The 142,610-nt window shown below is 48.3% G+C and overlaps 2 protein-coding genes across 3 annotated transcripts; one reads left to right on the plus strand and one right to left on the minus strand.

Annotated features, from left to right (window-relative positions):
• Positions 1-31,627: 31,627 nt before the first annotated feature.
• DHX8 (DEAH-box helicase 8) lies at positions 31,628-70,542 on the plus strand (the record flags this gene model as incomplete). Of its 2 annotated transcripts, none has more annotated exons than XM_080713236.1 (23): positions 31,628-31,775; positions 34,698-34,783; positions 35,722-35,794; positions 36,130-36,215; positions 38,414-38,523; positions 38,900-39,259; positions 40,685-40,829; positions 40,922-41,125; positions 41,797-41,884; positions 46,893-46,990; positions 48,867-49,014; positions 50,092-50,273; positions 51,267-51,461; positions 52,452-52,637; positions 52,727-52,937; positions 54,172-54,353; positions 59,091-59,231; positions 64,895-65,050; positions 67,033-67,170; positions 67,662-67,790; positions 68,403-68,599; positions 69,334-69,513; positions 70,323-70,542. In XM_080713236.1, the coding sequence occupies 23 exons, from the start codon at positions 31,628-31,630 to the stop codon at positions 70,540-70,542; spliced, it is 3,663 nt and encodes a 1,220-aa protein (XP_080569362.1). The 2 variants fall into 2 exon arrangements, with proteins under 2 accessions (XP_080569362.1, XP_080569363.1); XM_080713237.1 differs by having other exon boundaries at positions 38,906-39,259.
• A 5,374-nt stretch (positions 70,543-75,916) lies between these two features.
• On the minus strand, positions 75,917-93,433 carry ETV4 (ETS variant transcription factor 4; the record flags this gene model as incomplete). Its single annotated transcript, XM_080714085.1, has 13 exons — positions 93,413-93,433; positions 92,809-92,919; positions 92,549-92,642; positions 92,294-92,341; positions 84,341-84,394; positions 81,766-81,892; positions 81,142-81,303; positions 80,669-80,922; positions 77,866-77,940; positions 77,679-77,747; positions 77,290-77,462; positions 76,737-76,838; positions 75,917-76,141 (listed from the first exon to the last, which is right to left on the minus strand). Exons 2-13 carry the CDS (start codon positions 92,866-92,868, stop codon positions 75,917-75,919), a joined length of 1,443 nt encoding a protein of 480 aa, XP_080570211.1. The 5' UTR covers positions 92,869-92,919; positions 93,413-93,433.
• Positions 93,434-142,610: the final 49,177 nt, after the last annotated feature.

The raw sequence follows: 142,610 nt of genomic DNA on the forward strand, positions 1-142,610 counted from the left end.
GATTATAAATGTGTGCCACCCGCCCGGCTCTGTCTAATCTCTTTATTGGGGCTAAATCATTTAATCCTCAGGCAGCCAAGTATGTATGTGTGTATATTTGGTGGTACTGGGGGTGGAACCCAGAGGCTTTCTACCTCTGGGCTATACTCCCAGACCCATTTTATATTTTATTTGGAAACAGAGTCTCACTAAATTGCTGAGAGCTTCACTCAGTAGCTGAGGCTGGCTTCGAACCTGTGCGATTCTCCTGTCTCAGCATCCCGAGCGCGGGGATTACAAGCGTGCGCCACCACGCCCGGCTTCCTCATTTTTCAAATAGAGTCTTGCTAGGTTGCTGATGCTATCCTCGAACCTGTGATCCTCCTGTCTCAGCCTCCCCAGTACTGTGATTACAGGCATATGCCACTATGTCCAGGCTTTTTTTTTTTTTTTTTAAAAGCACTGGGGATTGAACCTAGAGGTATTCTACCTCTGAGTTCGACCCTAGCACACCCCTCCCTTTTAAATTTTGAAACAGAGCCGAGGATTGCCATGGGTTCAAAGTCAGCCATAGCTGGGTCTGGTGGCACATGCCTGTAATCCCAGTATTTGGGAGGCAGGAGGATCTCAGGTTTGAGGACAGCCTCTGCAAGTAGTGAGACTCTCATCAACCTAGGGAGACCTTGTTTCCAAATAAGAAATAAAATTGGGCTGGAGGTGTAACGCTGAGATAGAATGCCTCTGGTTTCCATCCCCAAAATCTCACACACACACACACACACACACACACACACACACACACACACACACGGTTCGCAGACAGCCTCAGCTACTTAGTGAGGCCCTCTGCAACTCAGTGTGACCTGGTTTCAAAATAAAGAATAAAAAATAGGGCAGAGGGTGTAGCTCAGAGGTCAAATGCTCCTGGGTTCCATCCCCAGACCTGCAAAAAATAAATAAAAAAATAAAAAAATAAAAATAAAAAAGGGCTGGGACAGTAGCTCGCAGGTAGAATGCCCCTGGGTTCAATTCCCAATACCACAATAAATAAGTAAATACATAAATAAATAAATTTTGAAACAGGCTCTTGTGATGTTGGTGAGTCTCTGTGTTGCTGAGGCCGTGCCATCCTCCTGTCTCATCCTCCCATGTACTGGATGATAGGCATGCTCCACCAAGCCCTGCTGGGAGAATTCTTACAGCCATTCTCAGGAGGCCATTATTCCAGAATGCTCCAGGAAAAAGAAATGTAGATTTAGGTCTGTTGTTTCCTACTGGTAAGTTTTCCAGAATTCCTGAGGACAAAGCTTTTTTTTTTTTTTTTTTTCAGCCCTGTGGTCTGTCCACATTGGAAGTGGAAATCAGGAGAAGAACTGCCCGCCAACCTGGCCTTTCACCCAGCAGAGATGACGTTAGTGCAACTGGTCAACCTCTTCCGCACGCAGAGCTTGTCATCCGACTCTGTAAGCTGAAGGCAGGCTTCTTCTGTGTGACTTGGCCAGACAGCTGGGAATTAATAAGGGTTCATGAGAAACACCAGGACAACTTCCCATGTTAGATGTCCTGTAGCTTTAGAACATGCTCAGGTTCCTCGGGAAAAGCCAGTTTCATTTTATGCACCTTGGTGGATTATCTATCTGTCATCCTCCAGAGCTTGTAATTAATTTTTATTTGCCCTAGGTTTTTTTTTGCGGTATTGGGGCATTCTACCTTAGAGTTATATCCCTAGCCCTACTTTTTATTCTTTATTTTGAAACAGGGTCTCACTGAGTTGCAAAGGGCCTCACTAAGTAGCTGATACTGTGGGCGAACTGGGATCCTCCTGTCGTCTCAGTTTCCCAAATGCAGGATTACAAGTGTGTGCCACCACGCCCAGCTTCAAAGTAGCATTTTAGGAAAGATTTTAGTTGGGCATGGTGAAGCACGCTTAGTAATCCCAGTATTTGGGAGGCTGAGACAGGAGGATCGTGGGTTTGCAGCCAGCTTCAGATATCTAGTGAGTAACTCTGCAATTTGGTGAGAACATGTTTCAAAATAAAGAATAAAAAATAGAGCCAGGTGTGGTGGCACATGTTTGTAATCCCAGCATTTGGGAGACTGAGACAGGAGGATCGTGGTTTGAGGACAGCCTCAGCTACTTAGTGAAACCCTGTTTTTGTTGTTGTTGTTGTTGTTTCTTTGAAAAAAAAAAGGGTTGGGGGTGTAGCTTGGAGGTAGAATGCCCCTGGGTTCCATCCCAAGTACTCAAAAAAATTATATATATATATATATATATATATATATATATATATATATATATATGGCTGGGGATGGTACCCTCACACACAAAAAATCCCCAGTGCCAAAAAATAAAAAATAAAAAGTACTCTGAGCTTGGCATTGTGGTACATACCTGAAATTCCAGTCCTTGGAAGGCTGAGACAGGAGAATCATAGGTTCAAAGATAGCCTCAGCAACTTAATGAAACCCTGTTTCCAAATTTAAAAAAATATAGCTGGGGGTTTATCTTGGAGGTAAAATGTCTCTTGGTTCCCCAGCACCACACACCACACATGCACACACACACACACACACACACACACACAAAGTTAAATTAAATATAGGGCAGGGCGCCGGGCGTGGTGGCACACGCTTGTAATCCCCGCGCTTGGGAGGCAGAGACAGGAGGATCACGCAGGTTCGAAGCCAGCCGCATGCGCTGGCTTAGGAGACCCTGTTTCCAAATAAAAAATGTAAAAAAAGTAGGTCTGGGAGTGTAGCCCAGAGGGCTTCCAGGAACCCCAGTACCACCACCACCAAAAAAAAAAAAAAAAAAAAAAAAAAAATATATATATATATATATATATATATATATATATGGCATAATGATGCATGTGTATGTATAATCCCAGTACTTGGGCTGAGACAGGAGGATCACAGGTTAAAAGTCAGCCTCAGCAATTTAGTGAGGCTCTCAGGAACATACTGAGACCCTGTTTCCAAAGAAAATATAAAATAGGGCTGAGGGTATAGCCATAAGGTAGAAGGTCCCTGGATTTTAACCTCAGCACCACAAAAAAATTAAAAATTAAAAAATATATAAATAGGGTGTATTCATTTCGAGTCACCCCTCCATGCCAGTCTGGCATGGGGCTATATTTCTATCTCCTGTATTTATATCTTTTCCTCTTTTTCTGTTTTTCTGTTTTTTTGTTTCTTTGGGAGTTTTTGGGAAATTATTCCCAGGGGTCTAACAAAGATCCCTGGGGACATTTTCCCAAACTGTGTATTCATTTCGAGTCACCCCCCCATGCCATTTTGGCATGGGGCTATATTTCTATTTTCTGTATTTCTATCTTTCTAATAAACTTCTTTAAATCTTCAAAAAAATTATATATATGCATTTGAGCCAGGGGTGGTAGCAAACGCCTATAATCCTGGCTACTTGAGAGGTTGAGACAGGAGGATTGAAAGTTTGAGGCCAACCTGGGCAATTTAGTAATTCTCTATCTCAATAAATAAAGAAAGAATAATAAATAAAGAAGCTGGGGTAGTGTTGCATGCTTGTAATCCCAGTACTTCAGAGGCTGAGACAGGAGGATCATGGGCAGCTCCAGCTCTCCATAAACCACTGAGGCCTTCCATAACTTAGTGAGACCTTGTTTCAATATATAGAATAAAAAATAGGGCTGGGGTATATCTCGGAGGTAGAATGCCCCTGGGTTACATCTCCAGCACTGCAAAATAAATGAATGAATTGATTAAATGTAAAAAGGTCTGGGGGTACAGATCAGTGGTAGAACACTTGCCAAGTACATGCGAGGCTCTGGGTTCAGTGCCCAGAATATCCCCCAACACACACACACTGCATTTTTTAATCTGTACTGTCCCAGGTCTTTGTTCATTATTTTTTCTAGGAAGAAAAAATTATTTTACAGGCAACTCAACATCCACCTATAATAGGGTCAAATGATTTATTCCTTTTACAGTTGTGGGGAGAGAAGGACTTCAAAGCGTCTCTCCGGACTGGCCGACTGGGCTCTGGCTCTTCTCACGTCTCTTCAAGTGGATTCAGGCATTTACCCTCAAGCTTCAAGTGACCTGAATTCTATTCCCTTATATATACGCTCTCTCTTTCTGCCTGACTTTTCCATTTCTGCCTCGAATGGCCCTTCTTACTCATTAAGTTCCTCCCTGCCCAGGACCTGTTAAAAAAAAAAAAAATCTTTGCCCTCATTTCCTTTTGTGGTGGTGTGTTGAGTTTGTGCCTTTCATCTGAAGATCCGGTGACTACCCAGACTGGATTTTCCCCTGGGCGCCAGCGAGGGGGCCATCCTGGGTTGGACTCCCCGTGCTACAGCCATAGTCAGGCAGGCAGGCATAAATGGGACACGATCAGACAGGAGCCACCATGGTATCTACCAGTAAAACAAGTTTCCCATGCGAGGGACCCTCTGGTTGTGGGTCAAAATATTAAGCATTAAGCAGTCGTCCTTCAGAAAGAAGTACCCACCCAGAGGCACACTGCCAACACCCACATCCATCTCCTCTTCCTTTCCTATGAGGGTGTGGTTGCTCCTGGCTCGACTGCTGGAACTCTGATGTAACTGGAGTCTCTCAAACCGCTGGGGAACAGAACCATCTGTCAGGTGCCAGAGGCGTCGGTGACAGATGCCACTCAGGGGGTGTGGAAAAGGCTCCTGCGACTTCAGCTGGGGGAGATTCTCCAAGTGGCAGCGACGCCTCTGCTCACATTTACATTTTGATCTAATTTCTGCGTGTGATTTCAGAGCTGATATTTTTTTTCTGGTGACAGGGGAATAGAGCAGTGACAGGCCTGAATCATCTTCATGTGCTCAGTAGGAGAAGTCACGCTTGCTCTGCTGGGACTGCCTGCTAATGGAAGGGCAGGGTTTTCACCTCCACGGGCGGCGGGTTTCCATGATTTCGGCAATGGAATGTCCCGCTGTCTCCTTGAATTAGTGTCGTATGTCACTGAGAGGAGCCAAAGGGGATCCGGGCTGTGTGTCCCATCCATAAATCATTTGCTAGGTCCTGCTATTTATCATCCTTCTTTTTTTCTTGAACAATTTTCTGCTTGAGTCAGAGATTTCTGATACAGCTTGCAAGAGAGGCAAGGCCTTTTAATGCCAGGAGATCTAATAACACAGGCCAGTAGGCATGTATTTGCTGGGCTGGCTGTTAGGACAGTGCCTGTCTCCTGCAGTGGGGGAATTAAGGTCTCTGGACTTGCAGTGCATGAATTTGCAGCAGGGTTAGAAATGCTCACGGTCTGGGATGTCGCAGCCTGTAGTGTGGCACAGGTCAAGACAAGCTAAGTTTAAGTGCCTCCTCTGCTGCTTAATTGCTGCTGTATCGGATCGAGTCACTTCATGTCCCTGGGCCACATTTGTCTATTGCAGCCAATGGCCACTGAGCATTGGTAGCCTGGGGAACGAAAGGGCACATTGATTGAGGACCTGCGATGCCGCGGGTGTTGTTATAATTGTCTTTTTGCAGTTGTCTTTTCTGTGAAATGTAGTTAATAAGCCAGGTGTGGTGGCACACGCTTGTAATCCCTGTACTTGGGAGGCTGAGACAGGAGGATCCCAGGTTCGCTGGCAGCCTCAGCTACTTAGTGAGGCCCTCCACAACTTAGTGAGACCCTGTTTCAAATAAATAGAATAAGCCGGGTGTGGTGGCGCACGCTTGTAATCCCTGTACTTGGAAGGCAGAGACAGGAGGATGGCGCAGGTTTGAAGCCAGCCGCGCTGGCGTAAGAGACCCTGTTTCAAAAATATAAAATAGGTCTGGGAGTGTAGCCCGGAGGTAGAAGGGCTTCCAGGAACCCCAGTACCACCAAAATAAATAAATTAATAAATAAAAATAAATAAATAAATAAATAGAATAAAATAGGGCTGGTGGTATAGCTCAGAGGTAGAATGCCCCTGGGTTCAATCCCCAGTACCACACACACACACACACACACACACACACACACACACACACACAAAGAAATGTAGTTAACACTGTACCTCTTAGCTAGGTGTGGTGGCGCACATTTGTAATCCGGCATTTGGGAGGCTGAGACAGGAGGATCACGGTTCAGACAGCCTCAGTTACTACTTAGGCCCTTTGCAACTCAGTGAGATCCTGCTTCAAAAAATAAAGAATAAAAAATAGGGCAGGGGGTATAGCTCGGAGGTCAAATGCCTCTGGGCACCATCCTTAGATCTGAAAAAAAAAAAAATAGGGCTGGGGGTGTAGCTTGAAGGTAGAATGCCCCTGGGTTCCATCCCCAGTACCACAAAAAAAAAAAAAAAAAAAAAAAAAAGAAAAGAAAAGAAAAAGAAAAAGCTGGGCGTGGTGGCGCACACTTGTAATCCCAGCATTTGGGAGGCTGAGACAGGAGGATCATGGTTTGCAGACAGCCTCAGCTACTACTTAGTGAGGCCCTATGCATCTCAGTGAAACTGTTTAAAAATTAAGAATAAAAAACAGGGCTGGGGATATCACTTGGGGGGTAGAATGCCCCTGGGTTCCATCCCTGGCACCAGCAAAAAAAAAAAAAAAAAAAATTACTGCTCCTCTTTTCTGTCCCTCCATTGTTGCTCTGAGATTACACCTGGGAAAGTACTTTGGAAGGTGCAAGGATATAATCATGTAGCGGGCCTGTTCCCTTTGCCTTTATTCAGATGTTCTACATCCTGTTTCCCTGGAGTCTGTATGAGTTTGCCTGGGTGTGGCTTTGAGGGACTGACTCTTCACCCTGCCCCATCCAAGTCCAGTGCAGACACACAGCGTTTCCTTCTGCACTCGTGCCCCTGGGCGCACCCGTCATCTTGCAATGTACAACATCAGCGGGAACATCGGCTTCCCGCAGTTGGAGGAGGTGGAGGCTGAAGTGTGTGTGAGTCACATGAGTTGAAGGGCTGGGTTTGGTGCTTTTGCATCGCTCATTCCCACAAGTGACCAAGTGAATTTGGTTTTCTGCAACAAAAAGAACATGGGCTTAGGAGTCAGGTCTTGGCATCCAAGGGCCCTGCCAGTTACTAGTTTCATAGAGATGGTTTAACCCAGCTGAACAAAAAGGGACATCTAATGTGGGTACAGTGACACACGCTAGTAAAACCAGTACCAGGAGACTCACAGATTCGAGACCAACCTCAGCCATTTACACAGACTCTCAGCAACCTAGCAAGACCCTGTTTCAAAACAAAAAATAGCCGGGCGTGGTGGCGCTTGGGAGGCAGAGACAGGAGGATCGCGCAGGTTCGAAGCCAGCCGCGCTGGCTTAAGAGACCCTGTTTCCAAATAAAAAATATAAAAATAGGTCTGGGAGTGTAGCCCGGAGATAGAAGGGTTTCCAGGAACCCCAGTACCACCAATAAATAAATAAATTAAAAAAAAATAAACCGGCCGTAGTGGCGCACGCTTGTAATCCCAGCATTTGGGAGGCTAAGTCAGGAGGATTGCAGTTCGCGGACAGCCTCAGCTACTTAGTGAGGCCCTCCGCAACTTAGTGAGACCCTGTTTCAAAATAAAGAACAAAAAACAGGAAAGGGGGTATAGCTCGAAGGTTGAATGCCTCTGGGTTCTATCCCCAGACCTGGAAAAAAAATAAAATAAAAAAGGGCTGAGAGTATAGCTAAGAAGTAAAATGTCCCTGAGTTCAATGCCTAGTAACACACACACACACACACACACACACACACACACACACACACCCCGACAACCTAGTGGAAGGGTGCAGGGACATCTACCACCAGGGATAGCTGTAATGAGGGTTTAAGTGCTTCCAGAATACTCTTTCTCCTCAGTTTCTTTTTCTTTCTTGTGTTATTCTCTCAGTCTAGCTTTTTCCCCAGAGGGGAAATCATGACTTCTGGTAGCTCTCATGTCTCACAGATCAAAGCTTTACTATCACAGAAGGCCTGATCTCTTTCCTCAATTCCAATTTAAAAAAAAAAAAAATCCTAGCCGGGCATGGTGGTGCACGTTTGTAATCCCAGCATTTGGGAGGCTGAGACAGGGGGATCGCGGTTCAGCTACTCAGTGAGGCCTTCTGCAACTCGGTGAGACCCTGTTTCAAAATAAAGAATAAAAAATAAGTCAGGGGGTGTAGGTCGGAGGTTAATGCCCCTGGGTTTCTTCCCCAGTGATGGAAAAAAAAATTCTAAACTGGGCGTGCTGTCATATGCCTGTAAGTCCACTATTTGTGAGGCCGAGACAGGGGGATTGCAGGTTGGAGGAAAGCTTCAGGAAATAATGAGACTCTCATCAACCTAGCTAAGGGTATAACTCAGAGGCATAATGCCCCTGGGTTCCATCCCCAGTACTGAAAAAAAAAAAAAGAAGTTAAAGCTGTAATGAACTGATTTATTAGAAGTAGATGTTGCTATATGTATTATTATTATTATTATTATTATTATTATTATTATTATTTTTTTTTTTTTGGTACTGGGGGTGGAACTCAGGGGCATTCTACCTCCGAGCAACATCCCCAGCCCTATTTTTTTATTCTTTATTTTTTTATTCTTTATTTTGAAACAGGGCCTCACTGAATTGCAAAGGGCCTCACTAAGTAGCTGAAGCTATCTGTGAACCGCGATCCTCCTGTTTTAGCCTCCCAAATGCTTGTATAATTTATAATATACAACAGTTTAAAAACTTTTGAGCTATGGGAAAAAGAAAATGAATCAGTGTTGGGTACCTACTTAGGTATGTTAGTAGATGCTTTTAGCCATTGCTACCTCACCCCTGGAAGGTCGGTAGAAACTATAGGACGATACAGGGAGGTATTTTTTTCTAATTGATCTATATACAGAAATACCTGGATGACACTCAAAGAGCACGCACCCCTGTGTTTTAGGAGAAGACAGGTCTTGTGAGGAGTGATGGTCAGGTGACACTCCCTAAGACGTCGAGGAAACTGTGTCTTGGCCATAAACCCAGCTGGCACTTAGAGGTGGCTGTGAATGACTAGCCCAGGCCATGCTAATTTGGGGCCATATGGCTCTTAGAAAGAATTAGAGGATATAGTTCAAAGTTTAAACCAACCCTCCTCAAACTTACTTCTGAAAAGCAGCCCAAATTGAGGTCCTGTCATCTAAGGGCAGCCAAAGGGCCCTGCTACCGGTCAATCCTCCCTTGTCTTCTCGTAGTTCCTACCTACCTTCCAGCATTGGGGTATTAATGGCTAAAAGTATCTAGTTATGTGCCTAAGTAGCTACCAATTCATTTTCTTTTCCCTATGGCTCAAAATTCTTTCCTTCCTTCCTTCCTTCCTCCTTCCTTCCTTCCTTTCTTTCTTTCTTTCTTTCTTCCTTTCTTTCTTTCTTTCCTTCTTTCTTTCTATACTGTAACAGGGTCTCTGGATTTCAGAGGACCTCACTAAGTAGCCAAAGCTGGGCTTGAATCTGCAATCCTCCTGTCTCAGCCTCCCAAGTATTAAGATTACAAGTATGCACCACTATGCCCGGCTGCCTAATTTCTATGTCTATCCCACAGCCTCTTCTCTTTAAAGGCAGGTCTGAGTCATCTCCCAGACACCATCTTGCACGTGGCAGGCACAGATGGTTTTCAAATTGAAAACACCAAGTGGTTTGCCAAATGCCACGTGGCTGGTTACAGATGTTGTGCCATAGAATAGAGACCACTCACTCATATGATATAAACTCTATTTCCTTCTCTCTTTTTTGTGCTGACAATGTCTTAAGGACATGGGCTTCGTAGTGATTTGAGAAAAGTAGTGATTTGAGAAATCCTATCCTACAATTTAGCTAACTATTCCTCTATTTTGAACTTTGGGCATGCTGTACACTATAATTATATCCATGTGCCTGTGTAATACAAGGTAAATAATATAAACATTTTATGTTTCCCAGTCCAGATGTGGCTCTTTACATGCTCTGGGCTGCGTGATCTGGTTTTGGGCCAGGAAAAGCATCTAGAAAATATGGTGACAGACTTCAACTGAGCTTGCACAGGTCAAACTGAGAATCACTGTGGCCCAATTTTAAACAAATCAGGAGGGACCACAGCCAATATTTGAGCCATGTGACCTACTCTTGCAATGGAGTGTCTTAGAGCCAATCTTGGTTGTATGTTTATGATTTTAAATTTGTTTTTTTTTTTTTTTTTAGATGTAGGGGAGGGCATGGGAGTTTTGCAATGTTGCCCAGGCTGGCCTAGAAGTCTTAGGACTCTTAGGTTCAAGCAATCCTCCTGCTTTGGCCTCCCAAGTAGCTGGAACTATACAGATACAAACCATCGAATTCAGCTCCTTGTTCTTTTTTTTTTTTTTTTTTTTTTTAAGGGTTTTGAGCCAGGTGTGGTGGCACATGCCTATAATCTTCATACTGGGAGGCTGGGACAGAAGGATCACAGGTTTGAGGTCAGCCTCAGCAACTAATTGAGGCCCTCAAAAACTCAGGGAGACCCTGTTACAAAATGAAGAATAAAAAATACAGCTGGGGGTGTAGGTTGGAGGTAGAGTGTCCCTGGGTTCAATTCCCAGTACTGTCAAAAAAAAAAAAAAAGGAGAAGTCAAGAATCTGCAATGGCTCTAGTAGCAGAGGGTGTTTTTTAGGAGTGGGGACCAGTAAGTGGTCTAGTTTGGTTGAAGTGTATGGGATGTGTGGAGCAAGTCTGGTAGGTAGAAACTATAGGACGATACAGGGAGGTATTTTTTTCTAATTGATCCATTTACAGAAATTCCTGCATGACACTCAAAGAGCACGCACCCCTGTGTGAAGTGTGAAGGTTGTTGGGGAGCTCTCGATTGCATATAGGGGTACAGGGGGGAGGCAGCATAGACGAGGAGCCTGGGTAACTTGGACACTGGGGAAAAAACAGGAGAAGCTGGGTGTGGTGGCACATGCCTGTAATCCCAGTACTTGGAGGCTGAGATGGGAGGATCACAGGTTCGAAGCCAGCCTCAGCTAGCTAATGAGGCTCTCAGCAATTTAGTCAGACCCTGTTTCTCTGAAATGGTGGTGCACGCTTGTGATCCCAGTACTTGGGAAGCTGAAACAGGAGGATTGAAGGTTCTAGGACAGCCTCAGCAAGTAGGGAGACTCCTGCCAACCTAGCGAGACCCCGTTTCAAAATAAAACAAAAAATAAGGCTGGGGGTAGAACTCAGAGATAGAATGCTGCCGAGTTCAATTCCCACTACTGCAAAAAAAACTAAAACAACATTAAAAAACCCTCCTGTTTTCAAGAAAGAATAAAATAGGGCTGAGAGTGTAGCTTGGAGATTAACTGCTCCTAGGTTTCATCCCCAGCACCACAAAACAACAGCAACAACAAAAACAAAAACAGGATGAATTAGTGTTGGGGAAAAGAATGATGACATTTATTTATTTATTTATTTATTTATTTATTTATTTATTTATTTATTTTTGTGGTACTGGGGATGGAACCCAGGGGCATTCTACCTCTGAGCTACACCCTCAGTCCCTATTTTTTATTCTTTATTTTGAAACAGGGACTTACTGAGTTGCAAAGGGCCTCCCTAAGTAGCTGAGACAAGAGGATTCACAACCCACAATCTTCCTGTCTCAGCCTCCCAAATGCTGGGATTACAAGCGTGCGCCACCACACCTGGCTATGACTTTGATTGTAAATGTACTCTTTTGGGCCAGGGATGTAGCTCAGCGGCAGAGCGCTTGACTAGTATGTGTGAGACCCTGGGTTTGAGCCCCCAAACTGCCAAAATAATAAAAATAAAAATCTTAGCCGGGCGTGGTGGCACATGCTTGTAATCCCAGCATTCAGAAGGCTGAGACCGGAGGATCGCTGTTCGCGGACAGCCTCAGCTACTTAGTGAGGCCCTCCGCAACTCAGTTAGACCCTGTTTCAAAATAAAGAATAAAAATAAGGCAGGGGGTGTGGCTCAGAGGTCAAATGCCCCTGGGTTCCATCCCCAGACCCCTCCCCACAAAAATAATAATCTTAGTCGAACTTCTAACATGGGAGAATTGCAGGCACTGGAAAGACAGATCTGAGAGTTAATGAAAGTGATAGTGGGGCCTGATTGGGTCTCTACTGATTAGGATGTAGGTTCAACTGATAAAATACTAATGCCCAAATAGCAGTGACAGCCACATAGAAGTGTATTTATTTCTTACATAGTTCAAAGGTAAGCAGTCCAAGGCTATCACGGTGGCTCTGGGAGGTTGAAGATGAAGATGCTGTCTATATTTTTGCCCCATCAAGCTCAGGGTCACATCTGTGGTCCAAGATGGCCCAATACTACCACATCTGTGCTTCCAGCCAGTGGTTAGGAGAAAACAGGAAGAGGGATGGCTTGACAGTACTATGGGACTAGAACCTATGGCTTTAGCTAAACACATGTCTCCCCACAATAAAGATTACTTTTCTTTTTTTTTTCTTTTTTGGTGGTGGTACTGGGGTTCCTGGAAGCCCTTCTACCTCGGGGCTACACTCCCAGACCTATTTTTACATTTTCATTTTGGAAACAGGGTCTCCTAAACCAGTGCGCGGCTGGCTTCGAACCTGCGTGCTCCTCCTGTCTCCGCCTCCCAAGCGCGGGGATTACAAGCGTGCGCCACCACGCCCGACCTAAAGATTACTTTTCTAGTCAGGCACACCTGTAATCCCAGTACTTGGGAGGCCGAGACAGGAAGATTGCAATTTGAGGCCAGGCTGCAGTAATTTAGTGAAATCCCATTTCAAAATAAAAAGGCCTGTGGGTGCAGCTCAGAAGCAGAACACCCCTGGGCTCAATCCCCAGTACCACAAAAAGAGAAATAAATAAATAAAGAGCATTGATGGGCTGGAGATAAAAAGGTAGATGGAAGACTTAGAGACATAACGGAAATAAAAGAAAGTTCAATAATGATAGATGAAAAAGAAGTCGGGTCAGAGAGAATTTCATAGATTGAGATCTGAGAGGTGAATAATTTCAAATAACGATAGAATTTAATGCGTGGGTTTGGTTATACTATCTCTTAAATCCCTCTTAACTCTAAAAGTCTATCTGAAATATGAGTGGGTGAATGCGACATTTACATCCAAATTTCTTCGTAGCTGAGAGTGTGACCCTAGTCAACCCCGGTACACGTGAAGTCCAAGCCCACAGGGACAGACTCCCGACTACACGGGGGACTTCTGTGTGTGCTCAGGGGTGAGGAGGATCAGTGGACATTGGAGCTCAACATCTTTACATTTTTCTTTTAATATAAATTTGTTTCTCCGTGAAACTTGAGAGTGGGCTGTGCAAATTAGGGAGGAGAGTTTTTCTGGGTCACAGCAAAGCAAATTTATACCAAAAGAAGAAAAGATTTCTTTGCCTTACACATGCCCCTGTGACAGGGGTGCAGTCTCTCTTTCCCCTTTTGTCTCTTTTGGCCAATTTGCAATTGGGGGGGATAAAAGTAACATGTAGACATCCTGGAACAAATTGCTTTTTCTGAAAGGCTAAACCACAGATTGGTGTTTATGAGAGGGCGCAGACTCACACATTGTTGGGAGGTTAGCAGGATGCTTGTTAGGGGCTTGTAGTCATTACCGACTCTGGCGGAGGAACCCCGGGCCCCTGAACTCTGTCTCTTTCTGCTGTTTAGAGAGCAGGAGTTTGGCCTCCTAATTGTCCCATATGCTCGTTTTATTTGGTGGCTCAGCTGGGTGGAGTGGACTCTGGGAAGAGATGCATTCATTTTCAGTTACCTCACCATATTGCTAATTTTCACTCTGGCGGCATACATCACCATAATTACTCTAATCCCAAGACGGAGAGGCAGCTACCTGGGCACCCGGGTAGCAGCTACTGCTACAGAGGCAGAGCTGTTCTACCTGAGGCTAAGGGCCTGGGAAGTGGGTGGCTGGCTCGGCCCAGACCCCCCAATTAGGGATGGAGGGCAGTCTGGGAAGCTATTTCCCTTTACCCCGGGGAGGGTGATGGTGGTGGGTGGGGGTGGAGTTACTGGAGGGGCAGTTTCTTCTGAGTCAGTGGCAAAACCTGCAGTTTAAGACAGACCTTTGGGAGCCAGGCATGGTGGCGGACACTTGTGAATCCCAGTATTTGTGAGGCTGAAATCGGAGGATTGCTGGTTGGAGACTAGCTTCAGCAAGATAGCCAGACCCTTAGCAACTTAGTAAGACCCTATTTTAAAAATCAAAATTAAAAAGGGCTGAGGGGCCAGGTGTGGCGGCGCACACTTGTAATCCTAGTACTTGGGAGGCTGAGACCAGAGGATCCCGGTTTGCGGACAGCCTGAGCTACTTAGTGAGGCCTGGTTTCAAAATAAAGAATAAAAAATAGGGCTGGGAGTGTAGCTCAGAGTGTAGAATGTCCCTAGTGTCTACCCCCAATACAGGGGAAGGGGAAGGGCTGAGGGTAGAGATTAAAGGTAGAATGCGTCTGGGTTCAATGTCTAGTACCAAAAAGAAAAAGAAAAAAAAAGAAAAAGACGCTTTGGGGCTGGGAGTATAGATCAGTGATAGGATTCATAGTATACCTGAGAACCTAGGTTCAATCTCTAGCACCAAAATGAGGCTTGGCCCTGGGCTCCCTGGAAGCTGTTTGCATGCCTGGCTCACAAGAATATCAAAGGAACATTCGTCCTCTTTTCTCTCCCCTTTTCCCATGAACTCATTTCTTGGTGCGGCTGAGTTTTGCATCTCCTCTGAACAAAGCCTTGAAAATCCCAAAGAACTACCTCAAACAGAAACGAGAGGTTACAAAAATACCCAGTCCCCTGAAGTAGAGGCAAAATATCAGAAAGGAAAATAAGCCCAATGGAACTTGTCATGTGTACTTGTAATTTTGTTTTTTCAGTACTGGGGGTTGAACCCAGAAGCATTCTACCTCCAAACTACACCCCCAGCCCTATTTTTTATTCTTTATTTTGAAATGGGGTCTTACCAAGTTGGGGAGGACCTCACTAGCTGAAGCTGGCCGCAAACCTGTGATCCTCCTGTCTCAGCCTCCTAAGTACTGGAATTACAAGCCTCTGCCACCATGCCTTGGTTTCTGTATGTTTTTTTTTTTTGGTGGTACTGGGGGTGGAACCCAGAGGCTTTCTACCTCCAGGCTACACTCCCAGACCCATTTTCTATTTTATTTGGAAACAGGGTCTCACTAAGTTGCTGAGAGCCTCACTGAGTAGCTGAGGCTGGCTTCGAACCTGCGCTATCCTCCTGTCTCAGCCTCCCAAGCGCGGGGATAACAAGCGTGCGCCACCACGCCCGGCATGAATCTCAGCCTTTCAAGCACCGAGATTAGCTGTGTATAATGGGGCTCACTTGTAATCCCAGTACTTGGGAGGCTGAGCTAGGAGGGTTGCAGGTTCAAAGGCAGCCTCAGCAAGTAGTGAGAATTTCATCAATCTTAGAGACACCCTGTTTCAAAAATAAAAATAAGCCGGGCGTGGTGGCGCACGCTTGTAATCCCCGCGCTTGGGAGGCAGAGACAGGAGGATCGCGCAGGTTCGAAGCCAGCCGCGCTGGCGTAAGAGACCCTGTTTCAAAAATATAAAATAGGTCTGGGAGTTTAGCCCGGAGGAAGAAGGGCTTCCAGGAACCCCAGTACCACCAAAAAAAAAAAAAAAAAAAAAAAAAAAAAAAAAAATAGGGCCGTAGGTGTAGCTTGGAGGTAGAATGTCCCTGACTTCAATCCCCAGTACCAAAAAATAAAGTACTGAGATTATAGGCGTGTGCAACCACGCCCGGCTATGCCAGACATTTCAAAGATAGCCTTCAAACAAGAGAGAATAGTCGGGTGTGATGGTGCACGCTTGTCATTCCAGTACTTGAAAGGCTGAGACAGGAGCATCACAGGTTCACGGCCAGCCTCAGCTACTTAATGAGGCTCTATTTCAAAATAAAAGAATAAAAAATTGGGCTGGGGGTATAGCTCAGAGGTAGAAGGCCCCTGGGTTCAACTCCCAGCACCATGCACTTACACACACACACACACACACACACACACACACACACACACACACACACACACTGAGAGAATGAGGAAACCCAATTGTAACAAAGAAGAAAAAGCCCGCAGAGGAGGAATGTTTTTGCCTGATTCTCTAAAGCCTTAGAGGATTTCTACTCCAAAGTAGCCAGTATTGCTGATATCAGGTTGATGGCCTAAGAAGAGAGGGAATTTTAGGTCAGGAATGTTTTGAGCAAAATCGAGGCCGTGCTTGGCCACTGGAAGATAAGATGGACAAATAACAGATTGCAACAGAACAGATGCCCTGGTCCAGGCCACCTCCACCTGGCCTGGCCCTCAGATGACAGCGAACAGACCTGCTTTTCTTTTTGTCTTCCAATTACCCGGCTTCACGGTGAAGCAGCAGCAGAGAGACTTGAATCATAAACAAAGCTCTGCTACGTGCTCCCTTGGCCAAAGGTGGCGTTTAGAATATTCTAGTTCTTTTTTGATGTTTCCCACTATCTTTCAGATCTTTTATGATTAGTCCTAGAACATACCACAGTGCGCTGGCACAAAGTAGATGTTCAATACAACTATTATTATTATTTTATTTTATTTTTTGCGGTATTGGGAATAGAAGTCAGGGGCATTCTAGCTATGCCCCCAGCCCTATTTTTTTTTTTTTGTGTGTGTGTGTGTGGGTCTGGGGATGGAACCCAGAGGCATTTGACCTCCAAGCTACAACCCCTGCCCAATTTTTTATTTTTTATTTTGAAACAGAGTCTCACTAAGTTGCAGAGGGCCTCACTAAGTCGCTGAGGCTGTTCGCGAACCGCGATCCTCTGATCTCAGCCTCCCAAACGCTGGGATGACAAGCGTGCGCCACCACGCCCAGCTCCTATTTTTTATCCTTCCTTCCTTCTTTCCTTCCTTCATTTCTTTCTCTTTCTTTCTTTCTTCCCTTCTTTCCTTCCTTCCTTCTTTCTTTCTTTCTTTCTTCCTTTCTTCCTTTCTTCCTTTCTTCCTTTTTGGTGGTACTGGGGTTGGAACCCAGAGGCTTTCCACCTCCGGGCTATACTCCCAGACCCATTTTATATTTTATTTGGAAACAGGGTCTCACTAAGTTGCTGAGAGCCTCACTAAGTAGCTGAGGCTGGCTTCGAACCTGCGCGATCCCCCTGTCTCAGACTCCCAAACGTGGGGATTACAAACGTGCGTCACCACGCCCGGCGCTTTATTCTGTATTTTGAAAGAGGGTCTCGCTAAGTTACAGAGGGCCTCACTAAGTAGCTGAGGCTGTCCGCGAACCTTCATCCTCTGATCTCAGCCTCTCAAATGCTGGTATTACAAGCATGAGCCACTGCGCTCGGCTCTCATTAAATTTTTAAATTATTTTTACTTTTTGTGGTACTAGGGATTGAGCCCAGGGATATTCTACCTCGAGCTATACCTGCAGTCCTATTTTTATTCTTTATTTTTATTCTTTCTTTATGTTTTTGGAGGTCTGGGGATGGAACCCAGGGGCATTTGACCTCCGAGCTACACCCTCTGCCCTATATTTTATTCTTTATTTTGAAACAGGGTCCACTAAGTTGTGGAGGGCCTCACTAAGTAGCTGAGGCTGTCCGTGAACCTGCAATCCTTCTGTCTTAGCCTCCCAAGTACTGGGATTACAAATCTGTGCCACCATGCCTGGCTATGTTTTTGTTTTGTTTGTGATACTGGGGATTGAACCCAGGGCATTCGACTTCCGAGCTACACCCCCTGCCCTATTTTTGAAACCGGGTCTCATCTGAGTTGCAGAGGACCTCACTAAGTAGCTGAGGCTGTCTGCGAACCGCAATCCTCCGGTCTCAGCCTCCTGAATGCTGGGATTACAAGCGTGCGCCACCATGCCCGGCTTATATACTTTATTTGGAAACAGGGTCTTACTAAATCTCACAAGTTGTTAAGGCTGATCTTGAACCTGCCATCCCCCTGTCTCAGCCTCCCAAGTACTTTAATTTTATTTATTTATTTTCAACTTTAAGGATTTTATTTTATTTTATTGTGGTACTGGGGTTCCTGGAAGCCCTTCTACCTCCGGGCTACACTCCCAGACCTATTTTTTATATTTTTATCTGGAAACAGGGTCTCTTAAGCCAGAGCGGCTGGCTTCGAACCTGCGCGATCCTCCTGTCTCCGCCTCCCAAGCGGATTACAAGCGTGCGCCACCACGCCCGGCCCTTTAATTTTATTTTGAAACAGCATCTTGCTCAGTTGATGAGAGTCTCACTACTTGTTGAAGCCGTCCTCAAACCTGCCATCCTCCTGTCTCAGCCTCCCAGTATGTTTTGTTTTGAAACGGGTGGTGGTGGTGGTGGTGAATTGGCTCAGACCACCCTCCCCCCATGCCAGAATGGCATGGGGCTGTAACTATTTTCTGTATTTCTATCTTTTTAATAAACTTCTTTAAATCTTCAAAAAAAACCCAAAAAACAAAAAACAAACAAAAAAACAGGGTCTCGCTAGGTTGTTGAAAGCCTCGCTGTGTTGCTGAGGCTGTCCTCCGACCTGGACTCCTCCCGTGTCAGCCTCCCAAATGCTGGGATTACGGGTGCACGCCACCATGCCTGACTTTTCAATACAATTTTGATAAACTGGTTTCAAATTTGGAGGAGAATTGGGGAGGTATCTGTAAGGTGTTTGGCACGACCCAGGAGACTAAAGACCCCGGAGGCTGGTCCAATTAGGGGACATTTCTGGCAGGAGGTTAAGCTGCCGGGCTGTCTGATGCAAGAGAGCAGCAGAACTAAGAAGTGAAAATGTTTGTATCAGGGAGCAAGAGAGGGGGTAGCACCTGGTGCGAGAGCAGGGAAGGTGGCCGTGCCTGGTACCAGAACAGCCAGACCCAGCGGCTCACAGGTGGCGGGGCTGGCCTGGGTGGTCAGGGCTGGAATGTTCCTTGTGACGGTTTTCTTGTTTTTAGTAACTGCTCCTTAGACTGGGTCAGATTGCCCTGCATTAGCACGGTGCCCAGGGGCATTCTTCCTCCCAGCCCATCATGGCTCTGTTAAAAGGTAGCACAGAGGTTGTCCAAGGAAAGCCCTTCAACACTAATGAGCAATTATTGTTACCCAACATATTAGGACAGTTAAGTAGCCCCTCCTTATTCTGCGCTGAGGACTGAACCTATGACCTAGCGCATGCTAACCTCATGCTCTATCACTGAGCTAAGCCTGCGCCCTATTGTTTGCTTTTTTTTTTTTTTTTTTTTTTTTGCGGGTCTGGGGATGAAACCCAGGGGCATTTGACCTCCGAGCTACACCCCCTGCTCTGATTTTTATTCTTTATTTTGAAACAGGGTCTCACTCAGTTGCGGAGGGCCTAAGTAGCTGAGGCTGTCCGCGAACCGTGATCCTCTGACTCAGCCTCCCGAATGCTGGGATAACAAGCGTGCGCCACCGCGCCTGGCAACCTATGTTTTCTTTTGAACCACATTTGTTTTCAAGTTTGTTATAGGGAGAGTGAGAGTAGGTGGATTCCATGTGCATCTGTGTTAGGGCTGTCAAGATATCTGTATCCATATATATATAGTTTTCCTTTGATTAAGAGAATTCTCTTGTGGCCAGGCATGTGGAGACAGGAAGATTACAAGTTCAAGACCAACTTCCGCAACTTAGTGAGTCTCCCAGCAACCTAGAGACCCTGTTTCAAAATAAAAATAAAATAGGGCTAGAGATGTAGCTTGGAGGTAAAATGTCCCTGGGTTCAATACCTAGTGTATGCCCCTCCTCTTTCACAAAAAAATTAATAAATTTTGATATTAATATTTATTGTCGAGTTGGGCATGATGGTGCACGCTTGTAATCCCAGTACTTGGGAGGCTGAGACAGGAGGATTGCAGGTTTGTAGCCCACCTCAGCAACTTAGTGAGGTTCTCCGCAACTTAATGAGACCCAGCTTCAAACTAAAGAATAAAAAATGTAGCTTGGCAGTAGAATGCCCCTGGATTCAATCCCCAGTACCACACACACACACACACACACACACACACACACACACACACACACACATTTACTATCAAAACATATGTTCAATATGTTAGGGTCCGAGAGTCACCCCCTTACCCAAATAACGAAGGACACACCAAGGTTGCAACTCACAAGCAGAGTTTATAGTGCTGCAGCTCTCACTGGCATGCCAGGGTCGAGACTCCTTCACTAGCTTGACTGTCAGTAGAGGAATTGCCCAGCAGCTACCAGAGGGAGCCTCTGGCCGAGCTAGCGTTCAGCCTCAGTAGACAGCAAGGAAAGTGGTCGGAGCTCGACCCTGAGCACACTTCAGGCTCTATTTTTATAGCCCCTGGAGGGGTGGTTACACACGTCACAGCCCGCCAAAAGGTAGGATATAACCAATCAGATAAAAAGGTAAACAAGTACAACCAATAATTTCAAAAGAAAGCACACACACACTTGAATTACAGCAAATAGTCTTAAATGACAGCCTTTCTACGTCACTGCCCGCCAAAGAGTGACTTTCTCTTTCATGCTTGGTTACTATGGCAACCTTCAGCTCGGCCCCTGAGTACTGACCGTTTGAGGAGCCCTCCGGGTGCTTCCTTGAGATAAAGTTGCGGTGAGCTTGGGCCTCACTTCCAAGAAAAATAGCTTCATTCCCTAAATTACTTTATACTATTTTAAAATATCTCAAACTTTAAAAAACAATTCTTAACATCAAGAATTTTGAAAAACAAGTCTATCCTTAAAATAATTTCTAATAGTAACCTAGGTTTTTAAATTAAAACAACTTTTAACATTAAGGTAGCTGGGACATAAGCAAGCAGTTTCACAGAAGCCAGAACTCAGGCAGTTATCATAAGCAGGAACTTACAAGTTGTACTTTATATTGGCAAGTGGGGTTACCGAAGCAGAGACTCACAGTTAATTCTTCACATTTTAATTTTATCAGGAGAGGGGAATGTTTCCTTACAGTACTCTCACATGTTTTTGTTACTCTCTTACTTCTACAAGGGTCCTATTTTAATTCTAATATCCTGCTTTCTTATTTCTAGTAGATTCCCTATACTAGTATTGTCAATATCTTAGATTCTTCTTCCTGCATTCCTTCATTTCCCCCTTTTTCTGTTTATACTGAGGATTCTTCCTCAGCTGTATTTGTGTCCAAAAGGTCATAATGACTTTTGAGGACCAAGAGTTGTACCGCGCTTACACGGTTTTTCACAAAGGCTATGAGTTGATTTATAGCACATGGGCCTATGATAAGAATAAGAACTATAACGATTAGGGGCCCAGCCAAGGCCGAGAGAAGGGTCACCAACCATGGGGAAAAATTATACCATGATTCAAACCATCCTTGTTGGGCCTCCCTTTCCTTTTGACGTTTTTGTAATCCTTCCCTCACTTTAGCCATGGAGTCACGCACCACTCCTGTATGATCCGCATAGAAACAGCATTCTTCACCTAGAGCAGCACATAGTCCACCCTGCTTGAGGAACAAGAGATCTAGTCCTCTCCGATTCTGGAGTACAACTTCAGAGAGGGACGTTAGGGATTTTTCCAGTGCAGAAACAGACTGCTCCATGTGCGCTATGTCCTTGTCTATTGCCGACCTTAAGGTAGCCAGGCCATGTTTCTGGGTGGCCAAGGCGGCGATTCCTGTCCCTGCTCCCGCAAGCCCAAGTCCTATTATTACTGAAACAGTAATAGCAGTAATTGGTTCCCTTTTAGGTCTACGAAGGGCTCTTAATTGGCTTATTTGTGTTCTCTCATTCCAATAGTTAAAGGGGACATCTCCTCTATAATATAAGAGGCGGGGCACTATCATTACAATCATACAGAATTCTTGGGAGGGATCGAATACTGTGGTGGTGATATGGGAAGTTATCCCAGTTGAAGAACAGGCCCACCACAGATCTTGTTTGGGGCTTACCCAGGTATTGGCACTCCAATTTGGAGAGGGCAGGGAGGTGGCACACAACTGTTGTTTGTCCTGAGGGACCTTCCCCACACATGTTCCTCTACCTGCTATTTCAGTTATTGAATTTAAGCCCACAGGCTGCTGTTTCCAATTGGTTGGGGTTTCCTTGCTAATGTTATATGTCCCTTCTATTCCTACTGCTTCATAGAAAGGTAAGGTGGGTTCATAACATAGCCAACATGACCCTGTATAATTTGGAGCAGTGTGATTAAGGGTGTTATAAACGGCCTTAGCCATCGACCATAGTGGGGTGGTCCACCCCGCCTTTAGAGCTATTGAGGTAGGGGTGGTAGTGGTCGTGGTGGTAATAGGAATTCTGGTGACTAGCTTTGGGCCTAGTTGGGCAGGTTTCCTAGCAGGTTCTGCCGGTTGTTCTACTGTTAAGAGTAGTTGGGCAAGAACCGCACGGCCGGGTATTATTGTTGTAAAGAAGCTAGGAACCTCAGAACCCATGTGCATTCCAACTACTTCAGTTGTAGGGGACAAGACTATACCCCAAGTGAACCCTCGCTCCCATCGATTTTCTGCTTTACCCATCTCCGTAAAATGGATTTTGACTATATTAGCCTCCTCCTTAGAGCCTTCAATTGGATACGGGTTAATGAATTTCATTAATATTAAGCCCGAGTTAACTAACCCCCTTTGGTTTTGTCCGTCTGCTGCGATGACGCAATCCCAATGAGCACAATGGGATTTTTGTACGCCTCCACATTTTTCCCTTAAGTTTACCGATTGATGTTCTGGACATACCCAAAATCCTTTCTTTCTCATGTCCTCACGGGTTATAAGTTTTCTTTTAGGGTCAGTTATGGCATTAACACCCCCCATTATTGTTTCCAGATTAAAATATAAGTCCGGAAACCACGTCAGTGGGGGCGCCACCTTGGACGTTGAATTCCATACCTCATGGGTTACTGCATTTCTAAACACCCAAGTTTGTTTAACCGGCCTATGCGGGTTACCAAAATGGGGAGGGTTCAAGGGAGTAGCCTCAGTCTGGTTCAGCATCATTCCGAGGAGAAGAGACAGGAGGAGAGGACCCGCCATCATCCTTTCTTCTGGTTAGATGTAACTTCAGTGGGTTGGAGAGATGTCTCTGGACGGTCCACTCGTTGGTTGCTTTCCTTATCTCATTAGGTTGTGCTTTTCTTGCATGGGAAAAGTGCACCCAAGGTCCAATGCCGTCAACCTTTAAAGCAGTAGGAGTGGCAAACAAGACAACATAAGGTCCCTTCCATCGAGGTTCCAAAGTCTTTGACTGGTGTCTTTTGACCCAAACCATATCCCCTGGGATTATGCCATGTTTTGGGTTCGATTGTACATCCTTATCATGATAGGCCTGAATAAGGGGCCAGATTGTTTGCTGGACTGTAGCCAGGGCTTCCAGCATGGTTAGATAATTTGGAGCCAGATTTTTCTCCCCTGGTGGCGCCATGGCGCGCTGAATGATGGGAGGAGGTGCCCCATACATGATTTCGAAGGGAGTTAGGCCGTGAATGTATGGGGAATTTCGAACCCGAAAGATGGCTAAGGGAAGGAGTGTCACCCAGTCACCGCCAGTCTCTGTTACCAATTTAGTTAAGGTCTCCTTTAAGGTCCGATTCATCCTCTCTACCTGCCCAGAGCTCTGGGGGTTATATTCACAATGTAATTTCCAATCAATCCCCATGGCTTGAGCTAGTCCTTGGAGGACTTTACTAATGAAAGCCGGACCGTTATCAGACCCAATGGCCTGTGGGATCCCATAGCGGGGAATGATTTCTTCCAACAAGGCTTTAGCTACCACCTGACTTGTTTCCCTCTTTGTGGGAAATGCTTCTACCCACCCCGAGAAAGTATCCACTAATACTAATAGATATCTGTACCCAAATTTGCCCGGTTTTACCTCAGTAAAGTCCACCTCCCAACTCCTTCCTGGTGCCCTCCCGGTTATTCGAATACCTGTATGTATATTCTTTTGCAAGGCTGGCTTCATCATGATACAGCTTACACAGCGATCTACTACCTGTCGAGCTATACTTGCTTGATGGGGAAACCGGAGCTGGGCTGCAGAGAATAGAGTTAGTAGTTTTTTCCATCCCAAGTGGGATGTTTGGTGGAGGTTAGCGAGAAGAAAATGTCCCAAATCTTGTGGCAAAATCAGTTTTCCATCACAGTCTCTGTGCCACTCCCTAGTATTTATAGGATCCCTCAGTCCTAAATGTCTTTTTATCCAATTCAAGTCCTCTGGGGAGTAATTTGGCTGAGGGGGCAAAGCTGGTAACTCAGGAAGAGGCAGACTCACCAGAGCCATGACTTCTGGCTTATTCGCATCGCTAGGATGTTGTTGCACCTCACCCCAATCTTCTGCAGCCACTCGTCTGGCCTCCGCATCTGCTTGCCGGTTACCAATTGCTTCGGGGGTGTTAGCGGATTGATGTCCTGGGATATGCATCACAGCCACAGCTTTTGGTTTATTCACAGCAGTTAACAACCGCTGTACTTCAGCCAAGTTTTTGAGTTCTCGGCCTTCTGCAGAGCGAAATCCCCGCTCCCGGTAGATGGCGCCATGCACATGCACAGTTCCAAATGCATACCGGCTGTCCGTGTAAATATTAACACGTCTTCCTTTGGCTCGCTCAAGAGCCTCAGCCATCGCCACTAGTTCTGCCTTTTGGGCTGATGTCCCGGGAGGCAGAGCACTGCTCCAGATTACCTCTCCATCCTGACTCACCACTGCTGCCCCAGCTCGCCGCTGTCCGTTCTGCACGAAACTGCTACCATCTGTATACCAACATAGTTCACAGTTCAGCAAAGGGACATCTTGTAAATCCCCTCGTATCTGAGCGACCTCAGACAAGACTTCCGTGCAATTATGAAGGGGTTGCTCCAGGTCTGGCGTGGGCAGCAGGGTGGCTGGATTCAAGATCACTGGATCCGTGAAGGTGATCCTAGGTGAATCCAGCAACAGTCCCTGGTAATGAGTTAGTCTGGCATTTGTCATCCATTTGCCTGGAGGCTGCCTTAGGACTCCTTCCACTGGGTGGGGAGCGGTTATTTGCAGATTTTGTCCAAACGTTAATTTATCTGCATCTTTGACAAGAACTGCTATAGCTGCGATGATGCGGAGGCATGGGGGCCACCCGGCTGCCACCGCATCCAGTCTCTTTGACAGGTAGGCTACTGGCCTTTTCCATGGTCCCAGCCGCTGGGTTAACACCCCTTTTGCTACTCCTCCTCGTTCGTCCACAAACAGGACGAATGGCTTTAGAGGATCAGGCAAGGTTAATGCAGGAGCCTGTAAGAGGGCTCTTTTAAGATGATCAAATGCCTGTTGATGTTCCCTGGTCCATTGCCACTGTTTAGTCTCTTTGGTAGCCTCATAGAGGGGCCTGGCCACCTCCGCAAAATTAGGTATCCATAGTCGACAAAACCCGGCAGACCCCAGGAATTCTCTTACCTTTCGAGCGGAGGTAGGGGTCGGGATATGAAGAACGGTTTTCTTCATTTCGTCAGTCAGCCATCGCGCTCCATCCCTTAGTTTGTATCCCAGGTATGTGACCGTCTGTTGGCAAATCTGTGCCTTTTTAGCACTGGCACGATACCCCAGGGCCCCCAACTCCTCTAGTAGCTGGCCTGTCGCTTCCAAGCATTCCTGTCTAGTAGCTGCCGCTAGCAGCAAATCATCAACATACTGTAGCAAAGTCACGTGAGGATGAGTCTGTCGGAAATGCTCCAGATCCTGGCTAAGGGCCTCATTAAAAAGAGTGGGGGAATTCTTGAATCCCTGGGGGAGCCTGGTCCACGTTAATTGGCCTATCTTTCCCCCTTTTTCTTCTTGCCACTCAAAAGCAAACAATGGTTGGCTAACCTCAGCCAATCTTAAACTAAAATACGCATCCTTTAAATCGAGAGTCGTGTACCAAATTAGTATTGGGGAAAGATGGCTCAAAATTGTGTAGGGATTAGGCACGGTTGGGTGTATGTCTTCAGTTCTTTCATTGATCTTTCTAAGATCCTGCACTGGTCGATAATCTGTTCCTCCTGGCTTTTTGACTGGGAGGAGAGGGGTGTTCCATGCCGAATGACAGGGCCTGAGGACTCCAGCTCTCAGCAGTCTATGGATATGAGGCGCTATCCCTCGTCGTGCTTCCTCGGGCATTGGATATTGTTTAACCCTTATAGGTTGGGCAGTAGCTTTCAATTCCACTATGATTGGAGCCACATGCTTGGCTAGTCCTACGCCTGTTATTTCAGCCCAGGCATTGGGGTAGCGCTCTAACCATATTGTCATATCCTCCTGATCTCTTAATTCCTTCCCTTGCTCTTTAAATAAACGGTATTCATCATTTAGTGACAAGGTTAGGACATGTAATGGCTGGCCATCTCCGTCAGTAACCTTAATTCCTTCCGGCTCAAAATGGATACGGGCATTTACCTTAGTAAGCAAATCTCTTCCCAATAATGGGGCTGGGCTTTCAGTGTCTCCTTGAACAACAGCTTTTACTTTGGAAAAATTAGTAGGCTGCCTGGCAGCTGCTTGGAGACCGGTCATTAGAGTCTGGCGGTATACTCGGAGACGCTCCCTACCTCGTGCGTCCCTGAAGTCCCAGTCTGGGCGGTTGAGAGGGAAGGTGTCCTCAATCTCATTCTGGAGTGTGGTGGGTCTCCCATTCTCGCCGAGAACATTCTTTCTGGCTTCGTTGATAATGCGCTCCCTTTCTTCAGTGGTGAAGAGTGTTTTCAACAGCTGCTGGCAGTCATCCCAGGTGGGGCAATGGGTATGCATGATAGATTCTAATAATCCTATAAGACACTTAGGATCTTCAGAGAAAGGGGGGTTCTGGGTTCTCCAGTTATATAGGTCACTGGAGGAGAAAGGCCAATACTGATAAAGGTGATTCCCTTCCGGTCCCCCCTGTCCAGTGGCACGAACTGGGAGAACCGAGACCTCCTCCTCTTGTGTTGAGGAGGTGGGCTCCTGTTCCTCTTCCTGTCTTTGGAGCCCCCTAGTTCGTGGTCTACGACCTCTGTCCTGGTTCTGAGATACGGGTGCTGAAGAGGAGGGCCTGGCCACACTATTAGGTCCCTCAGCTGCCTGTTCTGCCTGGGCGTAGGGAGGTGGTCTGGCTATATCTAAATCTAGTAAAGAAGGGTATAAGGGCGAGCTTTCCGGCAGTACTGGGGCGGAAAATTTCTCCCCAAGAGAGTTAGAGGCTCCTGTGGCTCCCTTCTTTTCCTGGACTACTAGGGCTGCATTGCCAATAGTTTGCAGAATTGGCCGGAGCCAGGAAGGGGGCTCTTGAACTATGTCCTCCCAGACCAAGATATAAGGGAATTGGTCAGGATGGCCCTGGCTACCCGGCTGCGTGATGATTGTTTTGACCTTTGAAATTAAGCCTGGGGAAAATGATCCCTGTGGTGGCCATCCAACTCCAAGAGCTGGCCATTCAACAGAGCAGAGAGTATTAAACTTACCTTTCTTGATAATCAGGCCCTTTTCTTGAGCTTCTTTTTGGACCTCCGAGAAGTGGGAAAGCATGAGACCTCTGGGCGTAACCTGGGCTTGCCCCATCGTTAACTAATTTATTCTAGTTTTTTTTTTTTTTTTTTTTTTTTTTTTTTATGTCTCTAAGTTGGGTGGAGGAGTTATGAGTCTAGGGGTCTTATTTTAGACTCTGGTGGCTAGTTCTTCATCCAAGTTGCTCCCCCCAGTCCTTAAGGGCTACAGGTGGTCGGAAAGCCACCCGGGCAACCGGTAGAAGTCCTTCGCCTATACCAGAGTCTGGGATGGGTTTTCCTAGTGTGTCGGGTCTGCAAGTGTGCTGTATTAAGGAGGGGACTCCACCAGGTTTTTTGCCAGGTGTCGTATGCCTCCACAGTGCCTCAGGTAAAAAAACCTGCCCTCTCTAGCAGAGGTAGGCTCGTCCGGAGTGCTGGGCGACCACCCCTCATGTGCACTCCCCTGGCGGACTGTTAGAATTTAATTTTTAATAGATGTCGTTGCTCAACTCCACCCAAGATTAGCCCTTCCTGACACGGATACCTTAATATAACAACCAATAAATGCCCTAACTAATTAGACATATTAATTTGTTATTATTATTAAAACCCAATTATAATAAACTACTTGCAATAAAACTTTTACTTATTTCTATTACTGGTACCAGTATTCTAATAAAAAAATTATAATAAGCACAGGAATTGCAATTCCAATAACACACATCATTTGTTTCCACTCACTCCATGCTCTCCATTCATACGGACCGGTCCTTCTCACATTTACACCACACTTACTGCTAGGATCCTGGATGAGGCCAAATGGTGTCCACTTCGCCGGCTGCAGGTCGATCAGCTCGAGCACTTCTTCGTTCGCCAGGACGGCTTCGTTGCTAGCTCAGGGGTTTCCACAAGAATCCCCTCTCCAATGAGACTTGAAAAAGTCTCTGGAGGTCACTTAGGTCTTACACGACGTCTCGTTGCCTAAGCCCCCTCTCTCCTCCTCAGGCCTTACACGACGTCTCGTTGCCTGAGGGGTGACAGAGGTCACGAGGGCCTTATACGGCGTCCCGTTGCCCCCGCCTTTTCCTCTGTCTCTTCCCAGGTCTTACACGACGTCTCGTTGCCTGAGGTCCGTTGTAGTTAAACTCCTGCCCTTGGGGTCGTTCGCTAGGTGGGGGGAGGGATCTCGCTGGGGCCTCCAGATGTTAGGGTCCGAGAGTCACCCCCTTACCCAAATAACGAAGGACACACCAAGGTTGCAACTCACAAGCAGAGTTTATAGTGCTGCAGCTCTCACTGGCATGCCAGGGTCGAGACTCCTTCACTAGCTTGACTGTCAGTAGAGGAATTGCCCAGCAGCTACCAGAGGGAGCCTCTGGCCGAGCTAGCGTTCAGCCTCAGTAGACAGCAAGGAAAGTGGTCGGAGCTCGACCCTGAGCACACTTCAGGCTCTATTTTTATAGCCCCTGGAGGGGTGGTTACACACGTCACAGCCCGCCAAAAGGTAGGATATAACCAATCAGATAAAAAGGTAAACAAGTACAACCAATAATTTCAAAAGAAAGCACACACACACTTGAATTACAGCAAATAGTCTTAAATGACAGCCTTTCTACGTCACTGCCCGCCAAAGAGTGACTTTCTCTTTCATGCTTGGTTACTATGGCAACCTTCAGCTCGGCCCCTGAGTACTGACCGTTTGAGGAGCCCTCCGGGTGCTTCCTTGAGATAAAGTTGCGGTGAGCTTGGGCCTCACTTCCAAGAAAAATAGCTTCATTCCCTAAATTACTTTATACTATTTTAAAATATCTCAAACTTTAAAAAACAATTCTTAACATCAAGAATTTTGAAAAACAAGTCTATCCTTAAAATAATTTCTAATAGTAACCTAGGTTTTTAAATTAAAACAACTTTTAACATTAAGGTAGCTGGGACATAAGCAAGCAGTTTCACAGAAGCCAGAACTCAGGCAGTTATCATAAGCAGGAACTTACAAGTTGTACTTTATATTGGCAAGTGGGGTTACCGAAGCAGAGACTCACAGTTAATTCTTCACATTTTAATTTTATCAGGAGAGGGGAATGTTTCCTTACAGTACTCTCACATGTTTTTGTTACTCTCTTACTTCTACAAGGGTCCTATTTTAATTCTAATATCCTGCTTTCTTATTTCTAGTAGATTCCCTATACTAGTATTGTCAATATCTTAGATTCTTCTTCCTGCATTCCTTCAAATAATTCCCAAACAATTCTAACACCTCTTTGCAGTATTTACTGCTACTACTACTACTACATGTTATGATTCTATAGCCCCTTCTTTTTATTTATTTATTTATTTATTTATTTATTTAGTTATTTGGTGGTACTGGGGTTCCTGGAAGCTCTTCTACCTCTGGGCTACACTCCCAGACCTATTTTTATTTTTATATTTTGGTGGTACTGGGGTTCTTGAAAACCCTTCTACCTCGGGGCTACACTCCCAGACCTATTTTATACTTTTTATTTGAAAACAGGGTCTCTTCCTGGATTTGAACCTGTGCGATCCTCCTGTCTCCGTCTCCCAAGCACGGGGATTACAAGCGTGCGCCACCACGCCCGGCTAGCCCCTTCTTTTTAATAGAGCTTTTAAAACAAACTCTATATCTCTTCTCCCTTCCAGTTAAATGTTGGAGGAAATGAATAAAAATATGAGTTTTTTTTTTAAGGCAAAAAGGCCCTGAGAAAGGAAGTCAAGTGGGATAAACCCCTGAAATCCTAACTCCAAACTGGCAAGAGTTGAGCGTGTTGAATTCGGTGCAAGGTTTTCCATTCCATTCATGGCCAAGACGAGGAGCAAGGGAGGAGCGCCAAGAGCTCAGAGGCCGCAGTGCTTATTGCTTAGGACCTGGAAGCCTGACGCTCTTGGAGAGGGTGAGACCCACTTCTCTGTTTTTTTTTTTTTTCCACCTGTCTGCAGTTTTTTAGTCCGACCTGAATTTATGACATCAGTTTTACAGCCAAGCATATATTTGGGGGGAACAAGTTCTGAGAGGAATGAAGGCATTGACAATGGAAAAAAATGGGGTTGTTTCACAAGAGCAGACCTTCAAAGTGGTTCTGTGGGGCCCTAGACAGGGGGAGAGGGGCTGCGCTGGACAGACCAGCCAAGGGGGAGGGGGCGGAATTGTCTTGGCCTTAGGATGTTAACAGTAGTTGCTATTTGTAGTGTGTGTCTGCTGTGCTGCAGGCACCTTGAATAATTATTTTATTTTGTTCTCACCTAAACCCAGTTAGAGCAACACCATTCCTTTTTTTTTTTTTTTTTCAGTCCAGGGATGGAACCCAGGGGCATTCTACTTTTGAGAGACATCTCCAGCCCTATGTTTTATTTTTTATTTTGAAACAGGGCCTCACTAAGTAGCTGAGGCTGTCCGCTAACCCGGATCCTTAGCCTCCCGAATGCTGGGACGACAAGCTTTCACAACCATGCCTAGCTTTTTTTTTTTTTTTTTTTTCGGTACTGGGGATGGAACCCAGGGGCAGTCTACCTTCAAACTACACCCCCCTGACCTATTTTCTTATTCTTTATCTTGAAACAGGGTCTCACTGAGTTGCATAGGGCCTCGCTAAGTAGTAGATGAGGCTGTCCTCGAACCGTGAACCTCCTGTCTCAGCCTCCCGAATGTTGGGATTACAGGCGTGCGCCACCACGCCCAGGTAACACCATTCCATTTTGCAGATGAGAAAACTAAGGCTGTCCAGAGGTAACTTGCTCAAGGCAGCCCAACTGGACAAAGGAAGTGCCAGTCTCATCTGTCAAATGAGAGGTGTTAATAACAGAATCAGAATCCACAGCCTGCTGCTGGTTTAAGAGCTAAGAGTCGCTTGAATCCAACATCAGGCACCACGAAAACGCGACGCCGAGGGACACTGATGCACTAACGAACGAGTTCGGCTTTTTCCGCTCCGTACTAGGTTTCAAGGCTTTTAGAGAGCTGGCGCCGCGGTTTGCGGCTTCCTCCTGCCGCCCCTTGCGAAGGCCGCGGTCGCCCTCTGCCGGCCAAGTGCAGGAACGCGCTGAGAGGGGAAATTCGGGGTCTGCGGGCGGAGATCGCTCTCGCCCATAGAGGGCGCTGTTCGGCGTGCGGCGTAACCCACTCTTTCCGGCCCTTCTGTAAGAACTTCCTCTCTGATCTCTATGGTCCAGTCTGTGGTTTCAATTTATAGTAAACAAGAGCCGTGCGCCGACCCGGAAGTGAAAGCTGCAGCGCGACCTCCGCAGCTTCCGGCGCCAGCCGACCGGAAGGAGGCCGGGGGAGGCTGCAGCCATGGCTGTGGCGGTGGCCGCGGCGGGATTCCTAGCCGGCTCGGACCCCGGCCCCGCGGAAGAACTCGCCAAGCTCGAGTATCTGTCGTTGGTGTCGAAGGTTTGCACCGAGCTGGACAATCACTTGGGGATCAACGACAAAGATCTAGGTGAGTCGGAGGAAGTCCCGGAGGTCTCCGGGTTGGGGTGAAGGGAAGCAGGACGGAGGTGGCTGATGGGTCGAGTGTGTGAGTCCGTGTGAGTCCACACTAGAGACTTGGGACCAGGAGACTTGTGGCCGTGGCCTCTGCTTGAGAGCCCTCCAGGCCCAGTTGTTAGAAACCATTTCTCAAAGCTGTCAGTGAAGCCTGGGGAGGCCATCTCGGCTTGATTATTCCCCCTCCCCAGCCCCAAGTAATTAACCAGCAGCAGCAGCAGCAGCAACAACAGAGCAGCCTCAGTGGTGATGGTGGTAATTATGGTTGGTATTTATTGGTTGCCACTCTGAGATAATAGTCAATATCTGTGCTTTGATTTTTTTTTTTTTTTTTTTTTTTGGTGTTACTGGGGTGGAGCCCAGAGGCTTTCTACCTCTGGGTTATACTCCCAGACCTATTTTATATTTGGAAACAGGGTCTCACCAAGTTGCTGAGAGCCTCACTACGTAGCTGAGGCTGGCTTCGAACCTGTGTGATCCTCCTTTCAGCCTCCGAAGCGAAGCGCAGGGATTACAAGCGAGCGCCACCACGCAGGGCCCTGAATTGCATTCTTGATGATGTCTCAGTCACCAATCATTAGTCTCTTGGAGGCAGACTACATTCAGGGGACCCAAACTGAAAAATTTGAAAAGGCTAGGGTCCCAGAGCTAATGCCATAAGCAGGTGGAGTCCTTAAGAAAGTTAAAAGGAAAAATCAAGGCATGTGTAGAGGGATTGCCTCCCCCCCCCCTTTTCCTTTTGATACTGGGAATTGAACTCAGGGACATTCTACCTCTGAACTACACCCCCACCCCTTTATTTATTTATTTATTCTTTCCTTCTTTTGTAGTACTAGGTTTGAACCCAAGGGCATTCTACTTTGGAGCTACCCTAGCCCGCACCCTTCCCCCTTTTTGTGGTACTGGGAATTGAACCCAAGGGCATTCTGCCTCTGAGCTACACCCTCAGCTCTATTTTATTTTATTTTTTTAAAACGGAATCATCAAGTTGCGGAGGGCTTTGCTAAGTTCCTGAGGCTGGCCTTGAACCTGTGATCCTCCTGTCTTAGCCTCAAGTACTGGGTTGGCAGGCGAGTGGAGCACCACACACCCAGCTGAGAGAATGCTTTTGGTAGATACAGGGATGCTTCAGCTGTTGTAACTGAAGAATATGGTTCTAGTTGTACATGGGTTTAGGGCATGATGGTAGGAAGAAGAGTGAGAATGTCATCTACTTCCTAAAAGAACCAGGGACGTCATCAAATGGAGAGATGGTGGGAAGGGGCACGTAACGAGAGGGCTTAGGGAGGGCTATACATACGTCAGTGGTAAAATGTGAGTGAGGCCCTGAGTTTGATTCCCATCACCACCACCAAAATATAAAGGTGGGTAGGGAGAGCTCACTAAGTTGAGTCTCTTAGCAATACCCCTCAGGGGTATTTTTTTTTTTTTTTTTTTTTTTTTTGCCGTACTGGGGATTGAACCCAGGGGCATTCTATTTCTGAGCTACACCCCTCAGCCCTATTGTTTAGTCTTTATTTTGAAACACAAAATACAGTCTCATTAAGTTGCAGAGGGCCTTACAAAGTAGCTGAGGCTGGCCGAGAACCTGTGATCCTCCTATCTCATTCTCCCAAGTACTGGGATTACAGACATGTACCACCACACTCAACTTGGTAAAATGTACTTCTTTCCTGAAAGTCACTTTATTAATTTGTGTGTGTGTGTGTGTGTGTGTGTGTGTGTGTGTGTGTGTGTGTGTGAGAGAGAGAGAGAGAGAGAGAGAGAGAGAGAGAGAAAGAAAGAGAGAGAGAAAGAGAAATAGATAGATACTGGGGATTGAACCCAGAGGCATTCTGCCTCTGAGCTACACCCTCAGCCCTCTCATTAAATCCTTTTTTTTTTTTTTAATTAAAAAAAAATTAGTCTCCTGAATGCTGGGATTACAAGTGTGCACCACCACACCTGGCTTTTTTTTTTTTTTTTTTTTTTTGAAACAGGGTCTCACTAAGTTGTGGAGGGCCTAAGTAGCTGAGGCTAGCCGTAAACCTGTTATCCTCCTGTCTCAGCCTACCAAGGACTGGGATTACAAGCATGCACTACCACGCTTGGCTACGTCTCTTGATTAATAAATAACTATCACATTAAAAGTTTCAAGCACTAAGCAGGTTTGTGGAGAAAAATTGAGGGTGGGGGCTAAGTCTTTGATCAACTCAGAGACTGTATCTCCTTATACTTGCCTGAGTCTTACATAGACTGAGTCTGTCCCCCAGAAACCTTAGAAAGCACTCTCCTCTGCGTCTCTGTGTCTGTGTCTGTGTGCATGGGCTCCTGCTCTTGTCCATTGCTGCATTTACAGTGTATGTGGTAGTGTGCTCAGCTAATAGTTTTGCAAGAAGGTTTAACAATCTAGAGAAAATATGTCTTCCTAGGTTTTTGTTTTTTTTTTTTTTTCTCTCCCCGTGTTGAGGATTGAACTCGGGCATTCTACCTCCGAGCTATCCCCCATCCCTGTTTTTATTTTTTATTTTTTATTTTGAAACAGGGTCTCAGTAATTAGCTGAGGCTGGCCACAAACCTGTGCTCCTCCTGTCTCAGCCTTCTAAGTACTTGAATTACAGCATGTGCCAACATGTCCAGCTGTCTTCCTAGTTTAAATGCACTCGAGGGTTTGGTTGAGGCATTTTGTAGTAATATCTTTTCACTTATAAAATTTTACCAGAATATACATGGATCATTTCAGCCCTCTAAATTTTCTTTCTTTTTTTTTAAACCTTACTAGATGATGGTCTTTGGTTTTTATGACTGTTAGATAACCTAATTAGTTTTGTTTCAGCATACTTAAAACTAATTTCTTGCTCAAGTCTTCACTCTTAATTCCTTTTCTCATTTGCAGCTGAATTTGTGATCAGTCTTGCAGAAAAAAATACCACCTTTGATACTTTTAAGTCTTCTCTGGTCAAAAATGGTGCAGAATTCACGGTACGTATATCTGGAGACTTTTTGTTTTAATGTCACTATTTAAGTTTTGGGAGGATTTAATGTAGTATTTGGATGTGGGAAGAAGACAGTTTGTATATACCAATTCAGTAAGCCATTCAGAGTGTAATGTTTTCATGCTATGAAGAAGCGGTGAGGCAATCGATTTCCTGTGATACCTTGTAGAAAACTTGGTAGGATTTCCATCATTAAGTCTTTGTGGATGTTTACATTCTTGTTCTGCGAATCAGGAAGTGAGAACCAAGAGTCTAGGTTTTGAAGGTAATTGTAAACAGTGAGAAATAAAATGGTTGAAGGGAACTAAATAACTTTTTCCCCCCAAGGAGTTCTAAACATCAGTTTTCCAGAAGCTGCTTCATGTTGTACCTGGGTTGACATTCTGTGCTTCATTTGTTCCAATCAGCTGAATTCAAGGCCATAATCAGCCCCCACCGAAGGGCATTCTTAGCCTTTTCCCTTTTTCTTTTGTTTCTCTTTCTTTTCCCTTTTGTTTCCTGCGTGTGTGTGTGTGTGTGTGTGTGTGTGTGTGTGTGTGTGTATGTGTATGTACTGGGATCGAATCCAGTGGGACTCTACCACTGAGCTACATCCCCCAGCCCCCCCTTTATTTTAATTTTGAAATAGGATCTTGCTAAGTTGCTCTGGCTGGCCTCAAACTTGTGATCCTCCTGGCTCAGCCTCCCGAGGCACTGGGATTACAGGTGTGCACTACCATGCTGGCTTCATTTCTTTTTACTTTGAGGTAGGGTCTTGTTAAGTTGCCCAGGTTGGCCTGGAACTTGTGATATTCCTCCCTCAGCTTTCTGAGTAGCTGGGATTACAAGAATGTATCACCACACCCGGGGCCTTTTCCCTTTTGTAAGTTTATTTAATCACTAATTCGGGGTCTGACCATTTTTGTTCTGTGTTTCTTTTCAAAGGATTCTCTTATTAGTAACCTTCTACGTCTCATACAAACCATGCGACCGCCAACAAAGCCTTCTACTAGCAAAGGTGAGCAAAGCTTTCGGCCAGCTTTGGCCTCCGGGACGGTTTAGATTGTGAACATCCTGCAGTTGCTTTTGCTTGCTTCTCAGGAGCTGCGGAGTAAGTAAATGTTCTCGTAAAAAAAAGTCCAGAGGACTTAAGACAAAACGAAAAGACAACAAGTGGGCACTGGCGCAGCCGCCACGCCCAGGAGTCGGTCGAGGGGTTTGCAGTCACGCCATGTTCCTCTTCAGTTTTACGAAAACCTAATGTAGAAGTTATTTGCTAACTGGTAATAATATTAAATGTATTAAATGTATCTCTCTTTTTTTTAATCCCTTCATGCTCCTACATGAATTAAGATCCAGTCATTAAACCCAAAACCGAAAAAGAAAAGCTGAAGGAACTCTTCCCAGGCCTTTGCCAGCCAGACAACCCTTCTGTTCGGGTACTGATACCGTCTTGAGAAAGTCTACGATAACCGTGTACCTTTCACTTCTTTTCTTTGTCTCACTAATAATTTTGTTGCCTTTCGATTTGCCTTTGTTGTCCCATGTTTTTCAAAGTGAAAGCATTGACCCCTCCCCGAGCATGCACTGTTCATGTAATAGTGTCCGAGGCTTCAGAGAATGATAGTCAAGAGGAGTGAGCTTGGGAATTGTGGGAAGCAGTGGCCAGGGGTATGTAGTACGTATGAGATAAGGTTATGAAACAAACGCCTGAGGCGTGAAATTAGACTTCTGCTCCACTGCCTTAGAAGGCCTAATTTTCGGAGGTGTTTTAGTTTTTCAACTTCATTTTAGCAAGTATTCATTGTCCTTACTGTTTAAATACCAGATAGCCGGGCGTGGTGGCGCACGCTTGTAATCTCCGCGCTTGGGAGGCTGAGACAGGAGGATCGCGCAGGTTCGAAGCCAGCCTCAGCTACTTAGTGAGGCTCTCAGCAACTTAGAGACCCTGTTTCCAAATAAAATATAAAATAGGTCTGGGAGTATAGCCCGGAAGTAGAAAGCCTCTGGGTTCCACCCCTAGTACCACCAAAAAAAAAAAAAAAGTACCAGACAAACAGTAGTAAAGAGAACAGGTAAGAATTTCTGTCTTTTTGCAGATCATAGCCTAGTGTTGAGGTAGAGAACAGGACATAAACATGTTAAGGAGTGAGGAAGGGATAGATAATAAGTAAATAAACATACTCTTCCCTTGGTATCTGTCGGGGGTTGGTTCCGAGACGCTCCCTCCTCCTCCCCTGTTGGGTACCAAAATCTGGGGATGCTCAAGTCCCTTATAGAAAATGGTAAAGTAGCCGGGCGTGGTGGCGCACGCTTGTAATCCCCGCGCTTAGGAGGCGGAGACAGGAGGATCGCGCAGGTTCGAAGCCAGCCGCGCTGGTTTAAGAGACCCTGTTTCCAAATAAAAATATAAAATAGGTCTGGGAGTGTAGCCCGGGTGTAGAAGGGCTTCCAGGAACCCCAGTACCACCAAAAAACAAAACCAAACAAACAAAAAAGAAAATGGTAAAGTATTTGCCTACAACTTGCACCCATCCTCCCACATCCCCTAAGTAATTTCTAGATTACTAAATACAGTGTGTTAGGTAAATCATTGTTACGCTGTATTGTTTAGGGAATCATATAAAGGGGAAATTTTTCTGCAGATGAAATTGTGTGTGTGTGTTTGGGGGTCCTGGGAGGTATTCTATCACTGAGCTATACCCCAGCCCTTTTTATTTTGAAACAGAGTCTTGCTAAATTGCTGAGGCTGGCCTTAAATATGCAATCCTCCTGTCTCAGCCTTCCAAGAATCGGGATTACAGGTGTGTGTTACTGTGTTCAGCTTCTCCAAATAATTTATTTATTAGTTTGTTTGTTTATTTTTGGTGATACTGGTACTGGGGATTGGATGGAACCCAGGGGCATTCTGCCTCCAAGCTACACCCCCAGCCCTAATTTTTATTCTTTATTTCGAAACAGGGTCTCACTAAGTTGCGAGGGCCTCACTAAGTAGCTGAGGCTGGCTATGAACCCGTGACCCTCCTGTTTTAGCCTCCCAAGTACTGGGATTACAAGTGTGCCCCACCACACCTGGCCTTTCCAGATATATTTGATCTGCAGTTGGTTGAATCTGCAGATGCAGAACTTATATATACACATAGCTACTGGTGAATGACAGCTACAGAGAGTCATAAGGCAGGAGGGAATGAGGAAGAGAATCCAGAGAGAGACGGCCTCTTAAAATGTTCAGCATCTAGGTTCTAGTTGGAATCATCCCTTGCATGCCTCTTTTTGTCTTGCTGTCACTGGTGGTTGAACTCAGGGGCACTCTACCATTGAGCTACATTCCCTGCCCTTTTTATTTTTTATTTTGAGACAAGGTCTCGTTGAATTGCCAAAGCTACTCTTAAACTTAGGGTCCTCCTATCTCTGCCTCCCAAGTTGCTGTGATTATAAATGTGTGTCACCACATCTGGCCTTGCATTCTTCCGCCTCTGTCTCCATTCATGTTGGAAATCTCTGTCTTCTGCTTTCTTTATATAAATTGCTAGTGATGTAGAGGTTGTGGGATTTGCAGATAGAGCTGAACTGTGTGCTGATTCTTGTGTGGTTGTATTTCCTCCTCTCCTTACCTTGCTGACCTCTGCCCCTGCAGACCATGCTGGATGAGGATGATGTGAAGGTCGCTGTGGATGTCTTGAAAGAACTGGAAGCCTTAATGCCCAGCGCAGCAGGCCAGGAGAAGCAGAGAGACACTGAGCATCGGTTTGTCCCTTAGTGTCTTGTCCTTCGGAAGTTTAAGATACTATGATCAGTAACAGTAAACTTGGTGGATCAGCCACGAATTTGCAGAATCTGGAATATTCCTGTATCCTATTCTTGTATCTCTTTTCATTTTTCCATAAGAGTATTTGTGCAATAGATGCTAAGATGTTCAGGAGATAGAATTCAGGGTTGAAAGAGGCTGTCTGTGGCTTGATCCTTTCTTGGCTTGTAGGAGGAACGTCATAGTCATTGAAACTAATTCAGTTTAGAAGTTAGTGGCTGCCTGCCGTTTGTATGGCAGTGTGCTGGGTGTTTAGGGATGCAAAGATGAAATTGGCTGGTTTCTTTTTCAAACAGGTACTTATTGATTTGTTAGGGACAGGACAAAAAAGAAGAAGCGGAGTCGGAGCCGAGATCGAGACCGTGACCGTGACAGAGAGCGAGACAGAGAGCGAGACAGAGACCATAGGCGGAGACACCGATCCCGCTCTCCATCACATTCCAGGACCCGGGAGAGGAATAAAGGGAAGTCTAGATATCGGTCCAGGAGCAGGAGTCAGAGTCCCCCCAAAGACCGCAAGGACCGGGACAAGTATGGAGAGAGGAATCTGGACAGGTGGCGGGATAAGCATGTGGACCGCCCTCCCCCTGAAGAGCCTGCCATCGGGGACATTTACAATGGCAAAGTTACCAGCATCATGCAGTTCGGATGCTTTGTTCAGCTGGAAGGACTAAGGTAGTAGTCGATGCTTTGGGTTCCTTCACACCAGAATGTCTTTTATTGTTAGCAGTTTTCACATTTTAAGAAGTTATGATCAAGCTGGGCGTGGTGGCGCACACTTGTAATCCCAGCATTCGGGAGACTGAGACCGGAGGATCGTGGTTCGCGGACAGCCCTCTGCAGCTACTTAGTGAGGCCCTCTGCAGCTCAGTGAGACCCGGTTTCAAAATAAAGAATAAAAAGTAGGGCAGGGGCTGTAGCTCGGAGGTAAAATGCCCCTGGGTTCCATCCCCAGACCCACAAAAAAAAAAAAAAAGAAGTTATGATGAACTGGGTGTGGTGGCACATGCTTGTAATCCCTGTACTTGGGAGGCTGAGACAGGAGGATCACACAGGTTCAAAGCAACCTCAGCTGCTTAGGCTCTCAGCAACTTAGTGAGACCTGTTTCTAAATAAAACATAGAGTAGGTCTGGGAGTATAGCCCAGAGGTAGAAAGCCCCTGGGTTCCATCCCCAGTACCACAAAAAATAAAAAAAAATATGATCAATAACATGTTAATCAAGGTAGGGTGTGGTGGTCATGCTTGTAATCCCAGCATTTGGGAGGCTGAGATGGGAGGATTGCAGTTTGAGGACAGCCTCAGCTACTTAGGCAACTCAGTGAGACCCTGTTTCAAAATAATAAAAAATAGGGCTGGGGGTGTAGCTCAGAGGGAAAATGCCCCTGGGTTTCATCCCAGTACCCCCCCCAACACAGAAAATGTTAATCATCTATACTAAGTTTTTAGAAATTGGCTTTTTTTTTTTTTTTTTTAGGTTGCTGAGAATTTAACCCAGGTCCTTATGCATGCTAGGCAAGCACTCTGCCACTGAGCTATTTCCTGGCCCTTGACTTTTCCTCTTCTTTGCTAATGCCCCACATCCATTTATTCCTTCCTTTATCATCAGGAGATTTGCCCTTTGCTGATTAAAACAGATGAGAATTTGTGTCTTTCTCCCTCCTCCCCTATCCAGTATTTTTTCTCTGAAGGAGGATAATTCTACCTTCTTGGTACTTTCTGCTTGGGCTTAAGACTATTTTCTTTTGTGTGTGTGTGTGTGTGTGTGGTGCTGGGGATTGACCCCCAAGGGCATTTTACCTCTGAGCTACACCCCCAGCCTGAGCTACACCCCCAGCCCGATTTTTTATTCTTTATTTTGAAATGGTCTCACTAAGTTGCAGAGGGCCTCACTAAGTAGCTGAGGCAGCCACGAACCTGGATCCTTCTGTCTCAGCCTCCCAAGTACTGGGATTACAGGTGTGCGCCATCAAGCCCCGCGACCATTTACTTTTTTGTTCATTTCCAAAAAGGGTAGAAATTGCTTTGGGAAAAGAATTCTATGCAAGTTGTGTCCAGATGATAAAAGAATTTTATCCAGATGTGTCTGATTCTCTCTCAGGAAGCGGTGGGAAGGCCTGGTGCACATCTCTGAACTCCGGAGGGAAGGCCGTGTGGCCAATGTTGCTGATGTGGTGAGCAAAGGCCAGAGGGTCAAGGTCAAAGTGCTGTCCTTCACCGGGACCAAGACCAGTCTGAGCATGAAGGTAGGCGACATGTGCAGGCTTTTTCTACATCTGATGCCCAAGGGATTGTAAGAAGACAGCAAGTGAGTTATCTCCTCACTGTTGTATCCTAGGATGTGGATCAAGAGACTGGAGAAGATCTAAACCCGAATCGACGGCGGAATCTGGTTGGGGAGACCAACGAGGAGACCTCGATGAGGAATCCCGATAGACCCACCCACCTCTCCCTCGTCAGCGCCCCTGAAGTAGAGGATGACTCACTGGAGCGCAAGCGCCTCACCCGCATCTCTGACCCAGAGAAGTGGGAGATCAAACAGGTGGGGCCATTGACTCTCATGTCCACAGAGTCAGCGCTTAGCGGGATGGTTAGGACGGGCGCCCCGGACCACGGTGCCTGGAGTGACTCCTGGCCGCTTTGCTGTTGTGTGATCAAGTTATTCTACCTCTTTGTGCCTCAGTGCCCTCATCTATAAAACTGGGCCCATCAGCTGTGGGAATCAAGCAAGTAAGAGTTGAAACTCTTAGGGTAGAGTCTGGCATATGGACTTGCCATCTACCTCTTCGTTATAGATTTCCTCATTCTTCAGTAAACATTAGAACCACAGTGTGTCAAACACTGTTAAGTGCTGGGGCTACAAAGACAGTGATTTCGTGGTTCCTAGTCTTGAGGAGCTCAAAGTCCAGTGGAGGAGACAGAGCTAAAGAAATAACTAGAGAGGGTTACGCATCACATAAGTGTTCAGAGTGTTCCAGAAATAAGGGAGGGCACAGGGAGCTTCCTGAGGGTGACACCTCTGAGCCCGTCTTCAGCACGTGTTGCAGAGCTCCCAGGTTTGGCATATGTGACATTTGAGGCTCTGACATCCTGGGTCGAGGGAGGAAAAAAAAAACCACCTCGGTTTCCTGCATGAATTCACGGTGATTAACTCCTAGAAAGGAGGAGTGTTGATGGCAGCCAGTCACGTGCTGCCTTCTGTTTTTTGGCTAGATGATTGCTGCCAATGTTCTTTCCAAAGAGGAGTTTCCAGACTTTGATGAAGAGACTGGCATTCTTCCTAAGGTGGATGATGAAGAAGGTAAGTAGCCACGTGGATCGAGCAGGATATGGATGGGGAGGATAACTGGCAAGTGGAATTATCGGACTGGGCTGTTTGTACTTAAACTCAGTAACTGGTAATCGTTTGTTCCTTGGGTCTCAGCACTCGTCTGTAGATAGGAGCAAGGAGGTCATTTGTCTGACACGTTTTATTTTTGGGCCGCTGGAGATTGCATCTAGGGGCATTGTACCTGCGAGTTACACCACAGCCTTTTTATTTTTTGTTTTGAAACAAGGTCAGCCTAGGCTGTTGAGAGTCTTGCTAAGTTGCTGAGGCTGGCTTCAGACCTGTGATCCTCTGTCTCAGCCTCCTAAGAACTGGGATTACAGGAATGTGCTATGTCTGGCTGTCTAACACACATTTATCTATTGTTATATTTCTTATTTCTTGTTCATAATAAGTTTTCAGAGTCTAAAAAGTTGTAATTATATTTTTGGGAGCAAATTTGATCTCATAATCTTAATAATTTAAAAATCCTAGATCCACTGAGATTATTTTGAGTTGCCCTGGAAACAACTCTTAGCCTAGTAATGATTTTTTAAAATTGTGAAGTCAATGTTATGATACAATATAAGTAATTTATATAACAAGTGAGCACCTATGTGCCCACTACCCAGATTAGGAAGTAGAACTTTATTGGCACCTCTGAAGCCACTGCATGCCCTCCACCCCTTTGAATTTCTTTCTTTCTTTTTTTTTTTTCTTCTTTTGTAGTACTGGGGATGTTGAATCTGGGGGATTCTACCTCTGAACTATACCCTCAGTCCTATCATCATCATCATCATCATTATTATTATGGCACTGGGGATTGAACCCAGGGGCATAAATCTACCTCCGAGCTATACCCCCAGCCCAATTTTTTTATTCTTTATTTTGAAACAGTCTCACTAAGTTGCAGAGGGCTGCACTAAGCAGCTGAGGCTGGCTGCGAACCCGGATCATCCTGTCTCTGCCTCCCAAGTACTGGGATTACAAGCGTGCGCCACCACGCCCAGCTCTCCTCATTACTTTTTTTTTTTTTTTTTTTTTGGTGGTACTGGGGGTGAAACCCAGAGGTTTTCTATTTTCGGGTTATACTCCCAGACCTATATTTTATTTTATTTGGAAACAGGGTCTCACTAAGTTTCTGAGGCTGGCTTCGAACCTGTGGGATTCTCCTGTCTCAGCCTCCCAAGTACTGGAATTACAAGTGTGTACCACCACGCCCGGCTCCTCATTACTTTTGAAGGTGACCACCATCCTAAATTTTGTGTTAATTATTCACTAGCTTTTTTTTTTTTTAAAGAGTTTTGGCATCTGCATATCTACCTAAACATTGTATTTTATTAATTTTTTTTTACAATATTGGGGATGAGCTACACCCTCAGCCCTATTTTTTATTCTTTATTTTGAAACAGTATCTCACTGAGTTGCAGAGGGCCTCACTAAGTAGCTGAGGCTGTTTGTGAACTGCATCCTCTTGTCTCAGCCTCCCAAATGCTGGGATTACAAGCGTGCGCTGCCATGCTGGCTAGATATTATTTATTTATTTATTTATTTATTTATTTATTTATTTATTTTTTGTGATGCTGGAGAATCCAACCCAGAGCCTTATGCATGCTAGGCAAGCATTTTACTGCTGAGCTATAGCCCCTTTTTTTGGTTGATATTTATAGTTGTATTTTGCTCCTTTTCATTACTGTGGAAATATAAATTTACTATGATCTACCTATTTTACTTTTGATAGGTATATAAGTTGCTTATGGGTTCTTTCTTTCTTTCTTTCTTTCTTTCTTTCTTTCTTTCTTTCTTTCTTTCTTTCTTTCTGTGGTACTGGGGACTGAACCCATGGGCATTCTACCTCCAATCTACATCCCCAGTCCCATTTTATTTATTTATTTATTTATTTATTTATTTATTTATTTATTTATTTATTTATTTATTGGTGGTACTGAGGTTCCTGGAAGCCCTTCTACCTCTGGGATACACTCCCACGGGCTACACTCCCAGACCTATTTTTATAATTTTTATTTGGAAACAGGGTCTCTTAAGCCAGCGAGGCTGGCTCCAAACCAGCACGATCCTCCTGTCTCCTCCTCCCAAGCGCAGGGATTACAAGCATGCGCCACCACGCCCAGCCTTTATTTTGATTTTGAAACAGGGTCTTGCTAGGTTGAAAGTCTTATATTTGCTGAGGCTGTCCTAAACCTGTGATCTTTCTGTCTCAGCTTCCCAAGTTCTAGGATTACAAGTGTGCACCTCCATGCCCGGCTTGTTCATCTTTATTACAAAATGTTTTTTTTTAATTCATAAAAATTTACTGAGTAATTTTTTTTTTTTTTTTTTTTTGGTGGTACTGGGGATGGAATCCAGAGGCTTTCTAACTCCGGGCTCTACTCCCAGACCTATTTTTTATACTTTATTTGGAAACAGGGTCTCACTAAGTTGCTGAGAGCCCGCTAAGTAGCTGAGGCTGGCTTCAAACCTGTGCGATCCTCCTGTCTCAGTCTCCCCAGCTCTGGGATTACAAGCGTGCGCCACCACACCCGGCTACTGAGTAATTTGTAATTTGGGATTATATGCATGTGCCACCATACCTGGCTCTTTTTTTTTTTTTTTTTTTTTTTGGTGCTACTGGGGGTGGAACCCAGGCTATACTCCCAGACCTATTTTATACTTTATTTGGAAACAGGGTCTCACTAAGTTGCTGAGAGCCTCGCTAAGTAGCTGAGGCTGGCTTCGAACCTGTGTGATCCTTCTGTCTCAGCCTCTCAAGCGCTGGGATTACAAGCGAGCACCACCATGTCCGTCTCTGGCTCTGTATTTTGTATTTTATTTATTTATTTATTTATTTATTTATTTATTTATTTTGGTGGGACTGGGGGTGGAACCTAGGGGCTTTTCTACCTCTGGGCTATACTCCCAGACCTTTTTTTTTTTTTTTGAGGGTCTGGGGATGGATCCCAGGGGCATTCAACCTCTGAGCTACACCCCTGCCCTATTTTTTATTCTTTATTTTGAAACCGGGTCTCACTGAGTTGCAGAGGGCCTCACTAAGTAGCTGAGGCTGTCCGCGAACTGTGATACCCTGGTCTCAGCCTCCCAAATGCTGGGATTACAACAGTGTGCCACCATGTCCGGCCTCTCCCAGACCTATTTTATATTTTATTTGGAAACAGAGTCTCACTAAGTTGCTGAGAGCCTCACTGAGTAGCTGAGGCTGGCTTCGAACCTGTGTCATCCTCCTGTCTCAACTTCCCAAGCGCTGGATTACAAGCGTGCACCACCATGCCCAGCTTGTATTTTTTATTTTAAGACAGGGTCTTGCTAAGTTGTCCAGGCTAGCCTCAAACTTTGATCCTCCTACCTCAGCCTCCCAAATACTGGGATTACAGGCATGTACCATTGCACCAGTTTCCAAATTGTTTTCTAAGCTTTCAGAATAGTTGACACTTTGACCCATAAGTGTGAGCTCTTGTAGCTGCACATCCTTGCCAACACTTAGTATAGTTCAGTTGTTGAACTAATTAATTTTTTGTGTGCCAATTATGAGTTAAGAATTATTCCATAATGAAATTGGATGACAAATGCCTTAATACCATTTACTTATTTATATTTTTTGGTGGTACTGGGGGTGGAACCCAGAAGCTTTCTACCTCTGGGCTATATTCTCAGACCTATTTTATATTTTTATTTGGAAACAGGGTCTCACTAAGTTGCTGAGAGCCTCACTAAGTAGCTGAGGCTGGCTTTGAACCTATGTGATCCTCCTGTCTCAGCCTCCCAAGTGCGAGGATTACAAGCATGTGCCATCACACCCGGCCTCCTTAATACCATTTAGAATAGCAACTTTTCCTTAGTTTTAACTTCTTTTGAAAGCAGTTCTTATCGTGTGTGTGTGTGTGTGTGTGTGTGTGTGTGTGTGTGTGTGTGTTTTACTGGGGATTTGGGGATTGAGTTCAGAGGTGTTCTACTTTTGACGTACACTCCCAGCTCTGTTTTACTTTTATTTGTAAACAGGGTCTCGTTAGGTTGATGAGGCTTACCAGTTGCTGAGGCTGTCCTCGAGTCTGCAGTCCTCCTGTTTCAGCCTCCCAAGTACTGGGATTACAAGTATGTGCCACCAGGCCTGGCTTCTCAGTTTTTGGGCTAAAGCACAAAGGCCCTAGAAATGGCTTGGGCCTAGCTGGGCGTGGTGGCTCACACTTGTAATCCCCGCTCTTGGGAGGCTGAGACAGGAGGATCACACGGGTTCAAAGCCAGCCTCAGCTACTTAGTGAGGCTTTCAGCAACCTAGTGAGACCCTGTTTCCAAATAAAATATATATATTAAAAAAAAGGTCTGGGAGTATAGCCCGGAGGTAGAAAGCCTCTGGGTTCCACCCCCAGTACCACCAAAAAAAAGAATTGGCTTGGACCTACAGGAGGTAAAGTAAACACCTGTGTTAGCTTCACTTGCATTTCTGTCCTGGCCTGGAAAGCTTTTTTTGTTTGTTTTGCAGTCCTAGGGATTTAACCCAGGGCTGTCTATCACTCAGCTACTCCCCAATCATTTTTATGTTTTAAGACAGGATTTTGCTTAGTTGCTGAACCTAGCCTTGAACTTATGATCCTCCTGCCTCAGCCTCCCAGGTTGTTGGGTTTATAGGTCCTTGCCCCCAAACCCAGCAAGGAAGCAGTGTGTGTGTGTGTGTATGTGTGTGTGTGTGTGTGTGTATGATACTGGGGATAGAACCCACGGGCTTTCTACTTCTGGGCTATGCTCCCAGACCTGTTTCATACTTTATTTGGAAACAGGGTCTCACTCAGTTGCTGAGAGCCTCGCTAAGTAGCTGAGGCTGACTTCGAACCTGCAGGCTTCCCAAGTACTGAGATCACAAGTGTGTGCCACTACGCCTGGGTGGAAGCAATTTTTGATGATGATTATTGACCCTCATTTTCATTGGATGAAAATGATGGGTCATTTCTCTTTTGATTATGGCTGACTCTTCTTTTCTTGGGACTTTTAGATGAGGACCTTGAGATCGAACTGGTTGAGGAAGAGCCTCCATTCCTGAGAGGGCATACCAAGCAAAGCATGGATATGAGCCCCATTAAGATCGTTAAGGTGAGGAGAGCTGGGGCGAACCCGGGACATGTCCAGTGGGCTTCTTTCCTAAAAGTAACAGGTCAGGTTATTACATGTGTGTAATCAGAGTGCAAACTGCTTAAGATAGGAAGTGTTTTAGGTTTTTTTTTTTTTTTTTTTTTTTTTTTGTTGAACCCAGGGGCCTGCTAGCTCTGAGCTACCTACATTCCCAGTCCTATTTTTTATTCTTTTTTTTTTTTTTTTTTTGCAGTACTGGGGATGGAACCCAGGGGTATTCTACCTCTGAGCGACACCCCCAGCCCTATTTTTTATTCTTTATTTTGAAACAGTCTGAGTTGCAAAGGGCCTAAGTAGCTGAGGCTGGCTTTGAACATCTCAGCCTCCCAGTGCTAGGATTACAAGTGTGCGGCACCACGCCCGGCTGAACTCAGAAGTATTCTATCCTTGAGATGTCCCCCAAGCCATTTTATTTTATTTATTTAATGTGTGTGGTACTAGAGATTGAACCCAGGGGCATTCTACTTCTGAGCTATACCTCAAGCTCTATTTTATTTTTTATTTAGAAACATGGTTTCATTTAGTTCTGAGAACCTCACTAAATTGCTTATTCTGGCCTTGAACCTGTGGTTCTCCTGTCTGAGCCCCCAAAATACTGGATTACAGGTGTGTGCCACCATGCCCGACATTTTTTTGTTTGTTTGTTTTCAAACGGTGTCAAAAAGTTGCTCAGGCTGGTCTTGAAACTGTGATCCTCCTGCCTCAGCTTCCCAAGTGATCACAGCTGCTCCACTGCACCCAGTTCAAAGACAGTTTTCAAGGGTTCACTTGACTAGTTGAAGCTGGCCCTCTTAGAAAGCTATGAGCTGGCTGGGTGTGGTGGCGCACGCTTGTAATCCAGCATTTGGGAGGCTGAGACAGCAGGATCGTGGTTCGTGGACAGCCTCAGTTACGTAGTGAGGCCCTCTGCAACTCAGTGAGACCCTGTTTCAAAATAAAGAATGAAAAATAGGGCTGGGGGTGTGGCTCGGAGATAGAATTCCTCTGAGTTCAATTCCCAACACAGACACACAGACACACACACACACACACACACAGAGTAAAAAAAAGCTATGAGCTGTAAGAAGAACTGTAAGGAGAATGCATGCAAACCAGAATCTGTAGAATGGTTGTGAAATTTTATGTATTTATTCATTTTTGCAGTACTGGGATTGAACCCAGGGGCATTCTACCTCTGAGCTACATCCCTAGCCCCATTTTTTATTCTTTATTTTGAAACAGGGTCTTCACTAAGGTGCAGGGGGCCTCACCAAGTAGCTGAGGCTGGCCGTGAACCTGTGATCCTTCTGTCTCAGCCTCCCAAGTACTGGGATTGCAAGTGTGCGCCACCACGTCTGGCTGTGACATTTTCAGTATTGGAAAGAAGCTGCCATAGAATGCTTCGAATCCACTCATGCGGTGCTTCTGCAGCGTTCGTCCCATGTGGTCACCTCACACTGCTCGCTGTCATTAGTGACAGGGAACTCTTAGGGAAGCACAGTCCATCTGTAGATGGATCTGATCTTTAGGTGGAGCTGAAATCTGCCTCACTGAGGCACCCACACTGGTCTTAATTTTAGTCTTTAGGGTTATATGGAAGAATTCTTCCCCATCTCTACGTCCTTCATACATTTAAAGGCAGCACTATTTCTAACTCTCCCGGGTTCTCATCCCAGTTCCTTTAATGATCTTTCATTTGGTCTGTGTGTGCTACAGTTTATCCGTTTCTTTCATGTGATCTGGTATATTGATAGGAACATACTCCAGCTGGAGCCGCATGTTTTATTATAGTGGCTTAACATCTCCATTGTATTTCTTGGGTATTTAACGCATGTTGCTTTCTCCTCTGATGCTCTAGAACCCAGATGGCTCCCTCTCCCAAGCAGCCATGATGCAGAGTGCCTTGGCCAAGGAAAGGCGGGAGCTCAAGCAGGCCCAGCGGGAGGCTGAGATGGACTCTATTCCCATGGGACTCAACAAACACTGGGTTGACCCTCTGCCTGATGGTAAGACTCTTGGAGGGGCTCTGGGCCTTTTTAAGACATCTGAGCCTTGCAGCCGGGCGTGGTGGCACACAGTTGTAATTCCAGTACTCGTGAGGCTGAGACAGGAGTTTTGTATGTTCAAAGCTAGCTTTGGCAAGTTAGCAAAACCCTGTATCAAAATAAAAAAATAAAATAGGGCTGGGGGTATAGCTCAGAGGTAGAATGTCCCTGAGTTTAATTCCTAGTTTTATACACCCAAAAAGATGGTATAGTATGTGAACATCTCAGTATCTCAATAAATCAGTTATTTTTAAAAAGTTCCACCCAGGTGTGTTGGCACTTGCTCGTAATCCCAGTACTGGGGAGGCTGAGACAGGAGGATCAGCGTTCACAGCTAGCCTCAGCAACTTAGTGAGACCCTGTTTCGAAATAAAGAATAAAAAATTGGACTGGGAGCATAGCTCGGAGGTAGAATGTCCCCTGGATTCAATCCCCAGCACCACACAAAAAAATAAATAAACAAAAAATAAAATTAAAATTAGAAATGTTCCAGAGCCAGGCATGGTGGCACATGCCTGTAATCCCAGGACTCGGGAGGCTGTACAGGAGGATCGCAGTTTTGAGGCCAGCCTCAGCAATTTGACAAGATGTTAGCAATCTCGTGAGACCGTTTCCAAACAAATAGCATCACTTGTTAGGGTCTCTTTTCTTGTTCTCTATTTCCTCTCCCATATTTTCTTCACACTAATTTGTTTCTCTTAGTACTGTTTTCCCCCCTTCCCTTTTATGGTACTGGGAATTGAACCCAGGGTCAATACCTCTCAGCTATATCCCCAGCCCTATTATTATTTTTAGTGTTTTAGTTTGAAACAGGGTCTTACTAAGTTGTCGAAGGCCTTGTTAAGTTCCTGGGGTTGGCTTTGAACCTTCTAAGTAAGTTCTGGGTTTACAGACGTGCACCACCACTCCTGGCTCTGAGTGCTGTTGATTAAGGATCAGGCCAAACACATGTGGTGCCCACCTGCTGTTTCAGTGACTCCTCTGGTGTAGCTGTAAGTAGCCTGAGGACAGTACTCAGTCACCTGTTTACCTTTCCAGCGGAAGGAAGGCAGATTGCTGCCAACATGAGGGGCATTGGGATGATGCCCAGTGACATTCCTGAGTGGAAGAAGCATGCCTTTGGAGGCAATAAAGCTTCTTATGGAAAAAAGACCCAGATGTCAATCCTGGAGCAGAGGGAGAGCCTGCCCATCTACAAACTGAAGGAGCAGCTGGTCCAGGTAGGAAACCCTTTTATGATGTGTTGGTGACAAGGGGCAGAGAGGCGCTGAGGGATCGCTTTTTACAATTGAAAGTAGTTGGATGCTGTGCGTGGTGGCGCACGCTTGTAATCCCAGTACTTGGGAGGCTGAGACAGGAGGATCGCAGGTTCGCAGCCAGCCTCAGCCACTTAGTGAGGCCTCCGCAACTTAGTGAGACCTCATTTCAAAACTAAAAAAAAAAAATAGAGCTGAGGGTGTAGCTCAGAGGTAGACTGCCCCTGGGTTCCATCCCCAGTACCACACACACACAAAAAAAAACAACTTCTTATATTTGTTTAAAATTTACTATTGAATTCTATAACTATGTGTGTGTTCCTTTCTTCTCATTTATTGTCAGAACATAAGCACTTATTTTACTTCATAGTAACATGTGGCAAATTAGAAATAACAAATAGAGTTGGGCGTGGTGGCGCACGCTTGTAATCCCAGCATTTGGGAGGCTGAGACAGGAGGATTGTGGTTCAAGCACAGCCTCAGCTACTTAGTGAGGCCCTCTGCAACTCAGTGAGACCCTGTTTCAAAATAAAGAATAAGAACAATAACAACAAAAAATAGGACTGGAAATGTAGCTCAGAGGAAGAATGCCTCTGGGTTCTATCCCCAGTACCGTAAAAAACAAACAACAACAACAAAAAAAATAAAGAATAAAAAATAGGGTTGGGGTGCCTCTTGGAGGTAGCATGCCCCTGGGTTCCATCCCCAGTATCACACACAAAAAAAAGAAATAAAAGAAAAGAAATAACAAATAGATAATTTTGGGGAGAGAGGTATTAGAGATTTGGGAATGGCGATGGGATAAAATCTTCTTATATCTATTTAAAATTTACTGTTGAATTCTTTAACTGTGTGTGTGTTCTTTCTTCTCACTTATTATTAGAACATAAGCTTTTATTTTACTTCATAGTAATGCGGCAGATTTTAATGACCATATTTATATTCTGTTACTTTCAGGCTGTCCATGACAATCAGATTCTGATTGTTATTGGAGAGACAGGATCTGGGAAGACGACACAGATCACGCAGTACCTGGCGGAGGCAGGCTATACTTCCAGGGGCAAGATTGGGTGTACTCAGCCCAGAAGAGTGGCAGCCATGTCTGTGGCCAAACGTGTGTCGGAGGAATTTGGTTGTTGCTTAGGTCAAGAGGTAGGTGGTTAGCAAAGCTGTTCTGGAAATGCCAGAAGAAAAATATAATGGGCCAGATCCCTTAATATAAAATAAGAATAATACTCGCTCTTTCAGATTTCTCTTGAGAGAGGTTTCCTTGTTATCATTGCTCTCTTAAGAGTCAAGTCCAAGGCATACTTTACTAAAAGAAATCCCTGTATATCTTGGTCAAATTTCCATCTATTTCTTTTTAAAATTTCTTTGGGGGGACTAGGGATTGAACCCAGGAGCACTATACCACTGAACTACACCCCCAGTCCTTTTTATTTTTATTTATTTTTATTTTATTTTATTTATTTATTTATTTATTTATTTATTTATTTTTTGGTGGTACTGGGGTGGAACCCAGAGGCTTTCTACCTCCGGGCTATACTCCCAGACCTATTTATACTTTATTTGGAAACAGGGTCTCACTAAGTTGATGAGAGCCTCACTAAGTAGCTGAGGCTGGCTTCGAACCTGTGCGATCCTCCTGTCTCAGCCTCCCAAGTGCGGGGATTACAGGCGTGTGCTACCACGCCCGGCTTTTATTTTTATTTTTATTTATTTTTTGAATCCGGGCATGGATCCAGGGGCATTCGACCTCCGAGCTAAACCCCCTGTCCTATTTTTTTTTTTTATTCTTTATTTTTGAAATGGTCTCACTAAGTTGCGGAGGGCCTCACTAAGTAGCTGAGGCTGTCCACGAACCATGATCATCTGGTCTCAGCCTCCTGAATGCTGGGATTACAAGCGTGTGCCACCACACCCAGCTTACTTTTATATTTTGAAACAGTCTCACTAAGTTGCTGAGGCTGGCCTTGAACCCGTGATCCTACTGTCTTAGCCTCCTAAGTACTAGAATTTTAGGCTTGCACCCAACTCTAATTCTTTGTAGATATGAGTGCCAGTGTGACTGGGTTGAAATCTTGTCTGATGATACAAAAAGGGGAAATTTGTGCCTTGGGTTCCACTTCTGCTCTGCTTTAGGTGGGCTACACCATTCGGTTTGAAGACTGCACGAGCCCGGAGACAGTCATCAAATACATGACGGACGGCATGTTGCTCAGAGAGTGCCTGATTGACCCCGACCTCACTCAGTACGCCATCATCATGTTGGACGAGGCGCACGAGAGGACAATTCACACCGATGTGCTCTTTGGGTTGCTGAAAAAGGTAATGAGGTGGTCTTTAGGGACCCTTCACCTGTTAAAAACTGATGTCTGGTGGTCCTTTTTAGTAAGCCACACTGCATTTCCCTTTAGACGGTTCAAAAACGGCAGGACATGAAACTGATCGTCACTTCAGCCACACTGGATGCAGTGAAGTTTTCCCAGTACTTCTATGAAGCTCCCATCTTCACCATCCCAGGTCGAACGTACCCAGTGGAAATACTGTACACAAAGGAGCCCGAGACGGATTATCTGGATGCCAGCCTGATCACTGTCATGCAGATCCACTTGACAGAGCCACCAGGTGAGGGGAAAGAGAATATTTTTTTTTCTCTTAGGTCAAAAACCCTGATGTGAGTATCCTTTTTGTGAATCTTTTCAAAAATGCCTTTTAAACAGTGGTGCCTTGCCAGGCATGGTGGCTGCCTATAATCTTAGTACTCAGGAGGCTGATAGAGGAGGATCACAGATTTGAGACCAACTTCAGCAATTTAGCAAGACCCTCAGCAATTAGTGAGACTATTTTAAAAGAAAACATAAAAAGGATTGGGGCTATGCCCCTAGGTTCATTCCCCAGTACCTAAATCAATAAGTTACTAGTTGGGCATGGTGGTCATGCTTGTAATCCCAGCATTCAGGAGGCTGAGACAGGAATATCTCAGGTTCATGGATAGCCCCAGCTACTTAGGCCCTCTGCAACTTAGTGAGACCCTCTTTCAAAATAAAAAATAGGGCTGGGGGTATAGCTTAGAGGTAGGATGCCCTGGGTTCCATCCCTAGTACTGACAAAAAAAGTTATTGATGTTTCTCATGTCTCAAGAGTGCATGTTTGAAGCTGAGCGTGGTGGAACACACTTGTAATCCCAGCATCTGGGAGGCTGAGACAGGAGGATCGCAGTTCGCAGCCAGCCTTAGCTACTTAGGCCCTTTGCAACTCAGTGAGACCCTGTTTCAAAATAAAGAATAAAAATCAGGGCTGGGGGTGTAGCTCGGAGGTAGATGGCTCCTGGGTTCCATTCCTAGTACAACAAAAACAAAGCTGGTGATGCAGCTCAGCAGCAGAATATGCCCCTGAGTTCAATCCCTAGTAACACACACACACACACACACACACACACACACACACACACACACACACACACACACACACTCTCACTCACTCTGAATGCTGTAGTCCCAGCTACTTGGGACGCCTAAAATAAGTTTGGGGCCAGCCTGAGCAACATAGCACCACTGTCTTATTTAAAAAGAAAAAATTAGCCGGGCGTGGTGGCGCATGCTTGTAATCCCTGCGCTTGGGAGGCTGAGACAGGAGGATCGCACAGGTTCGAAGCCAGCCTCAGCTACTTAGTGAGGCTCTCAGCAACTTAGTGAGACCCTGTTTCCAAATTTAAAAAAAAAAATAAAAAAGGTCTGGGAGTATAGCCCAGAGGTAGAAAGCCTCTGGATCCCACCCCCAGTACCACAAAAAAAAAGAAAAAGAAAAAATTACAATATACACACAGAATAAAACAATAAATGTTCTATTCTCTTCATAGGTGATATATTGGTCTTCTTGACTGGTCAGGAAGAAATCGATACTGCTTGTGAGATCCTGTATGAAAGAATGAAATCCCTGGGACCTGACGTTCCAGAGTTGATTATCCTCCCTGTATACTCTGCTCTTCCCAGTGAGATGCAGACCCGAATCTTTGACCCAGCTCCTCCTGGCAGCCGAAAGGTAACAGTGGGCTAAAAAGAAGCTGCTCCATGCGCCCCGAAAGCATGTGGTATGTGCATCCAGCTGGCCTGGGGCCTGCTTAGAGTTCAGTGAATCTTGTGTGCTGTGTTTTTTTGTTTTTGTTTTTTTGTTTTGTTTTTGTTTTTTTGCAATACTGGAGATTGAACCCAGGGACATTCTACCTCCAATCTCATCCCCAGCCCTATTTTTAAAATTAATTAATTAATTAACTAATTAATTAATGGTGGTACTAGAGATGGAACCCTTCTACCTCCGAGCTACACTCCCAGACCTATTTTTATATTTTTAATTTGGAAGCAGTGTCTCTTAAGCCAGCAAGGCTGGCTTTGAACCTGTGTGATCCTCCTGTCTCTGCCTCCCAAGCGCGGGGATTACAAGCGTGCGCCACCATGCCCAACTGTATTCTTTATTTTTGAAACAGAGTCTCTCTAAGTTGTGGAGAGCCCCACTAAGTAGCTGAGGCTGGCTGCAAACCTGCAGTCTTCTTGTCTCAGCCTCCCAGGTGCTGAGATTACGAGTGTGCGCCATGATGCCTAGTTTAGTACTGGGGATTGAACCATACGAGCTATACCCCCAACCCTATAATTTTTTTCCTTCTTTGAAGCAGGATCTTGCTCAGATGCTGAGGCTGCCTTGAACCAGTGATCCTCCTGTCTCAGCCTCCCAGTACTGACTGGGATTATAGACATATACCACTATGCCCAGCTTGGCTTTTTTTTAAAGATCTGAAACAAGGTCTTGCTAAATTGCTGAGGCTGCCCTTGAACCTGCAATCCAGAGAATAGTACTGGGATTACAAGTGTATGCCACCATGTCTGTGTGCTGTGTTTTAGGGGCTGGTTCAACCTTTATTTAGGACCAGGGATCTTTTATATGACTTGTCCTCTCCTCTGTTTCTTCATTTGACTATTTATTTATTTATTTATTTATTTATTTATTTATTGTGGGTCTGGGGATGGAACCCAGGGGCATTCGACCTCCGAGCTACACCCCCTGCCCTATTTTTTATTCTTTATTTTGAAGCAGGGTCTCACTGAGTTGCAGAGGGCCTCACTAAGTAGCTGAGGCTGTCCGCGAACCGCGATCCTCCAGTCTCAGCCTCTCAAATGCTGGGATTACAAGTGTGTGCCACCACACCCTGCAGTTCACTTGACTTTTTAAAAAAGTTAACATATAATTGTAAATATTTATGGAGTCTTGTGTGATACTAGATGTTGTAGGTACATACAACATCTAATGATCAAATCTGAGTTTTTAGCATATCTTAATTCAAACACATTTGACAAAAATATTTTTTTGGAATGGGGATTGAACACAGGGCTTGACAGATGCTAGGCATATGGTTCTTAGTAACTGGCTTCTTTTAGGGTATTTTCAAGGTTTAGCTACATTGTAATATATGTAAATACTTATTTCTTTATTATTGCTCAGTGCTATATTCATACTATTGTGGGAATGTACATTCTTCAGCTGATAGACATTTGGGTTGTTTCAACTTTAGAGCTTATGAGTAATGGTGCTGTGAACATTTGTTTACTATGTATTTATTTATTTATTTATTTATTTATTGGGAATTTGACCTGGGACCTCACACATGCCAAGTAAGCAAGCAAGTGCTCTTCCACTGCGCTATGTCTCTGGCCCTTTAAAAATTTTTATTTTGGTTGGGTGTGGTGGCGCACACTTGTAATCCCAGCAGTCGGGAGGATCACAGTTCTCAGACAGTCTCAGCTACTTAGTGAGGCCCTTTGCAACTCAGTGAGATCCTGTTTAAAAAAAAATGAGAAGACTAAAAAATAGGACTGGGCATGTAGCTTGAAGGTAGAATGCCCTCCATCCCCAGTACCTCCAAAAAAAATTTCTTTTAAATTTTGAAGCCAGGCATGGTGTTGTACGCTTGCATTCCAGTACTTGAGAGGCTGGGCCAAAAGGATCATGTTCAAGGGCAGCCTCAGCAATTTATTTTATTTATTTATTTATTTGTTTATTTTGCAGTACTGGGAATGGAACCCAGGGGCATTCTACTTCCGAGCTTCACCCCCAGCCCTTTTTTTTTTTTTTAAAATGGTGGTACTGGGGTTGGAACCCTTCTATCTCCAGGTTATACTCCCAGACCTCTTTATATATATAATATTATATATATATATATATATTTTTTTTTATTTTTATTTTTATTTTTATTTTTATTTTTTTTTAAACAGGGTCTCTTAAACCAGCGAGGCTGGCTTCGAACATGTGCGATCCTCTTGTCTCTGCCTCCCAAGCTTGCGCCACCACTCCCGGCCTATTCTTTTTATTCTTTATTTTGAAACAGGGTCTCATTGATTTGCAAAGGGCCTCACTAAGTATCTGAGGCTGGTCGTGAGCCGCAGCCCTCCTATCTCAGCTTCGCAAATGCTGGGATTACAAGCGTGTGCCACCATGCCCAGCTCAAGCCTCAGCAGTTTAGCAAGACCTTGTTTCAGGTCTTTATTTATTTATTTATTTATTTATTTATTTATTTATTTATTTTTTGCGGGTCTGGGGATGGAACCCAGGGGCTTTTGACCCCCAAGCTATACCCCCTGCCCTATTTTTTATTCTTTATTTTGAAACCGGGTCTCACTGAGTTGCAGAGGGCCTCACTAAGTAGCTGAGGCTGTCCGCGAACCGCGATCCTCCAGGTCTCAGCCTCCCGAATGCTGGGATTACAAGCGTGCGCCACCACGCCCGGCATTGTTTCAGGTCTTTAAAAAAGAAGCCAAGCTGGCAGAGTGGCATATGTCTATAATCCTAGTCGGTACTTGGGAGTCTGAGACAGAAGGATCATTGGTTCAAGCCCAGCTTCAGCAACTTAGCAAGATCCTGTTTCAAAGAAGGAAAGAAAAAGTATAGGGTTAGGGTTATAGCTCATATGGTTCAATCCCTAGTATGAAGTCTGGCCTGGTGGCGGACACTTGTAATCCTAGTACTTGGGAGGCTGAGACAGGAGGATCGCAGGTTCATGGCCAGCCTCAGCTACTGAGTGAGGCCCTCCACAACTTGTAAGACCCTGTTTCAAAATAAAGAATAATAATAAAAATAGGACTAGGGGTGTAGCTCAGAGGTAGAATGACCCTGGGTCCCTGGGTTTCATCCTCAGTATCGCAAAACAAAACAAAAAACCCAGTACTAAAAAGAAAGAAAAAGCCAATTTTGTTGGTTTATACCTGTAATCTTAATGCTTGGGGGGTCAGAGACAGGAGGAATGCAGGTCTAAGGTCAGCTTCAGCAACTTAGTAAGATCCTCGGCAACTTATAAGACCCTATTTAAAAATAAAAAATAATCTGGGCCTGGTGGCACACTCCTGTAATCCACTACATGGGAGGCTGAAACAGGAGGATGACAAGTTCAAAGCCAGTCTCAGTAGCTTAGCAAGGCTCTTAGCAACTTAGTGAGACCCTGTTCCAAATAAATAAATAAACAAATAAATAAATTTATCTTATTTAATCTCTCTAATCTATTTGGATGGGGGTGTAGCTTGGAGGTAGAATTCCCCTAGCACCATACATACATAGCAATCCCCAGCACCATCATACACAAAAATAAATAAGAGGGGCTGGGGGTATAACTCACGTAGAATGCCCTGGGTTCAATGCTCAGTACTAAAGTAAAATATAAATATTTTGAGATAGAGTCTGAGTTGCCCAGACTGATCTAAAACTTGTGATTGTTGTACTTTAGCCTCTAGAGTAGCTCAGATTACAGGCATGCACCACCTGTTTGCAAATTTTTGTGTGGACATATGTTTTCTTTTTTCTTGGGTATAGGTCGGGGAGTAGAGACAGATGAAAGAAAGAGCACAATTAGGCAAGGCATGGTAGGTGCTGGGCGGGGAGGGAGAAGGTTGAGCAGAAAGTCAGGCATGTTCCAGGTTTCTGAGCTGGGCATTTGATTGGAAGACGGCACTGGGCAGGTCAGCACAGGGGAGGAGCAGGTGTGAAGGGGAAGGTGGCGGCTCTTCCTCTGTTCTGTTTCTGATGGTTAGTTAGACTTGTTTCTAAGGACAGGTGCAGCTTTGTTGCAGGTAGAAACTGTTCAGGGCCAGTAAGATGTTAGCATGATGAGAGATATTTTGGTGCCTCCTAGCAATGATTTTTCCAAGCTGTTGTGTTTTATGAGCTAAACCTCTGGGTGGAAGAACAGTGGCAGAGCCAAGCTGAGAGCAATAATCTTCTAGATCACATATACTGCTGCACACACAAACCGTGAAATTCCTTTGTTGCTTCGTGGTTCATTTTATGATCAGGGAAAAAAAACCCACAAAAAAACAATCTCCCTCTTGTTCCACATATACGAACAGCCCATTATGTAGACCAGATGTCTCGGTGGGGGGAAGAAAAATCTCATTTCGCACTGGCACATGTGATGCCAGGAAATCTCTGCTTTCCCAGGGTGCGAGAAAATTAAAATTGTAGCAATCAACATTGGATCTAGACAATGAGATATGTAGCCATTTGCACCAAATGAAATTGGCTGCCATCGCCTTAGCTCTTTCCTGTCCAGCTTCTTCACTCAGGCACCACCTACTCTCCAGCCTGACCCATCAGGCGAAGACACCCACCCCCTTTGCTGCCCATTGGAGGCCTAACCAGCTGGAGAGGGGGAGAGCCCCATGCTGTCCTGGGCAGCTGTGTGAGTTTCCAAGTTGCGGTTCAGGCCTAAGCTCATTCCAGCTGTGCCTCTCTTGCCCACAGGTTGTGATTGCCACCAACATTGCAGAAACATCACTGACCATCGATGGCATCTACTACGTGGTGGACCCTGGATTTGTGAAGCAGAAAGTTTACAATTCTAAGACAGGGATCGACCAGCTTGTGGTGACACCTATATCTCAGGTATGTGGCTTCTTTTAAGGCTTTTCTTGAAAACCCCTGGTTAAAAACTTTCTGAAAGCTTTAAAAACTGTTTTTGTTTGTTTGTTTTTGTTTTATGGTTCCGTATTTTGGACTTTATTGGTTTGCTTGTTTTCTGTTGGTGGGGTTTTGTTGTTGTTTTAGACCTGAAAATTGAACCTACAGGCATTCTACCTTTGAGATACACTCTCAGCCCTTTATATTTTTATTTTGAAAAAGGGTCTGGCTAAGTTTTAAGGGTCCTGCTTAGCTGGTAAGGCTAACCTCAAACTTCCATCCTATCTAAACCTCCAATTACCCCCCAGCTTGTTTTTGTAATCTTTATTTTATTTTCTGTGGTACTGGAGATTGAATGTAGAGGCATTCAAGCTACATTCCCAGCCCAGTTTTATTTTCTTATTTGGAATTAGGGTTTCGCTAGGTTGATGAGAGTCTTCCTGCTTGCTGAGGCTGTCTTTGAACCTTCTCTCTTCCTGTCTCACCTCCCAAGTACAGAGATGACAGGCGTTTGTCACCACACTTGGTCTTTTTGTAATATTTAATAGTTTGTTTTGTTTTTTGCAGTACTTGGGATTGAACCCAGGAGCGTTCTACTCTCGAGCTACATCCCAGCCCTATTTTTTTTTTTTTTTTTTTTTTTGGTGGTACTGGGGATGGAACCAGAGGCCTTCTACTTTCAGGCTACACCCTCAGATTTATTTTATATTTTATTTGGAAACAGGGTCTCACTAATTTGGAGAGCCTTGCTAAAGTGCTGAGGCTGGCTTGGAATCTGGAGCCTCCTTTCAGCCTCCCAAGTACTGGGATTATGAGCATGCACCACAGGCCTGGTTTCTTTATTCTTTATTTGAAACAAGGTCTCACTAAGTTGCAGAAGACCTCACTAAGTAGCTGAGGCTGGCCAGGAACCTGCAATTCTCCTGCCTCAGCCTCCCAAGTCCTGGGATTACAAGGATGCGCCACCACATCTTTAGAGTATGTTTTAACATTAAAATGAGCCAGGCGTGGTAGAACATGCTTATAATCCCAGAACTTGGGAGGCTAAGACAGGAGGATCACAGGTTTGAAGACAGCCTCACCAATTTAGGCTTTCAGCAACTTAGACCCTGTTTCAAAAATAAGAAATAAGTCAGGTGTGGTGTTGTACACTTGTAATCCCAGTACTTGGGAAGCTGAGGGAAGAGGATGGCAGGTTTGAAGCCAGCCTCAGCAGCTTTGTGAGGCTCTCAGCAACTTAGTGAGACTGTTTCCAAATAAAATATAAAAATAGGTCTGGGGATATAGCCCAGAGGTAGAAGGCCCCTGGGCTCCATCCCCAGTACATAAATAAATAAATAAATAAATAAATAAATAAATAAATAAATAAGATAGGGCTGGGGTTTAGCTCGGAGGTAGCATGACCCTGGGTCAACCCCCAGTACCTCCCTACACAAAAGAAGTCTCATGAAACTTGAACTTTTTTTTTTTTTTTTTTTTTTTTGCTATAATGGGGGTGGAAACCAGGGGCATTCCACCTCTGAGCTACACCCCACTCCTATTTTTAGTCTTTTTTATTTTTTTGAAGCAGGGTCTCACTGAGTTGCGAAGAGCCTTGTTAGGTAGCTGAGGCAGTCTGTGAACTGCAATCGTCCGGTCTCCACCTCTCGAATGCTTGGATTGCAAGCGTGTGCCACCGTGCCTGGCCTATTTTCTTTATTTTTTATTTCTTTATTTATTTTGCAGTACTGAGGATGGAAACCCAGGGACATTCAGCCTCTGAGCTATACCCCCCAGCCCTATTTTTTATTCTTTTTTTTTTTTTTTTTTTTTTTTTTTTTTTTTTTTTTTTTTTTTTTGGTGGTACTGGGGATGGTACCCTTCTAACTCCGGGCTACACTCCCAGACCTATTTTATATTTTATTTGGAAACCGGGTCTCTTAAGCCAACGAGGCTGGCTTTGAATCTGAGCGATCCTCCTGTCTCTGCCTCCCAAGCGTGGGAATTACAAACATGTGCCACCACACCTGGCTTATTCTTTCTTTATTATTTTTTTTAATTTCATTTTTTAAAATTTATTTTTTTGTGGTACTGGGGTTCCTGGAAACCCTTCTACCTCTGGGCTACACTCCCAGACCTATTTTATATTTTTATTTGGAAACGGGGTCTCTTAAACCAGCGAGGCTGGCTTCAAACCTGGGCAATCCTCCTGTCTCTGTCTCCCAAGTGCAGGGATTACAAGCGTGCGCCACCACGCCGGCCTTATTCTTTATTTTGAAACAGGGTCTCACTGAGTTGCAAGGGACCTCACTAAGTAGCTGAGCCTGTCTGTGAACCGTGATCCTCCTGTCTCAGCCTCCCAAATGCTGGGATTTTTTTTTTTTTTTTTTTTTTTTTTTTTTTTTAGTACTGAGAATTGAACTCAGGGACATTCTTCCTCTGAACTGTACCCCCAGCCCTTTTTATTTTTTATGTTTTGCAGGTCTGGGGATGGAACCCAGGGGCATTTTACCTCCAAGCTACAGCCCCTGCCCTATTTTTTTTTTTTATTATTATTCTTTATTTTGAAACCGAGTCTCACTGAGTTGCAGAGGGCCTCACTAAGTAGCTGAGGCTGTCCACAAACTGCAATCCTCCAGTCTTGGGATTACAAAGTGTGCGCCACCGCGCTCGGCAGCCCTTTTTATTTTGTTACTTGGAAACAGAGTCTTGCTAAGTTTATGTGAGCCTCACTGAGTTGCTGAGGCTGGCTTCGAACCTGTGCTCCTCCTGTCTCAGCTTCCCAAGGACTGGGATTACAGGCATGTGCCACCACACCTGGCTTTTAGATTTTTTTTTTTAAATTCATGTCTTTAAGCTAACAGTTCCATTTCTAGGCCTAAATCTGAGAGTTAGAAATGATTAAGTACATATCCAAAGATGAGGGAAAAGAGTGTTCAGTTAGAGCATTGTTTATATTAGGGGAAACCTAGCCAGGTGTGGTGGCACACGCTCGTGAGGATGGCAGGTTTGAGGACAGGCTCGCCAAGTAGTGAGACTCTTCCACTTAAGACTCTCTTTCATACTAAAAATAAAATAGGGCTGGGGGTGTAGGTCAGAGGTAGAATGTCCTTGGGTTCCATCCCCAGTCCTCCCCCAACACACACACACACACACAAAAAAAAAAAAAAAAAAAAAAAAATTAGGAAAAACCTGGAAAAAATTCTAAATAACCTTCAAAAGGGAAAGAACTTCATAAAATATGGTATGTCCCTGCACAGGATGTTATGTGGCATTAACGCTCAGTGTGTATCTATATTTAATGACAAAGCATTTACTGTGGTACATCATTTGAGAAAAAGCAAGCTGGAAAATAGCACGAATGGTGTAATCCAGTTTTTGTTTAAAAATACATGGTAGGAGCCGGGCGTGATGGCGCACACTTGTTTTTTTTTTTTTTGCGGTACTGGGGTTCCTGGAAGCCCTTCTACCTCTGGGCTACACTCCCAGACCTATTTTTACATTTTTATTTGGAAACAGGATCTCCTAAGCCAGCGCGCGCGGCTGGCTCCGAACCTGCGCGATCCTCCTGTCTCTGCCTCCCAAGCGCGGGGATTACAAGCGTGCGCCACCACGCCTGGCTTGATGGCACAAACTTGTAATCCCAGCATTTGGGAGGCTGAGACCAGAGGATTGTGGTTCGCAGACAGCCTCAGCTACTTAGTGAGGCCCTTTGTAACTCAGTGAGACCCTGTTTCAAGATAAAAAATAGGGCAGGGGGTGTAGCTTGGAGGTAGAATGCCCCTGGGTTCCACCCCAAGACCTGCAAAAAAAGAAAAAAGCATGGTATGCATTTTTGCACAGTGTATATGAGCAAGGCATGCCCAAGACTGAAAGCCTGGTGCTGAGTGTGGGCCAGGGTTTTTTCTGGGTGGTACTCATAGTTACTGTGCTGATGGGTGATGTGCATTCTTTTCTTTATACTTTTATATATTTTTTAATCTTTTACAACAGGCATGTGTTATTTTTGTAATCTCTAAAAGCCATAAAGCTGCTTTCATTTTGAAACTTAATAATAATAGTCGGTATTTAAAGAGTACTTAGCAAGTGCCCAGCATTGTCTTAGGGACTTTCTTTTGGTGCTGGCTTTGCGCATGCTCAGTGTAAATCTACCGCTGAGCCGCGTCCCCAGCCCATAGGTGCTTTCACACGCGTGACTCAGGACACTCGCTCTCCAGTTCTCTGTGATAGCATCCTCTCACACAGGCACCAGTTCTCTGTGATAGCACCCTCTCACACAGGTAGGACCCTGGGCACAGAGAGGTAAGGAGCTTGCCTAGCATCACACAGTTGATGGAGTTGGGATTTGAACCTATGAAGTGTGACTTGAGCATGTGTGCTCGGTACTGCTTCGTAGAGCAGTGTATGACTTAGTGATCAAAAAGTTATAGCTGGGTGTGGTAGTACTTGGGAGGCTGAGGCAGGAGGATTGCAAATTTGAGGCTAGCCTCAGCAAATTAGTGAGCCCTTTAGCTACTTAGATCCTGTTTCCAAATAAAAAATAAAATAGGGCTAGAGATGTACCTTGGAGGAGAACGCCCCTGAGATCAATCCCTAGTATCACAAAAAGAATACATATGCATATATATTTTATTTTATTTTATTTTATTTTATTTTATTTTATTTTATTTTATTTTATTTTATTTTTGGTACTGGGGGTGGGACCCAGAGGCTTTCTACCTCCGGGCTATACTCCCAGACTTTTTTTATATTTTATTTGGAAACAGGGTCTCACTGAGTTGCTGAGAGCCTCACTAAGTAGCTGAGGCTGGCTTCGAACCCGTGCGATCCTCCTGTCTCAGCCTCCCAAGTGCGGGGATTACAAGTGTGCGCCACCACACCCGGTTACACATATATATTTTAGGGTACGAAGTATATATATATCTGTCTTAGGGTGTTCTTCCCATCATTTCATTCCAGCTCGCTCGCTCTGTCTGTCTGTCTGTCTGTCTGTCTGTCTGTCTATCTATCTATCTTTCTTATTTTTGTGGTACTGAGGATGGAACCCAGGGGTTTTTCTACCTCCATGTTACACTCCCAGACCTATTTTTTTAAATATATATTTTATTTGGAAACAGGGTCTCACTAAATTCCCGAGAGCCTCACTCAGTAGCTGAGGCTGGCTTTAAACATGCGTGACCCTCCCGCAGCCTCCCAGGTTCTGGGATTACAAGCGTGCGCACCGGGCCCGGCTCATTCCCGTGCTTTATATGTACATATAAATAAAGACTTTCTGTGTGATCAGTACTGTACCGTTGTGTAGATCGCTTCCTCCATCTCACGCGAGCTGTCGTTTCCTTCAGTGTCTGCAGAGGCATCCTCGCTGTGATTAATGTGACTTATTTAGCTCCTACCTTTTTGGTCATATGGAGGGAATGGTGTTTTGTCACCTTGTTTTATGCTTTGTCTGTTCTTCCATTTACTCTGTTTTTGCTTCCCTCAAACAAACTTCCTCAAAGTACTGATTGTAGATGGGATGGTAAGAGCTCTGGTTGTCTTGGGAACGGTCCCAAAGGGAGTGAAAGAACCCCGTTTCTTATTTTGCCAGTTGCTGAGTGCCCCCCTCCCTGGCAGACTTCCTGGGTCGTGCTGTTAAGCAGTGTTTAACAGATAGGCTATTTTATATCTAGGCTCAGGCAAAGCAACGAGCTGGCAGAGCTGGGAGAACAGGCCCAGGGAAGTGTTACCGGCTGTACACAGAACGCGCCTACCGAGATGAGATGCTGACCACCAACGTGCCGGAAATCCAGAGAACCAACCTGGCCAGCACCGTGCTGTCCCTCAAGGTAGAAATCACTGTCTTGTTAGAATGGGACGGTCCAATCCCCGGCCTTCATAAATGAGTCTCAGCTTTACCACCCTCGTTAAACACTCAGTAACCTCATGGAGCCAGTCCCTTTGAGTGAAATGCAAATGGCTGTGATAACAGCCTCCCCGTGGCAAGTCTGGGGCGAAGTTGGCATGTTTTCTGTGAACACAGATTTTTTTCCCTTCATAATAACCAGCAGGGTATCTGGTTGTAATAGGTTTTAGTTAGGAGCATTTTCTAAAAGAAATTAGAGAAGCATAATCAGTGCCAAACTGTGGACAGACACACTGAACCTCAGCCGCTTTAGCTTTCAGATCTAATTCTGTTCCTTTAAAAAGAGAGAGAAAAACTCACCCTCCGAAAACGTTGCAAGGGAACTGTCAGTACAGATTTCAGACTGGCCCTCTGGGGCTTGGTTTCCGTTCGGAGTCGTCGTTCTTCCTCGCTTGGTCCCCAGTGAGGACCTCCATCCTCTTGGCAGGAGGAGCCATGTGGGTAATTTCCCAGCCGATGGCCTTTCCCCCGACTCAGTGCTGCCCTGGAGCCCTGGCACTTTACTGGTGCAGAGAGCTCTCCTGTCATTTATTATTCATTCCCTGGAAGAGAGGCTGAAACAGCTTCACAAAAAACCTGCTCCAGTCTCTGGAGTGCCAGCAGAGAGGCATCTGTGTCGCAGACTGCTGCTCGGGCTGCGTGACCTTGGACAGGCTTGTCTGTCCTGCCCTCTGCCCTGCGGTCTCAGGCCACGCGGAGGCGTGTTAACAGGATCTGTTGCACAGATCGGTGGAATGGTGCAGGTAAAGGCCCTTGGCACAGTGCTCAGTGATTGCCAACATAATTCCTCATAGTTATTACTCACACAGCAAACATCTATTGGACACCTGCTGTGGTTATGGTCACAGTCACTTTATGAGAAAGAAATAGAAAACGTAGGTCTTACCACATCATTTAACTAGTGCATTGTTCAGTCATTTCTTTTATTCACCAGATTAGCTACAGATGTATTGATAGCTATTCCGTGCCGGGCACATTTGTAGACTGCACTGTGTCGTGGTTTTCTGAATGTGGTTCTCACTCATTGTGAGCTCTTTGAGAGCAAGGGCCATATCTTAATCACCTTTATGTCCCTCCTACCTAAAAGGTACAAAATTCTTCACAGGTGTACAGTAGAAATTATTTGTGCAAAAGAGAGGACAAGATAGTGTGCTTTCTTCTTTTATTGTAAAATACAACACAAAATTTACTTTTGTGTGTGGTGCTGGGGACTGAACCCAGGAGAATTCTATTTCCTAGTTAACACTCCCAGCCCTTTTTATTTTTATTTTGAAATAGGATCTCACTAGGTTGATGAGAGTCTCACTATTTGCCAAGGCTAGCCTCAAACCTGCCATCCTCCTGTCTCAGCCTCCCAAGTAGTGGGATTACAGGTATGCACATCTCCGCTCTTGGGTCTTACGGTGGTGTTTGTTCGTTTGTTTTGCAGTACCGGGGATAGAACCCAGGGACATTCTATCTCTGAGCTATACCCTCAGCCCTATTTTTTATTCTTTATTTTGAAGCAGAGTCTCATTGAATTGCTGAGGGCCTCACTAAGTAGCTGAGGCTGTCCACGAATCACAATCCTCCTGTCTCAGCCTCACAAATGCAGGGATTACAAACGTGCGCCACCACGCCTGGCTTCTTGCTGTGGTTTTGATTTGCATTTCCCTAACCACTAAGGCTTACTGGCCACTGGTATGTCTCTGAGGAAATGTCTAAGTCCTTGTCCATTTTTTACTTGGGTTGTCTTTTTGCTTTTGAGTTTTGTGTATTGGCATTTTGAGGTTCCTGCTCCTCTCTCGATGGCTTCCTAATTGTAGTTGAAGAAACAGGAACGCGAGTGTGACATGCAGCCTCCCTCCACTTCAGTCCTGGTGCGGCTGGTCCTTTGGTCACCTGCTTTCTCGTCTTCTGTTCTAGGCCATGGGCATCAACGACCTGCTGTCCTTTGACTTCATGGACGCCCCGCCAATGGAGACTTTGATCACCGCCATGGAGCAGCTCTACACCCTTGGGGCCCTGGATGACGAGGGCCTGCTCACTCGCCTGGGCCGCAGGGTGAGGGACAACTCCCTGTGCTTTAGGGAAGACTCCCTGGCCAGCCTTCTCTCTCTGGCTTTAGCAGAGCCAGCTCTGAGGCCCTAGAGGAGCTTTGAGTTGGATTCTAGATGTTGATTTTTAACCTGGATTTTTCACTCTCACTTTATACAGCTTCTTCTTTATAGAATAACAGATTCTATCCACAGTTAATTGTAATACCTTACAATTACAATTGTAATACGCTAAGTAATACCTCAGCATGTATTACTGAGTCCATTTTTAATTATATAAAGGGTCTGCAAAATTCACACTTTCCCTGACAGTAGTTGCATTCTTGGCCACCTACATTGACGTTTATTTAGGAAAGAAAAAAGCAACTGCATTCTTCTGATGGATATTATCACCCCGTCATCATGTTGGGGCCAGCCCCTGTTACTTTCCCTGAGCAGTGTTTTACCCTGAGCGGTCTTGTGCAGGGAAACAGCTGCAGTTTGTTCTTCTTCCTCTAGATGGCAGAGTTCCCCCTGGAGCCGATGTTGTGCAAAATGCTCATCATGTCTGTGCATCTGGGCTGCAGTGAGGAAATGCTGACCATTGTGTCCATGCTGTCCGTGCAGAACGTCTTTTACAGGCCCAAGGTAGGGCGCTCAGCCTCACGATTCAGGGGTGTGATGAAGCTTGGTGAACGTTGGCTTGTTGCCACGATGATGCTTGATGTGGACATTTTTTTCTTTGGCACTGGGGATGGTACTCATGGGCATTCTGCCTCTGAGTTGCACCCCCAGCCCTTTTTTATTTATTTTTTTAAAAAAGAGCTTCAAGCTGGGCGTGGTGGCGCACGCTTGTAATCCCAGCATTTGGGAGGCTGATAGGAGGATCACAGTTCACGGACAGCCTCAGCTACTTAGGCCCTTGGCAACTTAGTGAGACCCTGTTTCAAAATAAAGAATAAAAAAATAGGGCGAGGGTGTAGCTCTGAGGTAGAATGCCCCTGGGTTCCATCCCCAGTACCACACACAAAAAAAGAGTCTCACTAAGTCGTTGAGGGTCTTGCTAAGTTGCTGAGGCTGGTCTCAAACCTGCAGTCTTGCTATCTCAGCCTCCCAAGTACTGGGATTACAGGCATGCACCACCACACCCAGCTTGATGGGGACACTTTTGACAGGGTCTTGTGGGACTCCCTGGAACTTTGAGGTGTTCAGTTAGTAGCTGTGAGGTGGGGAGTGATCTTCTGTCCCACTGCTCGGCAGGATAAACAGGCCCTCGCAGATCAGAAGAAGGCCAAATTCCACCAAACTGAAGGGGACCACCTCACTCTACTGGCTGTGTACAATTCCTGGAAGAACAACAAATTCTCCAACCCATGGTGCTATGAGAACTTTATCCAGGCTCGTTCCCTGCGCCGAGCCCAGGACATTCGCAAGCAGATGTTAGGCATAATGGACAGGTAAGCCAGGAACCGGGTGTGGTTGTGTTGAATCTCCTTGAGGGTTGTGTGTGTTCGTCTGTGAACCTGCCTGTTAAGTTGGAGACACTTGTGCCGTTGCTCCTTCAGAACGCTGTCCCTCTAGCAGTTCTGTCTGTGTCATGCTCCTTCTCTGTGGACAAGGATGCAGCTGAAAACCACTTCAGAAAACTCCTAAGAGGAAGCTGACATATTAGTTGTCGAAGAATGCTTTGTTTACGAGCCTCTGGAACATTAGTCTAAAGTTGAGTTCTTGCCTAAGTGGAATGTCTAGCTTTTAGTGCTCCCATCTTGCCTGCTGTGTAGAGCTGGCCTTGTAATGGACCTAGGTTAGAAGGAAGGAACATCCTGACGGCCAGTCTGGGGACCCCAAGGTGGGGGGTTGGGCACCATCCTTCTGAAAGGTAGAACCCCTGAAAATAGCATAGGCTTACCTCCTGGGGTTTTTTTTTTTTTTTGTGTGTGTGTGTGTGTGTGTGGGCCTGGGGATGGAATCCAGGGGCATTCAACCTCCGATCTACACCCCCTGCCCTATTTTTTATTCTTCATTTTTTTGAAACAGGGTCTCACTGAGTTGCAGAGGGCCTCACTAAGTAGCTGCGACTGTCCGCGAACCGCGATCCTCCGCTCTCAGCCTCCTGAATGCTGGGATTACAAGTGTGCGCCAGCACGCGCAGCTCCTTACCTCCTGTTTTGTTCTTGATTTACCCTGATAGACACAAGCTAGATGTGGTCTCCTGTGGCAAGTCCACAGTCCGTGTGCAAAAGGCCATCTGCAGTGGCTTCTTCCGTAATGCTGCCAAGAAAGACCCGCAGGAGGGCTACCGGACACTGATCGACCAGCAGGTGGTCTACATCCACCCTTCCAGTGCTCTCTTCAACAGACAGCCAGAATGGTAGGTGGGCACATCCCAGGTCTAGAGGCTTCTCTGGCCAGAGAGAGCCTGTCAATTTCCTGGCAATTTGTGCTCTTGTCTTAGCCACCCCAGCACTTCCTATTCTAACATTGCTTATATTTCTAGAGCAGTGCATGCCTAAATTAGGTACAATATCAAGCCTTTTTTTTTTCTTTTTTTCTTTTTTGGTGGTACTGGGGTGGAACCCAGACGCTTTCTACATCCGGGCTCTACTCCCAGACCCATTTATATTTTATTTGGAAACAGGGTCTCACTAAGTTGCTGAGAGCCTCACTAAGTAGCTGAGGCTGGCTTTGAACCTGTGCGATCCTCCTGTCTCAGCCTCCCAAGTACTGGGATTACAAGCGTGCGCCACCACGCCCAGCTCACATATAGATAATTTAAAACCCCCATGCTGCCACAGTAGAAGGAGGGTTGGAGCCTTGCCTGCTTGGCCTCCTCGTCTCTCCATAGTAGTCTGTGAAGGTGCTCTTCAAGACCCTAGAATTTTGTGGAAACAGTGAACAACTACTCTCCCATTTTACACAGCAAGAAACTGAAGAGAAGAAATATGACTGGCTTCATGTCACTTAACTAGGCCCAGCCAGAGCCAGTAGAACACATCCTCCTGCATGCTTTCTTATATGGGGTACGGGCCCCTAGTATTGGGGTGGCTGTCACGAACAGACGGTGGTCTCCTGAGGGGGCAGGCAGAAGTGACCGGGCAAGATGCCAGCTCAGCTGAGGTCTGCCAGGCCGGGCTGGCTGTGGGGGGCGTGGTCGAGCTCGCGTCCCGTCTGTCCCCGCAGGGTGGTGTACCATGAGCTGGTGCTGACTACAAAGGAGTACATGCGTGAGGTCACCACCATTGACCCCCGGTGGCTTGTGGAGTTCGCCCCGGCCTTCTTCAAGGTCTCTGACCCAACCAAGCTGAGCAAGCAGAAGAAGCAGCAGCGTCTCGAGCCTCTGTACAACCGCTACGAGGAGCCCAACGCCTGGAGGATATCCCGGGCCTTCCGGCGGCGCTGAAAGGCCTGCTTGTCTGTCCTTCTGCCTCGCCCACAGCAGTGGCCCGGGGCTTGCACTGCTTCTTAATGACGAGAAACTGGTCCTGTGACCACCTGTCTTCACTGGGCATTTGCTCAACGTGGCTCTCATTTCTTCCCTGGTGGTAAGATCAAAACCAGGATTTAAGTCAGCCTTTGGCTAGAGCCTCCAGCCCCCACCTCTCCAAGTCTTGGGGCCAGTCAGGGGCTTGTCACCACCCTGGGGACACAGTCTCCAGGAACGGACAACTTGTGTAGCCCTGGGATGTGAAACGGGAGTGGATGGGTGTCTGACAGTGACACAGGACGAGAGCCCTGGAGAAGAGCACCGTGACGTTTGTCTGTAGTGGTGGCACTACCTCTGGCCCCTCCCCAGCCCCTCCCCTTTGGCTTAATCCCCTGGAAATATTTATTTTCTTTAGGAAATAAGAGTGGTTTCTTATGACTGTTTCTTTTAGCTGAAATGTTAGGATATTGGCCTGGGTTCGAGGTGAGGGAGATTCTGTATCTGTGACTCTGGTATTGGGAGGGAGGTTGGAAATCCCCTGCAGTAGAGCCCTGGCCTCTTCGGGCTTGGACATGCTGCACAGCCCAGGCCTCCCACCCTAGCTTGCGCTAGCCCAGGCTGCCAGCAGGCGGCCCCGTGATGAACCGCATCCCGACTGCAGAGCGCTGGAGTCTGGCTCCTGAGTGGTTACAGATGCTGCCTGTGGACCCAGAAGGCTCGTTCCCTCCCTCCGCACTCACAAGGGCAGCCTGTCCCATTTTCTTTGGAAACATGCCAAGCAACAACACAACTTGTATTTCATTTTTCTTTCTTTTTTTTTTTTTAATACTGGGAGTTGAACCCAGGGGCATTTTACTTCTGAGCCACATCCCCAGTTTCTTTCTGTTTTATTTTTTCATTTTGAAATGGTCTCACTAAGTTGCTGAGGGCCTTACCAAGTTTCTGGGGCTGGTCTTGAACCTGTGATAATTCTGTCTCAGCAACCCAAATACTGGAATTATAGGCGTGTGCCACCATGTCCAACTTTATTTATTTATTTATTTAAAATAAAAAAAATTTTTGTGTGTGTGTGGTACTGGAGATTGAACCCAGGGGCATTCTACTGCTAAGGTTCACCCTTAGCCCTACTTTTTATTCTTTATTTTGAAACAAGGTCTCACTAAGGTGCCGAGGGCTTCACTGAGTAGCTGAGGCTGACCGTGAACCTGCAATCCTCCTGTCTCAGCTTCCCAAGTATTGAAATTACAAACGTGTACCACCATGCCCAATATCAGTATCTTTTTTGTGTGTGTGTGCGGTACCGAGGATGGAACCCAGAGGCATTCTACCTCTGAGCTACACCCCCAGCCCTATTTTTATTCTTTATTTTGAAACAGAGTCTCACTGAGTTGCAAAGGGCATTACTAAGTAGCTGAGGCTGTCCACGAACCCGGATCCTCCTGTCTCAGCCTCCCAAATGCTGGGATTACAACCCTGTGCCACCACGCCCGGCCAGTTTCATTTTTTTATTTTTATTTTTGTTTTTCTCCCTGAGGTCATAAATGGACTTTAACAAAGGGAATATTATGGTCAGAATCTCCCATCCTCCACCCTAAGAGGAAACACCACCTCTCAGAGCTGGTTGTGTCACCCGGCTTCTGCTCTGGGCATGTTCTTAGTGTTTTTTCCTAGTGCTTGGGTGGGGAATGGCCAGCTCAGGAGGCTCTGCCTGGAAGCGGGCCGGGCTGTGGGGCCGGCAGGAAAGCCCCTGGGGATTGGGCACGCACTGTGCAAGGACGTTGTTCCTGCTGCTTCTCCATCCTCATAGGAGCAAATCTTGAAATTAGGTACACACTGGAACTGCTACAGAATTGTGTGCCAGACCCCAAAAGGGAATCCACATTCTAGGGTGTAAAGGGATGTGTGTTGTCACTGGGCAACAAAGAAGCCGCCCTGTAGACACAATTGGCAGGATTCAAGGGAGAGGAATATAGGCCAGAGAGGGTGCTGACTGCAGGCCCCGGCCCTTCATTACGCTGAGCGAGCGCCTCCCGGTTTTGTTGGAGTGTGCGCCCTAGGGAGCCGAGGCCAGCAATCAAGGGGCAGGACGGTCTGTGTCCTCTGCAAGGCCTTGTGGGGAGAGGCAGCAAGAAAAAACACATGAAACCCAAAGGTAAGCAGGGGCCAGCGCGAGCTCCCCAGGGATGATTCTGCCTAGATCTCGTTCTGGGGCAACACCTGGCCAGGCAGCCCAGCCCAGCCCAGCCCAGTCCAGCCCAGCCGCGTGCCCAGCAGACAATGTTGGTGCCTGAGGAGAGAGGTTTGGGCTTCCAGGCGAGGTTGAAAAGGGGCATTTAACAGGCCAACGGTGAGGGACAGCAGGGCCAGTCAGCCTTCTGCCTTAGGTGAGTAAGAGAGAGCCCAACTGTGTGGGTGTTCCTGGGTCATCGCTACCCTGGAGCCGCGGTCACTCAGCTTTGACAGGCAGCTCTGAGGGGGAAGGGACTCCTGTCCAGATTCAGGAGATCTGGCCTGTGGTTCACACATAACAGGGTCCTTGTTTCTCTTCCTTGAACCAACATTTCCCAAGATTGAGTGACAGCTCAGGAGAGGATGTGGGTCTTGCACCGACAGCTGGAATCTTCTCGACCAATAAGGTCTACCGTTCACTCCAACTCGGCAGGCGCCTAGCTCACTAGTTTCCTGGCCCTGCACATGTGCCGAGTCTCTCTGCTTGTGTTTGTGCACGTGGGGCGTCCCCCTGGGACACGCGTGAGCGCTGCGGGGTCGGGCCCCTTCGTCCGGGTTTATTTCCTACAGTCTGGGGCATGTTTTGGTTTTAGCTCTTATTCCTTCATCCCAAAGAATTTCCTCCCAGTGGCTGCTCTAGTGGTCTAAACAGAGCGGCACCCTTCCACACTTGAGGATTTGAACAAAGAGCTTTGAGAAGCTGCTTATTAAGGAACATTCAGAGGGCGGAGGGCAAGCCCTCAGCCGTGGAGACCTTCCCCTGGTCTGCTTCACGTCTAAATCCAAGTGCGTGTGCCCAGCCTTCAAGGTTTCTGCCCAATTTTTATATCTTCCCGTCATAATAGCCTGGCTTTAATATGGATTAAATTATATTTTTTCTCCTGCTTTCAGAATTTTCTGTCTATTGCTCTAAATTTTAAGTCAGTCCATAGATATTTTGTGCTTCTAGGAAAAAAAAAAAGTTGCTTTTTATTTGTGGGTAGTGGCTGCAAAGCGTGCCTTTCTGCCAGGACCCTGTGGCCTCGGGTCAGTGCTGGCAGAAGTAGCTGGAGCCCTACAGAGCGGGCCCTGCCTCAGCACAGCTGCTGGTCCCACTTGACGGGAGGCTCCTGTTTTTACCTGAGCCGGCTTCTTGGGAAGCTGTTTATACAGGGGCTGGCTCTAGAAACACGGTGTGCCCCTCCCACCCCCTCAGCTCCTCAGTCACATGGTCTCTGTGGGTATCACTTTCCACCCACCCCCAGGACTCTGGTCTTTCCCAAATCTGCTGTTTCCTACAGCCCACACCCCTGAAGATCCAGGCTCCTTCACTGGCTGGAACCCAGGGCCTTCTCTGGCCTCCCCTGCACCCGGCCCGCTCTCCAGACGAACACTCATCTCCAGCTCCAGCCACAGTTGCAGTCGGGAGCTGAGGCAGGAGGGAGGATGCCGGGTGGAGGTGCAGGTGGGAGCCTGGGCCTGGGGGCAGCTGTGATCACAGTAGCCACACATCCCGGCCTGGGGAACCCCGAGGGAAGGCCTCGCGGCTGAGGAGCCCACCTGCCCCTTCCCGAGGAGCAGAGGCGACTGCAGGAAGGATGCTCAGGCTCCCATTACTTAGAGAGTACCCTTTGTCCATTATTTCTGGGTTCTCACATAATAATCCTGGGAAAGGGAAAGTGAGTATCAAGAAATCCATATTTCAGAGGAAAGTAAGTCGGGTGAAATGCCTTTTTCATTTTTCCTTTCTTGTGTACTGAGGTTTGAGCTCTGGCACATCCTACCTCTGAGCTACACTCCCAGCCCTATTTATTATTTATTTTGAAACAGTTGTGAAATGGCCTCAGTAGCTGAGGCTGGCTGCAAACTTCTCTGTGATCCTCCTGTCTCAGCCTCCTCGGTACTGGGGGTTATAAGTGTGTGTCACCACACCCAGCTCTTTTTCTTTTTTTGGTACTGGGGGTTGAACCCAGGGGCAGTCTACCTCTCAGATACACTCCCAGCCCTTTTTTTACTTTTTGCTTTGAAACAGGATCTCACTAGGTTGCTAAAAGTCTCACTACTTGCTGAGGCTGGCCTCAACCTCTGCTGGGATTATAGGGTTGTTCCACCACACTAGGATTTTTTATTTATTTTTGAGGTACTGGGGATGGAACCCAGGGGCATTCTACCTCTGAGCTACACCCCCAGCCCTATTTTTTAGTCTTTATTTTGAAACAGGGTCTCACTGCGTTGCAAAAGGCCTCACTAAGTAGCTAAGGCTGGCCGTGAACCGTGATCCTCCTGTCTCAGCCTCCCGAATGGCTGGGATGACAAGCGTGCGCCACCATGCCCGGCTTTAAAATGCCTTTTTCTAAATTGGGATGGATGAGTAGTTAAGAATCAAGGCCAGTCCCCAAACTCATCACCCCAAGGCCAGAGCTCTTTCTACCCCAGGTCCTCACACCCATGGCCCCAAAGAGCAGACAGGAGAACGAATCAGAGATGCAGGGGCCTTTATTAAGGTCTGACAGAGGAGGTGGACGTGAAATCCCAGGTCTGGGTGGGCCTAGGAAAAGGTGGAGGAGAGGCAAAGGGCCCTTGGAGCCCAGCCCTCCCTGCCTCGCCCAGCACCCCACCCCAGCTTCCTTCCCCTCTCCCCTGCCTCTGGAGCAGAGAGCACCAAGAACGGACAACCAGACTCTCCAGGCCACAGCTTGGGACGGAGCGCAAAGCCTAAGCTTCTGTCTGCCCACACTGGAAGACTGGGGGGCTCGGTGAACCCCCTGGCCCCCCACTACAATAAAGTTGGGAAGCTCCTCTCTGTCCCCCAGGACAGAACAAATGTGTTCTCTGTGGTGGGAAGGAGAGCGGGACTAGGCCTCCAGGCAGGACTAGGAAGAAGCTGAGCTCGACTCCTGGGGGCAGAGGCGAAGCACCTCAGGAGCCTGACACTTCACCTGTAGATTTGATCTTTCCCCGCTTTTCCCTCCCAAAGACTGGTGAGTAGCTCAGAGTCTGGGCCAGGGTGGCTGACGGGACAGTGGGGATCTGTTCCAGAGACATCTGTGGGTTTCAGGGTGGGGGGGTCCCCCATCACCAAATCCACTGATATGTACACAGGGCAGCACCCACCCGTGACAGGGGGAGAAGCCACTGGCGGCTAGAAAGAGTAGCCACCCTTGGGACCAAAGGGCTGGGCAGGGCCAGCCAGCTCTGGGAGGTAGGCAGGGCTCTCATCCAGGTGGGACAAAGGGACTGTGTCCTCCTCACTGACTGGCCGGTCAAACTCAGCCTTCAGAGCTGGACGCTGGTTGTCCGGGAAGGCCAGAGAGAACAGGGCCTCAGGCTCACACACAAACTTGTACACGTAGCGCTCGCCAGCCACCTGTGGGGATGCGGGGAAGGGGCCGGGTCAGACCGGCCACCATGGGACGCCTTCCCCTCCAGCATGGGACATGGTCCCCTCCCACCGGTCGCTTGGAAGCAGACTCCCTCCTCCAGCGTTCTTGCTTGCCTTTCATCTCCACCTCTCTGTGTTTGGGTCTTTCAGTTATTGTTTGGCATTTGGGGATTGCCCACCATTTCTTTTCCTTTTTTTTTTTTTTTTTTTTTTGGTGGTACCAGGGATGGAACTCAGGGTCATTCTACCTCTAAGATACACCCCCAGCCCAATTTTTTCTTTCTTTCTTTTTTTTTTTTTTTTTTGGTGGTACTGGAGGTGGAACCCAGAGGCTTTCTACCTCCGGGCTGTACTCCCAGACCTATTTTATATTTTGTCTGGAAACAGGGTCTCACTGAGTTGCAAAGGGCCTCACTAAGTAGCTGAGCTAGCTTCGAACCTGCGCGATCCCCCTATCTCGGCCTCCCAAATGAGAGACCTTCTCTCTCAGACTTGTTGAGAAATGCTCTGCTTGCCCCCTCTGCCGCCCCCCAGCCGCTGCCCCCAGCAGCCTGTCCCGGGACCCTCAGCCCCTCCTCACCTTCTGCATAATGCCCTTCTCATAATAGTATCGAAGAGAGCGGCTCAGCTTGTCGTAATTCATGGCCGGCCGGTTCTTCTGGATGCCCCAGAGCCTGGCAACCTGGGGACAAGAGACAAGGTTAAGGGTGGAGATGCCACCTCACAGGAAAATGAAGGAGGCAGGTCAGAATTTTCCCCCTCTTTCTTACAGTATTGGGGTTTGAACCCAGCCGCTCTTCCACTGACCTATGTCTGCAGCCCTCTTTAAGTTTTGAGGCAGGGTCTTACTAAAATGTCCAAGCTGGCCTCAAATTTGTGGTCCTCCTAGGAGCCTCAGCCTCCTGAGTGGCTGAGTTTATAGACGTATGCCACTGCACCCAGCAGCACTTGAGATTTTTGGCACAAAGTGTCAAGCCAGCTCTGCAACCAACGCTAGCTCACACACGGGCTTGGCAAGGGCTCAGCTAGAAGCACAAGGGTGGCGGTAAAGGCACGTGTCGCCATTGCCCGCGTTTTCTCTTTCCAGGCTCCAAAGCTGTTGGCAAGGCCGGGTGGCGACGTCGGACACCCACCTCCTCAGGTTCAATTAGTTTGAACTCCATCCCCCGGCCTGTCCAGGCAATGAAGTGGGCATTGGTTGGGTCATCCAGCAGTGCCACCAGAAACTGCCACAGCTGCAGGGCACCCCGGCGCTGGTAGGGCGGCCCCTCCCGGAATGCGCCAACCCCTTCCTGCTTGATGTCTCCTAGGAAAAGGGGAAGACAGGCATGGGGGGACTGTGTCTCCTGGATCCCCAGCCAGCCTCCCCTCGTGGGGCTCCCCAGGGCGTCTCTCGGCACACTTTTCCCTAGGTCCCGTCCCCACTCTGGCCACAGTGAAGTGTAATGTGGTTCTTGTGAGGACCCAGTGGGAGACTGATAGGACCCTGACCCCCCCCCACACACGAAGCCACCTCTCTGACCTTCGAATTTCTCAGGGACAACGCAGACATCCTCAGGGAACGGTCGCAGAGGTTTCTCATAGCCATAGTCTTGTGGAGGAAGTTGGGGTTGCTCAGATCTGAGGGGCTCCTGGCTAGGGACCCCTTCCCTCATAGCAAGGCATCCTCCCCCGACTTGGAGGGCAAAGGGTGGGGGGGGCTGCCTTACCCACGGCCCCGTCCCTGGGGGAGGGCCCCGAGAAGCCCTCGGAGTGGAGGTACAGTGAGGCACACCCGGGGACGTCTGTGGGGGAAGAAAGGACGGTGTTTCAGGTGGCAGGGTGGCTGGAGGGAGGGGAGAGGAAGTCCCACACACATTTGAGGACTTCTTGCTGCCAGCCTGCTTTCTCCGGTGACTTCTTTCCCCAGTGGCCTGCCCACCACCAAATCCAGGGGAAGTCCACCCAGAGGGAGTGCAAGGCGTGAGCCCTGAGCTCGGGGGCCGGGGCAGAGGGCATGGGTGGCAGCAGCTGGGGCTGGGCAAGCTGTTCCACCAGGCCCAAGATTCCAGGGAGCAGCTGTTTCCTGTGAGTTCAGGGGGAGGCGGGAGTGAGAGATGGACCTCCGGGGAAAGGGTTCGGTGTCCACGCCTAAGACTCCCTCGGAATGGGCAGACGTCCGGTCAGCAGGTCAGGTTCCCAGCCCTGTGCTTGTGTGTGTGTATGTGTGTGAGAGAAAGAGAGAAAGCAAGCGTGCACGCTCGCACACATCTGGGGAAGAGGCAGTGGGCGCTAGACTTTTTTCTTTTCAGGTCCAACATTCTACAATATTCCATAGAATTGAAACTCTCTCCACCTCGGAACCTCTGCCTAAAGCCACCTCATCAAGTTCCAGCCCCTTTCCACCCTCCCCCTTCGTTCCCACCTATGAATGAAGAGACATTGAAACCCGACACCTCTGGGAGGAGGTGGGAGGGTGAGTTCATTCAAGCCTCCATTTTGTGAATGGAATTCCTGACTCCATTCAAGGAAAGCTGTGGGGGAGGGGCAGGAGTTCAAGGGCATGTAACTCGATCCCCTCCGATCCCCTCCGGTCTACAGCCTTTGAAGGTCAGCGGCAAGAGCATCGCCCTCCTCCCCCTCCTGTCACCCCACTGCCAGGCCTGGCTCAGCCTCTGGAACCTGCGCTGGAAAACCACAGCACCCATCCGGTTCTCACTCCCGCAGTTTGGGGGCTTGTCATTCATCCTGCTGCCCCTGGAAGATGGTGGGCACCAGGAAAAGAGCAATTCTAAAGCTCTAGCCAGATCTGAGCCTACTCTAATCTCCAGATTTATTATTTATTTTGCGGTAGTGGGGGTGGAACCCAGGGGCATTCTACCTCCAAGTTACACCCCCAGTCCTATTTTAAAAATTCTTTTATTTTGAAACAGGGTCTCACTGAGTTGCAGAGGGCCTCACTAAGTAGCTGAGGCTGTCCACGATCCTCCTGTCTCAGCCTCCCAAATGCTGGGGTTACAAGCGTGCGCCCGCCACCACGCCCAGCTTCGGATTTATTTATTTTTTATTTTTATTTTTATTTTGGTGGTACTGGGGGAGGAACCCAGAGGCTTTCTACCTCCGGGCTATACTCCCAGACCTTTTTTATATTTTATTTGGAAACAGGGTCTCACTAAGTTGCTGAGAGCCTCACTAAGTAGCTGAGGCGGGCTTCAAACCCACCCGTGCGATCCTCCTGTTCCAGCCTCCCAAGTGCGGGGATTAAGCGTGCGCCACCACGCCCGGCTTCAGATTTATTTTTTTAAGACAAAATTGCAGTTAAGCAGATTTGGTGCTAGTAACAATGTAACAGAAACCAGGAGGAAAGAAGAGATTTCCCTCTGTGTTTGGTGCTTTGAACTATAGCTATTTATGAACATGACTGAGTCCATCTCCTCCTGTTAATAGCCAGGGGGAACTAAAACTCAAAGCAGTTCCTACTCCTGGCACCCGGCGGCGTAGGGGGGCAGGAGTGGGAGGTGAAAACCGCTCTTTAACCTTGTGTGCCTACAGGGACTAGAGTCTGAGCAGCTTCTAGTTCACGGTGCTCTTCCTCCAGATCCCTTTGTATTTTTAAACTTCTGCTGGGGCAGGGGCCAATAACTCATTCTATTCATCTTTGTGTCCCCAGCTCGGTAGCTCATGTTCCAGGCACAGCACTTTGGTTTTAGTAGGTTATTAAAACCCTCAATATGCCGGGCGTGGTGGCGCACGCTTGTAATCCCCACTCTTGGGAGGTGGAGACAGGAGGATCGCGCTGGTTTGGATCCAGCCTTGCTGGCTTACGAGACCCTGTTTCCAAATAATGATATAAAAAAATAGGTCTGGGAGTGTAGCCTGGAGGTAGAAGGGCTTCCAGGAACCCCAGTACCAAAAATAAAATAAAATAAAATAAAGCCCTCAATACCTGTTAGACAGAAATAAGTGCCTTAACTTTCCTATTGCCACAAGCTTCTTGAGGGCACAGATCTGTTTATATGGTGTGTGTGTGTGTGTGTGTGTGTGTGTGTGTGTGTGTGTGTGTGTGAGAGAGAGAGAGAGAGAGAGAGAGAGAGAGAGAGAGAGAGAGAGAAAGAGAAAGAGAAAGAGACAGACAGACAGACAGACAGACAGACAGACTGGGGACTGACCCCAAGGGCATTCTACCTCCAAGCTACACTCCCTGCCCTTTTTATTTTTGTTTTGAAACAGGGTCTCTCTGGGTTCCTGAGTCTTCCTAAATTGCTGACACAGGTCTCAAACTTGAGATCCTCCTGTCTCAGCCTCCCAAGTACTAGGATTACAGGTGTGTGCCACCAACCTTGGCTTGGAAAATGACAATTCGTTTGAATCCATGAGAAAAAGACAACGGGTGGGTTGGTGAACAGAAAAGCCTCTGGGGAGACCCTCTGGGCTTGTCAGAACTGCTCACTCTGCACATACCACCCCCACCCCCACCCCGGCGATCCCATTAAAAACTCCTGTGAGCACCCCCACCTCAGGAGAGGCTCTTACCTGAATCGTAGGCGAAGTCTGTCCTCTCTTGTTTGATCACCACCCCCACCCCTGGGTACCTGTGCCCACTGACCCCCTGCTGGCCCGCCTGGTCGTACAGAGGGTCATGGTATTCCTGCTTGAAGCTCTGCTGGGGGTAGGGTGGGCAGGGCTCCGACAGCGGGTGTTGGTAGGGGGCGGGGAGGGGATCCCGGCCCCCTCCCTGAGAAGATGCCAAGGAGTGGCACATGTCCAGGGGCTGCTGGAAGACGGAGCTGGGTTGGTTGGATAGAGAAGGAAGAGAAGAGAATCTCACGTTAAGCCTCCTCAAGCCCTTTGCTCCCAGGCCTGTGAGGAGGGCTCTGGGGTAGCGTGTGTGACATTATCCCTTAGTCCCTGCCCACCCCCCGTGCCAGGTGTCTGTGGAGAACTCTGTGGGTTACCGACAGATTGGCGAAGCCTGGGCCCCAGGAGCAGCGGGTCTGTCTCTTTACCTGTGGTCCCCGAGGTACCCGTGGCCGGGGTGGGGCTGGGAGGTGCTGGAGGATCTCAGGAAACTCCGTTGTTCTGCCCTGGGAAAGGGCTGCAGGGGCGACTGTCCAGGGGCACCAGGGACGGGGGACTTGATGGTGATTTGTCTGGGGGGGTCATAGGCACTGGCAATGAGAGAGAGCAGGAGTAAGAGGCAGCAAAGAAGGTGGGGAGCATCTCTGCATCCTTCATCCTCAAGGAACTGGAGCTGCAGGGCTTATGGGAAAAGAAAGAGACTCAGCCCCCAGGGAGTTCTTTTCCTCTTCCTCCATCCTGAAACTGGGCCTACTCTTGGGAATGCTCTCCCCAGCCCACAGCAACTGGTTTTGGTGTGATAGTGGGCCTCTCTTTACAAACACACCCAGCTCCGGCCTTAACCATCTTCCCGCAGCCATCCGCTACAGTGGCCATTCTGCCTACTTCCAGGAAATCCTTAGCGTGCTGCTAACCCACACCTTCACTGCAGCCTCTGCTCCTGGGGGCCTCCCTGACGCTGCCACTCCCAAGCCTGAGCGCATCCCTCCTCCTCCGGACACCTCACCTCACCCCTGCGCCCTCCACCTCCACCGTGCTGGGCTGGGGCTCACCTGGAATAAAGGCACTGCTCGCCATGGTGGTAGGGGAGTGGCGGCTTCCTGCTGCAGGACAGGGCCGGATCTGTGCGGGGACTCTGGGGCTCCTTCTTGATCCTGGTGGTGGGGCTGTGGAAAGCTACTGTGCCCGTGGGGGTGGGGACAGGGCAAGACCAGAGTGTGACACGGGACAAGCAGGGCTTCTGATACCTACTCTCTGAGAACCAGCTGGGTGACTGGTACAGCCTCCTCCCCTCTCTGGGTCTGTTTTTTAAAGATCTATACTCAGATACTTTGGCTATTTATATTACATCTAGTTTTATACATCAGGCTAATATCCAAGGGAACTGTCTAAAAGTTCAACATTTAATGCAAGCCCCGACCCTAGAAAACCTCTTCATAAGAACAAACGCCTCCAACCTAGGGCCTTTGGTTTTCCTGAGTGCTCTGGAAAATTCCAAGGGAGAGACATGTTTTCCTATTTGGGACTATAAAGAATCCTTTTTCTGGTTAAGTTTGGACATTAGCCCACTTGAATGTCAGCTGGATAACATAATACACATGCTCCTAATTATCCATGAAGAGCACTGGCCTTTCCTGTGGCCCCTACTGGGTTCTATAAGTCCGGCCTCCACGCTGGGCCATGCCGGGCCACCGGTGCCCGCTAGATCCTGGCTTACTGTAGTCCTGTCAAAGGCCCTGCCATCCACGACCTGTTATCTCCTGATCGCCTGTTCTGTTTTTGTGGTTGTTTTGTTTTTTATGGTACTGGGGATTGAAAGCAGGGGCATTCTACCTCCAAGCTACACCCCGAGCCCTACTTTTTATCCTTTATTTTAAAACAGGATCTCACTAAGTTGTGAAGGCCTCACTAAGTAGCCGAGGCTGGCTGAGAATCCACAATTCTCCTGTCTAAGCTTCCCAAGTACTGGGATTACAAGTGTGCACCACCACTCCCAGCTTGTTTTTTGTTTTGTTTGTTTTTAGGCACTGAGAACTGAACCTGGTGGTGCTCTACCAGTGAGCTATACAATACCCCGTTTTTGTTTTTTTTGTTGTTGTTGTTGTTGTTGTTGTTTTTGTGGTGCTGAGGATGGAACCTAGGGGCATTCTACCACTGAGCTATTGTCCCAGTCTGATTTTATTTTATTTTATTTTATTTTATTTTATTGTGGTACTAGGGATAGAACCCAGGGGCATTCAACCTCCGAGCTACACCCCCTGCCCTATTTTTTATTCTTTATTTTGAAACAGGGTCTCACTGAGTTGCAGAGGGCCTCACTAAGTAGCTGAGGCTGTCTGTGAACCAGGATCCTCCGGTCTCAGCCTCCCGAATGTTGGGATTACAAGTGTGCGCCATGGGGCTGGCTTGCAAACCTGCGATCCTCCTGTCTCAGCCTCCCAAATCCTGGAATTACAAGCATACGCCACCATACCCAGCTCATCCCTAGCTCTTTTTATTTCTTATTTTGAGCCTGGCCTCAAACTTGTGATTCTTTTGCCTCAGCCTCCCGAGTTGTTGAGATTAAGGTGTGTGCCACCCTGCCTAGCTGTTTTCCATCCTTTGTGTCCTACTTCATTTCGTTGGTGAAAATAGTTGAGAGTGTAGGGGAAGATGGCGTTCACTTATAATCCCAGTACTTGGGAGGCTGAGACAGGAGGATTGCAAATTTGGGGCCAGGTTCATTAATTTAGGGAGATCCCAGTAATTTAGGGAGATACGTCTTCCTTCCTTCCTTCCTTCCTTCCTTCCTTCCTTCCTTCCTTCCCTTTTCTTTTTTTTTTTTTCTTTTTTTTTTTTTTTTGTGTGGTGCTAGGGATGGAACCCAGGGGCATTCTACTTCCAAGCTATACCCCCAGCCTGATTTTTTTATTCTTTATTTTGAAACAGGGCCTCACTAAGTAGCTGAGGCTAACCATGAACCCAGATCCTCCTGTCTCAGCCTCCCAACTACTGGGACTGCAAGCTTGCACCACCATGCCCGGCTTGGGAGATCCTGTTTCAAACTAAAAAATAGAAAGGACTGGGGGAATAGCTCAGTGGCGGAGCACCCTGGGGCTCAACCCTAGTACCATCCGTGCACACAAGCAGAGACACAGTCCAGAGCAAAGTATCTGACATTAAACCATAGCTCCATCACTACACTGGGGCTATATATTTTACCACGGGGGACTGTCCTGAACACCACAGAATCAATGTTTGTGGCAGCACTGTTGGCCTCTACCCACTGGATGCTGGTAGTATCCAAACCAAAAATATCTACAGATATTGCCACATATCTCCTGAGGGGTAAAATCTCCTAAATTGCATGAAACTAACAACAGAACTAGACCCTGCTGAATCGCCTCAGTTCCTCACTTTAGACACAAGGAAATGGAGGATCAGGAGAGACAGTGTCTGCTCAGAGGTCACACAGGATAGGGCCAACTCCAGATCTGAACCAGGGTCTTCCTGATCCGGCTTGGTCTTAGGAGATCCCTGACCTTCGCCCTCCCTTTAGGAGAGAAGAAGCTGGTCCCGGGTGATTATCCCTAGGACTCGTTTCCTGACTTTCCCATCCATTCCCTCTACCCAGGGCCCTCTACTCACAGTTTTCCGAATGGAAATCGGGAACAAACTGCTCATCACTGTCTGGTACCTGAGCTGCAAAAAGAAGTCTGTGGTGAATCCCGGGCAGGGGCTTTGGGTGGCAGCCCCTGCCAGACACCATTATGGTGACCCTCCAGATCAGCACCTGTGCAGGAGGGGACCGAGGCCTGCTGCAGACTGAGGGCAGCGCCCCCTCAGGTCAGAGTGCCCTCCATCCCTGGGCTCTGTGGGGACCCAGGAGGAAGGGCCCCATGCTCCCAGAACCTGTCTGAGCAGATTCCTGTCTTCTCCTAGATGCGTCGTCTTTACTCTCTTCGTTTTTCTGCAGTGTGTATGGACCCGCCCTTCAGAGTTTACTTAGCTCCTCTGAGCTCACAGCAGAGCCCATCTGGGATGGGCAGGAGTTACAGAAAGTGGGATCCTGTGGCTTTGAAATCAAATAGGGAAGATTCTGAACTGAGCAAGGGTCCAGGAATCTGCATTTTAAACAACTTTCCAGGTGATTGTTTTTTTGGGGGGTGGGGGGGAAGATAGCTGGGGATTAGACCCAGGGACATCTACTATCTACCTATAACCCCAGCCCTTTTTATTATTTTAATTTTTTTTTTTTTTTTTTTTGCGGGTCTGGAGATGGAACCCAGGGGCATTCGACCTCTGAGCTACACCCCCTGCCCTATTTTTTTTTTTATTCTTTAATTTGAAACAGGGTCTCACTGAGTTGCGGAGGGCCTCACTAAGTAGCTGAGGCTGTCCGCGAACCGCGATCCTCCAGTCTCAGCCTCCCAAATGCTGGGATTACAAGCGTGCGCCATCACACCCGGTTCTATTATTTTAACTTTGAAATAGGATCTCCCTAAGTTGTTGAGACTGGCCTGGAACCTGTGATCCCCCTGTCTCAGCCTCCCAGGTACTGGAACTGTAAGTCTGTGCCACCACGCCCAGCTTCCAGGCAATTTTGAGATGCACAAAAGTTCTAGATCCTGGCGGGCGTGGTGGCTCATGCCTGAGAGCCCAGTACTTGGAAGGATCACAACTTCCAGACCAGTCTCAGCAACTTAGCAAGACCCTGTTGCAAAATAAAAAACTAAAAGGGTTGGGTATGTTGCTGGTGCGGAATCCAAGGAGATGGCTGAAGAACCTCCCCGCCTGGCCCAGGCAAACACATGGCCCATCACTTCTGCTTCCCCAAGGCCAAGGCTCTGTGGTTTCTGACTTGGATTTCAGCCACAGCCTCTTCTCAGAACTCTAGGCTTCCACGCTGGCCCCCGGCAGCCCCAGGTTCTCTACATAGCTGTCAAAGTGATCTTTTTGCAATTGAAATCGAAACACTTCTCTCTCTTGCTTAAAATGTGAAATCCAAACTCTTGCCCTTGGTTTCCACGGCCCACATGATCTGGCCCTGCTCACCAATCCTATCTGCTTCTCCCTGCCTGTCCCTCTCCAGCACCCTGGTGTCTTTTCTACCCTCAACCCTGCTGCGCTTGGCCCTCCTCCCCAGATCCCTTCCTGCTTCATTCATTCCCAGGCCTTCAAGGTCTTAGATCACTTTTGTGTGTGTGTGTGTGTGCGCGTGCTATACTGGGGATGGAACCCGGGGGCATTCGACCTCTGAGCTACACCCCCAGCCCTATTTTTTATCCTTTATTTTGAAACAGAGTCTCATTGAGTTGCAAAGGGCCTTACTAACTAGCTGAGGCTGTCCACAAACCCGGATCCTCTTGTCTCAGCCTCCCAAATGCTGGGATTACTAGTGTGTGCCGCCACGCCGGGCTTTTAGATCACTTTGACACCTCTTTAGAGGCCTCCTCTGACTACCCACGCCAAAGTGGTCTCACCGGGCTGTCATATCTGCTCCCCCAGCACTGATGGTGACCTGAATTTATTAGCGTATGCTCATGTATTTATTTTTCATCTCCTCTACCAGAAGTTAAGCTCCACGGGGCCCAGGGCTTCATCTATCTTGTTCATCTGATGTCCAACACCCAGAGAAGAGTCTGGCTTCGAGCAGACACTCAGTGAGTTATTTTTTGACCATGTGAATAAATATACAATGACCCCTGTCCTCCGGCTGGTAGGAAACAGCACTGCAGACCGGGGAGAAAGAAAGGAAGAAGAGATCCTAACCCTCTCCTCAGCTTGTACCCTCTCCCCAAAACACACAGGAAATCAGGTCATACACCACAGGCAGGGCCAGTCCATACAAAAACTCTCTTTTTTTTTTTTTTTGGTACTGGGGATGGAATACATGGGCATTCTACTTCTGAGTTACACCCCAAGCCCCATTTTTTAATTCTTTATTTTGAAACAGGGTCTCACTAAGTTGCAGAGGGCCTCACTAAGTAGCTGAGACTGGCCTCGAACCTGTAATCCTCCTGTCTTAGCCTCCCAAGTACTGGGATTACAGGGGTGCACCGTCAGTTGGCTATACTTTAGATTTTGATAAGCTGCTTGGCAGAAGTATCCTTCACTAATTTGCTTTAAATATCACAGGTGCCATGTGCTTTTAGAGGTTTGTAGACAGTTAGATTCCTGGACAGAGAGAAGGGAATGGGAAAATTTCGGACTCAGCAGCAGCTGGGTGTGGTAGTGCATGCTTATAATCCCACTACTTGGGAGACCAAGATAGGAAGACCACAGGTTCCAGGCCAGCCTCAGCAACTTAGACCCTGTTTCAAAATTAAAAATAAAATAGGGATGAGGGTGTAGCTTAGAGATAGAACACCCCAGGCTTCAATCCCCAGTACCACAAAAAGAAAGAAAGAGCCGGGCGTGGTGGCACACTCTTGTAATCCCAGCATTTGGGAGGCTGAGACCGGAGGATCACAGTTCACGGACAGCCTCAGCTACTTAGTGAGGCCCTCTGCAACTCAGTGAGACCCGGTTTCAAAATTAAGAATAAAAAATAGGGCAGGGGATGTAGCTCGGAGTTTGAATGCCCCTGGATTCCAGACCCACACACAAAAAATAAATAAATAAAAGAAAGCAAGAAAGAAAGGAAGGAAGGAAGAAAAAGAAAGAAATGAAAGAAAGAAAAAAAGAGAAACATAAACTAAAGACCCTGTGACGAGCCAACATAATGCATTTGGAAAGTGATCGGGTAAACCAGTGGGATGTGAAATCCCTTGGCAAAACGCAAAGACCCAGCTCACACACATTTTTTCCTGGGAGTCCAACTACAACACAGATAACCGTTCTCCAACGGGCCTGAATCAAGAATCACCAGGTTCTGTTAAAAACACCAGCCCCCAGTTCTTTCCCCAGAGAGTCTCTTTCTATAGCCCTGAGGTGGCCCAGGCCTCCGGATTTTTAACAATTGCCTGGTGACCCTTAAAGCAGCAGAAAAAGGAAAGGTAGCAAAAGCCTCTCAGCTGCTCAGGATACAAGGCTGGGGGGGGAGGGCTGGGGGGGGGCTCACCCTCCCGGTGCCTTCTGGCCATACCCCAAAGGTGGCAGGGACGGGGTGATGGGAGAAGGGTGAGCAACACTTCCCTGTTTCTTAGCCAAGGAAGGTCCCCAGGGGAGGGGAGGGACAGAACTTGGGGGTGGCTGACGTAGCCTGGGGCCCCTCTTGGGGCCTCATTAACTGTTCGTTTCCATTGAGGTAATGGGCCGGGGGCACCTCCTGCTGACGTTGCTGGGCCCTGGGGGTCATCTTGCCTTTCCTCCTGTTGCACACCTGAAAGTTTAGCCAGAACCCCCTCAGAGGAGGTCTCCCCCAGCACGAAGATTGTACCCCCAAAAGGGTGGTGCCATCCTCTTCCCAGATCCAGGACTGCACCCATTTGCCACTCAACCCCCCCCCTCAAACACTGGCCTTCTTCCAAAAGGGCAGGCCGGGGCCCTCTGCCACCCAGAGACTGTCGACAAGGATAGAAACAGGAACTGTAATGGAGCTCTGCGTTCCTGGAGAGCAGGAGAATTTCTAATTACCATGTTTGGTCTTGGGTGCACAGCACTCTATTTTTCTTTCTTTCTTTTTTTTAAACACCACTCTATTTATTTGTCGACTTGGTTGGGTTTTGGCCGCTGGGCCAGTGTGCCAGGGTCTACCCCAGCTCCATCCTGGCACTGGGGTGGGGTTGGTCTGTCTGGGGAAGTGGTAGATGATTAAGGAGGAGTGAAGGAAAAGTGCCAAGGCAACACCAAGCCAAGACAGACAGACAGACAGACACACACACGCACACACACACGCACACAAAGACACAGAGACAAAGACACAGAGAGAGAGACACACACACAAAAAGAGAACACACACACACACAAAGAGACAGAGACAGACACACACATAAAAAAGAGAACACACACACGCACACACACACAAAGAGACAGAGACACACAAAGAGACAGAGAGAGACAGAGACATACACATAAAAAGAGAACACACACACACATACACACACACACACACACACACACACACACACACACACACACAGAGCAAGAGAGGAGAATGGAAGAATATTAGGGTCTGTCTCTCCAACAAGGAGTCAGTAAAAGAAGAGGAAGGGCTTGAGGACTTCCCAAAATAGGCTCCAAAAGAATTGGGAAGTTAAAAGGGCCAAGCAGCAAAGCCCACATAGGCCCGCTACCCACCTACACCCCAGAGGCCCGTCACCTTCCCGGGGGCGCCCCGGCTTCGGCTCCATTGTGTCCACACAGGCCTCGGCGCTCACCCTCTCCCCGCCCACACCCTAGCAGCCTCTATACTGGCAGGAACCAGTTCTCCACCCATGGAGGGAACCTTAGTCCCCGAAGCCTTATAGAAGGGGAGGAAATAGAAAGATGGAGGAGGCCCAGGCCTAAAGCTAGGAAAGACTAATTTGGGGAGTAACCCCATCTCCCCCCACAGGCAAGCTGCGCTCCCAGCGCCTGTGCACAGGCACTCACACATTTTACCGCACTCACACATTTTGACACACACACCCTAATTCCTTGTACTTTGCTCTTGTGGCAACATGGCCGCACATGAGTAAAACATGTCCTCCACACACAAGGTCTCTTTTTGGAGCTACAGATACGGCGACAGAATGCCAAAGGGCGACCAGACAGCCCCCTTTGGGAGGAGGGTTTGGGAGGAGTGATTCCTGTGAAAAGGAATCACTTTCCGAATTAAAAAAAAAAAAAAAAAAAGCTATGGATCACTGTCTTCCTAGAAAAATCCACATACCTTTGTGTATGGTGCACCCCCAACAATTTTACATGCAGTATCAGAGGAAGCAAGGACCCTTGCAACCGGCCCACAAGACTTCTGGGGACTCACAGACCCCAGCCTCAAAACAAGGACATACACGGTCCAGGGTCAATGTTCCTTACTACCAGAGAGACCACAGTCATCGTCCCCAAGGGCTCCAGAAGACTACTGACAAGCCCAGAAAGGAACCCAGCACCAAAACCAGACATGTCTTGGCTCCCTTTCTCCAGCATCTCAACAGATCCCGGGCACCCAGAAATCAGACACGCCCCCCCCACCTCACTTCATCCCCCTCTCTCTAGAAAAACCCCAACCCTAAAGATGTCTAGAGAGCCCCCTCAATGCTCACCCCCAACACCCAGACAGCAGCCGCTGAGCCCGCAACCATATCCACATCTTCCTGGCTGCTGAGGTCCAATATGGTCACCTGCTGAATTCCTCACAGCCCCACCCTCACTACAAGGATTCGCTGCTTCTCTCCAAATTGGGGCTTTAGAGAGAACCCAGACTGAGGCGGGGGGGTTAGGTCCTGGCCCCCATTCCTCCTGATGCACCCCACTGCTGGCAAGTTTCCAGAGGAGCTAGTCCCTCCCTGTCCGCCCCACAAAGCTCCCGCTGGGCTGTAGAGGACACTGACCTGGTGGAAGGAGGCAGGAGAGGAGGCTGGGGTGGTGCTGGGATGGTGCAGGGGGACAGGGCCCCGGCAGCTGCATCTGTCTCCGCAGAGAGAGCGAGAAGGAGCAAGTGGCCTCAGCATCCCCCCCTCAGGCCTGGCCATCCATCGCCAGCTGGGAACCCGAGCTGCTCCCTCAGAAGGAAGGAGAGGGAACCAAGGAGATCCCTGCCCCCCCTCCGCCTTGCATTCCCCACCCCTACCTCCCCACCCACCGGATTTAAATGTACAGGGACTCCTAAGGCAGCAGCATGGAACACACACACACACACACTCACATGCACACACACACACTCACATGCACACACACACTCATTACCACGCCAACAGAGACAGACAGACAGACACACACACACACACACTCACATGCACACACACACACACTCACATGCACACACACACTCATTGCCACACCAACAGACAGACACACACACACACACACACACACACACACACACACACACCACCAAGGGATGGGGCTTGCAAGGTTGAGAGAGAACATTTTTCTCCCCCTCCCACCCCCAATCCAGGCACAAATGGACCACCCCCTGCCAAACTGCTAACCTCTGAGTCCACCCCTTGCTCGCAGCCCTGGAGCTGCCCATCCTGAGGACCCTCAGCTGTCAGACAGGGAAAGGGAGCTGGGAAGCCAGCCTGGAAATCAGGCGCTGGCAAAGGAAGTCTTTGAGAGCCCATGGAAGCTGACACCTTGTGAGTTCCTCAGCTCTAGCCCGGCTCCGGAACCTGGAGGGGGTGGGCTGACCCAGGCTGAGCTCTGCCTGTCACTGGGAGCCATGTACAGAGGACACACAGAGTCAGGAAGATGCGCACCGGAGCCCAGAATCCAGATCCCTCCGGCACCCACATAGCCAGTCAGCCTAATTCCACCACATGTCTCCAGGGTATGCTCTAGGAGAATAGTCATTCTGTGTGTGTGTGTGTGTGTGTGTGTGTGTGTGTGCGCGCACACACACACACACACACACACACACACACACATATATATATATATATATATATATCATATATATATATATATTGAGACACCATAATGGCCAAGATAGACCTATTCTCACTCCATGAACCCAGTTAGGGGTGTTTTCCGTCTACCCTAAGCTTCTATAGATGGTTTCAGGAGAGTTGGGTTTGAGCTTAAAATATTCCATGGAGACCCGTAGATGAGAAAAGACCTCATAAAGGGGGCTCAGGGTTTTGGCTTCTTGATTTTCAGAGTGGTGAAGTGGGTGTTAATCAAGATGGGGGTGTTAACCCTTTCATCTCAGAGACTGTCTGAGATGACACCTCCGATCTGCAGCCCCACCGGCGACACTCTCGGGCCTCACCAAAATACACCAGAGAAGCTAAGCAGAACACTCTGCCCACCCAGAGGAGGCTCAGCCACTGACCCTACCCTGGCCAGCTCACAAGGAACCCCCCAGCACCCAAGAGGGGGTTATGTGCCTTGGGGTGGAAGCATTCAGGAGGGAAGGAGAGAGGACCAGTTGCCATTAGAATTATAATCAAGGCTTTGGGGAGACAGCCCTGGGTCCTCTTTGCCAAAATGCTGAGAAAAGAATTATTGAAACTTTTGTTGTTCTTTTGGCTTGGGTGGTAAACTGGCTCCAGGAGTTGGGCAGAGAAACCAAGGGGATAAGAATCAATGTTCTGGCAACTCCTGGAAGGGTAACAAATTAATTACTCCTCTTCATCCTCCAGTCCTTTGCTGCACCCCCCCCCCAACACCCCAACAGGGACCTAGGCCTGGTGGCTTCTGCCAAAAAAACTTTGCAAATGAAAATTTCAACCAGGAAAGTGGGCCTGGAGCCAAGTTCCATTCAAATAACCAAATACCCCACACAATGGTCTGATTCATCCCCAGGCCTGGTTACACAAGCCTGGCTCAGGGCAGAGAAAATAAATATCAATATAAGTGTCCACACTGGGCGCTGGGGAAAGCCGGAGAGACCGGGACTTGGGAGGGGGCTTTGGCGAACTCCCGGAGGCCGGGAAGTGGGCAAGGTTGGAATACGGAGGCCTCCGGCGGCGCTCCGGCCCTCCCAATAATAGAAAAGGCCACGAAACTACTCACCTTCAGCAAGCCATGTCTCCTGGAGGTGGCTTAGATCCTGGAAGAGATCTGCGGGGTGAATAATGGAATTGGTGGTGAGGTGGAGATGGTAAGAGGGGAGCGGGGCGAGCGGGTGGTGACCCCCTCCGTCTTGGGAGCGGGGTCCCGTGGGAGCCAGAGTCCCTTGGAGATCGACTCTCTGGAAACGGGAAGAGGCTATCTCCGGGATCAGCCCTCCCGGGATGGGGAACCGCACTGGGTCGCCCCGCTCGTTACCTTCGGAGTCGGGAGGCGGCAGGGAGCCGGGGTCCATGAGCCTCCCCTGGGGGACCATCAGCGCTTCGCGCAAGCTCCCATTTCCGGGCGATTTCTGCGAGAAGAGGGAGAGCGCCCGCGAGTCACCCTGGGCGCCTGAGCCTGGGCGGCGGGGCTGGGGTCCCGGGGGACTCGGGGCCGGGCGGTCCAGGACCCCGCGGGGGCTGCGGGAGCCGGGGCGGGGGCGGGCGGGGGCGGGCGTGGAGGCCGGCGGCGCTCACGCTGCAGAAGGTGTAGGGCACTTGCTGGTCCAAGTATCCGCCTTTCATCCTCCGCTCCATCCGGCCGCTCCCTCCGGCCACACAGCCCGGGCCCCGCGCGGGGGCAGAGACCTGGGGGGAGGGGGCTGCGTTCGCACACCGTCCGGGGAGAGCGGCAGGGGAGGGGTCGGGTGGCGGGGAGGGGGCAGTCCCGAGGCTCTGGGTCCGCTGGTGAAACTTCTCCGACTCACTGGGACCAGGTGGAGGTTTCTGACGACCGCCTCCCGACAAAGGAGGTCCCACCTGCTCCGGGGAGCCGGGATCGCCTTCTGCTCTCTGCAGCCCTGCTCTGCCCAGACTCGGTTACATAAGACGTGTGTGTGTGTGTGTGTGTGTGTGTGTGTGTGTGTGTGTGTGTACGCGCGCTCGTGCGCGGAGGAGCGGGCAAGGCGCACACCATCCGCACGCCCACAACTCCGGCGCCCCCTCCAGCCCCGAGCCCCAGCGCCTCCCACCCACTGCCCTGGAATCTGCGGGGGCGGGCGGGGAGCGCAGAGCGCGGGGCGTCGGAGGCGAAGCGGGGAATCACAGACACTCTCCCTTCCTCCCCCTTCCGCAGCCTCACCTGAGGCCGGGGCGTCTGTGCTGGAGCCGGGGGTGGGGTCCCAAGCACGCCCCGGGGACGACACCAAGGGCGGCGGGGCTAGGCCGGAGCGAGGCGGCCCCGGCCCCAGGTCCCCAGCGCCCCCGCTGGTTTTCCCGGCGCCGCAGACAGTTGTGAGCCCGGGGGAGCCCCTGATTGGTGCATTTCCTTTGCCTCGGCCTCGGCTCCCTCTCCCCCCTCCCACCCGTTCCCTTTGTTTCATTGACTTTTGTGAATGAAACCCTAGGGCCGGACACGCCCGCCAATCCGGAGACTCGCCCAGCCGAGCTGGGGGCGGAGTTTCCCAGCCTTAGGGACCAATCAAAACGGAGGGGCTGGCTCCCGGGTTCATTCACGACTTGGGCTCCCATTCATAAAAAAATAAACTCCTCGCGGCCGGAGTTCATTCATAAAGAACCGAGAGAAAAGGAGGGAAGCCAAGGACCCAGCTGCTTCTCTGCTGGGCTCGGCGTCCGACCTGGATCTGAAGCACAGCGAGCTTCGCGGGCTGCGTCGACACACTTCTCTGGGCATCAGTGTATATGGTGTATACCGGCGAGTGTGAACGTGTCTGTATTTGCATCCTGTGGGGGAAGGGAGCAGGCTTGCGCGCCCAGAGGAACGATAATAACTAGCGCTTATGAAGCGCGCTGCTTCCACGTGCTCATTTCGTTTCTGTAATCCGATGTGGTGGATGTGTTTCTGTTTTATAGCTATTGAAAATGGTAGCTCAGAGAGGACTGTGGCTCACCTGAGGTCACTCAGCTAGTCGGCACTGCTGGGGTTTACATCCCGAATCCACCACTCTCCGGTGCGGCCCTCTGCAGCCTCGATTAAATGCGTTAAGCTAGGCTCCAACAACAGATACACAATAGGTGCCCAATGAATGTAACCTGGCACGGAATCCAGGCTTTTCCTCAAGGGTCTGTGCTCTGCAAAGTTGTTTTGTGACCCACTTTGCATTGCTGTAGAAACCAGAGGCCCCAGTTTAGACGATTTCTGAAAGCACAGCTCCCTCCCAGCAACTTCTCTACTGCAGTTAAGCAAGCGTGGGCTACTTAGGGAGCAAAAGTCCCAAGGGGTCTGGTGATCCAGGGGCAGGATAGGTTTGGACTTGGGCCAGGAATCTGGCAAATAGTCTCTGTCAGCTCCTTCATTCATCTCTTCATCCAATAACTATTCACAGTGCTTGTTGGTGGATAGGCGGCTGTGACCAAGATAAACATCTGATGGGAGCTGAGCTGTTCTGACTGCATCCGTAGCGCCTCCCAGGCCCTTTTCTGAAACACTCTCCATGCTGTCAATCTAAGCAGTCCCTTAAGGAAAGCCTGGTATTGCTTCCCACTCATTTGTGATTTAACACAAGAGATTATCCAAGCCTGTCATGGTGACACACACCTGTAATCCCAGTACTCGGGAGGCTGAGACAGGATCGCAGGTTTGTGGCCAGCCTCAGCTGCTTAGGGAGGCCCTCCACAGCTTAGTGAGACCCTGTTTCAAAATAAAGAATAAAAAATAGGACTGGCGATGTAGCTCCAGGGTAGAATGCTCCTGGGTTCAATCCCCAGTACTGAAAAAAATATTTTTTCATCCAATCTAATACTCCTACTTTACAGATGAAGCAGGGGAGATTCAGAGAAGGAAATGGTACATGCAAGGTTGTATAGCCCATCTGGATCAGCTTGGACAAATAAAAATAAACCCCTTTCTCAGTCAATTTTTTTTTCAGTACCAAGGAAGGAACCTAGGGACATTCTACCTCTGAGCTGCACCCTCAGCCCTATTTTATATTCTTTGAAACTGGGTCTCACTAAGTTGCAGAGGGCCTCACTAGCGGAGGCTGACCGTGAACCTGCGATCCTCCCGTCTCAGCCTTCCAAGTACCGGGATTATAAGCATGCATCACCACGCCCGGTTTGCCAAAATGTTTTTTAAACGTTTTAAAGCTCATGTCTATGGTCCCTCTCCTACAAGAAGTCTTCCACGATAATCTGAGAAGGTTTCCTAAGCCTTCTCGCCCATACCTTCTTCCATTCTGAGTTGCGGTGTAGACGGCACGTGGAGAGAGCTCTAGGGACCTGGAGGAGGTCTCATTTGTTTCTGTTTGTCCTCCATGCTCACGAGGGGTGTGTGAAATGCTTATTAGGTGAATATGTGCAATAAAGACCGAACTAATGGAGCTTAGCAGGAACCCTGCCCAAGGAAGGAGAGACAAGCCCAAACAGATCCCAGCTTTGGGCTGGATGGAACCAGTTTAGGGCGGAGTGTTAGTCCTGAGGCCCAGCCAAGTGGGGGAGGAGGACGGAGGGCTCTTCCAGGAAGGCAGCGCTTTGCGCCCTGACAAGGTTTCAGGGGGGCCCTGAGTGGGCACTGGGCACTCAAGCTGGGCTTTCTTTCTTTCTTTCTTTCTTTCTTTCTTTCTTTCTTTCTTTCTTTCTTTCTTTTTTTGGTGGTACTGGGGTTCGTGAAAGCCCTTCTACCTCCGGGCTACACTCCCAGACCTATTTTAGCATTTTTATTTAGAAACAGGGTCTCCTATGCCAGCACGCGCGGCCTGGAGGTTTGTGTTGAGAATCACATTACAGTTTAACTGACTTTTTTTGTTGGTGGTGGTACTAGAAATTGAACCCAGGGGCAGTCTAATGCTGAGCTACACCCCAGTCCTCCTATTTATTTATTTATTTATTTATTTATTTATTTATTTATTTTTGCAGTACTGGGGATGGAACCCTAAGGCATCCTAACTCCAAGCTACACCGCCAGCCCTATTTTTATTTATTTATTTATTATTATTATTATTATTATTTTGGTGGTACTGGGGTTCTTGAAAGCCCTTCTACCTCCGGGCTACACTCCCAGACCTATTTTTTTTTTTTTTTTTTTTTTGGTGGTACTGGGGATGGAACCCAGAGGCTTTCTACCTCCGAGCTATACTCCCAGACCTATTTTATATTTTATTTGGAAACAGGGTCTCACTACGTTGCTGAGAGCCTCACTAAGTAGCTGAGGCTGGCTTTGAACCTGTGCGATCCTCCTGTCTCAGCCTCCCAAGCGCGGGGATTACAAGCGTGCGCCACCACGCCCGGCTCCTATTTTTTAATATACTTTTTTATTTGGAAACAGGGTGTCTTACGCCAGCACAGCTGGCTTCAAACCTGCACGGTCCTCCTGTCTTCACCTCCCAAGCACAGGGATTATAAGTGTGCGCCACCACGCCCAGCTTATTCTTTATTTTGAAACAGGGTCTCACTGAGTTGCAGGGGGCCTCACTAAGTAGTTGAGGCTGGCCACAGACCTGTGATCCTCCTGTCTCAGCCTCCCAAGTACTGCGATTACAAGCGTGTGCCACCACGCCCGGCGCTATTTATTTATTTTTGAAACCAGTTCTTGCTAAATTGCTGAGGCTGGCCTCGAACCTATGATCCTCCCAAGTACTGGGATTACAGGGGTGCACCACCACACCCAGCTTTAATGACATTTACAAAGTGAGCCCCACATTCCCTGCTCTGCTGTAAGCATAAGACCTGCATTAACTCACGCCGCCTTCTAGTGATCCTGTGATCTAAGTGTCACCCTCTTTTTAGAAATGTCATCCTCCATTCACCTATCTCAACAGGCCCACACCACAGACTGAGCACTCCTGCCAACAGACCCATAGGCACGCAGGCACTTTGAGGGAGCCACAGGCCAGATGGAGAGCACACCTGGCTGAGCCGGGAGCTTACACAGGGATGCCCTAGAGGCAGGATGCTCACAGTTCCCTCCCAGACACAGCAAGCTCCCTGACACCTTGGCAGGGGTTGCCCAGCTTTCTTCCCTTTAGTAGATTGGAGTCTGAACTCTGACCTGTTTACCAGCAGTGGAAGTTATAAAATGTAAACGTGGCTTTTAGCTATGTAAATTCCATACAAAGGCAGCCTGTGGCTTGTTCCTGGAGCTGGAAGATCAGAGACACCAGTGAGAGAGGTGTGGAAACCGGGACCCCCAGCGCCCACCCCACCGGCAACTCAGGAGGCGGAGGGTGGAGGATTGCAAATTCAAGGCCAGCCTGGGCAAAGTAGTTTCAGAGTAGAATAAAAAGGGCTGGGAGGTGTAGCTTAGAGGCAGAGCCCTTCTGGGTTCAGTTCCCACTACTAAAGAAAAGGAAGGAAGGAAAGAAAGGAAAGGAAGCTGTTCAAGACTCCGGAGCCATGAGAGAACAGGCTTTCCCTGGGCAGGTGTCGGAGGATGAGCGGCAGGGCAGAATTTCATCCTCTGGAGTGGGTTAGCTGGGGCTGTGTGGCCACCTGTCCAGCCTGACTGTAGAAAGGATGCAAGTGGCCTCAGGGCCCGGCTCCCTCAGGGTGTAGAAGAGCTGAAAGATAAGGCTGTGCATGGTGGTGTGGTGAGACAGGAGGAGCCAGGTTCAAGGCCAGCCTCAGCAACGTATTGAGGCTCTCAGCAACTTAGCAAGAGCCTGTTTCCAAATAAAAAATAAGATAGGGCTGGAGGTATAACCCAGAGGAAAAAGGCCCCTGGGTTCATACTCCCCCCCCCATATCACAAAAAAACCCCTCAATTTTTGGACTTCCTTTTATCTCTTTCCTACCATCCCACTTTTATATAGTTTCCTCTAAAGTGCAGTGTTCTGTGCCTGGATCGCAGTGTGCGCCCCTGAAGCTAGCTGCCTGCACCGCACACAAGTGTGTTCCTTTTTCTGAAGAGGTCTGCAGCTTTATGAGGGTCAAGGCGGAGCAGATCTGTAGTCCTCCACCCCACCCGCCAGGTCAACAACCACTGCCCTGGTATCTTTTTCCACAGAAGTCTCTACATATCTTGCCAACATTACCTTCAACACAGTGGGAAACACTCTAAGGGAACGTGCATGATAGGGCGGGAAAGAAACTGCTCCCCCGGGGAGGCTGAGGCAGGAGGATCACAAGTTTGAGGCCGGCCTGGGCAATTTAGTGAAACCCTGTTTCAAAATAAAAAGGGCTGGGGAGGTAACTCAGTGGTAGAGCGCCCCTGGGTTCAATATCCAGTACCACACACAGAAGAAAGGGGTCCCTCACTCTGGAGATGGAATACATTCTACATTCTCCCTTGAATGTCTTTTTCTTGCTTTCCTTAATAGATCTCTATATCTTTGAAAAAAGAAAAATGGCTTCCTTTGTTCCATTTCACCTTCTACTTAGCCTGAGATTTGTCTCTGTCTATCTGTCTGTCTCTGTCTGTCTGTCTGTCTCTCTCTCTCTTTGCTCTCTGCTTTGCAGTGAAGATGGGACCCCGAGCCTTGGCGTGTTAGGCCGTCCCCTTCCGGAGAGGAAGTTCCGGGGACCTTGTGGAGGAGAGCATCCTCCCGCGAGAAGCCCTACGGCTGGGGGCTCTTCCCCTTGGGTGCCGGCTGGGGTGTCCTGCAGAGCCTGACTCCTGAGGGGTCTCTTCTGTCAGTCAGCAACCTGGGAAGAGAGGTTTGGCTCCCTGGAGAGCCCCACCTGCCCCTCTGTGGGTGACACTTGTCCCCTTTCCAGGAGAAGAAAGACGAACACAGTGACTCCTGTGGGGCCAAGCCAATCCCTGGGAAGGGCTGATTTTTAGGATTTTTCTTTGGGGGGGAGGGGAAGTATGTCCCCTTTTGAGGAGCAATAGTTAGAATGTATCAGAAACCTAGTGAGGCTGGGCATGGTGGCCCACCCTTGTAATCCCTGCTCTTGGGAGGCAGAGACAGGAGGATCGCTGGTTCGGAGCCAGCCTCGTGACCCTGTTTCCAAATAAAAAATATTAAAAAATAGGTCTGGGAGTGTAGCCCAGAGGTAGAAGGGTTTCCAGGAACCCCAGTACCCCCCCCCCTCCAAAAAAAAAAGAAACCTAGTGAGGAACATTTTAATATATATTTTTATTATAATATATATAAAATATTATACATCTATATATAGTGGCACTGGGGATGGAATCCAGGGGCATTCTACCTCTGAGCTACACCTCCAGCCCTGTTTTTTAAAATTCTTTATTTTGAAATAGGGTCTCACTGAGTTGCAGAGGGCCTCACTAAGTAGCTGCAAACCTGTGATCCTCCTGTCTCAGCCTCCCAAATGTTGGGATTACAAATATGCACCACCACTCCCTGCTAATATTTTATTTATTTATTTATTTATTTATTTATTTATTTATGGTACTGGGGGTGGAACCCAGGGGCTTTTCTATACTCCCAGACCTATTTTATACTTTATTTGGAAACAGGGTTTCACTAAGTTGCTGAGAGCCTCACTAAGTAGCTGAGGCTGGCTTCGAACCTGTGCGATCCTCCTGTCTCAGTCTCCCAAGCGCGGGGATTGCAAGCGTGTGCCACCCGGCTCTTTTTATTTATTTTTAAATAATTTTTTCAGGATGGAACCCAGGGGCATTCTACCTCCAAGCTACACACCCAGCCTTATTTTTTCTTCGTGCGCCACCATGCCTGGCTATGCCTGGCTTTTAAAACTTTTTATTTTTTAGCCTGGTGTGGTGGGGCATACTTAACTCAGCATTTGGGAGGCTGAAACAGGATGATTGTGGTTCACGGGCAGTCTCAGCTACTTAGTGAGGCCTTTGCAACTCAGTGAGACCCTGTTTCAAAATAAAAAATAGGGCTGGGAGTGTAGCTTAGAGGTAGAATGACCCTGGGTTCAATCCCCTGCACCATGAAAACCAAACAAACAAACAAAATTTTTATTTTTAACTTTTGTTGTGGTGTTAGAGATTGATTCCAGGAGCACTCTAACAGTGGGCTACACACCCAGCCACTTTTATTTTTTATTTTGAGACAGGATCTCTCTAAGTTACTACATGCTGGCCTTGAACCTGGGATCCTTCTGTCTCAGCCTCCCAAGTAATTGGAATTATAGGTGTGCACCACATTTTAATACTTTTAAGTAAAGAAGAATAATTGTGTCCTCTTTTTATTTGGCATATTGTCTCAGGAGCAAAGGTTGAGCCTAATACTGAAAGGCCAGAGACCAAGGGTGCCCTGTGGACAGCAATTTCTATTTTTAGAAGTGCATGCTGCACGCTTGTAATCCCAGCATTTGGGAGGCTGAGACAGGAGGACCGGGGTTCCTGGACAGCCTCAGCTAATACTTAGTGAGGCCCTTTGCAATTTAGTGACACCCTGTTTCAAAATAAGAAATAAAAAATAGGGCTGGGGCCGGGCGTGGTGGCGCACGCTTGTAATCCCAGCGCTTGAGAGACTGAGGCAGGAGGATCGCACAGGTTCGAAGCCAGCCTCAGCTACTTAGTGAGGCTCTCAGCAACTTAGTGAGACCCTGTTTTCAAATAAAGTATAAAATAGGTCTGGGAGTATAGCCTGGAGGTAGAAAAGCCCCTGGGTTCTGCTCTGCCCCCAGTACCACTAAATAAATAAATTAATTAATTAATTAATTAATAGGGCTGGGGTGTAGCTCGGAGGTAGAATGCCCCTTGGTTCCATCTCAGTACCTAAAAAAAAAAAAAAAAAAAAAAAAAAAAGTGCAGCAGCTCAGGACTCCCTTAAAAAAGCAAAGGCTTAGCCGGGTGTGGTGGTGCACGCATTCGGGAGGCTGAGACCTGGAGGATCGTGGTTCAGGGACAGCCTCAGCTACTTAGTGAGGCCCTCTGCAACTCAGTGAGAATAAATAAATAAAGAATAAAATAATAATAAAGAAAAAAATAATAAATAAATAAAGAATAAAAAATAGGGCAGGGGATGTAGCTCCAAGATCAAACGCCTCTGGGTTCCATCCCCAGACCCTCAAAAAAAAAAAAAAAAAAAAAGGCTTTTTTTTTTTTTTTTTAATCCTATTCTGCCGTGGCCTGGTGGCGCACGCTTGTAATCCCCGCGCTTGGGAGGTGGAGACAGGAGGATCGCTCAGGTTCGAAGCCAGCCGCACTGGCTTAAGAGACCCTGTTTCCAAATTAAACAAAGTATAAAATAGGTCTGGGAGTGTAGCCCAGAGGTAGAAGGGTTTCCAGGAACCCCAGTACCACCAAAAAATAAAATAAAATAAAAATATTTTTTAAAATCCTATTCTGTCTCCCTCTCTTAGTTTAGATCCCGACCTTCTCCGAAGCACCGCAGCTCGACGACAGGCGCTCTCTGAAGGCTGCAGGATAGAAGAGGGTTTTTTTTTTTTTTTCTCTGTATTTTAATTTCCCCCTTTCTGCCCAAGAAAGACAAACGGACAAATGTCCGCAGCCTTAAGGATTCGAATGGAATCAGAGCCAGCTGGGCAGAGTCCAGGATGCTCCCCTTTTTAATTAAGTGCGGACTTGAATTATGAGGGGCCGCAGCTCCTGCGGGCGGGGCTCCGCGGGGGAAGGCAATTTCTCTCTCTGAAGATTAAACGTCATTTATTCCACTTAGACTCTCCTCAGCTTCTCTGCGAGTGTCTATATTTGCTCTGGTCGTGAGGAATAATGAGCAGCCCGTGGACGCCCAGTTTGCTCAGGCAGAGACAGGGAAGCCCACGCTTGCAGGAGAACTGGGCTCAACTCCTGTAGAAGCTTCTTGGAGCAATGGTGGTGAAGAGGATGGGACCCCTCATTTCCTCTCTCTCTCTCTCTCTCTCTCTCTCTCTCTCTCCTTTCTTTCTTTCTTTTTTCATTTTTTTCCTCTTCTCTCTTTTTTGTAATGGGGATTGAACCCAGGAACATTCCACCTCCAAGCTACACCCCCAGCCCTATTTTATTTTTAATATTTTTATTTTGAAACAGTGTCTCACTAGCTCGATGAGAGTCTCCCTCCTTGGTGAGGCTGTCCTTGAACGTGTGATCCTCTCGTCTCAGCCTCCCAAGTACTGGGATCACAGGCAGGCGCCTGGTTTAATTTCAGAGGGTTTCTTTCTTTTTTCTTTTTCCCCCAACAGAAACTCTTTCTTCTGTCCCTCTAGCTACCCTGACTGCGCTGAGACTCTAGAGAATTCCTGCACCCCAGGGAGCTGCTGTCGTAAATTTATTTCTCTGGTTGGTTCTCATCTATCCCGCTGGCGACCCCAAATTTACAGTCATGGTCGTTAATTTACAATGTGGGGCCACAGAGCCCAGAGCCCGGGAGATGTGGCTCCTGAGGGAGAGGTCTGCTTCCGTGTCACATGTCCTGGGTGGAGGAGAGGGTGGGAGAGAGGGAGGCACCAGGGGGCACCTGCCGAGAGGACGCCTGGACCAGGCGCTCTTGATCCCAATTTGAGATCCTTAAATACAGTGTTTGTACGTAAGCATTACACTTCAATTCTTTGCTAAGTTTTTTCAGATATTTCTTTGCTAAGTTTTTTCAGATATGTGGTCTTACTGCATTTGCCCAACCCCCAAAGTGGGCGTTGTAGTTGAACGCTGCTCAGCGTTCACCATTTGGAGTTTGGAGAGGGGACCAAACTCCCACTTCAGACTCCAGGTGCCCCCTCCACCAGCTCCGGGAGTAGCCGCTTCTGAGCTGAGCAGATATAATGGCGCATTACTCTTTCCTCTCGGGGGGATGCTGGGGATTGAACCCAGGGGATTTCTACCTTCAGGTTACACCCCCAGCCCTTCTTATTTATCTCCCTAAGTTGCTGAGGCTGACCACGAACCTACAATCCTCCTGTCTCAGTCTCCCGAGTACTGGGATTATGGGCATGGACCACCACGCCCAGCTGAATATTTTTTTTAATATTATTTTTAATGTTTTTGGAGATAGGATCTTGCTATATGTTGTCCAGCCTGGTCTTGAACTCCTGGGCTCAAAGTCAGCCTTCCAAGTAGCTGAGTCTACAGGCAGGACGGGCTCAACCTGCTCAGACCCCAGATATCCTGACCCTATTTGGCCCTCCCTCCTGGACATTTCTTTTTGCCTCCTGCAGATAAATCCCACTTTTCTACTCAGAAACACCTGCTGGAGTCAGATAGGGTGGCACGTGCCTGTAATCCTAGTACTTACTTGGGAGGCTGAGACAGGAGGATCTCAGCTTCAAGGCTGCCCTCGGCAATTTAGTTGAGACCCTGCTCTGAAATATAAAATAAAATTGGGCTGGGGATATAGCTCAGGGGTAGAGTGCTAAGGGTGTAGCTTGGATGTAGAAAGCCCAGGGTTCAGCCAGGCGTGGTGGCACACGCTTGCAATCCCCGCGCTCGGGAGGCAGAGACAGGAGGATCGCACAGGTTCGAAGCCAGCCTCAGCTACTTAGCAAGGCTCTCAGCAACCTAGTGAGACCCTGTTTCCAAATAAAGTATAAAATAGGTCTGGGAGTATAGCCCGGAGGTAGAAAGCCTCTGGATTCCACTCCCAGTACTACAACAACAATAACAAAAAAATAGGTCTGAGGGTATAGGCCAGAGGTAGAAAAAGGCCCTGGGTTAGCCGGGTGTGGTGGCGCACACTTGTAATCCCAGCGCTTGGAAAGCTGAGACAGGAGGATCGCACAGGTTCGAAGCCAGCCTCAGCTACTTAGCGAGGCTCTCAGCAACTTAGTGAGACCCTGTTTCCAAATAAAGTATAAAATAGGTCTGGGAGTATAGCCCGGAGGTAAAAAGCCTCTGGGTTCCACCCCCAGTACCACCAAAAAAAAAAAAAAAGAAAGCCCTGGGTTCAATCTTTATGCAAAAAAAAAAAAAAAAAAGAAAGAAAGAGAGAGAGAAAGAAAGGAAGAAAGAAAGAAAAAGAAATACTTCTTAAGGCTGGCATGGTAGTGAATGCTAGTAATCCCTGCACTTAGGAAGCTGAGACAGGAGGGTCCCATGTTTGAGGTCAGTTTGTGGTAACTTAGCCAGACCCTGCTTCAAAATAAAAAGTAAAACAGGGCTAGGTGTATAGCTCAGAGATAGAAAATTCCTGGGTTCAGTCCCCAGTAACACGCGCACGCACACACACACATGCGCACACATACACGCGTGCACACACACACACACACTCACACCCCTGTTAGGGCTTTGTTAATTGTCTATCTTCTTGGGGGGTGGTTGCCCATTTTCTTAAATTGCTCATCAGACATGAATGTCTCCCTCAAAGGGAAAACTGATGGGGGTGGGGGGCATTTTGCTCCCTAGAAATTGAGAATGTAAAGTATATTTAATTAAAATGATAAATCTGATTTTCAGTTTGGTTTTTACTACCGCTAAAACTAATTTATTTTATGCGTGTTTGCAGAAGGCTGTAGCCATCAAATCAGAGAATATTAGAGCTGGGAGGCCCCTACAGATCTGCCTGGGCTCAACCCTACGTCTTTTTTTTGTGTGTGTGTGGTACTGGGGTTCCTGGAAGCCCTTTTACCTCTGGGCTACACTCCCAGACCTATTTTATACTTTTTTATTTTTGGAAACAGGGTCTCTTAAGCCAGTGCGGCTGGTTTCGAACCTGCGCGAACCTCCTATCTCTGCCTCCCAAGCGCGGGGATTACAAGCATGCGCCACCATGCCCGGCTATTTTAATTTATTTTAATTAATTAATTAATTTTTTTGTGGGTCTGGAGATGGAACTCAAGGGCATTCTACCTCTGAGCTACACCCCTGCCCTGTTTTTTTATTTTTTATTTTGAAACAGGGCCTTTTTAAGTTGTGGAGGGCCTCACTAAGTAGCTGAGGCTGTCCGTGAACTGAGATCCTCCTGTCTCAGCCTCCCAAATGCTGGGATTACAATTGTGCGCAACTATGCCCGCCCAGTTCACACAATGGCCATTCTAACTGGGATGAGATGGAACCTCAGTGTAGTTTTTGTTGTTTGCTACCAGGGATTGAATCCAGAGGAATTCTACCTCTGAGCTATACTCTCAGGTCTATTTTTTATTTTTATTTTGAAGCAGGGTCTCGGTAGGTTGGTGAGTCTCATGACTAGTTGAGGCTGTCTTCGAACTTATGATCCTCCTGTCTCAGCCTCCCAGGTATTAGAATTACAGGAGGGTACCACCATGCCCAGCTGTTGTTTGATTTTTTTGAGACAGTATCTCACTAAATTGTTCATGATGGCCTCAAACTTGCAATCCTCCTTCCTGCCGCAGACTCCCGAGTAGCTAGGATTACAACATGCATCGCCCAACTGACTGCCATGTAGTTCTGATCTGCATTTTCTTGGTGAGTCTAAGATATTAACTCTCTGATCCTTAGCAGAAAAGGTTCTCTGATCCTGGCTCTGAAGGGCAGGCAGAGAACCTAATTAAAATACAAGCAATCCACAGAAGGTCGGGCTGCCGAAGGGAGGAGGTCTCCCGTCAAGGCAGGGGCAAGGCGGCCCAGCAGGAAGTAGAAGGGGAACTTGCCTGGGGTCACCCAGCCGGAAAGGGGCAGAGCCAGCCTGTGAATCTATCTGATTCCAGAAGTTAAAGCCCTGACCACAGCCCAGCAGAGGCCTGAGGGGGGGTGTTGAAAGGGGGGCAGGGAGAGAGAGAGAGAGAGAGAGAGAGAGAGAGAGAGAGAGAGAAGGGAAGGGAAGGGAAGGGAAGGGAAGGGAAGGGAAGAGAAGAGAAGAGAAGAGAAGAGAAGAGAAGAGAAGAGAAGAGAAGAGAAGAGAAGAGAAGAGAGACTGACCTCCACTGGGAGGACTAGAGAAGACTTCTTGGAGGAGGTGGCATTGGCCTTGAGGTGGACAGGATTCGAGTGGGGCTAGGAATAAGGTGTCTAGCACCAATGGCAGGAGTCCGAGAAACATGAGTTTTGATTGGAGAGAGGGGAAGACTCCAGGGAGGCACAGGAGGGATCTTTGGGAACCGAGGAGATAAATCCTTAGAAACTGTCCAGAGGCTTGCCTTGGAGTTTTCTCTCTGGAATCTTGGTCCTGTGGCCCCAGACCTGATGTCTTTGTCAGCTGTCCACAAAGCTGAGTGAGGAAAAGGGCAGCTCTGGTCTGTGGGAATGGAACCCAGGGGCCTATTCTGGGTTCCATTCCCACAGATGAGCCTCCCAGGCCGCAGGCCGGTCCCGATGGCCAGGCTCCCTCCAGCGGGGCCTGAGCTGGCTCCTCTGGGTCCTGCCCGTGAGTGTCCCAGGGGTCCTCACAGCTGGGTACTGAGGGAAGGACGATGGGGGATTAAACAAGCATCTGGCGGCTCCTCCTTACCAGGCTAGGGACCCACTACCCTCTTCTGGATCGCAACGGGGAGACTTCACCTTTGGGAGCCTGGGATCCGCCAGGGCTCAATCTGGAGACTCAGCAGCTGACGCCTGCAAAGGATGAGCCCCTCTGGGTGTCTGGCACCTACATGGGTGCCTAATAAATACTTGTAAATGGAGGAAAGAGTGGGTGCTGGAGGAAGGGTTGTCTGCAGGGTGTGAAACAGGCCTCTACCTGCCAGGTGCCTCCTGTTTAGTCGGGGAGGTGGGTGGGGAGTGGCAGTAGAATGTTTCTTAATCACATTTTTTCTAACTCAGGTTTGAGGCACCGGAGGCAACCTGGGGGAGGCATATGTCAACACGAGGGCAGGGAGGTCTCTCTCCCTCTGTCTCTCTCTCTCTCTCTCTCTTTTTTTTTTTTTTTTTTTTGGTGCTGGGATTGAAACTAGGGTTATTGAAACCAGGAGAAATCTACCTCTTAGCTACACCCCCAGCTCAATTTTATTTTTTATTTCATATTATTTGTGGTGCTAGGGATCAAACCCAGAGGCATTCTACCTTCAAACTACACTCCCGGCCCGATTATTTATTTATTTGGTGGCACTGGGGGTGGAACCCAGAGGTTTTCAACCTCCAGGCTATACTCCCAGACCTATTTTATATTTTATTTGGAAATAGGGTCTCACGAAGTTGCTGAGAGCCTCACTAAGTAGCTGAGGCTGGCTTTGAACCTGTGTGATCCTCCTGTCTCAGCCTACCAAGCGCGGGGAATTACAAGTGTGTGCCACCACGCCCGGCCTTTATTCTTTATTTGGAAACAGGGTCTCACTAACTTGCAAAGGGCCTCACTAAGTAGCTGAGGCTGGCTGCGAACCCGGACCCTCCTGTCTCAGCCTCCTAAGTGTGCACCACTACTCCCAGCTTCTATTTTATTTATTATTTATTTATTTATTGGTGGTACTGGGGTTCCTGGAAGCCCTTCTACCTCTGGACTACACTCCCAGACCTATTTTTACATTTTTATTTGGAAACAGGGTCTCCTAAGCCAGCGCGTGCGGTTGGCTTTGAACCTGCGTGATCTTCCTGTCTCTGCCTCCCAAGCGCGGGGATTACAAGTGTGTGCCACCACGCCCGGCTATTTTTTTTTTAAATTTTGAAACAGGATCTCACTAAGTCACAGAGGGCTTCGCTAACTTGCTGAGACTGGCTGTGGACCTGTGATCCTCCTGTCCCAGCCTCCCAAGAACTGGGATTACAAGCGTGCACCTCCATGCCGCTGGGTTCGGAGGTCACCCTGAGCTCAGAGCCTCCGCCTGTTGGAGGTGGACTTCCTGGAGATCCTTCAGTTCCCACGCTGAGGGGGCCCCTCCATGATCTCTGTTACCCTCTGCTGAGGACAATGGCTTGGTGCAGAGGCGCCAGGGATAGGTGTGTGTTCTGGCTCCGAGGGTCTCCCTGGAGTGGAGAGACTGCCTTGGTGCCCATCGGTCCTCCTGGTCCCCTCCGAGACTTGCTGAGCTTACCTTCTGTGCTTCAGCGGGCCTGCAGGAGTGAGCGGTGCTTTTTGTTCAAACTTGATTTCAGCAGCTGCGTTTGAGGTTCCCGAGTCACATTCATGCTGCCTGGTCCTGCAGTAGGACGGTGTCTTCCCATGCCCTCCATCCTAGCATGACCAGGGTGCTGGTGGGGGCCCCAGAGATGCTAGAGACCCCCAGGTATTCAGCTCTCCTCCCCCAGGGCGGGGGCCAGTTGCAGCAAAGAGCCCATCAGAAGAATCGGAGAGCATCACATTTCAGGGTTCTGTTACTATACCTCAACGTGGGGGCTCAGAGAGGCTAAGTGACCTGCCCCAGGTCACAGGCAGGAATGGTATTTGCAGCCTGAACATCCCTGATCCTCTCCTGTGCTTTTTTTCGTTGTATCAGTGGGCTCAATGGACTGAGAACAGGAGATCTGAGGTCTGCAGCAGGACGAGGAGGCGTGGTCCTGGTCAAGGACACCAGAGGACAGTAACAGGTGGTAATTGTGAGGAGGTAGAAGGAAGTAGGCAGATAGGGAAGAGGCCTCTGTAGAAAAAAGTCAATTTTCTGAGGGGCGAGGAATACTAATTAACTTCCAAGGCTTTTGAGATCAGCTCTTCCAAGGTTCAGAGATAAGAAGGACCAAAGCTTCACAAAACTATCTGTTTACTATTCAACAAACCCAGGAGACATCACTAGAGCAAGTATGACACTCCTACTGAAAGGAGACTCTTCAAAGGACATACAAATACCCTATGCAAATTCTGAGAGCTGCTTCCCAGAATTCCCAGAATCCCAAACTCCAACCACAACCAACAGAGGACATGCAGACATATATAAACCCCTAGCACAGCCACTAAGATGGATTTCCCTCTCTGGAAACCCCTCCCCTTTGGGGAGCCTTTCTCTCTCTCGCAGGTCACGTTAGCCTTGGGAGAAGGTGGAGTGCAACTGACGGCACGTGGCCCGGGCTACACTCGGGTAGTGACCTGAAGGCCTTCACTGGGCATCAAGGCCAACCTTCACTTCCTTTCTGGCAGATTGCGTGGATTCTGGGAGAAAGCAGCTTGCAACTGAAGGCATTCAGCTTGGGCTACCCTCAAGTATTGTCCTGAAGGCAGCTGCTGGGCACTAGAGTCCCGACAGCCCTTAGAGGTGTTCTGCCACTTTCCCTATTCCTTTCTGGCAGATCGCGTGAACTTTGGGAGAAAGCAGGTTGCAACTGAAGGCATTCGGCTTGGGCTACCCTCAAGTATTGTCCTGAAGGCAGCTGCCGGACTTCAGAGTTCCGACAGCCCCTTTGGGGTGTTTGGCCACTTTTCCCTATTCCCTGCTGCTTCCAATAAACCTTTTACTCCCCTTCCTATGGTCTGCAGGTGTCATTCTTCGCTCACTGTAGACAAGAACCCGGTAAGGAAATGCCGAGTTTCTTCTCAAGAAACCTCCCGTTTCAATTGGAGCCCGAGAAAAGAAAGGGAAGGGAAGAGAAAGTTTGCTGGTGCTGGGACTCAGTCCTCCATGCCTGGAGGCTCATACCTTGGGGCCCTGGTTCAGGAGGCCCTCTGCCCCTGCTCTCAGGGGTGAGGCGGGGATAGGGGTTAATTTATATGGACCCCTGGGGGCCTGGCCTCCCAGAGGAAATACCAGGCTAATGGCAACAGCAGATAGGCACTCTATCTGGAGCCCTAGCTTGGACAAACAGCAGCATTCCTGGGACTGGGGTTGGGGAGGAGGTGGAAGGCAATTCGTTAGCTATTTTGCAGCACTCACCATCCCCTGCTAAATGTGGCACTAACCTATTCCACATCGCATGCTCAGGGAAGCTAAGTCACTTTCCCAAACTCACAGAGCTAGTAAGTGGCTAGAGGAGACAGCTCACTGGACACGGTGGCACAGGCCTGTAGTCCTAGTATTTGGGAGGCTGAGATAAGAGGATCCCAGGTTCCATGTCAGCCTCAGCAAATCAGCAAGACCCACAGGGCGTGGTGGCGCATGCTTGTAATTCTAGCATTCTGAAGACAGAGACCGGAGGATCGTGGACAGCCTCAGTTACTTAGTGAGGCACTTCGCAACTCAGTGAGACCCTGTTTCAAAAATAAAAGGACTAAAAAATAGGGCTGGGGGTGTAGCTTGAAGGTACAGTGCCCCTGGGTTTCATCCCCAGTGCTGCAAACAAAAAGAGAGACAGACAGACAGAGACAAGCAGAGAGAGAGAGAGAGAGAGAGAGAGAGAGAGAGAGAGAGAGAGAGAGAGAGAGAGGCGGAGTAGGCTCACTCCAGCAATACCGCAGACCAAGTCTCCCTCAGAGGGGTGTACTCTTAATGTCCTGGGAGATCTGAGAGAGGAGGCCCATTTGGGAAAGTGGGGAGAAGGTATTTAAACTATGCCTTGCTGAATGAATAACATTTTATCTGTAGGAGGAAAGATGTTCTAGGCTGAAGAGGCAGCTTTTGCAAAGGTGCAGAAGCCTAAGAAACCCCAGCGTGGTGACCATCTGGGGGCCGGAGAGCAGGGCCAGGAGTAGAAGCCTCTCTTTCCTCCAGTTGTGGAGTTTGAGCCCAGGGCCGCTCTACCACTGAGCCGCATTCTCAGCCCTTTCCATTTTTTACTTCCACAGTGTCTCTCTAAGTTGCCCAGGATGGCTTTGAACTTGGGATCCTCCTGCTTCAGACACTGGAGCAGCTGGGATTACAGGTGTAGGCCATCATACCCAGTTGAGTGTGAGGGTTTTTTTTTTTTAATATTGGGGATTAAACTCAGGGGCATTCTACCTTTGAGCCATACTTTTTTTATTTTGAAATAAAATAGGGTCATGCTAAGTTGCTGAGGCTGGCCTCAAATCTGTGATCCTCCTGTCTCAGCCTAAGTACTGAGATTACAGGTGTGCACCACCATGCCTGGTGAGTATGACTTTTTTCTTTTTTGCGGGTCTTCTGGGGATGGAACCCAGGGGTATTTGACCTCCAAGCTACACCCCTGCCCTTTTTTTTATTCTCTATTTTGAAACCAGGTCTCACTGAGTTGCAGAGGGCCTCACTAAGTAGCTGAAGCTGTCTGAGAACCGTGATCCTCCGGTCTCAGCCTCCTGAATGCTGGGATTACAAGCGTGCGCCACCACGCCCGGCTGAGTACGATCACTTGATGACCATGCTTAAAAGCTTGGACTGACTCCTATAGACAATGGGGCGTTACCGGGCAAGTGTGTGTACTGGGAGGCAGGGAGGCAGTTCTGATGGCTCAAACTCTGGGCAGGAGAGAGGAAGGCACTGCTTTGGAAACTTGGAGAATAGCTCATCTTTGATCCTGTCCCCAAGGCGGAGGCCGAAGTCCGTCCTCTTTATACTATGTGAAGCCGTCATTCAGCCCAGACGCGTGGCAGAGGCATCCTGGGTGACAGATGGGAGCCAGCCTCCTGAGGCCCACCCCTGAGACTTAAACATTACTCCATCTCCTATGAGCTGCGGGGCTGACCAAGTTCACCTTTCTCTGCTGTTTCCTCACCGATAACATAGTGGCAGTCGTTCCTGCCTCAGAGAGCTGGGTGCGAAGATAAAATGAAGGATAAAATAAGGCGTTTTGGGGGAACTGGTAAGGATCCAGTACGGTCTAGATGTTGCTACCAGACGTCAACTCAGAGTCCTGACTACCAGGAGCGTCCCCGGAGTCTGGACTAATCCCTGGTGCTGCACTGGTCCCAGCTTCCCTGACAGCCTTTCAGGATGGGAAGCTCCCCAGCTCACTGAAGACTCTCTGATCTCAGCTCCTTCCCTTCCCCCTTCCCTGTGATTACCCTAAACCCCTGGAGCTGGGGAGGCTTGGCTGGGCCTCATGCCCCTTTGAAGTCCTCAGCCAGGTGCCTGGTCCCACACACTGACATCTGAGAGAGCGGCTTCCCATCAGAGCGCCGCCCGCCCGAGCCACCCCTCTTAGGTATTCCTGCCAACTCCGTTTTATAATCTTCGTGCCGGGGAGGGAGGGCAGCGCGGGCACTTAGTCTGCAGGAAGGAAGCAATTAAATTATTAGCACTTTGAGAAATTAAACGACATAACTTATGGCGGAATAAGTTTAGCAGAAAAAAGAAAAAAAAAACCCTTGTAATGTGAGAAAACAATTAAGAAGAATTATATAAGGTTGGGCCCACTCCTTATTGCAATAGAGTGAGCAGTTCATTGATTATCGTCTTGTTATAATGCGGCGCGATGGCGTGGGCCGCCGCGGTGGCCGCCGCACGCAGGAAGCTGAGCGCTTAGCCGGGTCCTGCAGGAGGATGAGCAGGAGCTGAAAGGTTTTCCTGGAGGGGGAGCCGAGGGGGACAGAGGGGAGTGGGGTCAGGGGAGGATCAGGGAGCAGCTCTTCTCTCTGCTCTTTCTGCTCTGTTGGACTTGGAAAAAAGTTTGTCGGGTCCAGTCCCCCCCACCGCCGTGCCCCCACAATTTTCCTAGGTATTCATTGCATGGAGACACACCCGGCCCAGGAGGTCGGGGAGCCTCACTGCGCCGCCCGTTGGAGGCACCCGGAGTTCCCTTCCCAGGGGAGTGGAAAGGTAAATTGGCCGCACTCCAAGGTGACCAGAGAGCCCCGGGCTGGATGTACACAGAGCCACGTGGGTAGATCTTAAAAACTCAAACTCCTGCCACCACAGCCGCAGGGAGGAATCTCCCAGACTAGTGGAGGGAGAGATGCCAGACATAAACAAGGGACCTTTCCCTGGAGACTAAGTCTGAGGACACACTCTACTGATGGATGGGGCAGAAGCTGGAATTGGGAGCTGGGGTGGTGTAATGACTGGGAAAGGCACCTGGGAACCTGTCTTGGTGCTAGGAATACTCTTTTTTTTTTTTTGGTGGTAGTGGGGATGGAACCCAGGGTAATTCTACCTCCAAGCTATACCCCCGGTCCTATTTTCTATTTTCTATTTTAAAACATTGGTCTCACTGAGTTGCAAAGGATCTCACTAAGATCCTGGCCACAGACCTGGATCCTCCTGTCTCAGCCTCCCAAATGCTGGGGTTACCAGCGTGCGCCACCATGCCCGGCTCAGGAATACTCTATATATTTTGTTTTTTGGTACTGGAGATTGCATCCAGGAGCATTCTACCTCCAAGTTATAGTCCCAGCTTTTTTTTTTTTTTTTTTTTTTTTTGGTGCTGGGGATTAAACCCAGGAGTATTCTACCTCTGAGCTACACCCCCAGCCTGATTTTTTATTCTTTCTTTCTTTTTTATTTTTTTTCCGGGTTTGGGGATAGAACTCAGGGGCATTCGACCTCCTGCCCAATTTTTTTATTCTTTATTTTGATACAGGGTCTCATTAATTTGCAGAGGGCCTCACTAAGTAGCTGAGGCTGGCCGCAAACCCCGATCCTCCGGTCTCAGCATTCTGAATGCTGGGATTACAAGCGTGTGCCACATGCCTGGCTTATTCTTTTTTTTGAAACAGGGCTGCACTAAGTTGTAGAGGGCCTCACTAAGTAGCTGAGGCTGTCTTTGAACCACAATCCTCCTGTCACAGCCTCCCAAGTACTGGGATTATAAGTATGTACCACCATGCCTGTCTCCCAGCTCATTTCATTTTTAATTTCAAAACAGGGTCTTGCTAAATTGCTGAGGTTGTCTCAGCCTCCCACATATTGGAATTACAGATGTGTGCCTCTGTGCTTGGCTAGCAAGACCATATTTCCAGATATAAATAAAAAAATAGGGCTGGGGGTATAGGTCAGAGGTAGCATGCCCCTGGGTTCCATCTGTACACACACACACATACACACACACACACACACACACACACACACACACACACACAGAATGAATAAATAAATAAATAAACAAATAAATAAATAAATATTTAAAAATAGGGCTGGAGGTGTAGCTTGGGGGTAGAATGTCCCCCTGGGTTCTATTCCCAGTACCGAAAAAAAAAAAAAAGATTTATACTGGTCAGTGCATGTTACACTTGTTGTATGCACGTTATACTTCAACAGGAGAATAAAGAAAAAAAATGCCATGCAGGGGGGGAAAGTAGGGAACAAGGAAAGACATTGTATAACGCTATTTAGGCAAATGAAAACACCCACTTGCATATGAAATAACTATCCATTCTGCAAGAATCAAGCAGACAGGAAGATAGATGTTATCATACAGAAATAGGGCACGAAATAAAAGGAAATGAATAAGTGAGCGTATAAATAAGTGAACGAAACCAAGCGCAGCGCTCTGCACAGATCATTCGTGACAAGGGGCGAGGCCCGGGAGCGGAGTGCGCACACCTTCCGCTTCCCAGGCAGTTTCAAGGAATCACTAGAGGCCTTCGAGCTGGCTGTGCCGGAGGGGGAGCTGGGCAGTGTTGGTCTGAGGGCTGGGAGTAGGTGCAGTCCCTGCTGCCTGCCAGGAGGTGAGGAAGGCAAGATCTAAGATTTCACTGTAAACCTCTCTGCAGTTTGCAAATCCCTGCCACCCCTGCTTTAGAGCCTCACAGAGGGCCACGGTTCCACAGACTGCACCAGCCCCAGTTTAGACTCCCTGGCAGCTTTGTTTGCTGTTTTTCTCTCTGTATCTGAGCCACCTGGAAGAGAGAGAGAGAGAGAGAGAGAGAGAGAGAGAGAGAGAGAGAGAGAGAGAGAGAGAGAGAGAGAGATTTTTAATTTTATATTATGCCCAGGGAACTTACCTCTGAGCTGAGCTACACCCCTGGCCCTATTTTATTTTATTTATTTATTTATTTTATCGGTACTGGGGATGGAACCCAAGGGCATTCTGCCTCTGAGCTACACCTCCAGCCCTACTTTTTTATTCTGTGTGTGTGTGTGTGTGTGTGTGTGTGTGTGTGTGTGTGTGTGTATGGAACCCAGGGGCATTCAATCTCCGAGCTACACCTCCAGCCCTACTTTTTAATTCTGTTTTGTTTGTTTGTTTTTTAAACAGGGTCTTACTAAGTTGCAGAGGGCCTCACTAAGTAGCTGAGGCTGTCTGCGAACCATGATCCTCCTGTCTCAGCCTCCTGAATATGCCACCATGCCTGGCTCCTATTTTATTTTATTATTATTTTTTGTGGTACTGGGGATGGAACCCAGGGACATTCTACCTTTTAGCTACACCCCAGCCCTATATTTTTATTCTTTATTTTCAAACAGGGTCTCACTGAGTTGCAAAGAGCCTCACTAAGTAGCTGAGGCTGTCCTCGAACCGTGATCCTCCTGTCTCAGCCTCCCAAATGCTGGGATTACAAGCGTGTGCCACCACGCTCAACTCCTATTTTATCTTTAATTATTTATTTTTTGTTGTACTGGGGATTGGCCCCAGAAAGTTCTACCTCTGAGCCACACCCCCAGCTCTATTTTATTTTTTAGTTTGAAATAGGTCTCACTAGGTTACTAAGTGTCTCGCTACATTGTCGAGGCTGTCCTTGAACCTGTGATTCTCCTATCTCAGCCCCCTAAGTACTGGGATTATAAGCATGCACCACTATACTCGGCCCTTTTTTATTTTGAAACAGGGTCTCACTAAGTTGCAGAGGGCTTTCCTAAGTTGCTGAGGCTGGCCACAAACCTGCAATCCTCCTGTCTCAGCCTCCCAAGTACTGCGATTAAAAGCGTGAACCACCATCCCTGGCTTTACTTTTTGTTTTGAAACTGAGTCTCACTAAGTTGCTGAAGCTGGCCTCAACCCTGTGATCCTCCTGTTTCAGCCTCCCAAGTACTCGTCTCTGCCAAGTGACAAACTCTCCTCCACACCTAGTTTCCTAGCCTCCTTTTGTCCTACAGCATCGATATGATGGGTTTTTTTGGTACTGGGGATGGAACCCAGGGGCGTTCTGCCTCTGAGCTACACCCTCGGAGCTTTTGATTTATTTTGAAACAGGGTCTTGCTGAGTGGCTGAGGCTGTCCTCAAGCCTGTGGTCCTCCTGTCTTGGCCTCTCAGATACTGGGATTAAGGGTGTGCACCACCACACCGGGCTAGAGTGGCAGATATCTTGGTGTGAATTTCGTTATGGAACATCAGAGTGAACTTCTGGTTTTATTTATACAAAATTCAAAACCAGGCAAAGTGACTCTGCTGTTCGAAACCAGGAGGGTTGCTAACCTGGGAAGGAAGCATGTGTGGACATCTGAGGTTGGAAAAGTCTTCTGCCTGGGTCTGGGGATGGTCTCTGTGAGGGCATTGGGCCTGCTCGGTGCCCATGTCTGGGCAGATGTTCTCCTCCAATAAACTGCACATTAAAGACAGCTCCGGCCAGGCGTGGTGGCGCACGCTTGTAATCCCCGCGCTTGGGAGGCAGAGACAGGAGGATCGCGCAGGTTCGAAGCCAGCCGCGCGCGCTGGCTTAGGAGACCCTGTTTCCAAATATAAAATGTAAAAAGAGGTCTGGGAGTGTAGCCCGGAGGTAGAAGGGCTTCCAGGAACCCCAGTACCACCAAAAAAATAAAATAAAATAAAAAATAAAGACAGCTCCGGGGACTAGGGAGTGCTCCGGGGCAGAGCACTCGCTTAACGTGCATGAGACCCTGAGTTCCATCCTCAACGTGCGCACGCGCGAGCACATGCGTGCACACACGCACACATGCACGCACACACGCACATGCTGGACATGGTGATGCATATTACTTGGGAGGCTGAGACAGGAAGAACACAGGTTCAAGGCCAACCTCAGCAACTTAACAAAACTCTTTTCCAAATAAAAAAATTAAGAATTCTGGGTTGTAGCTCAGAGTTGGAATGCCCCTGGATTAAGAAAGAAAAAAAGGGAGAAAAGAAAAATGACAAAGGCATCTTGGGAAAAACAGTGATTGTGTGTGTGTGTGTGTGTGTGTGTGTGTGTGTGTGTGTGCACGTGTGTTACTGGTGATTTAACCCAAGAGCAATTCTACCTCTGAGCTACACCCCAGCCCTTTTTTATTTTTATTTTTATTTTTTGTTTTGGAAACAGGGTCTCCCTGGGTCGCTGAGAGTCTTGATACTTGCGGAGGTCGTCCTCAAGCCTGTGATCCTCCTGTCTCAGCTTCCTAAGTACTGGGATTACAGATTGCACCACCACATCCAGCTTCCAAGCCCCCCCTCCCCCCTTTTTTTGCGGTACTGGGGATGAAACCCAGGGGCATTCTACCTCTAAGCTACACCCCCAGCCATATTTTTAATTCTTTATTTGGAAACAGTTGCAAAGGGCCTCACTGCGATCCTCCTGTCTCAGCCTCTCAAATGCTGGGATTACAAGCGTGCGCCACCACACCGACCTTTATTTAAAATTTTTGATTTTCAGACAAGGTCTCACCAAATTTTGGAGGCTGGCCTTGAACTTGCATCCTCCTGTCTCTGCCTCCAGAGGAGTAACTGGGATTTTACATATGCGCCACCATGCCCGGCTTCCTCTCCCTTTGGAATTTGGCTTCTGGGCTTGTCAGGCGTCTGTGTGGGCACACAGGCCGAGCGAGGAGCGTGGCGGTGCCGCGACTCATCCCTCTGGCACGAGGGCCTGGCTAACGGTCAGTTTTTGCAATGCACCTTCCGTGATTACTGCAGATTTATGCAGAGAAAATGGGTTCTGGTAACTGGCTGACACCCTTAGTTGTCATTCATTTGGGTGGATCTCAGGCCCTCTCTTTGTTTCTGGAGGGTTTGCTGGAATTCTCTCTGAAATGTGCCAAGCTTCCTGCCTAGGGGACATTCACTTAATTTATTTAATCGGGATGATTTAATTCTCTCATTCAGAGGGAGAAAAACACAGATTTTGCATTTGCAGGGGCTTGATGGACAAGCGTGGCGGGGGGGGGAGAAGAAGGTTAAAATGTGATTTTGCAATTGCCGGGCAGGATTTCTTTCCCGGGGACTGTGCCTCACACTTGGGTCTAGAGTTATGAAGGCCCCAAGGAGATGGGCCTGTGGGGCCTTTCTGTGAAAAACAGCTGGTCTTGTTGGCCAAATTTCTTTTCTCCTTCCTTCCTTTGTTCCTTCCTCCCTCCCTCTCTCCCTTCGTTCGTTTATTCCTTTCTTCCTTTTTGTGGTTTGGGGAGTTGAAAATAGAGGTATTCTACCTCCAAGCTACACCCCAGCCCTTTTTCTTTTGAAACAGAGTCTCACTAACTTGCTGAAAGTCTGGCAAAATTACTAAAGCTGGTCTAGAACCTGCGATCCTCCTGTCTCAGCCTCCCAAGTACTGGGATTACAGGTGCGTGCCACCTTGTTGGTGCAGGTGTGAGAAATCTGCAGGCATGCTGGCCAGATTCAAGAAAGAGTATTTCCTTTCTTCCACACGGGGTACCCCTGCTTGGCCCCATCCTTCTGTGTTTTTTGAGTCCGCGCCCACTGCCATGCCTCCTGCCCTTTCTGTGGGCTCCCTCCTCCCTCCTCAACTCCACGGCCCTAGTTCTGAGAGCAGGCCGTGCCCCTGCATGCTCCTCTGGGCCCTCAGTGAGCGCTGGCTTTTACAAGGTGCTTTCCCACCCCCGACTCCCGTGTTTATCTGACTGCGATGAGCTGTAATTCTTTGCACACGTTTCTCTCCCACGCGCAGCCATTGAGTTTCTCCTGGGCAGAGACTGTCTTGTTCATCTCTGAATCACTGGATCGGGGTGATGCTTACCACAAGGGCATGTGGGCCAATAGGAGCTTGCTGAATGAACCAACCAATGAGCAGGCCCACTAACGGGAGATGGACAGGAGGAACCCGCGGGCCTCGACCCAGATGCCTAGACAAGCGCACCCTTACTATCTTCCTCCCCAGCCCCACCCACCCATGCACGCCTCCTACCCCTAACTCAGGGCCACTGAACTGGATTCTAGCAGGTTTTTGTTTGTTTATTTTTGTGATACTGGAGATGGAACCCAGGGGGCATTCTACCTCCTAAACGACACCTCCAGCCCTATTTTTTATTCTTTATTTTGAAACGGGGTCTCACTGAGTTGCAAAGGGCCTCATTAAGTAGCTGAGGCTGGCTGCGAACCCAGATCCTCCTGTCTTAACCTCCCAAATGCTGGGATTACCAGCGTGCGCCACCATGCCCGGCACTTGTTTAATTTTGCATTACTGGGGATTGAACCCAGTGGTGCTTTACTACTGAGCTATATCCCCCCCCCCACTTTTCATACTAGGGATGGAATTCAGGGGCACTCTACCTCTGAGCCAGATCCCCAGCCCTATTTGTTTATTCTTTATTTTGAAATGGTCTCATTAAATTGCTGAGAGCCATGCTGAGTTGCTGAGGCTATTCTTGAACCTGTGATCCCCTTGTTTCAGCTTCCCAAATACTAGATTGTAGGCGTGTGTCACTGCACCAGGATTTGCCCTTTTTCTTTCTTTCTTTCTCTCTCTCTCTCTCTCTCTCTCTCTCTCTCTCTCTTCTTGTGTTTGTGTGGTACTGGGGGTGGAACGCAGAGGCTTTCTACCTCCGGGCAATACTCCCAGCCCTAATTTTATATTTTATTTGGAAATAGGGTCTCAATAAGTTGCTGAGAGCCTCACTAAGTAGCTGAGGCTGGCTTCGAACCTGTGCGATCCTCCTGTCTCAGCCTCCCAAGTGCAGGGATTATAAGAGTGCGCCACCATGCCTGCTCTTTTTTTTTTTTTTTTGAGACAGAGTCTCACTAAATTGCCCAGGCTAGCCTCCAATTTACAATCCTCCTGCCTCCACTTCTCAAGTAGCTGGGATTACAGGTGTGCGCCATAACAATTGATTCTTATTTTGCACATACATTTTGGCACTTTGCTCTCTCTTAGTACTTTGGCTCTGGGTAAACTGGGCATGGTGGCACATGCCTATAATCCCAGTATTTGGAAGGCTGAGACAGGATGATCATAGGTTTGTAGCCAGCCTCAGAAATAATGAGGCCCCCAGCTGTTTAGCAAGACACTGTTTCAAAATAAACAAAAGCTAGGCCTGGTGACACACTCTGGGAATCCCAGTACTTGGGATAAGACAGGAGAATCGCAGGTTGGAGGGCAGCCTCAGCAAATAGTGAAACTCTCATCAACCTAGCATAACCCTGGTTCCAAGTAAATATTAAAAAAAAATAGAAGCCGGGCATGGTGGCACACGCTTGGTAATCCCAGCATTTGGGAGGCTGAGACAGAAGGATCATGGTTTGCAGACAGCCTCAGCTACTTAGTGAGGCCCTTTGCAACTCAGTGAGATCCTGTTTCAAAATAAAGAATAAAAAATAGGGTTGGAGGTATAGCTCAGAGGTAGAATGCCCCTGGGTTCCATCCCTAGTACCACACACACACACACACACACACACACGCACACACATATAAAAGTGTAGCTCAGAGGTAGCATGCCCCTGGGTTTAATCCCCAGTGCCACAAAATAAAAATAAAAAAAAAAAACAGTGTGCATGTATGTCTACATAAGCCTTTTATCCCATTAAGATGTATGACTACAATGCACCAATAAAAAATAAAAATAAATAAAAATTATTTTAGGCAAATAAATAAATAAATAAAAAATAGGGCTGGGGGATGTAAATCAGAGGTACAATGCCCCTGAGTTCAATCCACAGTACTACCAAAATAAATAAAATAAAATAAAAAAAGGAAGGGCTCTGGGTAACAGACTTTCCTCTCAGACAAGACCCACCTGAGCCACAAACGGCACAAGATATGGGAGAGAGGCGAAACTGGAGGGACCTTCCGGGGAGCAGGAAGTGAAGACCAAGTGTGTTTTGGGGTGGGGGTGTTGATGCTTCAGGGTCCTGGCTGGAGAGGTGGTTGCAATGGGGTAACAGGCTGGGGGAGGGGAAGAGTCAGGTCAGTGACCCAGATTACAGAAGCTGCCAGAAAGGATGCTGTCTCTGTAGGGACCAGTGCTCCTGCAGGCAGCTCTTCTGAACGCTGCCGGCTCCCCACGTAAGCTCTCTAGAAAAGTACAGGTACCTGGCACACTGGAGGAAGGGATCCACGAGGATATGAACGCTGTCTGAAGTTGGGCACATTATTTTACATGTATCTTTTTTTTGTGTGTGGTACTGGGGATGGAACCCTTCTACCTCCGGGCTACACTCAGATCTATTTTTTTAAATATATATTTTATTTGGAAATAGGGTCTCTTAAGCCAGCTCGGCTGGCTTCGAACCTGCGCGATCCTCCTGTCTCCGCCTCCCAAGCGCAGGGATCACAAGCGTGCGCCACCACGCCCGGCATTATTTTACATCTCTTGAACTCCTTTTTCCCACCTGTAGGTTGGGGGTGGTGGCCCAGGTACTGCTGAGGTCCCTCCGGCTCTTCTGTTCCCTCCCCTTTTTGTATATTTGTGGCACACGAGCCGCACATGTATAGATAACCCCACGCTTACATTAAATGTGCCTCTTATCTCTTGGTTTCCCAGCCTAGAAGAATGGAGAGTCCGGAGTTAGCAAACCCTGGGTTGATTGCTTGAGTGTGCCACTGTGTGATGCAAGGCAGGTTTTTTCTCTTAGCCTCCGGTCTCTCTCCCATGAAGTGGGACAATAATCATCTTATTTATGAGAGCGCTGAACATCAAGTGGATAATAAATTCAAGAGTTTTGCCACCTGCACATGTTACTGAAGTGTTATTAATGGTGATTCCACATAGTGGGTGCTCAGAAAATACTCAGTAAAGGAATGGGTGGCTTTCTGGATTTGCCTCTGTCTTTACTCAGACTCTGCTAACATCGATTTCTCCGCTTTCCTTCCATTTTTCTCTCTCTCCTCCTCCTCTTCCTCCTCCTCCTTTTTCCTTTTTATGGACTTTACCCTAATGCTGCAGAGAGCTAGAGTCCAGGCAGCTAGAAGTTCCCATCACTCCATAAAAGGCCGCCGCCTACGTGCTCCAGCTGTGTCCCTCCCAGAAGTCAACAGAGTGGGTGGGGGCGGGGAGGGGGGCAGAGGAGCTGCTGGCAGGTAGGAGCAGCCAGCCCATCTCCGTGCGAGTCACACCAATAAAACCTAATCAATGCAGTCCCTTTTAAGTTGGTTGGATCAGTGACCCAGAAAATAGCTCCCCTGCAGAAAAGGAAATGATAGTCAATAAACTGAGACGTCAATGGGAAAAATCTATTAAAGAGAGTGAGATATCAGGAGACCTCTGGTGTTAACGGAGACCCTTTGGAACAGAGCCATGGAGCCAAGAGCCGGGTTTTAACCCTCTCGAGGCGAGTCACCTCCATCCCAGCTTAGGGGCTGGTGGAGTCCGCAGGACCTTTGCCGTCGCCTTCTTCTTCTTCTTCTTCTTCTTCTTCTTCTTCTTCTTCTTCTTCTTCTTCTTCTTCTTCTTCTTCTTCTTCTTCTTCTTCTTCTCCTCCTCCTCCTCCTCCTCCTTCTCCTTCTCCTTCTCCTTCTCCTTCTCCTTCTCCTTCCCTTCTCCTTCTTCTCCTCCTTCTCCTCTTCTTCCTTCTCATCCTTCTTTTTGGGGCTGGGGATTGAACTCAGGGTCAGTCTACCTCTGAGCTACACACTCTCAGCCCTTTTTATTTTTTATTTGGAAACAAGGTCTCACTAAGTCGCTGAGGCTGTCCTTGAACCTGCGATCCTCCTGTCTCAGCCTCCCAGATACTGGGATTACAGATGTGCATCGCCACATGTGCAATCACAGGAGACCAGGCCTCCTCATCTCCTTGCCAGCCTTATCAACTCCTTCTGGAGTTGATTGGCCCCCAAGAAACTGAGGATAAGGTAAAGTAACGGCACAAATGTCTCTGGCCTGGTACTGCGGAACTCCCTGTCATCCAGGAAGGTGGAGGCACTGTGGCGGCAGGCCTGCTGCTAAAGCTGTGTCGAACCTGGAAACACTGGGGGGCACACTGGTGAGACAGCAGCTCCCCGAGCTGGTCCCGGGAATGCTGCAGGGCCCGGGCCACTCCAGCCCCTTTGCCACACCCACTGTCACCACCAGAGCCAGGCTGCAACTCCGATCATGTCCCACGTGAGTGTCATTGCATCACAGAACCAAGGTCCCTGTTAGAGAAAGGCCCCAGTGCCGGGCGTGGTGGCACGCACCTGTGAACCTAGGACTTGGGAGGCTGAGACTGGAGGACAGTAGGTTCGAGGCCAGTCTCAGCATCTTAGTGAGACCTTGTTTCCAAATAAAAAATAAAATAGGGCTAGTGGGTGTAGCTTGGGGGTGGAAGGCCTCTGGGGTTCATCCCCAATACAAAAAAAAAAAAAAAAAAAAGTCACCACGTGTCATGCTCCCCAGTGCTTCAGTAAAGGGCATTTGGACATGTTGTCATGAGTGGATGTGGCTGTGCCAGGGTGAGTTTCAAAGGCAGTGGAATTGGGGTGAGCCAGACAGGCACTGGGCCAGGGGAGGGCTGCAGGGCCACCTGGGCTGTGTCCTCCATCCTCCCATTTCCTTCCACGCTGGGCATCAAACCCAAGATCTTACGCATGCTAAGCAGGCGCTCTCTGCCGCTGAGCTGCACCCCAGCCCCTCGGTTTCCCTTTGGATAGAACTTACTTGTGTGTGTGGTAGTAGAGATTGAACCCAGGGGCATTCTACTGTCAAGATACATCTCCAGCCCTTTCAATTTTTTTTTTTTTTTTGCTTTGTTTTTGGAATAGGAACTCACTAGGTTGCTGAGAGCCTTGCAAAGTTACTGAGGCTGACCTTGAACCTGTGACCTTCCTGTTTCAGCATCTTAAGTATAGGATTTCAGGTGCGTACCACTGGACAGAGTCTTTTGCTCTCTGTGCAATGACTATGTATATTCTTTTTTTGTGTGTGTGTTTGGTGCTGGGGGTGGAACCCAGGGTCATTCTACCTCTGAGCTACACCCCTAGCCCTATTTTTCTTTATTTTTGAAACATTTGAAACAGGGTCTCATTAAATTGTGGAGGGCCTCACTAATTAGCTGAGGCTGACCTCGAACCTGGGATCCTCCTGCCTCAGTCTCTCGTGTGCTGGGATTACAAGCGTGCGCCACCATAGCCGGCTTATATACATTGTTTATATGTTTTTTTTTTTTTTTTTTTTGGTGGTACTGGGATTCCTGGAAGCCCTTCTACCTCCAGGCTATACTCCCAGACCTATTTTTTTTTTTAGTACTTTTTTATTTGGAAACAGGGTCTCTTAAGCCAGCTGAGGCTGGCTTCGAACCTGCGCGATCCTCCTGTCTCCGCCTCCCAAGCGCGGGGATTACAAGCGTGCGCCGCCACGCCCGGCTTATATGTTGTTTTTTTAATTGCTATTGTTGGATCTTTGAGCTTTTGCAGTCTCCTTCTGGTGTGGAATCATAGGGCTATAGTATTTATACCTTCCTGATGTCAGCGGCAGCAGGGGAGATAACGGCAGTTTCCTGGTCCATGTGGGACATTTCCACAGGTCAAGGTAGGTGTGTTCACCTCAAAAGGCCAGGGAGCTCATAAGAATAGACGGGCTTGTGGATGAGGTGATCACAGACATCCCTAGACGGGGCGGCCCTCCTCAGCGCTCTCCGTCCTCCTCTCAGGCTGGCCCCACTCCTTAGGGATGCCAGCTGTTCTGGGCAGGGGAGTGGTGAGCTACGGTGGAGCTGATGATGATGTCCTAGTGTGTTTGCGGAGGAAAGCCAGGGGCAACTTTGTCAGAACAGAACTGACGGAGCTGGGCCTGTCCTGCCCCCAGGCAAGGGATTCCTGAGGAGAATCACTTCAAGTGAGACTATGAGAACCGGTTGAAACTGTCTTCCTTCACTTGCCACCTTGGGTTGGCCACGGCTCCTAGGAGGTTGGCAGGAGCGTCGTGCTGATGGTGACGGAATACGTCAACAAAACAACAACAAATACACGATTCAGTTTCTGGTTTCCCTGAGTCATGGATTTGTGATTTTTTTAAAAAAGATCTGGTGATTTCTCTTCAGCATTTCAGGGGAACATTCTGGAAGTTTCTAACGTGCCGCAAGTCTGCCCCATGAGCCCAGGGCTGCGGCAGAGGCCCCGACATCTTCCCTCCCAGGAGCAGGGCAGGTCTGTTCTTTAGTGACCTCTGTCTCTCATACCCTTCAACTCACTGGCGCCTCTTTAAAGGCCTGTAAAGATGGAGTGGGAAATAGCTGAGAAAATGAAATACTCATTCCTGGGGGAGCGGAGCTTTGGAGTCAGGTGAGTGTTCCTGGAATCTTAGGGGATCTCATTGTTCTGTGTGACGTCGGGCAAGTCACTGCACCTCTCTGAGCCTTAGTCTCCTTTTCTGTAAAATAAGGGCCATTCATCTCTCCTGCACAGGATTGTTTTCAGGATCAAATCTGACAATGTACGTCCAGGATAACATATTTACTACAGTAACTGGCACTAAGTAGGAGCTTGGAAATGATAGTTCTTTCCTTATTGGGTCTTATTTGCAGAAATTAGAATCTTATGTTACAAGCTGTGATTTTTTTTCTTTTTTGTGGTGCCGAGGATCGAAGCCAGGGCTTTAAACATGCCAGGCAAGTAAGTCCTCTACCACTGAGCTGCACCCCCAGGACTTTTTATTTTGAGACGGGATCTCACTAAGTTGCCCAGACTGGCCTTGAATTTGCAAATCCTCCTGCTTCGGCCTCCTGAGTAGCTGGATTACAGGCGTGAACCACTGTGCCCAACTCCATTCTAAAAAGGGATGGGACGGATGAAGGGAGTGAGTGTTAGGACCCCACGTGGGCTTTTTTGTTTTGTTTTTTTACTGGGGCTTGAACAATCTACCTCCCTTAGTCCTATTTATTTCTTATTTTGAACCGGGTCTTGCTAGGTTTCTGAGAGTCTTGCGAAATTGCCGAGGTCTCGAACCTGAGATCCTCCTGTCTCAGCCTCCCCAATACTGGGATTACAGGTGTGCGCCAGTAGCCAGGCCAAAGCTGACTTTGACTCCAAGGGTGCCCAGGCCAGAGGCCTCTGCGCAGTTGCATACTTCTGCCACAAGGTGGCAGTGTGGGCAAACGCACCACATTTCACAATTCTTATTTTGAATGTGAGTTCTTAGAGACCACCTAATCCCAGGAATGGACACCTTTTATAAAGGGGAAAAGCTTCACCCAGGATCGCAGAGCCAGTTGGCTGCCAAGCTATGTCTAGTTCCTGGACTCCTGAAGATGCCTACTTTTGTGTGTGTGTTGTACTGGGGAGAGAACCCAGGAGCATTCTACCTCTGAGCTGCATCCCCGGCCCTCTTTTCTTTCTTTCTTTCTTTCTTTCTTTCTTTCTTTCTTTCTTTCTTTCTTTCTTTCTTCCTTCCTTCCTTCCTTCCTTCTTTCTTTCTTTCTTTCTTTCTTTCTTTCTTATTTATTTATTTTGAGGCAGGGCCTTTCTGGGTTGATAAGAGTCTCATTACTTGCTGAGGCTGTCCTCGAACCTGTGATTCTCCTGTCTCGGCCTCCCAAGTACTGGGATCACAAGTGTGTGCCAGTGCGTGGGGACGGATTCCTTCTTTTGCTCACTTGTCGGCCTGTGCTCTCCAACACCTCATCCTTGGGCTTGGGCAGGGATGACACTGGGGTGTCAGAGCCCTTGGTTCAGTCTTAGCATCTCTGTTTTTAGAGGGGCCCATGTTGCCCCCAAAAGGTTTGTATGGTTACTGGTAATAAAGTAGTGAGGTCTCCGAGTCCAAGAACTGGACTACGTAGTCTGTTCCTAAACCTTTTTGTGGTATCCTGATGACTAAGGCAACGAGAAAACCATGACCCTTCCCCCCAGCAATGGTCTGGTACTTACTTTTTTTTCTTGTGATACTGAGGATTGAACCCAGGGACACTCTACCTCTGAGCTGTACCCACGCCAACACTAATAGTTTTGGTTTAGAAACAGGCTCTTACTAGAATGCTTAATATCTTGTTAAGTTGCTGAGGCTGGTCTTGAACTTGTGATCTCCCCGTCTCAGCTTCCTCAGTGCTGAAATTACACGTGTGCACCACCACACCCTGCTTAAGCCCAGGGTGAGTGAGTGAGCTAGCCTGGTCTGCCTGCCCTTTCACAGGTCAGAAGGACCCCCTTTCTCTGCTGCATTTGTGACAAAAGTTTGGCTTCTTTTGTTCAGGAAGTGTGTGTGTGTGTGTGTGTGTGTGTGTGTGTGTGTGTTACTGGGGGTGGAACCCAGGGGCTTTTCTACCTCCAGGCTATACTCCCAGACCCACTTTATACTTTATTTGGAAACAGGGTCTCACTAAGTTGCTAAGAGCCTCATTCAGTAGCTGAGGCTGGCTTCGAACCTGTGCAATTCTCCTGTCTCAGCCTCCCAAGTACTGAGATTACAAGTGGGTGCCACCTCGCCCAGCTTTTTTTTTTTTTTTTTAATATTGAATATTAAGCCAGGCGTGGTGGCACATGCTTGTAATCCGGCATTTGGGAGGCTGAGACAGGAGGATCACGGTTGGAGGACAGCTTCAGCTACTACTTAGTGAGACCATTTGCAACTCAGTGAGACCCTGTTTCCAAATAAAGAATAAAAAATAGGACTAGGGGTGTAGCTCGGAGGTAGAAAGCCCTTGGGGTTCATTCCAAGTACCACACACACACACACACACACACACACAAATTGAAGATTAAACCCAGGGGCATTCTACCTCTGAGCTATACCTCCAGCCCTTTTTATTTTTTGTTTTGAAATAGGGTCTCTCTAAATTGCTGAGGCTGGCCTTGAACTTGCTGTGCCCTTCACTGGGTCATGTTGGAGGTGGTTCTACTCTGGCTCACAGCTGAGAAGACAGAGGCTCCGAGGGGCAGGTGGAGTGACCTGCCCGGGGTCACCCATGGCTTCCTGACCCTGAGCTTCTGCTCCTTGAGAGCTGACCCAGTAGGGTGAGAGGAGACTGAGACAGCCCATCCTTATGGTTTGAACCCCTTGACCAGGTTCTTTGTCCTGCCGGGGAGAGCCAGGGAGGAACAGAACGTTCTCTGCGCAGACTCCCGCGTCCTCGGCTTGGCCCCCTCCCCACTCGGCTTCCCCTGACTTCCTTTCCAGAGCGGTTGCTCACTGAATAGGTTGCTAGTGGAAATGTGGTTTTCGAATTTGGGAAATCTCCATTAAGTCCTTTTATTTAAGGAGGATGTCATTATCGCGCCTCCCTGAGGACTATTAGGGTTCTATTAGGCAAGGCCGCAGACTTCCTAGGTACTGTCTGGGGTCTGATTCCTGGGCAGGAAAATGAGAGACAGGAAAAGGGGGGGGGGAGGGCAGGGAAGGGGGAGGGGGAGGAGAGGGAAGAATGAAAGAGAAGGCAGGGGAGAGAGGAAAGAGTGTACAATAAAGAGTGGGAGAAGCAGAGGGTGCTGCCTCCCCAGGGGCAGAGGAGGCAGAGGGAAAGAAGAGACCCTGCGCCCCGGTCCCCGCTAGTCTAGAGGGCTCCAGATTAGAGGTTGGACCTGAGCCCCCAGGGAGCATCCTGCCTGCACGGTCACCTCTGCAGAGCCAGGCGCCCCCTCTCTGGGGGTCCTCCGGGTCTCCAGGTGCCACCCACCCTGGAGCCCCCAGGTTCAGCTTTGGGAGGGGCCTCTGTGAGGATCAGCAGAGAGGAAGAGGATGCCCAGGGAGGGCGGTTCTGGACACTGGGTCTGGGCTCAGGGCCTTGGCCGTCCTGGCCACTGGGAACATACTGTTTTCCCTCCGTCCCCCACCCCAGGTGGGCTCTTGGGCTCTAGGGAAGCCACCTTTCTCTCTGCCTTTGCTCAGTCCCAGCCCGCAGCAGGGCCAGGCACACAGTAGGCCCTCTGTGTTTGTGGCAGGAATGACAGACAATGATGAAACAGCCCACGGCTCCCATCCGCTCCCTTCCCTCATTCAAAACAAAGCCATCAGCTTTGAATGGCTCTTCCCAGCAAAAATGGGGACCCTCGATGTCTTCAGATTATCCTCATCCTCTCCCCTCTCTCTCTCTGTCTCTCTGTCTCTCTGTCTCTCTGTCTCTCTCTCACACACACACACACACACTCACACTCACACTCACATACACACTCTGGTCAGGGTTTAGGGAGGGTCAGAAGCCGCATGGCAGGCAGCTGACATTGGTTTGGCCAAATGAGAGAGGAAAAAATAAATAAATAAACGCCTCTCCGGGGACCTGCCGGTTAGGGGGTTACCAGCCGGGGCTGGAAGTGCTTTTACCTCTGGGCAGGAAGGCTGCTGCTCTGTGGACAAACATCCTGGCTGGGAAATCCCCCGGCCTGGGCTTCCCCAGGGCCTGGGCAGAGTCCTTCAGGGCCTGGGCAGCGTCCCCCAGGGCCTGGGCAGCCTCCCTCCACGCCTGCCCACCACAGACCTTGCCTGAGCTCCCTCTCTCCAGCCCAGGAGCCCTGAGAGCTGGCCCAGCGCCCCTGGGGCGCCTCTCCCTTGGAGCTCCTGTGCAGGAGTGATTAATGAGGCGGGGACAAAGCCTTTCTTCCCCAGCTGTGTCAACAGGCCCCTGCCCCAGTGGCCTGTGGGTTGCAGCTTTGAGGGAGCAGCCCTGGGTGATTGCCTTCCCCAGGCCTGTTCTCCCGGGTCTCCCCTCTGCTCCTGCTTCCCCCATCAGGATCTTCGGGTGGCGGCGGCGATGGTGATGAGGATGCTGCGATGTCCACAGCACTGGGTGGCCCAGAGCTCGCCTCTCCTTTCTGCCTCAGCTCCTCCTGCCAGTTTGCAGAGCAGGGGACCAGGCTGGCCTGCTACTTTGGGGTCACAGGGAATAGCTGGGCTGCAGCTGCCGCCCTGATGCTTCCTCCTCTGTGAAGCCGTCCCTCATCACCCCGGCTGGCTTTTGCTTGGCCTCGCTCTCCAGTCCCTGCCAGGCAAGGACACGTGGGAGGACCTCATCTGCCCCCTCAACTGTGTCCTTAAGGGAGGACACTGTGTGTTTCTCTGTGTCTTATGCGTGTTTGTTTTTGCGGTGCTGGGGACTGAATCCAGGGCCTTGGGCGTGTTAGACAAGTCCACTAGCACTGAGCTGCACCCCGTCCCCGGCCCGTCTTAGGTATCTCTGAACCGGCAACACTTTTTCTTTTATTTTCTTATTTTTTTAGATACTGAGGATTGAACCCAGAGGCATTCTACCTCCAAGCTACACCCCCAGCATGATTTTTTAATTTTCTTTATTTTTTGCAACTCAGTGAGTTGCAAAGTGCCTCACTAAGTAGCTGGAGGCTGTTCTCGAACCGTGATCCTTCTGTTTCAGCCTCCCAAATGCTGGGATTACAAGTGTGCACCACCATGCCCGGCTCCTGTGACACTTTTTTTTATGGTGGTGCTGGGAATTGAACCCAGGGCTATTCTACATCTGAGCTACACCCTCAACCCTATTTTATTTTTTATTTTGAAACAGGGTCTCACCAAGTTGCCGAGGCTGGCCTGGAACCTGTGATCCTCCTGTCTCCACATCCCAAGTACAGGATTACAGGTGTGTGCTCCATGCATGGCTCTCTGAAGCTGCAGCAGCCTTTCCCACATCCCTAGTTCTCCCAGCAGCCCAGGACACTGCCTGGCGTGTATGGTCTGATAAATTCTAATTGAGTGAACAGATGACTTGCAGATCTGGAACAGCTTAGAATTCTAGGGCTTTGGTCCGAGTTATCTGTGGTTCTGAAGGCTGATTACCTTGTGTAGAGCAGGCCCAGACCTGCCCAGGACCACACACCCTGCCTTGGGCCCAGCTTGTCTTCACAGAGCTCCCAGTGGCTGCCACCCAGGGATTGGTGGAGAGGATCTGGAGTACAGAGCGTGGTGTGGTGGTGTGTGTGTGTGGGGGGGAAGAAAGCCTGAAGCAGTCCCATGATTTTTTTTTTTTTTTTTTTTTTTTTTTGCAGTATTGGGGATGGAACCCAGGGGCATTCTACCTCTGAGCTACACCCCCAGCCCAATTTTTTATTCTTTATTTTTGAAACTGGGTCTCACTGAGTTGTGAAGGGCCTCACCAAGTAGCTGAGGTTGTCCGCGAACCGTGATCCTCTGGTCTCAGCCTCCCAAATGCTGGGATTGCAAGCGTGCGCCACCACGCCCGGCTTATTTATTTATTTTTTATTCCTTATTTTGAAACAGGGACTTACTAGTTTGCAAAGAGCTTCAGTAAGTATCTGACTGAGGCTGTCTGTGAGCCTGTGATCCTCCTGTCTCAGCTACCCAAGTACTTAGTGAGGCCCTCCACAACTTTGTGAGACTCTGTTTCAAAATAAAGAATAAGCTGGGCATGGTGGCGAACGCTTGTAATCCCAGCCTTTGGGAGGCTGAGACAGGAGAATTATGGGTTGCGGACAGTCTCAGCTACTTAGTGAGGCCCTCTGCAATTCAGTGAGACCCCTGTTTCAAAATACAAATACAAGCCAGGCGTGGTGGCGCACGCTTGTATTCCCCGCGTTTGGGAGGCTGAGACAGGAGGATCGCGCAGGTTCGAAGCCAACTGAGGCTGGCTTAAGAGACCCTGTTTCCAAATAAAATATAAAATAGGTCTGTATAGCCCGGAGGTAGAAGGCCCATGGGTTCCATTCCCAGTACCACACACACACAAAAAAAATTACAAATACAAAAATAGGGCAGCGGGTGTAGTTCGGAGGTCAAATGCCTCTGGGTTTGATCCCCAGACCCCCCCCCCCAACACACAAAAGAATAAAATCAGGTTGGGGGTGTAGCTCAAAGTTAGAATGACTCTGGATTCAATCCCCAGTATCACAAAATAATAACAATAATAATAAAAATAAAAAGATTAAAGGCATGAGCCACTATGCCCAGCCTCAATGATTTTTTTTTTTTTTTGCGGTACTAGGGATGGAACTCAGGGGCATCCTACCTCCAAGCTATACCCTCATCTCTATTATTTATTTATTTATTTATTTGTGGTACTGGGGGTGGAACCCAGAGGCTTTCTACCTCCGGGCTATACTCCCAGACCTATTTTATATTTTATTTGGAAACAGGGTCTCACTAAGTTGCTGAGAGCCTCACTAAGTAGCTGAGGCTGGCTTCGAACCTGTGCGATCCTCCTGTCTCAGCCTCCCAAGCACGGGGATTACAAGCGTGCGCCACCATGAAAGGCGAGCCTCAATGATTTTATGAATGATATTTTATAAAAATGTATGTTTGAGCCGGGCGTGGTGGCGCACGCTTGTAATCCCGGGAGGCTGAGACCAGAGGATCGTGATTCTCGGACAGCCTCAGCTAATTAGTGAGGCCCTTTGCAACTCAGTAAGACCGGGTTTCAAAATAAAGAATAAAAAATAGGGCTGGGGGTGCAGCTCGGAGGTAGAATCCCACTGGGTTCCATCCCCAATACTGAAGAAAAAAAAAAGCATGTATGGGGCTGGTAAACTGGAATAATTAGAGTTAAAATTTTCAATTAAAATGTTACCGGATGTTCTGTTAATAACACAGGCGAACATTCCACGCTGCTTTAAGGAAGACAGGATCTTCCTGTGGAGCTAGGTCTTTGGAGGCCTAAAGGGCTGGAGGAAAAAGAAGCCGGAAGGCAGGTGGGGCGAGGGCTGGGTTAAGGTCCCGCCTTGGCTCCCGCTGCAGCCCGGCTCCCCTTCGGCTTTGCAGGTCTCGGAACAATGTCCGCTGACGTCATCTTCCGCCCTTGCTGTTTTCTAACTTTCTTTGCTTCAAGAAGTGGGCAGGCTGGGGGAGGCAGGGAGGATGTGGGAGGTAAGGCATTTGGAATTCGGTTTTGGAATTACTTTTGGAAGGAGATCCAGTGACTTCTGGGACAGAGTCCTCCACCGGCTGTCTGTTTCGATGAGGGGCCCAGCTGATGGGCTGGGAGGGGAGGGGAAGGCAGCTGAGGAGAGAGAAACCCACGGGCCCTCCCCACCCCAACTAGGGACAGGACAGCCTTCTGAGTAGGCCTCGGGCCAGAGGTCCAGGACACAGCCCCAGGCGTCCAGGCTCAGGTGTCCCTAGGCCTTGGCTGGAGGAGGAGCCCGGCAGGAGTGAGCACAGAGCCAGGTCAGCAGGGGTACAGGGCACAGGGCACAGCATCCCAGGAGGCCCCCGAGGCCAGCAGAGTAAGGGGCAGCCCCTACCTCGGGAGGATGGATGTGCAGTGGGGGTAAGGGACTGCGCCACTGGCTCCTCCATGATCCTCTGCTGTGGCCACCGCGTGACAATCTCAAGATCCACAGCGGGTGGCCACTGCCTTCAGAACCCTTGAATGATGGTTGGAAACCTCGCCATTTCAGGTCCCCAGTGATTCCCCCAGTCACGCCACATCCATTGGGCGGTAGGTTTAGAGATGATCCCAGCTTTATCATGCTAGACATGTTTTGGGGAGCTGCCTGCACACCCCCATTCCAGCCTCTGGAGCCTCTGCTGGGCTAAGTAGTGGTGATGTTCAGAGTCCCTGTGTCCTCAGTCGCTGCCTCCAGTGATTGGAGGGCGGGCATTTGAACCAGTAAGGGAGGTTTCCATTTTCACTTTTTTTTAATTCTTGAAAATTTGATCATTTCCGTCTATAAAATAACCCGGCAACGGGCAGACTAAAAGGGGAAAAGAGCATACAAATTTATGAGCATGCAGAAACAAGGAAGCCACGTACAAAGCATGAGACTCCAAGAAAGGACCAGATGGCTGAGGTTTAAATATCATTTGGAGCTAGAGAAAGAAACGGGGGCCCGAGGCTCCGGGGCAAGGTGGCAACTCAGGCTCAGGTGGTCTGTAGATAAAGGCTCCTGGGTAACGGAGATTAGAAGACCACTCGTGGTAATCTCTGGACCAAGTGTCAGACCTCCAGTCTCTTCCTGTGAAAAGTTCTTTCCTAGAGAGATAAAGGGGTAGTGGGCTCAGAGAAAGCCAGTTTGCACTCCTATTTTTTTTTTTTTTTTTTTGCGGGTCTGGGGATAGGAACCCAGGGGCATTCTATCTCGAGCTACACCCCTGCCCTATTTTTTATTCTTTATTTTAATACAAGTTCTCATTAAGTTGTAGAAGGCCTCACTGAGTAGCTGAGGCTGTCCACGAACTGCGATCCTTCTGTCTCAGCCTCCCAAATGCTGGGATGACAAGCGTGCGCCACCACGCCCGGCTGTACTTCAACTGTGGACTCGGCCCTTCCAAACTCTGCAGAACAGCTCTTCTTAGCTACGTCGGTGTCTGCAGCCTCTCTGAACAACCAGCCTGAAATATGCTAAAAAAGGATATTTCGGGGTGGCCTATTTGATTTCCCTCAACCCAGAGGCAGCAACGATGAACTAAATAGTGACTCCAAGTCCTGCCGCGAACAAAGATCTGGGTCAATCGCATCCCTGTCCTGAATCTCAGCTGGATCCAGAAGCCCAGACTGAAATAGCAGCAGCAGAAGGGGATTCAGTGAGACTGAGGTTGGAAAGCTCAAGTTATCAGGGAACTGGAAACGAGCAAGAGAATGAACACAAAAACCAAACCGGGTGCGGGGAGCTGCTTGGCAGAGAGGAGCTGGTGGACAGTTGGACACCCAGAAGGAAGCAGTGGCCGCAGGCGGGCCCAGGGCTGCTGTCCTCGCAGTCACGCCCTCATTTTTGTTCTAGACCCCGACTACATATACCTTTGCCGCACCACTTAAGATGTCCTAAGTGGGTCTCAGTCCCCTGCAGATAAACGGGCTAGACCGGGTTAGAAGTCTGTCTTGTCCGTTCCCAGGAGCCCAGTTCCCACGTCTCAGCATCCTTAAGATGTGAGATATTCTTTCTTTCTTTCTTTCTTTCTTTCTTTCTTTCTTTCTTTCTTTCTTTCTTTCTTTCTTTCCTTCCTTCTCTCTCTCTCTCTCTCTCTCTCTCTCTCTCTCTCTCTCTCTCTCTCTCTCTCTTTCTTTCTTAACACAAGGCATTCTACCTCTGAACTCCACCCCCAGGCTGATTTTATTTATTTGGAAATAAGGTCTCACTAAGTTGCAGAGAGCCTCACTAAGTTGCCAAGGCTGGCTTTTGAACCTGCGCTCTTCCTGCCTCAGCTTCCCAAGGACTGGGATTACAGACATCCACCACCACCGCGCGCGGCTTATTCTCTAGATCTTTAAGCTGGAAGGAGAACTGTGTTTCCCAGGCATAATTTGTATTATGCTTCTGGTGGGTTACAGGTGAAACAGGTTTTGGGGGAAGCTGAGACCGCCAGGTCAGCCAGGGCGCCCTGGGCATGAGCGTGGCTCCGGGACCCGGGGGTCTGGCGTCTCTCACCATCACTTTTGCCTTCTCCATCCTAAAATCCTACTCGATTCTCTCACTTTAGGGAATCTACGTACTTCCTCTCCGTCTCGGGCCTCTGCCTGAATTCCATGATGCCACCTTCCCTGGAATTTTTTTTTTTTCCTACTGGGGATTGAACTCAGTGGCATTCTACCCAAGCTACATTCCAGCCCTTTTTATTATTTATTTATTTTTAAACAGAATATCACTAAGTTGCTGAGGTTTGTTGTTGTTGTTGTTGTTGTTGTTGTTGTTGTTTTGTTTTATTTTGTTTTGTTTTGCGGTACTGGGGATGGAGCCCAGGGGCATTCTACCTCCCAGCGACACCCCAGCCCTATTTTTTTTTTTTTTTTTTTTGGTGGTACTGGGGTTCCTGGAAGCCCTTCTACCTCTGGGCTATACTCCCAGACCTATTTTATGTTTTTATTTGGAAACAGGGTCTCTTAAGCAAGAACAGCTGGCTTCGAACCTGCGCGATCCTCCTGTCTCCGCCTCCCAAGCGTGGGGATCACAAGCGTGCGCCACCACGCCCGGCCCATTTTTTAGTCTCTTTATTTTATTTAAAAAAATTGTTTTTGGTGGTACTGGGGATGGAACCTTTCTACCTCCAGGCTACACTCCCAGACCTATTTTATATTTTTTATTTGGAAACAGGGTCTCTTAAGCAAACGCAGCTGGTTTCGAACCTGTGCGATCCTCTTGTCTCAGCCTCCCAGGTGGGGATTACAAGTGTGTGCTACCATGCCCGGCTTTAGTCTCTTTATTTTTGAAACAGGGTCTCATTGAGTTGCAAAGGGCCTCGGTAAGTAGCTGGGGCTGGCCACGAACCATGATCCTCCCGTTTCAGCCTCTCAAATGCTGGGATTTCTAGCTTGCACCACTTTCCCCATATCTTCGGTTGTTGAGGTTTTTGCTAAGTTGCTGAGGCTGGCCTTAAGCCTGCGATCCTCCTGTCTCAGCCTCCCAAGTACTGGACTTTCTTGGAGGAGCTGTCCACTCCTCTCACGACCTCTACTTTCTCTCCTTTTGTGGACTCCTCAACCTCCTCCCACCAGCCTCCCGCCATTTCATGAAAATGGATGTGGTCATCCCCGAGGTCTTGGTCTGCTTCTGTCGCTATAACTAAATACCACAGACGCAGCAATTTATAAACGAGAGCGCTTACTCAGCTCATGGTTCTTCAGGCTGGGAAGTTCAAGTTCAAGAGGTCATATATGTTGAGGGGCTTTAAAAAAATTTTTTTTTCCCCAGTACTGGAGATTGAACCCAGGAGTAGGAGTATTCTACTTCTGATTTATAACCCCAGCCTTTTTTTTTTTTTTTTTTTTTTTTTTTTTTGAAACAGGGTCTCACTAAGTTGCTGAGAGCCTCAGTAAGTTGCTGAAGTAAGCCCTCAAACCTGTGATGCTCCTATCTCAGCCTCTCAAGTCCTGGGATTATAGACCTGCACCACCATGTCCTTGTTGAGGGCTCAGACAGAGACAGAGCCAAACTGGCTTTTGTAACAGACCCACTCCGTGTGTGTGTGTGTGTGTGTGTGTGTGTGTGTGTGTGTGTGTTACTGGGGATGGAACTCAGGGGCATTCTACCTCTGAGCTACACCCCCAGCACTATTTTTTATTTTTACTTTGAAACAGGGTCTTACTAGATTGACGAGGGGCTCTCCGCAAACCTTCCATCCTCCTGTCTCTGCCTTCCTAGTACTGGGATTATAAACGTGCACCACCATGCCCGGCCCAACATTCCACATTTTTTTTTTTTTTTTTTTTGTACTGGGGGCACCCAGGGGCATTCTACTCCAAGCTACACCCCAGCCTGATTTTATTTCTTATTTGGAAACAGGATCTCACTAGGTTGCTGAGAACTTCGCTAAGTTGCTGAAACTGTGATCCTCTTGACTCAACCTCCTAAATACTGGGATTACAAGCATATGCCACCACGCCTGGCTACCCCCAGGCCTTTTAATTTTTTATTTTGAAATAAAATTGTTGAGGATCTCAGCCCATGTCAGGCTCCAAGTTGTCTTTATTTTTCTGTACTACTGGGGATTGAACCCCGGGGCATTCTACCTCTGAGCCACGCCCCCAGCCCGATTTTATTTCTTATTTGAAAACAGGGTCTCATTAGGTTGCTGATAGCCTCTGGAAGTTGCTGAGGCTGGTTTTGAACCTGTGATCCTCCTGCATTGGCTTCCCAAGTACTAGGATTACAGACTTGTGCCACCACACCAGGCTCCAGCTTGTCTTTTTTTTTTTTTAGTTAAAATTTTTTTTAATTTAAATTTATTTATTTATTTTAATTGGTGCATTGTAGTCATATATCAATCACATTGGAGTACAAGACTTGAGAGGTAATACAAGCACACATCATCCAATTAGCCCTCATCCAGCCCCCATCCCATTCCTTCCCCCTCCCTCGATCCCATGCTTCTTTGGTGATTGACTTAGATACATTTGTTTATGTACCTCCTGCGTTTTAAAGAGGCTCTGTCCTCCACTATTCCATACCCTCTGATTGGTCACATTAATTGCTTCACTATAGGGCCCTTTCTATAGCTCAACCTCTTCCTGTTGCCCCTTTCCTCCTAGTTATTGCTGATTAGGGGAAGCGTCTGATTTATATTTTCTGTGATATTTCTCTGTACATGTCGCATTGCAAGTACCGATCCCACTCTTGACAGCCCCAGTAGTGGCCTGGCTACCCAGTGGACTGATCCAGACCTTGCTGGCTCAAGCAGCGGCCTTGCCTCATGGGAGGCCCCGATTCTGGTCTCGCTGGCCCCCACACCGGCCTAACCCCTCAGCTGGCTTCGATCCTGGCCTCGGAGGCCGCAGTAGTGGCCTTGCCTCACGGCAGGCTCCGATGTCAGCCATTGGCCCTGGCACCGGCCTAACCCCTCGGCAGGCTCCGATCCCGGCCTTGGGGACCCCAGCACCGGCCTAATCCCTCGGCAGGCTCCGATCCCAGCCTCGGAGGCCCCAGTAGCAGCCTTGCCTCCTGTCAGGCTCCGATGCCGGCCGTTGGCCCCAGCATTGGCCTAACCCCTCGGCAGGCTCCGATCCCAGCCTTGGAGGCCCCAGCACCGGCTTTGCCTCACTGCAGGCTCCGATGATGGCCTCATTGGCCCCAGCCCCGGTCTAACCCCTCGGCAGGTTCCGATCCCGGCCTCGGAGGCCTCAGTAGCAACCTTGCCTCATGGAAGGCTCTGATGCCGGCTGCTGGTCCTGGCACCAGCCTAACCCCTCGGCAGGCTCCGATCCCGGCCTCGGAGGCCCCAGCACCGGCCTTGCCTCACAGCAGGCTTCGATGCTGGCCGCTGACCCCGGCATAGGCCTAACCCCTTGGCAGGTTCCGATCCCAGCCTCGGAGGCCCCAGTTGTGGCTTTGCATAATGGCAGGCTCCGATGCTGGCCAATGGCTCTGACACCGGCCTAACCCCTCGGCTGGCTCTTATCCTGGCCTCGGAGGCCCCAACACCGGCCCTGCCTCACGGCAGGCTCCAATGCTGGCCTTGCTGGCCCCAGCACCGGCCTAACCCCTCGGCAGGCTCTGATCCTGGCCTTGGAGGCCTCCGTAGCGGCCTTGCCTCACGGAAGGCTCCGATGCCGGCCTCTGACCCTGGCACCGGCCTAACCCCTCGGCGGGCTCTTATCCTGGCCTCGGAGGCCCCAGTACTGGCCTTGCCTCACAGCAGGCTCCGATGCCAGCCTCACTGGCTCCAGCACCGGCCTTATCTCACGGAAGGCTCCGATGCCAGCCACTGGTCCAGGCACTGGCCTTACCTCTCGGCAGGCTCTTATCCTGGCCTTGGAGGCCCCAGTACTGGCCTTGCCTCACGGCAGGCTCCGATGCCAGCCTCGCTGGCCCCAGCACCGGCCTAACTTGTCTTTAAACTATATTTAGTTGTGGTCTTTCTGACCTGCTGTGTGGACCCTCTCCCCTCCCCCGTTTGCAGCTTCCTAGGCTTCCTAGCCCATCCTCCTTGTGTTCTTCCTTCTCCAGATCTCCCGGGCTGGCCTCTGTCCCCTGCACCTTTCTTTGGCTGCCTGTCACCTTCCCACCCTCCCTTCCCCCTGCTCTCCTGGGGCAGCTCACAGGGGCCCAAGCATCCTCTGCCTGTCACTCTTCATCTGGTCACTTTATCTGAACCTCCACCCCAGAGTCAACAAGCTCTTGGCTGAGCACACCCTCTGCTCCCCGCTCTCCACATCTCTAGCTCCCTGCTTATCTACTGTCCCCACTAGGCACAGCTGGCCAGACCTGAACACCGGCCATCAGCCCCATGCCCTTCCCCACCTCCACCTGCACTTCATCACCGTCCTGCCAGAAATCTCTTGGAGCGCCACCCCCCCACGGCCAGCGCCCTGGTCCAGGCCTTTGTTGTTTCTCCTTGGATTCCTGCAGAATATCCCAACTGACTTTTCTACCTCCAGACCCTTCTGGCTTCAGTCTTTCTTCTCCGGGGATGCTTGCATTCTCTTTCTAAAAACAGATCGAAACGTCTTTTTTTTTTTCCTCCTAAAAGCTTCCAGAGTCTCCCCATTGCCAATGGAATGAACTCCGAACTTTATCTTATCATTCATGGAGGCCTTTCTATCTCCTACCCCCTTTCTGCTTCCTCTGTCTCCTGACCTCGAGTCACCCATCTTCTTTCCATACTCTGCCTTAGCACACACAGGTCCTTGTCTGAAAAGTTCCAGTCTCTCTGTCTGACCCGATTCTACTTGCATGGAGTTCAGTGCCCTACTCTGCAAAACCTCCCTGCATCCCTCCATCTCTGAAGAGTGTACAGAGCCGGGCGTGGTGGTGCACGCTTGAAATCCCAGTACTTGGGAGGCTGAGACAGGAGGATCACAGGTTTGGGGACAGCCTCAGCTACTTAGTGAGGCCCTCCTCTGCAATTTAGTGAGACTCTGTTTCCAAATTTAAAAAATAATAATAAAATAGGGTTAGGGGTGTAGTTCAGAGGTAGAACACATTTGGGTTCAATCCCCAGGACCAAAGAAGAAGAAAAAAAGAAAGGATTAAGGAACGCACAAACATTGCTCTGTATTGTGATTATTAAGTCTGTCCACTCTGTCAGGCTATAAATATCTTGAGGCCAAGTCTGACCTGACCTGGCCGTGTCCGGCATGTCTAGGAGGCCAGCAGCTGCCGTTATGGGAGGAGTGAATGCAGACACACGCCAGTAGATTACCTTGGTCCCTGGGCTCACTCTTTCCACCCCAGTCTCACATCATGTTTACCAACTCTTCCCCAGCACGGTATGGACTCAGTGTTGGTGACTGGCTTGTGCGAAGGTCCTGGGTTTGAGCAACTTAGATTTCTTTGGAATGAAAAACATCAAAGCAACATTCCTCGCTCCATTTTACAGATGAAGCAACTGAACTCAGGAAGCTTAGACTCTTCCCAGGTGTGTGACACTGGATATTCCAGGGCACAGGGCACCGGTTTCTGCTGGGCTCCTCGGGGAGGAGAGTCCTCGCGGTGTCCTGCTGAGTCCCAGGTGCCTGTTCTCTGCAGGTCCTTGGTCTCCCTGGGGTTTGTATTCCAGGAAGGGGCCTCTTTGGCAGACCCTGATTTAAGATAAGAGGAATGAGGTGCTCATCAAAAGTCCAAAGAGTAAGAGACACCAAAAATCTCAGTAACTAATATAAGTAAAATTTAGCACCATATTTTTTTTTGGTGGTACTGGGGGTAGAACCCAGAGGCTTTCTACCTCTGGGCTATACTCCCAGACCTTTTTTTTTTATGTATTCTATTTGGAAACAGGGTCTCACTAAGTTGCTGAGAGCCTCACTAAGCAGCTGAGGCTGGCTTCGAACCCATGCGATCCTCCCGTCTCAGCCTCCCAAGTGTGGGGATTACAGCGTGTGCCACCACGCCCGGCTAGCACAATATTTAAAACATTAGTATAGTACTATCCACGGGCCAGCTACCCATTACTTATTTTTGTGGTACTGGCGACTGAACCCAAGGACGCTTTGCCACTGAGCTCTATCACCAATAACCCCCTCTTTTTTTTCAGTGCTGGGGCTTGAATCCAGGGGCATTCTACCTCTGAGGTACAGCCCCAGTTCGTTTTATTTTTTATTTCTATTTTTTGTCTTTAAAGAGGTTTTGTTAGTTGTTCAGGCTGGTCTTGAACCTGTGATCCTCCTGTCTCAGCCTCCCAAATACTGGGATCACAAGCGTGCACCACCGTGCTCAGCTTGGGAAACTGTATTTCTGCTGAGGTTTGGTGCAGAGTGGATGGTCACCCAGAAGCACAGTTGGACAAAGGGGCGTGAGCTAATGAGACTCGCTAAGGTCGGGAGCTAGCGAAGCCTGCTGGCTTAGTGTGCCCTGGGCCTAGGGACCTGTGGAGCGAGGGCTTTGGGACCTGCTTAAGTGCAAGACCAGGTCATTCTTTTATGAGTGGGTTTTTGGGGAGAATGGCAGGAGAGGGGCACAGAGACCACCTTTTCCTCTTCCTCCTCCTTTTTTTTTTTTGCAGTATTGGGGATGGAACCCAGGGGCATTCTACCGCCGAGCTACACCTCAGCCCCATTTTTCATGCTTTATTTTGAAACAGGGTCTCACTGAGTTGCAAAGGGCCTCACTAAGTAGCTGAGGCTGGCTGAGAACCGCGATCCTCCTGTCTCAGCCTCCCAAATGCGGGGATTACAAGCGTGCGCCACCAAGTCCGGCTTACAGAGGCCTCCTTGCTTCTGCTGTTTTCTTAAATGCCAAGAGTTTAGCCACTCTTTTTGGTGGTATGCATGAGCTCCATCACTATGTTGATTACTCCTAGAGGATCTGCCCCGCAGTGGGCTTGTGAGCAGAGCCCTGAGCTCCGGCCTCATTTCAGAGCCAAGACGGTGAGGTTTGGAGGTGAGGGCCTCCTAGACGGTGAGGTTTGGAGGTGAGGGCCTCCTGGTGCCCTAGCACCTGGGAGAAAGAGTGAGAAGGCCACTTGGGGAGAAGTGGGCCATTTCAGGAGAGGAAATTAAAAGTAAATTGATTTAATTAGTTTTTACATTGAACCCTTCTTTTTCAGTGTGCTAAATGTCTGATTAAACAAACAACCAAAAAGATAGAATCACTTTGGGATCATTTTTCACAGTAAGAGAAAAGGGAGGGGAAAAAACCCCAAAATCAAAGATGTTGATTTAAGATACAGCCCCGGGGCTGGGGGCTTGGGGACACCTGGCAAGGCTCCTGTTGTTTGGGGCCGAGGTCGCAGGAGCAGCTGCTGCCTGGGGATCAAGCTCCAGGTTCTGGAGAGATGGAAAAACCTGGCCTGACGCTTTTCCTCAGCGGACCCTTAACTGCTAACAGGAGCCGGCTGAGCGAACACAAACAGAGGCCCTGTGACCGGCGCGGATCCCAGCTTCCTCTGAAATTTCCAGGCCTCTTTTTTCCTGTCGGATTCCAGACAGATGAAATTTTCCTGGCCCTGGCCTGTTCCTGGCAGCATCTCCCCTCTGAATCACCATAAATCAGGGCTGGGAGTGAGCAGGGGGATTTTCCTGATTGACAAGCTGCTGTTGCCCTGGTAAAATGGGGCTCTGCCTCCTGGGCTAAGATAGATCTGGGGGCCTCACCTGCATCCCCCACATTGCCAGTTGCTGCAGGTACCTGTTTGTATTTAAAGTATTTGT

This window comes from Muscardinus avellanarius (genome assembly GCF_963383645.1).
Source record: "Muscardinus avellanarius genome assembly, chromosome: 16".
Taxonomy (NCBI): domain Eukaryota; kingdom Metazoa; phylum Chordata; class Mammalia; order Rodentia; family Gliridae; genus Muscardinus; species Muscardinus avellanarius.